This window comes from Crinia signifera, chromosome 3 (assembly GCF_055691185.1).
Source record: "Crinia signifera chromosome 3, ASM5569118v1, whole genome shotgun sequence".
NCBI classification, from domain to species: Eukaryota; Metazoa; Chordata; class Amphibia; order Anura; family Myobatrachidae; genus Crinia; species Crinia signifera.
The window spans coordinates 165,537,487-165,681,665 of record NC_139219.1 but is presented as its reverse complement, the minus strand read 5'-3'; positions in this window follow the sequence as shown (position 1 = coordinate 165,681,665).

The window sequence follows — 144,179 nt, the reverse complement described above, 5'->3', positions numbered from 1 at the left end:
CCCCCGCATTCGGACGGACTCACTCTTTAAGCAGAGGGCGTGTGTACGGACGACATATAAACCCTGCGTGTGCGGAGGACACGTACAGATTCTGCACGGCTTTACCGCGTAAGCACGGTCTAACCGCGTCAGAACGTACGGGAAGCAGCCGTACGCAATACTCAGCGTACGCGGAGTATTTACGCACAAAACAACACTATTCTCATAAGAGCCAAATCTGTGCCATTACCCGCTTATGCAATTAGCCAACCTCATTCAAAAGGGATTGTTTATAATGGTCATCTATTATTTCTCTAATTGATCATTAAACACTTTACTCCCACTTTACATTAACCCTTTCATCATGCTAAGTGCACAAAGTTTTTTCATGCCCCTTTACGGCCATGTGTTATCTATGAATATGTATATACATTTTGCACCTTATATAACTAAACACCATTATTTAACCCCTTCCTGACAGAGCCAGTTTTTGCGTTCCTGACAGAGCCCTTTTTTTCAAATCTGACATGTCTCACTTAAGTGGGGATAACTTTTTTTTGCTTTTACTTATCCCAGTGATTTTGAGATTGTTTTTTCGTGACACATTGTACTTCAAGTTAGTGGTAAATTTGGGTCGATGCAGTCTGTGTTTTTTTGTGAAAAATACCAAAATGTCGTAAAAAAATGGAAAATTTAGCAATTTGCAAAATGTTAAATTTTCTGCTTGTGAGACAAATAATCATACCACTCAAAATAGTTAATAACTAACATAGACCATATGTCTACTTTATGTTGACATCATTATTTCAACTTCCTTTTAATTTTTTGGGACACTAGGAGGCTTACAATATGAATAGCAAATTCTCAAATTTTCAAGAAAATTTCAAACACTGATTTTTTTAGGGACCAGTTCAGTTCTGATGTGACTTTGAGGGACTTGTATGTGAGACACCCCCATAAATGATGCCATTTCAAAAACTGCACCCCTCACAGTATTCAAAACAGCATTTTGGAAGTTTGTTAACCCTTTAGGTGTTTCACAGGAATTAAAAGAAAGTGTAGGTGAAATTTCAAAATTTCTTTTTTTTTGCAGATTTGCAATTTTAATACATTTTTCTAAGGAACACAGTACATTTTACTAGAGAAATGTGACTGAAAATTGATTCCCCCAATTCTTTTGTTTTCATAAATATCCTATATGTGGCCCTAGTGTGCACGGTGACCAAACCACAGGCTTCATAATAGAAGGAGCACCTACTTGATTTTGGAGCCTCCTTTTTATGAGATTATTTTTTAGGCACCATGTAGGTTTCTAGGCACCATAAGATGCTAAAAGTTAGGAACCCCCCCACAAGTGACCCCATTTTGCAAACTACACCCCTCAGGGAATTCATCTAGGGGTATAGTGTACATTTCAAACCCCCAGGGGTTTCACCAATTGTGGTACAACTGGGCAGTGAAAATGAAAAATTATTTTTTTTACACAAAAATGCAGTTCTGGCTCCAAATTTGTCATTTTCAGAAGGTATGAAGGAGACAAAGCACCCCAAAATCTGTGCCCCAATTTCTCCCGAGTACGGCAATGCCTCACATGTGACCAAAAAATACCATTTGGGTGCATGGCAGGACTCAGAAGGGAAGGAGTGATTTTTGGATTTTGCAGCTCAGATTCTGGTGGAATTTTGGTGGGTGCTATGTCGCATTAGCAAGACCCCCAAAGCACCAATACAGTGGAACCCCCCACAAGTGACCCCATTTTGCAAACTACACCCCTCAGGGAATTCATCTAGGGGTATAGTGTACATTTCAAACCCCCAGGGGTTTCACCAATTTTGATACAAGTGGGCAGTGAAAATGAAAAATTACATTTTTTTACACAAAAATGCAGTTCTGGCTCAAAATTTTTCATTTTCAGAAGGTATGAAGGAGAAAAAGCACCCCAAAATCTGTGCCCCAATTTCTCCCGAGTACGGCAATGCCTCACATGTGACCAAAAAATACCAGTTGGGTGCATGGCAGGACTCAGAAGGGAAGGAGTGATTTTTGGATTTTGCAGCACAGATTCTGGTGGAATGAATGGTGGGTGCTATGTTGCACCAATACAGTGGAACCCCCCCACAAGTGACCCCATTTTGCAAACTACACCCCTCAGGGAATTCATCTAGGGGTATAGTGTACATTTCAAACCCCCAGGGGTTTCACCAATTTTGATACAAGTGGGCAGTGAAAATGAAAAATTACATTTTTTTACACAAAAATGCAGTTCTGGCTCAAAATTTTTCATTTTCAGAAGGTATGAAGGAGAAAAAGCACCCCAAAATATGTGCCCCAATTTCTCCCGAGTACGGCAATGCCTCACATGTGACCAAAAAATACCAGTTGGGTGCATGGCAGGACTCAGAAGGGAAGGAGTGATTTTTGGATTTTGCAGCTCAGATTCTGGTGGAATTTTGGTGGGTGCTATGTCGCATTAGCAAGACCCCCCAAGCACCAATACAGTGGAACCCCCCCACAAGTGACCCCATTTTGCAAACTACACCCCTCAGGGAATTCATCTAGGGGTATAGTGTACATTTCAAACCCCCAGGGGTTTCACCAATTTTGATACAAGTGGGCAGTGAAAATGAAAAATTACATTTTTTACACAAAAATGCAGTTCTGGCTCAAAATTTTTCATTTTCAGAAGGTATGAAGGAGAAAAAGCACCCCAAAATCTGTGCCCCAATTTCTCCCGAGTACGGCAATGCCTCACATGTGACCAAAAAATACCAGTTGGGTGCATGGCAGGACTCAGAAGGGAAGGAGTGATTTTTGGATTTTGCAGTTCAGATTCTGGTGGAATTTTGGTGGGTGCTATGTCGCATTAGCAAGACCCCCAAAGCACCAATACAGTGGAACCCCCCCACAAATGACCCCATTTTGCAAACTACACCCCTCAGGGAATTCATCTAGGGCAGGCATGTCCAACGTTGGCCCTCCAGATGTTTTGAAACTACACATCCCAGCATGCTTTGCAATAGTTTTAGCATTCTCTAATAGCAAAACTGTGGCAAAGCATGCTGGGATGTGTAGTTTCACAACATCTGGAGGGCCAACGTTGGACATGCCTGATCTAGGGGTATAGTGTACATTTCAAACCCCCAGGGGTTTCACCAATTTTGATACAAGTGGGCAGTGAAAATGAAAAATTACATTTTTTTACACAAAAATGCAGTTCTGGCTCAAAATTTTTCATTTTCAGAAGGTATGAAGGAGAAAAAGCACCCCAAAATCTGTGCCCCAATTTCTCCCGAGTACGGCAATGCCTCACATGTGACCAAAAAATACCAGTTGGGTGCATGGCAGGACTCAGAAGGGAAGGAGTGATTTTTGGATTTTGCAGCACAGATTCTGGTGGAATGAATGGTGGGTGCTATGTTGCACCAATACAGTGGAACCCCCCCACAAGTCACCCCATTTTGCAAAGTACACCCCTCAGGGAATTCATCTAGGGGTATAGTGTACATTTCAAACCCCCAGGGGTTTCACCAATTTTGATACAAGTGGGCAGTGAAAATGAAAAATTACATTTTTTTACACAAAAATGCAGTTCTGGCTCAAAATTTTTCATTTTCAGAAGGTATGAAGGAGAAAAAGCACCCCAAAATATGTGCCCCAATTTCTCCCGAGTACGGCAATGCCTCACATGTGACCAAAAAATACCAGTTGGGTGCATGGCAGGACTCAGAACGGAAGGAGTGATTTTTGGATTTTGCGGCTCAGATTCTGGTGGAATTTTGGTGGGTGCTATGTCGCATTAGCAAGACCCCCCAAGCACCAATACAGTGGAACCCCCCCACAAGTGACCCCATTTTGCAAACTACACCCCTCAGGGAATTCATCTAGGGGTATAGTGTACATTTCAAACCCCCAGGGGTTTCACCAATTTTGATACAAGTGGGCAGTGAAAATGAAAAATTAAATTTTTTACACAAAAATGCAGTTCTGGCTCAAAATTTTTCATTTTCAGAAGGTATGAAGGAGAAAAAGCACCCCAAAATCTGTGCCCCAATTTCTCCCGAGTACGGCAATGCCTCACATGTGACCAAAAAATACCAGTTGGGTGCATGGCAGGACTCAGAAGGGAAGGAGTGATTTTTGGATTTTGCAGCACAGATTCTGGTGGAATGAATGGTGGGTGCTATGTTGCACCAATACAGTGGAACCCCCCCACAAGTCACCCCATTTTGCAAACTACACCCCTCAGGGAATTCATCTAGGGGTATAGTGTACATTTCAAACCCCCAGGGGTTTCACCAATTTTGATACAAGTGGGCAGTGAAAATGAAAAATTACATTTTTTTACACAAAAATGCAGTTCTGGCTCAAAATTTTTCAATTTCAGAAGGAATGAAGGAGACAAAGCACCCCAAAATCTGTGCCCCAATTTCTCCCGAGTACGGCAATGCCTCATGTGTGACCAAAAAGTTGCAGGACTCAGAAGGGAAGGAGTGATATTTGGATTTTGCAGCACAAATTCTGGTGGAATGATGGTGGGTGCTATGTCGCATTAGCAAGACCCCCAAAGCACCAATACAGTGGAACCCCCCCACAAGTGACCCCATTTTGCAAACTACACCCCTCAGGGAATTCATCTAGGGGTATAGTGTACATTTCAAACCCCCAGGGGTTTCACCAATTTTGATACAAGTGGGCAGTGAAAATGAAAAATTACATTTTTTTACACAAAAATGCAGTTCTGGCTCAAAATTTTTCATTTTCAGAAGGTATGAAGGAGAAAAAGCACCCCAAAATCTGTGCCCCAATTTCTCCCGAGTACGGCAATGCCTCACATGTGACCAAAAAATACCAGTTGGGTGCATGGCAGGACTCAGAACGGAAGGAGTGATTTTTGGATTTTGCGGCTCAGATTATGGTGGAATGAATGGTGGGTGGTATGTGGCATTAGCAAGACCCCCGAAGCACGGTGAAATTATGAACCTAATAATCCATAGATGTGTGGTATATTTTAAAACACTCCTTTATACATAGGCCGGGTTTGTCGGGGCAAGTGTCACACTGGAAAATAGTTTGCTTTCTTATTCCCTTTTTATAGCAAACTTTGCACCTTTTTTGTGTCCTGCCCTTTTTTCCAGTGGAGGGGATTTCATCAGGAAAATGCTGCCCTGGTACAATACGGGGGCCAGTACTAGAAGTACTGGGGCCCTCAGCCTGCTGGTTCCCAAATATTAGGCCCTTTATGACTTCCTCTTGAAAGTGCATAAATGTCCCCCTCTGGCCGGTAGAACGGAATAGCACGTAAGCGTTATACAGTGCCATCTGGATGATATACACGGCCAGCTTCTTGTACCAGATTTTTGTTTTCCGCAGGGCACTGTACGGCTTCAGTACCTGATCTGAAAGATCCACTCCGCCCATGTACCTATTGTAATCCAGGATACAATTAGGTTTGGAGGTGTGGGTACTGGTACCTCGTACAGGGACGGAGGTGGTACTGTCTCCGTGAATTGTTGTCAGTATAAGGACATCCCTCTTGTCCTTATATTTGACCAACAACATATTTTCGGTGCATATTCCCCTGCTTTCACCCCTTCTCATTACTTGGGCAATGTGCGTTTTTGGGAGGCCTCTTTGGTTCTTGCGCACAGTTCCGCAAGCTGCTGTACCTCTTGAACCAAGGGCCTTAAACAGGGGGATGCTGGTGTAAAAGTTATCCACATAGAGGTGATAACCTTTATCCAGGAAGGGGTGCACTAAATCCCAGACAATTTTTCCACTAACACCTACGAGGGAGGGGGGGCATTCTGGCGGTTCAATTCTTGAATCCTTCCCTTCATATACCCTAAACCTGTGGGTGTACCCTGAGGTGCTTTCACACAACTTATACATTTTTATGCCATACCTTGCCCTCTTACTGGGAAGGTACTGGCGGAATTTAACCCTTCCTTTAAAATGTATAAGGGACTCGTCTATGCAAATGAATTTATCTGGGATGTACATGTCTTCAAATTTGGCACTGAAATGATCAATGACCGGCCTGACTTTGAATAGCCGGTCAAAGGTGGGATCATCTCTGGGTGGGCACTGTGCATTATCGTTGTAATGCAAAAATTTAAGGATCGTCTCAAATCGAGCCCGGGGCATGGCCATACGGTAAAATGGGGTGCTGTACAGAACATCTGTACTCCAATATTGCCTAATTTCTGGCTTTTTTACTATGCCCATATGAAACACCAGACCCCAAAACGTCATCATCTCTACTGCATCTACAGGGGTCCACCTAGCAAATGATGACGTGGGGTTTTGAGCAATAAACTGCTGGGCATATAAATTAGTTTGGTCCACCATTAAATTTATAAAATCATCAGAGAAAAATAATTTGAAAAAGTCAATTTCTCTGAGACCTGTGGAATCAAATTGGATTCCTGGCATGGCCAAAAACTCAGGAACCTGGGGCTCAAAATTGTCTGGTGGTGGGGTCCATACGAGATCAATTATTGGGGGGGGGGGTCTCAGCTGCTCTACGGGGGCGTCTTTGAGGGGGTCCCTCATCATCAGAGGAGGAAGAGGAGCTTAAGGCGAATCCTTCAAATTCCCCGCTTGCATCACTGGCTGTGTCAGAGTCAGAAGCAAGCAGGGCATATGCCTCCTCCGCTGAATACATTCTACTGGATGACTGGGATGACATTTGGGATGACATTTGGGATGCCATTTTTATTTTTGTGTTACTGGTAGTGAAATGTTTCAACACGTGTATAGTGTAGGGGGGGGTACAAACTTTATTTCAACCCGGGGGGTATGTAGTGTGTAGTGTGTATGTAGTGTGCAGAAAAAAAAAATACTTTATACAAAAAAAAAAAATGGAGGGGTTAAAAAAAAAAAAATTGAAGGGGTTAAAAAAAAAAATTGAAGGGGTTAAAAAAAAAATAAAAAAAGGTCCTGCGCCAAAAATTGAGCACAGATGTTGGTCAGTAACGTCCGTCACTGAACAGCGCTGAAAGGCAACAGGAATTTGATCAAAAAAAAAAAAAAAAAATAGATCAACCCTGTGCCGAAAAAGATGATCAGTGATGTACGTCACTGATCCGCGCACAGCGGCCACAGGACACCCACAAAATCACAGTGTGTGTAAAAAAAAAAATTAAAAAAAGACCCCACAGCACACTGATGCGACACTGATTACCAGTGAGGGGTAGCAGGTGCAACTGACAGTGCAACTGGCAGGTATATATAAAAAAAAAAAAAAAACCTCTGCACCCCTAAAAAGTTGCTGATCACCTCAGATATAGTGATCAGCACAAAAGGCGGGGGCAGCAGACACAAAATTTAGCACTCTCTATCACTCTCTGTCACTATCTCTCTCTATCTCTCTATCTCTCACTATCTAACACTCTATGACACTGCAGCAGCAGCAGTGACAGGTATATATATATAAAAATACCCTGCGCCCCCAAAAAGTTGCTGATCAGTTAATTTATACTGATCAGCACAAAAGGGGGGGCAGCAGTCAGTTATATAAAAAATATATAGCACAATCTGTCACTATCTCTATCTCTCTCTCTCTATCTCTCTCTATCTCTCTCTCTCTCTATCTATAACTATAACACTGCAGCAGCACAAAATATAGCACTCTCTGTCACTAGGCCTCTCTATCTCTCTCTCTCTATCTCTCTCTATATCTCTCTATCTCTCTCTATCTCTCTCTATCTCTCTCTATCTCTCTCTATCTCTCTCTATCTCTCTCTCTATAACTATATCACACTGCAGCAGCACAAAATACAGCACTCTCTGACACTATCTCTCTCTATCTCTCTCTATCTAACTAACGCTATTACACTGCAGCAGCACAAGTTCACAGGAAGTCACAAGTAACAGGATCCAGGAAGCATCCAGCACACTACAAGCAGATGAAGCAGCCAAGATATTTGCAAGGATCAGGTAAGTATTTTGCCAGGTTCTGGTCAGTATATCGCGGCAGATTGGCACGGTGACCGCACTGCACGCAATTCCAGACCGGAATGGCGTCTGCAGTGCAGTCACCGTTAGTTTAAACCCCCCTCCATGGCTGTGATTGGTCCGTCGGTCCGACGGACCAATCACGGCCTTTGGGGGCGGGCGGGGTGAGGTGGGGTGACACCAGTGTCACCCTTACACCCCGCGGTGATTGGTGCTGTACTTTACAGCACCAATCACCTCCGATCGCGTGTCACCGGCGAACGTTATTCGCCGGTGACACAGAAAACGCTGTAATTGGCTGTTCACACTGAACAGCCAATCACAGCGATCGCCGACGGGGGGGCGGCATCGCAGCCCCCCCTGGGCATGCACGGACATGTCTGCTGTCAGGGACAGCAGACATGTTGAAACTGTCACCGCGTCTATAGACGCGGTGACAGTTAAATGCCATGACGTACATTTACGCCATGTGTCGGGAAGTACTTCCCGACCATGACGTAAATGTACGTCAATTGTCGGGAAGGGGTTAAAGATATATATTTATAGTTATATTTATACTGTAAAATAAAATAATAACACACATACCACTTCGAACTGTCAACACAAATATTTATTATAAATTTACAACATAGTAAAAAAACAAAAACATTTAAACAAGCAGGTCACACACAGCCTCCACCTCTGCGACCATCACAATAAGGAGCTGCCGCAGCCTGAGTAGGGCCCCTCTTAATCTGTCGGCTTGCCTCTGTGGATCTGTGGGCATGTTAACCCCTTCCTGACAGAGCCAGTTTTTGCGTTCCTGACAGAGCCCTTTTTTTCAAATCTGACATGTCTCACTTAAGTGGGGATAACTTTTTTTTGCTTTTACTTATCCCAGTGGTTTTGAGATATTTTTTTCGTGACACATTGTACTTCAAATTAGTGGTAAATTTGGGTCGATACAGTCTGTGTTTTTTTGTGAAAAATACCAAAATATCGTGAAAAAATGGAAAATTTAGCGATTTGCAAAATGTTAAATTTTCTGCTTGTGAGACAAATAATCTTACCACTCAAAATAGTGAATAACTAACATAGACCATATGTCTACTTTATGTTGACATCATTATTTCAACTTCCTTTTAATTTTTTGGGACACTAGGAGGCTTACAATATGAATAGCAAATTCTCAAATTTTCAAGAAAATTTCAAACACTGATTTTTTTAGGGACCAGTTCAGTTCTGATGTGACTTTGAGGGACTTGTATGTGAGACACCCCCATAAATGATGCCATTTCAAAAACTGCACCCCTCACAGTATTCAAAACAGCATTTTGGAAGTTTGTTAACCCTTTAGGTGTTTCACAGGAATTAAAAGAAAGTGTAGGTGAAATTTCAAAATTTCTTTTTTTTTGCAGATTTGCAATTTTAATACATTTTTCTAAGGAACACAGTACATTTTACTAGAGAAATGTGACTGAAAATTGATTCCCCCAATTCTTTTGTTTTCATAAATATCCTATATGTGGCCCTAGTGTGCACGGTGACCAAACCACAGGCTTCATAATAGAAGGAGCACCTACTTGATTTTGGAGCCTCCTTTTTATGAGATTATTTTTTAGGCACCATGTAGGTTTCTAGGCACCATAAGATGCTAAAAGTTAGGAACCCCCCCACAAGTGACCCCATTTTGCAAACTACACCCCTCAGGGAATTCATCTAGGGGTATAGTGTACATTTCAAACCCCCAGGGGTTTCACCAATTGTGGTACAACTGGGCAGTGAAAATGAAAAATTATTTTTTTTACACAAAAATGCAGTTCTGGCTCCAAATTTGTCATTTTCAGAAGGTATGAAGGAGACAAAGCACCCCAAAATCTGTGCCCCAATTTCTCCCGAGTACGGCAATGCCTCACATGTGACCAAAAAATACCATTTGGGTGCATGGCAGGACTCAGAAGGGAAGGAGTGATTTTTGGATTTTGCAGCTCAGATTCTGGTGGAATTTTGGTGGGTGCTATGTCGCATTAGCAAGACCCCCAAAGCACCAATACAGTGGAACCCCCCACAAGTGACCCCATTTTGCAAACTACACCCCTCAGGGAATTCATCTAGGGGTATAGTGTACATTTCAAACCCCCAGGGGTTTCACCAATTTTGATACAAGTGGGCAGTGAAAATGAAAAATTACATTTTTTTACACAAAAATGCAGTTCTGGCTCAAAATTTTTCATTTTCAGAAGGTATGAAGGAGAAAAAGCACCCCAAAATCTGTGCCCCAATTTCTCCCGAGTACGGCAATGCCTCACATGTGACCAAAAAATACCAGTTGGGTGCATGGCAGGACTCAGAAGGGAAGGAGTGATTTTTGGATTTTGCAGCACAGATTCTGGTGGAATGAATGGTGGGTGCTATGTTGCACCAATACAGTGGAACCCCCCCACAAGTGACCCCATTTTGCAAACTACACCCCTCAGGGAATTCATCTAGGGGTATAGTGTACATTTCAAACCCCCAGGGGTTTCACCAATTTTGATACAAGTGGGCAGTGAAAATGAAAAATTACATTTTTTTACACAAAAATGCAGTTCTGGCTCAAAATTTTTCATTTTCAGAAGGTATGAAGGAGAAAAAGCACCCCAAAATATGTGCCCCAATTTCTCCCGAGTACGGCAATGCCTCACATGTGACCAAAAAATACCAGTTGGGTGCATGGCAGGACTCAGAAGGGAAGGAGTGATTTTTGGATTTTGCAGCTCAGATTCTGGTGGAATTTTGGTGGGTGCTATGTCGCATTAGCAAGACCCCCCAAGCACCAATACAGTGGAACCCCCCCACAAGTGACCCCATTTTGCAAACTACACCCCTCAGGGAATTCATCTAGGGGTATAGTGTACATTTCAAACCCCCAGGGGTTTCACCAATTTTGATACAAGTGGGCAGTGAAAATGAAAAATTACATTTTTTACACAAAAATGCAGTTCTGGCTCAAAATTTTTCATTTTCAGAAGGTATGAAGGAGAAAAAGCACCCCAAAATCTGTGCCCCAATTTCTCCCGAGTACGGCAATGCCTCACATGTGACCAAAAAATACCAGTTGGGTGCATGGCAGGACTCAGAAGGGAAGGAGTGATTTTTGGATTTTGCAGTTCAGATTCTGGTGGAATTTTGGTGGGTGCTATGTCGCATTAGCAAGACCCCCAAAGCACCAATACAGTGGAACCCCCCCACAAATGACCCCATTTTGCAAACTACACCCCTCAGGGAATTCATCTAGGGCAGGCATGTCCAACGTTGGCCCTCCAGATGTTTTGAAACTACACATCCCAGCATGCTTTGCAATAGTTTTAGCATTCTCTAATAGCAAAACTGTGGCAAAGCATGCTGGGATGTGTAGTTTCACAACATCTGGAGGGCCAACGTTGGACATGCCTGATCTAGGGGTATAGTGTACATTTCAAACCCCCAGGGGTTTCACCAATTTTGATACAAGTGGGCAGTGAAAATGAAAAATTACATTTTTTTACACAAAAATGCAGTTCTGGCTCAAAATTTTTCATTTTCAGAAGGTATGAAGGAGAAAAAGCACCCCAAAATCTGTGCCCCAATTTCTCCCGAGTACGGCAATGCCTCACATGTGACCAAAAAATACCAGTTGGGTGCATGGCAGGACTCAGAAGGGAAGGAGTGATTTTTGGATTTTGCAGCACAGATTCTGGTGGAATGAATGGTGGGTGCTATGTTGCACCAATACAGTGGAACCCCCCCACAAGTCACCCCATTTTGCAAAGTACACCCCTCAGGGAATTCATCTAGGGGTATAGTGTACATTTCAAACCCCCAGGGGTTTCACCAATTTTGATACAAGTGGGCAGTGAAAATGAAAAATTACATTTTTTTACACAAAAATGCAGTTCTGGCTCAAAATTTTTCATTTTCAGAAGGTATGAAGGAGAAAAAGCACCCCAAAATATGTGCCCCAATTTCTCCCGAGTACGGCAATGCCTCACATGTGACCAAAAAATACCAGTTGGGTGCATGGCAGGACTCAGAACGGAAGGAGTGATTTTTGGATTTTGCGGCTCAGATTCTGGTGGAATTTTGGTGGGTGCTATGTCGCATTAGCAAGACCCCCCAAGCACCAATACAGTGGAACCCCCCCACAAGTGACCCCATTTTGCAAACTACACCCCTCAGGGAATTCATCTAGGGGTATAGTGTACATTTCAAACCCCCAGGGGTTTCACCAATTTTGATACAAGTGGGCAGTGAAAATGAAAAATTAAATTTTTTACACAAAAATGCAGTTCTGGCTCAAAATTTTTCATTTTCAGAAGGTATGAAGGAGAAAAAGCACCCCAAAATCTGTGCCCCAATTTCTCCCGAGTACGGCAATGCCTCACATGTGACCAAAAAATACCAGTTGGGTGCATGGCAGGACTCAGAAGGGAAGGAGTGATTTTTGGATTTTGCAGCACAGATTCTGGTGGAATGAATGGTGGGTGCTATGTTGCACCAATACAGTGGAACCCCCCCACAAGTCACCCCATTTTGCAAACTACACCCCTCAGGGAATTCATCTAGGGGTATAGTGTACATTTCAAACCCCCAGGGGTTTCACCAATTTTGATACAAGTGGGCAGTGAAAATGAAAAATTACATTTTTTTACACAAAAATGCAGTTCTGGCTCAAAATTTTTCAATTTCAGAAGGAATGAAGGAGACAAAGCACCCCAAAATCTGTGCCCCAATTTCTCCCGAGTACGGCAATGCCTCATGTGTGACCAAAAAGTTGCAGGACTCAGAAGGGAAGGAGTGATATTTGGATTTTGCAGCACAAATTCTGGTGGAATGATGGTGGGTGCTATGTCGCATTAGCAAGACCCCCAAAGCACCAATACAGTGGAACCCCCCCACAAGTGACCCCATTTTGCAAACTACACCCCTCAGGGAATTCATCTAGGGGTATAGTGTACATTTCAAACCCCCAGGGGTTTCACCAATTTTGATACAAGTGGGCAGTGAAAATGAAAAATTACATTTTTTTACACAAAAATGCAGTTCTGGCTCAAAATTTTTCATTTTCAGAAGGTATGAAGGAGAAAAAGCACCCCAAAATCTGTGCCCCAATTTCTCCCGAGTACGGCAATGCCTCACATGTGACCAAAAAATACCAGTTGGGTGCATGGCAGGACTCAGAACGGAAGGAGTGATTTTTGGATTTTGCGGCTCAGATTATGGTGGAATGAATGGTGGGTGGTATGTGGCATTAGCAAGACCCCCGAAGCACGGTGAAATTATGAACCTAATAATCCATAGATGTGTGGTATATTTTAAAACACTCCTTTATACATAGGCCGGGTTTGTCGGGGCAAGTGTCACACTGGAAAATAGTTTGCTTTCTTATTCCCTTTTTATAGCAAACTTTGCACCTTTTTTGTGTCCTGCCCTTTTTTCCAGTGGAGGGGATTTCATCAGGAAAATGCTGCCCTGGTACAATACGGGGGCCAGTACTAGAAGTACTGGGGCCCTCAGCCTGCTGGTTCCCAAATATTAGGCCCTTTATGACTTCCTCTTGAAAGTGCATAAATGTCCCCCTCTGGCCGGTAGAACGGAATAGCACGTAAGCGTTATACAGTGCCATCTGGATGATATACACGGCCAGCTTCTTGTACCAGATTTTTGTTTTCCGCAGGGCACTGTACGGCTTCAGTACCTGATCTGAAAGATCCACTCCGCCCATGTACCTATTGTAATCCAGGATACAATTAGGTTTGGAGGTGTGGGTACTGGTACCTCGTACAGGGACGGAGGTGGTACTGTCTCCGTGAATTGTTGTCAGTATAAGGACATCCCTCTTGTCCTTATATTTGACCAACAACATATTTTCGGTGCATATTCCCCTGCTTTCACCCCTTCTCATTACTTGGGCAATGTGCGTTTTTGGGAGGCCTCTTTGGTTCTTGCGCACAGTTCCGCAAGCTGCTGTACCTCTTGAACCAAGGGCCTTAAACAGGGGGATGCTGGTGTAAAAGTTATCCACATAGAGGTGATAACCTTTATCCAGGAAGGGGTGCACTAAATCCCAGACAATTTTTCCACTAACACCTACGAGGGAGGGGGGGCATTCTGGCGGTTCAATTCTTGAATCCTTCCCTTCATATACCCTAAACCTGTGGGTGTACCCTGAGGTGCTTTCACACAACTTATACATTTTTATGCCATACCTTGCCCTCTTACTGGGAAGGTACTGGCGGAATTTAACCCTTCCTTTAAAATGTATAAGGGACTCGTCTATGCAAATGAATTTATCTGGGATGTACATGTCTTCAAATTTGGCACTGAAATGATCAATGACCGGCCTGACTTTGAATAGCCGGTCAAAGGTGGGATCATCTCTGGGTGGGCACTGTGCATTATCGTTGTAATGCAAAAATTTAAGGATCGTCTCAAATCGAGCCCGGGGCATGGCCATACGGTAAAATGGGGTGCTGTACAGAACATCTGTACTCCAATATTGCCTAATTTCTGGCTTTTTTACTATGCCCATATGAAACACCAGACCCCAAAACGTCATCATCTCTACTGCATCTACAGGGGTCCACCTAGCAAATGATGACGTGGGGTTTTGAGCAATAAACTGCTGGGCATATAAATTAGTTTGGTCCACCATTAAATTTATAAAATCATCAGAGAAAAATAATTTGAAAAAGTCAATTTCTCTGAGACCTGTGGAATCAAATTGGATTCCTGGCATGGCCAAAAACTCAGGAACCTGGGGCTCAAAATTGTCTGGTGGTGGGGTCCATACGAGATCAATTATTGGGGGGGGGGTCTCAGCTGCTCTACGGGGGCGTCTTTGAGGGGGTCCCTCATCATCAGAGGAGGAAGAGGAGCTTAAGGCGAATCCTTCAAATTCCCCGCTTGCATCACTGGCTGTGTCAGAGTCAGAAGCAAGCAGGGCATATGCCTCCTCCGCTGAATACATTCTACTGGATGACTGGGATGACATTTGGGATGACATTTGGGATGCCATTTTTATTTTTGTGTTACTGGTAGTGAAATGTTTCAACACGTGTATAGTGTAGGGGGGGGTACAAACTTTATTTCAACCCGGGGGGTATGTAGTGTGTAGTGTGTATGTAGTGTGCAGAAAAAAAAAATACTTTATACAAAAAAAAAAAATGGAGGGGTTAAAAAAAAAAAAATTGAAGGGGTTAAAAAAAAAAATTGAAGGGGTTAAAAAAAAAATAAAAAAAGGTCCTGCGCCAAAAATTGAGCACAGATGTTGGTCAGTAACGTCCGTCACTGAACAGCGCTGAAAGGCAACAGGAATTTGATCAAAAAAAAAAAAAAAAATAGATCAACCCTGTGCCGAAAAAGATGATCAGTGATGTACGTCACTGATCCGCGCACAGCGGCCACAGGACACCCACAAAATCACAGTGTGTGTAAAAAAAAAATTAAAAAAAGACCCCACAGCACACTGATGCGACACTGATTACCAGTGAGGGGTAGCAGGTGCAACTGACAGTGCAACTGGCAGGTATATATAAAAAAAAAAAAAAAACCTCTGCACCCCTAAAAAGTTGCTGATCACCTCAGATATAGTGATCAGCACAAAAGGCGGGGGCAGCAGACACAAAATTTAGCACTCTCTATCACTCTCTGTCACTATCTCTCTCTATCTCTCTATCTCTCACTATCTAACACTCTATGACACTGCAGCAGCAGCAGTGACAGGTATATATATATAAAAATACCCTGCGCCCCCAAAAAGTTGCTGATCAGTTAATTTATACTGATCAGCACAAAAGGGGGGGCAGCAGTCAGTTATATAAAAAATATATAGCACAATCTGTCACTATCTCTATCTCTCTCTCTCTATCTCTCTCTATCTCTCTCTCTCTCTATCTATAACTATAACACTGCAGCAGCACAAAATATAGCACTCTCTGTCACTAGGCCTCTCTATCTCTCTCTCTCTATCTCTCTCTATATCTCTCTATCTCTCTCTATCTCTCTCTATCTCTCTCTATCTCTCTCTATCTCTCTCTATCTCTCTCTCTATAACTATATCACACTGCAGCAGCACAAAATACAGCACTCTCTGACACTATCTCTCTCTATCTCTCTCTATCTAACTAACGCTATTACACTGCAGCAGCACAAGTTCACAGGAAGTCACAAGTAACAGGATCCAGGAAGCATCCAGCACACTACAAGCAGATGAAGCAGCCAAGATATTTGCAAGGATCAGGTAAGTATTTTGCCAGGTTCTGGTCAGTATATCGCGGCAGATTGGCACGGTGACCGCACTGCACGCAATTCCAGACCGGAATGGCGTCTGCAGTGCAGTCACCGTTAGTTTAAACCCCCCTCCATGGCTGTGATTGGTCCGTCGGTCCGACGGACCAATCACGGCCTTTGGGGGCGGGCGGGGTGAGGTGGGGTGACACCAGTGTCACCCTTACACCCCGCGGTGATTGGTGCTGTACTTTACAGCACCAATCACCTCCGATCGCGTGTCACCGGCGAACGTTATTCGCCGGTGACACAGAAAACGCTGTAATTGGCTGTTCACACTGAACAGCCAATCACAGCGATCGCCGACGGGGGGGCGGCATCGCAGCCCCCCCTGGGCATGCACGGACATGTCTGCTGTCAGGGACAGCAGACATGTTGAAACTGTCACCGCGTCTATAGACGCGGTGACAGTTAAATGCCATGACGTACATTTACGCCATGTGTCGGGAAGTACTTCCCGACCATGACGTAAATGTACGTCAATTGTCGGGAAGGGGTTAAAGATATATATTTATAGTTATATTTATACTGTAAAATAAAATAATAACACACATACCACTTCGAACTGTCAACACAAATATTTATTATAAATTTACAACATAGTAAAAAAACAAAAACATTTAAACAAGCAGGTCACACACAGCCTCCACCTCTGCGACCATCACAATAAGGAGCTGCCGCAGCCTGAGTAGGGCCCCTCTTAATCTGTCGGCTTGCCTCTGTGGATCTGTGGGCATGTTAACCCCTTCCTGACAGAGCCAGTTTTTGCGTTCCTGACAGAGCCCTTTTTTTCAAATCTGACATGTCTCACTTAAGTGGGGATAACTTTTTTTTGCTTTTACTTATCCCAGTGGTTTTGAGATATTTTTTTCGTGACACATTGTACTTCAAATTAGTGGTAAATTTGGGTCGATACAGTCTGTGTTTTTTTGTGAAAAATACCAAAATATCGTGAAAAAATGGAAAATTTAGCGATTTGCAAAATGTTAAATTTTCTGCTTGTGAGACAAATAATCTTACCACTCAAAATAGTGAATAACTAACATAGACCATATGTCTACTTTATGTTGACATCATTATTTCAACTTCCTTTTAATTTTTTGGGACACTAGGAGGCTTACAATATGAATAGCAAATTCTCAAATTTTCAAGAAAATTTCAAACACTGATTTTTTTAGGGACCAGTTCAGTTCTGATGTGACTTTGAGGGACTTGTATGTGAGACACCCCCATAAATGATGCCATTTCAAAAACTGCACCCCTCACAGTATTCAAAACAGCATTTTGGAAGTTTGTTAACCCTTTAGGTGTTTCACAGGAATTAAAACAAAGTGTAGGTGAAATTTCAAAATTTCTTTTTTTTTGCAGATTTGCAATTTTAATACATTTTTATAAGGAACACAGTACATTTTACTAGAGAAATGTGACTAAAAATTGATTCCCCCAATTCTTTTGTTTTCATAAATATCCTATATGTGGCCCTAGTGTGCACGGTGACCAAACCACAGGCTTCATAATAGAAGGAGCACCTACTTGATTTTGGAGCCTCCTTTTTATGAGATTATTTTTTAGGCACCATGTAGGTTTCAAGGCACCATAAGATGCTAAAAGTTAGGAACCCCCCCACAAGTGACCCCATTTTGCAAACTACACCCCTCAGGGAATTCATCTAGGGGTATAGTGTACATTTCAAACCCCCAGGGGTTTCACCAATTGTGGTACAACTGGGCAGTGAAAATGAAAAATTATTTTTTTTACACAAAAATGCAGTTCTGGCTCCAAATTTGTCATTTTCAGAAGGTATGAAGGAGACAAAGCACCCCAAAATCTGTGCCCCAATTTCTCCCGAGTACGGCAATGCCTCACATGTGACCAAAAAATACCAGTTGGGTGCATGGCAGGACTCAGAAGGGAAGGAGTGATTTTTGGATTTTGCAGCTCAGATTCTGGTGGAATTTTGGTGGGTGCTATGTCGCATTAGCAAGACCCCCCAAGCACCAATACAGTGGAACCCCCCCACAAGTCACCCCATTTTGCAAACTACACCCCTCAGGGAATTCATCTAGGGGTATAGTGTACATTTCAAACCCCCAGGGGTTTCACCAATTTTGATACAAGTGGGCAGTGAAAATGAAAAATTACATTTTTTTACACAAAAATGCAGTTCTGGCTCAAAATTTTTCATTTTCAGAAGGTATGAAGGAGAAAAAGCACCCCAAAATCTGTGCCCCAATTTCTCCCGAGTACGGCAATGCCTCACATGTGACCAAAAAATACCAGTTGGGTGCATGGCAGGACTCAGAAGGGAAGGAGTGATTTTTGGATTTTGCAGCACAGATTCTGGTGGAATGAATGGTGGGTGCTATGTTGCACCAATACAGTGGAACCCCCCCACAAGTGACCCCATTTTGCAAACTACACCCCTCAGGGAATTCATCTAGGGGTATAGTGTACATTTCAAACCCCCAGGGGTTTCACCAATTTTGATACAAGTGGGCAGTGAAAATGAAAAATTACATTTTTTTACACAAAAATGCAGTTCTGGCTCAAAATTTTTCATTTTCAGAAGGTATGAAGGAGAAAAAGCACCCCAAAATATGTGCCCCAATTTCTCCCGAGTACGGCAATGCCTCACATGTGACCAAAAAATACCAGTTGGGTGCATGGCAGGACTCAGAAGGGAAGGAGTGATTTTTGGATTTTGCAGCTCAGATTCTGGTGGAATTTTGGTGGGTGCTATGTCGCATTAGCAAGACCCCCCAAGCACCAATACAGTGGAACCCCCCCACAAGTGACCCCATTTTGCAAACTACACCCCTCAGGGAATTCATCTAGGGGTATAGTGTACATTTCAAACCCCCAGGGGTTTCACCAATTTTGATACAAGTGGGCAGTGAAAATGAAAAATTACATTTTTTACACAAAAATGCAGTTCTGGCTCAAAATTTTTCATTTTCAGAAGGTATGAAGGAGAAAAAGCACCCCAAAATCTGTGCCCCAATTTCTCCCGAGTACGGCAATGCCTCACATGTGACCAAAAAATACCAGTTGGGTGCATGGCAGGACTCAGAAGGGAAGGAGTGATTTTTGGATTTTGCAGTTCAGATTCTGGTGGAATTTTGGTGGGTGCTATGTCGCATTAGCAAGACCCCCAAAGCACCAATACAGTGGAACCCCCCCACAAATGACCCCATTTTGCAAACTACACCCCTCAGGGAATTCATCTAGGGCAGGCATGTCCAACGTTGGCCCTCCAGATGTTTTGAAACTACACATCCCAGCATGCTTTGCAATAGTTTTAGCATTCTCTAATAGCAAAACTGTGGCAAAGCATGCTGGGATGTGTAGTTTCACAACATCTGGAGGGCCAACGTTGGACATGCCTGATCTAGGGGTATAGTGTACATTTCAAACCCCCAGGGGTTTCACCAATTTTGATACAAGTGGGCAGTGAAAATGAAAAATTACATTTTTTTACACAAAAATGCAGTTCTGGCTCAAAATTTTTCATTTTCAGAAGGTATAAAGGAGAAAAAGCACCCCAAAATCTGTGCCCCAATTTCTCCCGAGTACGGCAATGCCTCACATGTGACCAAAAAATACCAGTTGGGTGCATGGCAGGACTCAGAAGGGAAGGAGTGATTTTTGGATTTTGCAGCACAGATTCTGGTGGAATGAATGGTGGGTGCTATGTTGCACCAATACAGTGGAACCCCCCCACAAGTCACCCCATTTTGCAAAGTACACCCCTCAGGGAATTCATCTAGGGGTATAGTGTACATTTCAAACCCCCAGGGGTTTCACCAATTTTGATACAAGTGGGCAGTGAAAATGAAAAATTACATTTTTTTACACAAAAATGCAGTTCTGGCTCAAAATTTTTCATTTTCAGAAGGTATGAAGGAGAAAAAGCACCCCAAAATATGTGCCCCAATTTCTCCCGAGTACGGCAATGCCTCACATGTGACCAAAAAATACCAGTTGGGTGCATGGCAGGACTCAGAACGGAAGGAGTGATTTTTGGATTTTGCGGCTCAGATTCTGGTGGAATTTTGGTGGGTGCTATGTCGCATAAGCAAGACCCCCCAAGCACCAATACAGTGGAACCCCCCCACAAGTGACCCCATTTTGCAAACTACACCCCTCAGGGAATTCATCTAGGGGTATAGTGTACATTTCAAACCCCCAGGGGTTTCACCAATTTTGATACAAGTGGGCAGTGAAAATGAAAAATTAAATTTTTTACACAAAAATGCAGTTCTGGCTCAAAATTTTTCATTTTCAGAAGGTATGAAGGAGAAAAAGCACCCCAAAATCTGTGCCCCAATTTCTCCCGAGTACGGCAATGCCTCACATGTGACCAAAAAATACCAGTTGGGTGCATGGCAGGACTCAGAAGGGAAGGAGTGATTTTTGGATTTTGCAGCACAGATTCTGGTGGAATGAATGGTGGGTGCTATGTTGCACCAATACAGTGGAACCCCCCCACAAGTCACCCCATTTTGCAAACTACACCCCTCAGGGAATTCATCTAGGGGTATAGTGTACATTTCAAACCCCCAGGGGTTTCACCAATTTTGATACAAGTGGGCAGTGAAAATGAAAAATTACATTTTTTTACACAAAAATGCAGTTCTGGCTCAAAATTTTTCAATTTCAGAAGGAATGAAGGAGACAAAGCACCCCAAAATCTGTGCCCCAATTTCTCCCGAGTACGGCAATGCCTCATGTGTGACCAAAAAGTTGCAGGACTCAGAAGGGAAGGAGTGATATTTGGATTTTGCAGCACAAATTCTGGTGGAATGATGGTGGGTGCTATGTCGCATTAGCAAGACCCCCAAAGCACCAATACAGTGGAACCCCCCCACAAGTGACCCCATTTTGCAAACTACACCCCTCAGGGAATTCATCTAGGGGTATAGTGTACATTTCAAACCCCCAGGGGTTTCACCAATTTTGATACAAGTGGGCAGTGAAAATGAAAAATTACATTTTTTTACACAAAAATGCAGTTCTGGCTCAAAATTTTTCATTTTCAGAAGGTATGAAGGAGAAAAAGCACCCCAAAATCTGTGCCCCAATTTCTCCCGAGTACGGCAATGCCTCACATGTGACCAAAAAATACCAGTTGGGTGCATGGCAGGACTCAGAACGGAAGGAGTGATTTTTGGATTTTGCGGCTCAGATTATGGTGGAATGAATGGTGGGTGGTATGTGGCATTAGCAAGACCCCCGAAGCACGGTGAAATTATGAACCTAATAATCCATAGATGTGTGGTATATTTTAAAACACTCCTTTATACATAGGCCGGGTTTGTCGGGGCAAGTGTCACACTGGAAAATAGTTTGCTTTCTTATTCCCTTTTTATAGCAAACTTTGCACCTTTTTTGTGTCCTGCCCTTTTTTCCAGTGGAGGGGATTTCATCAGGAAAATGCTGCCCTGGTACAATACGGGGGCCAGTACTAGAAGTACTGGGGCCCTCAGCCTGCTGGTTCCCAAATATTAGGCCCTTTATGACTTCCTCTTGAAAGTGCATAAATGTCCCCCTCTGGCCGGTAGAACGGAATAGCACGTAAGCGTTATACAGTGCCATCTGGATGATATACACGGCCAGCTTCTTGTACCAGATTTTTGTTTTCCGCAGGGCACTGTACGGCTTCAGTACCTGATCTGAAAGATCCACTCCGCCCATGTACCTATTGTAATCCAGGATACAATTAGGTTTGGAGGTGTGGGTACTGGTACCTCGTACAGGGACGGAGGTGGTACTGTCTCCGTGAATTGTTGTCAGTATAAGGACATCCCTCTTGTCCTTATATTTGACCAACAACATATTTTCGGTGCATATTCCCCTGCTTTCACCCCTTCTCATTACTTGGGCAATGTGCGTTTTTGGGAGGCCTCTTTGGTTCTTGCGCACAGTTCCGCAAGCTGCTGTACCTCTTGAACCAAGGGCCTTAAACAGGGGGATGCTGGTGTAAAAGTTATCCACATAGAGGTGATAACCTTTATCCAGGAAGGGGTGCACTAAATCCCAGACAATTTTTCCACTAACACCTACGAGGGAGGGGGGGCATTCTGGCGGTTCAATTCTTGAATCCTTCCCTTCATATACCCTAAACCTGTGGGTGTACCCTGAGGTGCTTTCACACAACTTATACATTTTTATGCCATACCTTGCCCTCTTACTGGGAAGGTACTGGCGGAATTTAACCCTTCCTTTAAAATGTATAAGGGACTCGTCTATGCAAATGAATTTATCTGGGATGTACATGTCTTCAAATTTGGCACTGAAATGATCAATGACCGGCCTGACTTTGAATAGCCGGTCAAAGGTGGGATCATCTCTGGGTGGGCACTGTGCATTATCGTTGTAATGCAAAAATTTAAGGATCGTCTCAAATCGAGCCCGGGGCATGGCCATACGGTAAAATGGGGTGCTGTACAGAACATCTGTACTCCAATATTGCCTAATTTCTGGCTTTTTTACTATGCCCATATGAAACACCAGACCCCAAAACGTCATCATCTCTACTGCATCTACAGGGGTCCACCTAGCAAATGATGACGTGGGGTTTTGAGCAATAAACTGCTGGGCATATAAATTAGTTTGGTCCACCATTAAATTTATAAAATCATCAGAGAAAAATAATTTGAAAAAGTCAATTTCTCTGAGACCTGTGGAATCAAATTGGATTCCTGGCATGGCCAAAAACTCAGGAACCTGGGGCTCAAAATTGTCTGGTGGTGGGGTCCATACGAGATCAATTATTGGGGGGGGGGTCTCAGCTGCTCTACGGGGGCGTCTTTGAGGGGGTCCCTCATCATCAGAGGAGGAAGAGGAGCTTAAGGCGAATCCTTCAAATTCCCCGCTTGCATCACTGGCTGTGTCAGAGTCAGAAGCAAGCAGGGCATATGCCTCCTCCGCTGAATACATTCTACTGGATGACTGGGATGACATTTGGGATGACATTTGGGATGCCATTTTTATTTTTGTGTTACTGGTAGTGAAATGTTTCAACACGTGTATAGTGTAGGGGGGGGTACAAACTTTATTTCAACCCGGGGGGTATGTAGTGTGTAGTGTGTATGTAGTGTGCAGAAAAAAAAAATACTTTATACAAAAAAAAAAAATGGAGGGGTTAAAAAAAAAAAAATTGAAGGGGTTAAAAAAAAAAATTGAAGGGGTTAAAAAAAAAATAAAAAAAGGTCCTGCGCCAAAAATTGAGCACAGATGTTGGTCAGTAACGTCCGTCACTGAACAGCGCTGAAAGGCAACAGGAATTTGATCAAAAAAAAAAAAAAAAATAGATCAACCCTGTGCCGAAAAAGATGATCAGTGATGTACGTCACTGATCCGCGCACAGCGGCCACAGGACACCCACAAAATCACAGTGTGTGTAAAAAAAAAAATTAAAAAAAGACCCCACAGCACACTGATGCGACACTGATTACCAGTGAGGGGTAGCAGGTGCAACTGACAGTGCAACTGGCAGGTATATATAAAAAAAAAAAAAAAACCTCTGCACCCCTAAAAAGTTGCTGATCACCTCAGATATAGTGATTAGCACAAAAGGCGGGGGCAGCAGACACAAAATTTAGCACTCTCTATCACTCTCTGTCACTATCTCTCTCTATCTCTCTATCTCTCACTATCTAACACTCTATGACACTGCAGCAGCAGCAGTGACAGGTATATATATATAAAAATACCCTGCGCCCCCAAAAAGTTGCTGATCAGTTAATTTATACTGATCAGCACAAAAGGGGGGGCAGCAGTCAGTTATATAAAAAATATATAGCACAATCTGTCACTATCTCTATCTCTCTCTCTCTATCTCTCTCTATCTCTCTCTCTCTCTATCTATAACTATAACACTGCAGCAGCACAAAATATAGCACTCTCTGTCACTAGGCCTCTCTATCTCTCTCTCTCTATCTCTCTCTATATCTCTCTATCTCTCTCTATCTCTCTCTATCTCTCTCTATCTCTCTCTATCTCTCTCTATCTCTCTCTCTATAACTATATCACACTGCAGCAGCACAAAATACAGCACTCTCTGACACTATCTCTCTCTATCTCTCTCTATCTAACTAACGCTATTACACTGCAGCAGCACAAGTTCACAGGAAGTCACAAGTAACAGGATCCAGGAAGCATCCAGCACACTACAAGCAGATGAAGCAGCCAAGATATTTGCAAGGATCAGGTAAGTATTTTGCCAGGTTCTGGTCAGTATATCGCGGCAGATTGGCACGGTGACCGCACTGCACGCAATTCCAGACCGGAATGGCGTCTGCAGTGCAGTCACCGTTAGTTTAAACCCCCCTCCATGGCTGTGATTGGTCCGTCGGTCCGACGGACCAATCACGGCCTTTGGGGGCGGGCGGGGTGAGGTGGGGTGACACCAGTGTCACCCTTACACCCCGCGGTGATTGGTGCTGTACTTTACAGCACCAATCACCTCCGATCGCGTGTCACCGGCGAACGTTATTCGCCGGTGACACAGAAAACGCTGTAATTGGCTGTTCACACTGAACAGCCAATCACAGCGATCGCCGACGGGGGGGCGGCATCGCAGCCCCCCCTGGGCATGCACGGACATGTCTGCTGTCAGGGACAGCAGACATGTTGAAACTGTCACCGCGTCTATAGACGCGGTGACAGTTAAATGCCATGACGTACATTTACGCCATGTGTCGGGAAGTACTTCCCGACCATGACGTAAATGTACGTCAATTGTCGGGAAGGGGTTAAAGATATATATTTATAGTTATATTTATACTGTAAAATAAAATAATAACACACATACCACTTCGAACTGTCAACACAAATATTTATTATAAATTTACAACATAGTAAAAAAACAAAAACATTTAAACAAGCAGGTCACACACAGCCTCCACCTCTGCGACCATCACAATAAGGAGCTGCCGCAGCCTGAGTAGGGCCCCTCTTAATCTGTCGGCTTGCCTCTGTGGATCTGTGGGCATGTTAACCCCTTCCTGACAGAGCCAGTTTTTGCGTTCCTGACAGAGCCCTTTTTTTCAAATCTGACATGTCTCACTTAAGTGGGGATAACTTTTTTTTGCTTTTACTTATCCCAGTGGTTTTGAGATATTTTTTTCGTGACACATTGTACTTCAAATTAGTGGTAAATTTGGGTCGATACAGTCTGTGTTTTTTTGTGAAAAATACCAAAATATCGTGAAAAAATGGAAAATTTAGCGATTTGCAAAATGTTAAATTTTCTGCTTGTGAGACAAATAATCTTACCACTCAAAATAGTGAATAACTAACATAGACCATATGTCTACTTTATGTTGACATCATTATTTCAACTTCCTTTTAATTTTTTGGGACACTAGGAGGCTTACAATATGAATAGCAAATTCTCAAATTTTCAAGAAAATTTCAAACACTGATTTTTTTAGGGACCAGTTCAGTTCTGATGTGACTTTGAGGGACTTGTATGTGAGACACCCCCATAAATGATGCCATTTCAAAAACTGCACCCCTCACAGTATTCAAAACAGCATTTTGGAAGTTTGTTAACCCTTTAGGTGTTTCACAGGAATTAAAACAAAGTGTAGGTGAAATTTCAAAATTTCTTTTTTTTTGCAGATTTGCAATTTTAATACATTTTTATAAGGAACACAGTACATTTTACTAGAGAAATGTGACTAAAAATTGATTCCCCCAATTCTTTTGTTTTCATAAATATCCTATATGTGGCCCTAGTGTGCACGGTGACCAAACCACAGGCTTCATAATAGAAGGAGCACCTACTTGATTTTGGAGCCTCCTTTTTATGAGATTATTTTTTAGGCACCATGTAGGTTTCAAGGCACCATAAGATGCTAAAAGTTAGGAACCCCCCCACAAGTGACCCCATTTTGCAAACTACACCCCTCAGGGAATTCATCTAGGGGTATAGTGTACATTTCAAACCCCCAGGGGTTTCACCAATTGTGGTACAACTGGGCAGTGAAAATGAAAAATTATTTTTTTTACACAAAAATGCAGTTCTGGCTCCAAATTTGTCATTTTCAGAAGGTATGAAGGAGACAAAGCACCCCAAAATCTGTGCCCCAATTTCTCCCGAGTACGGCAATGCCTCACATGTGACCAAAAAATACCAGTTGGGTGCATGGCAGGACTCAGAAGGGAAGGAGTGATTTTTGGATTTTGCAGCTCAGATTCTGGTGGAATTTTGGTGGGTGCTATGTCGCATTAGCAAGACCCCCCAAGCACCAATACAGTGGAACCCCCCCACAAGTCACCCCATTTTGCAAACTACACCCCTCAGGGAATTCATCTAGGGGTATAGTGTACATTTCAAACCCCCAGGGGTTTCACCAATTTTGATACAAGTGGGCAGTGAAAATGAAAAATTACATTTTTTTACACAAAAATGCAGTTCTGGCTCAAAATTTTTCATTTTCAGAAGGTATGAAGGAGAAAAAGCACCCCAAAATCTGTGCCCCAATTTCTCCCGAGTACGGCAATGCCTCACATGTGACCAAAAAATACCAGTTGGGTGCATGGCAGGACTCAGAACGGAAGGAGTGATTTTTGGATTTTGCAGCTCAGATTCTGGTGGAATTTTGGTGGGTGCTATGTCGCATTAGCAAGACCCCCCAAGCACCAATACAGTGGAACCCCCCCACAAGTCACCCCATTTTGCAAACTACACCCCTCAGGGAATTCATCTAGGGGTATAGTGTACATTTCAAACCCCCAGGGGTTTCACCAATTTTGATACAAGTGGGCAGTGAAAATGAAAAATTATTTTTTTTACACAAAAATGCAGTTCTGGCTCCAAATTTGTCATTTTCAGAAGGTATGAAGGAGACAAAGCACCCCAAAATCTGTGCCCCAATTTCTCCCGAGTACGGCAATGCCTCACATGTGACCAAAAAATACCAGTTGGGTGCATGGCAGGACTCAGAAGGGAAGGAGTGATTTTTGGATTTTGCAGCTCAGATTCTGGTGGAATTTTGGTGGGTGCTATGTCGCATTAGCAAGACCCCCCAAGCACCAATACAGTGGAACCCCCCCACAAGTCACCCCATTTTGCAAACTACACCCCTCAGGGAATTCATCTAGGGGTATAGTGTACATTTCAAACCCCCAGGGGTTTCACCAATTTTGATACAAGTGGGCAGTGAAAATGAAAAATTACATTTTTTACACAAAAATGCAGTTCTGGCTCGAAATTTTTCATTTTCAGAAGGTATGAAGGAGAAAAAGCACCCCAAAATCTGTGCCCCAATTTCTCCCGAGTACGGCAATGCCTCACATGTGACCAAAAAATACCAGTTGGGTGCATGGCAGGACTCAGAACGGAAGGAGTGATTTTTGGATTTTGCAGCTCAGATTCTGGTGGAATTTTGGTGGGTGCTATGTCGCATTAGCAAGACCCCCCAAGCACCAATACAGTGGAACCCCCCCACAAGTCACCCCATTTTGAAAACTACACCCCTCAGGGAATTCATCTAGGGGTATAGTGTACATTTCAAACCCCCAGGGGTTTCACCAATTTTGATACAAGTGGGCAGTGAAAATGAAAAATTACATTTTTTTACACAAAAATGCAGTTCTGGCTCAAAATTTTTCATTTTCAGAAGGTATGAAGGAGAAAAAGCACCCCAAAATCTGTGCCCCAATTTCTCCCGAGTACGGCAATGCCTCACATGTGACCAAAAAATACCAGTTGGGTGCATGGCAGGACTCAGAACGGAAGGAGTGATTTTTGGATTTTGCAGCACAGATTTTGGTGGAATGAATGGTGGGTGCTATGTTGCACCAATACAGTGGAACCCCCCCCCACAAGTCACCCCATTTTGCAAAGTACACCCCTCAGGGAATTCATCTAGGGGTATAGTGTACATTTCAAACCCCCAGGGGTTTCACCAATTTTGATACAAGTGGGCAGTGAAAATGAAAAATTAAATTTTTTTACACAAAAATGCAGTTCTGGCTCAAAATTTTTCATTTTCAGAAGGTATGAAGGAGACAAAGCACCCCAAAATCTGTGCCCCAATTTCTCCCGAGTACGGCAATGCCTCACATGTGACCAAAAAATACCAGTTGGGTGCATGGCAGGACTCAGAAGGGAAGGAGTGATTTTTGGATTTTGCAGCTCAGATTCTGGTGGAATTTTGGTGGGTGCTATGTTGCATTAGCAAGACCCCCCAAGCACCAATACAGTGGAACCCCCCCACAAGTGACCCCATTTTGCAAACTACACCCCTCAGGGAATTCATCTAGGGGTATAGTGTACATTTCAAACCCCCAGGGGTTTCACCAATTTTGATACAAGTGGGCAGTGAACATGAAAAATTACATTTTTTACACAAAAATGCAGTTCTGGCTCAAAATTTTTCATTTTCAGAAGGTATGAAGGAGAAAAAGCACCCCAAAATCTGTGCCCCAATTTCTCCCGAGTACGGCAATGCCTCACATGTGACCAAAAAATACCAGTTGGGTGCATGGCAGGACTCAGAAGGGAAGGAGTGATTTTTGGATTTTGCAGCACAGATTCTGGTGGAATGAATGGTGGGTGCTATGTTGCACCAATACAGTGGAACCCCCCCACAAGTCACCCCATTTTGCAAACTACACCCCTCAGGGAATTCATCTAGGGGTATAGTGTACATTTCAAACCCCCAGGGGTTTCACCAATTTTGATACAAGTGGGCAGTGAAAATGAAAAATTACATTTTTTTACACAAAAATGCAGTTCTGGCTCAAAATTTTTCATTTTCAGAAGGAATGAAGGAGACAAAGCACCCCAAAATCTGTGCCCCAATTTCTCCCGAGTACGGCAATGCCTCATGTGTGACCAAAAAGTGGCAGGACTCAGAAGGGAAGGAGTGATATTTGGATTTTGCAGCACAAATTCTGGTGGAATGATGGTGGGTGCTATGTCGCATTAGCAAGACCCCCAAAGCACCAATACAGTGGAACCCCCCCACAAGTGACCCCATTTTGCAAACTACACCCCTCAGGGAATTCATCTAGGGGTATAGTGTACATTTCAAACCCCCAGGGGTTTCACCAATTTTGATACAAGTGGGCAGTGAACATGAAAAATTACATTTTTTTACACAAAAATGCAGTTCTGGCTCAAAATTTTTCATTTTCACAAGGAATGAAGGAGACAAAGCACCCCAAAATCTGTGCCCCAATTTCTCCCGAGTACGGCAATGCCTCACATGTGACCAAAAAATACCAGTTGGGTGCATGGCAGGACTCAGAAGGGAAGGAGTGATTTTTGGATTTTGCGGCTCAGATTCTGGTGGAATGAATGGTGGGTGCTATGTGGCATTAGCAAGACCCCCGAAGCACGGTGAAATTATGAACCTAATATTCCATAGATGTGTGGTATATTTTAAAACACTCCTTTATACATAGGCCGGGTTTGTCGGGGCAAGTGTCACACTGGAAAATAGTTTGCTTTCTTATTCCCTTTTTATAGCAAACTTTGCACCTTTTTTGTGTCCTGCCCTTTTTTCCAGTGGAGGGGATTTCATCAGGAAAATGCTGCCCTGGTACAATACGGGGGCCAGTACTAGAAGTACTGGGGCCCTCTGCCTGCTGGTTCCCAAATATTAGGCCCTTTATGACTTCCTCTTGAAAGTGCATAAATGTCCCCCTCTGGCCGGTAGAACGGAATAGCACGTAAGCGTTATACAGTGCCATCTGGATGATATACACGGCCACCTTCTTGTACCAGATTTTTGTTTTCCGCAGGGCACTGTACGGCTTCAGTACCTGATCTGAAAGATCCACTCCGCCCATGTACCTATTGTAATCCAGGATACAATTAGGTTTTGAGGTGTGGGTACTGGTACCTCGTACAGGGACGGAGGTGGTACTGTCTCCGTGAATTGTTGTCAGTATAAGGACATCCCTCTTGTCCTTATATTTGACCAACAACATATTTTCGTTGCATATTCCCCTGCTTTCACCCCTTCTCATTACTTGGGCAATGTGCGTTTTTGGGAGGCCTCTTTGGTTCTTGCGCACAGTACCGCAAGCTGCTGTACCTCTTGAACCAAGGGCCTTAAACAGGGGGATGCTGGTGTAAAAGTTATCCACATAGAGGTGATAACCTTTATCCAGGAAGGGGTGCACTAAATCCCAGACAATTTTCCCACTAACACCTACGAGGGAGGGGGGGCATTCTGGCGGTTCAATTCTTGAATCCTTCCCTTCATAAACCCTAAACCTGTGGGTGTACCCTGAGGTGCTTTCACACAGTTTATACATTTTTATGCCATACCTTGCCCTCTTACTGGGAAGGTACTGGCGGAATTTAACCCTTCCTTTAAAATGTATAAGGGACTCGTCGATACAAATAAATTTTTCAGGGATGTACACCTCTTCAAATTTGGCACTGAAATGATCAATGACCGGCCTGACTTTGAATAGCCGGTCAAAGGTGGGATCATCTCTGGGTGGGCACTGTGCATTATCGGTGTAATGTATAAATTTAAGAATTGTCTCAAATCGAGTCCGGGTCATGGCCATACGGTAAAATGGAGTACTGTACAGAACATCTGTACTCCAATATTGCCTAATTTCTGGCTTTTTTACTATGCCCATATGAAACACCAGACCCCAAAACGTCATCATCTCTACTGCATCTACAGGGGTCCACCTAGCAAATGATGACGTGGGGTTTTGAGCAATAAACTGCTGGGCATATAAATTAGTTTGGTCCACCATTAAATTTATAAAATCATCAGAGAAAAATAATTTGAAAAAGTCAATTTCTCTGAGACCTGTGGAATCAAATTGGATTCCTGGCATGGCCAAAAACTCAGGAACCTGGGGCTCAAAATTGTCTGGTGGTGGGGTCCATACGAGATCAATTATTGGGGGGGGGGTCTCAGCTGCTCTACGGGGGCATCTTTGAGGGGGTCCCTCATCACCAGAGGAGGAAGAGGAGCTTAAGGCGAATCCTTCAAATTCCCCGCTTGCATCACTGGCTGTGTCAGAGTCAGAAGCAAGCATGGCATATGCCTCCTCCACTGAATACATTCTCCTGGATGACTGGGAGGACATTTGGGAGGACATTTGGGAGGACATTTGGGATGCCATTTTTATTTTTGTGTTACTGGTAGTGAAATGTTTCAACACGTGTATAGTGTAGGGGGGGGTACAAACTTTATTTCAATCCGGGGGGTATGTAGTGTGTAGTGTGTATGTGGTGCAGAAAAAAAAAATACTTTATACCAATAAAAAAAAAAAAAATGAAGGGGTTAAAAATAAAAAATTTAAGGGGTTAAAAAAAAAAAAAAGGTCCTGCGCCAAAAATTGAGCACAGATGTTGGTCAGTAACGTCTGTCACTGAACAGCGTTTAAAGGCAACAGGAATTTGATCAAAAAAAAAAATATATAGATCAACCCTGTGCCGAAAAAGATGATCAGTGATGTACGTCACTGATCAGCGCACAGCGGCCACAGGACACCCACAAAATCACAGTGTGTGTAAAAAAAAAATTAAAAAAAGACCCCACAGCACACACACAAAAAAAAAAGGTGATCAGTGATGCGACACTGATTACCAGTGAGGTGCAGCAGGTGCACAACCTTTGGTGCAACTGACAGGTATATATAAAAAAAAAAAAACCTCTGTACCCCCAAAAAAGTTGCTGATCACCTCAGATATAGTGATCAGCACAAAAGGCGGGGGCAGCAGACACAAAATTTAGCACTCTCTATCACTCTCTGTCACTATCTCTCTCTATCTCTCTATCTCTCACTATCTATCACTCTATGACACTGCAGCAGCAGCACTGACAGGTATATCTATATATAAAAAAAAACCTGCGCCCCCAAAAAGTTGCTGATCAGTTAATTTATACTGATCAGCACAAAAGGAGGGGGCAGCAGTCAGTTATATCAAAAATATATAGCACAATCTGTCACTATCTCTCTCTATCTCTCTCTCTCTATCTCTCTCTATCTCTCTATAACTATCACACTGCAGCAGCACAAAATATAGCACTCTGTCACTAGGCCTCTCTATCTATCTCTCTCTCTCTATCTCTCTCTCTCTATCTATAACTATATCACACTGCAGCAGCACAAAATAAAGCACTCTCTGACACTATCTCTCTCTCTATCTCTCTCTCTCTATCTCTCTCTATCTCTCTATAACTATCACACTGCAGCAGCACAAAATATAGCACTCTGTCACTAGGCCTCTCTATCTATCTCTCTCTCTCTATCTCTCTCTCTCTATCTATAACTATATCACACTGCAGCAGCACAAAATATAGCACTCTCTGACACTATCTCTCTCTCTATCTCTCTCTATCTCTCTCTATCTCTCTCTATCTCTCTCTATCTCTCTATCTATCTCTCTCTCTATCTAGCTAGTACACTGCAGCAGCACAATTTCACAGGAAGGCACAAGTAGCAACAGGATCCAGGAAGCAGTGATGAAGCAGCGATCAGGTAAGTATGGAGCAAGTATGGAGCAAGGTTCTGGTCAGTATGGCGGCAGGGGGGTACGGTGACCGCACTGCACGCTATTCCAGACCGGAATGGCGTCTGCAGTGCAGTCACCGTTAGTTTAAATCCCCCTCCTTGGCTGTGATTGGTCCGTCGGTCCGACGAACCAATCACGGCCTTTGGGGGCGGGCGGGGTGAGGTGGGGTGACACCAGTGTCACCCTTACACCCCGCGGTGATTGGTGCTGTACTTTACAGCACCAATCACCTCTGATCCCGTGTCACCGGCGAACGTTATTCGCCGGTGACACAGGAAAACGCTGTAATTGGCTGTTCACACTGAACAGCCAATCACAGCGATCGCCGACGGGGGGGCGGCATCGCAGCCCCCCCTGGGCATGCACGGACATGTCTGCTGTCAGGGACAGCAGACATGTTGAAACTGTCACCGCGTCTATAGACGCGGTGACAGTTTAAATCCATGACGTACATTTACGCCATGTGTCGGGAAGTGCTTCCCGACCATGACGTAAATGTACGTCAAATGTCGGGAAGGGGTTAAAGGGGGAACAACATTAATTATGCTATTCAGGTTGACCTTGTACAGTAAATCTTAAGTACCTACAGCATGAGAATTCATACATAAAAACAATTACATAGCCAATACTGTTTGTATTGGTAAAAATAAAAATAGGCCCCCACACACACACTGGCTTACACTAATGAATATGTGACTGAAAAATCTCCTGCCTTATCACTCACCTTAACACTCACCAATCTACTCCAAAGCTACATCCAATACAACATGCCACCATAGGCGTGCGCAGCCCATTTTATTAGTAGGTGCACAATTGGAGGGGCATTTCTATCACCGCCCACTGGGCGTGTCTATCACCGCCCACTGGGCGTGTCTATCACCGCCCACTGGGCATCAATGCAAACTATATTAAATACAGTGTTGGCAGGAACTCACACAGATGATTTATTTGTATATAACAAAGCAGTAATATCACAGGTGTTCCGATTCCGTTACAGCGTCTTATATAGCGCAGCAGATTCCGTTACAGCGTCTTATATAGCGCAGCAGATTCCGTTACAGTGTCTTATATAGCGCAGCAGATTCCGTTACAGTGTCTTATATAGCGCAGCAGATTCCGTTACAGTGTCTTATATAGCGCAGCAGATTCCGTTACAGTGTCTTATATAGCGCAGCAGATTCCGTTACAGGGTCTTATATAGCGCAGCAGATTCCGTTACAGGGTCTTATATAGCGCAGCAGATTCCGTTACAGGGTCTTATATAGCGCAGCAGATTCCGTTTGAAAGAAATGTATTATTTAAGCCCCATACACACTAGGCCAAATTGGTCACAATATCGCTCAGAAAGGGCTTTCTGAGCGATATTGTGACCAATATCGCCTAGTGTGTACACTGTACATCAGTGGTATCAAACTCATGGCCCTCCAGCTATTGTGGAACTACACGCCCCAGCATGCCCTCCCACAGTTTTAGCAATGCATTATATAAAATCTGTGGCAGGGCATGCTGGGACGTGTAGTTCCACAACAGCTTCCTAATATCTGTGATGTGTTTTGCTGGGGCAGGACAAACCTGCCCAGGTTTGTCCTGCCCCAGCAAAACCAAAAACCAAGGGGGTTAATTGTTAATATTTCACTTATGAATAAAAAGCTAACCTAGCTTGCTTCCTCCTAGGAGGAACACTACAGGCAGCCAGGTCACTCACGCTGTGGTGGATCATTCACTGTCTGCAGTGCCTCTGCTGCCAGCCCAGGGCGCGTGCTTCTGCTGGGCTTGCTCTCTCTCTATCAGGCAGCAGGAGCATGGGCAGGACGACGGCAGGAGCGCGGCCAGGAAGACGCAGGGAGCGCGGCCAGGACGACGTCACCACGTCTGTGTGTGACGTTATTAGAGGCGGGGCGGGGTGCTAATGTTGTGAATGGAGCTCACGGAGCTCACTGAGCTTCACAGCCCACGTCCCACGTCCCGGCCAGCGCTTCCAGGCTGGAGAACGGAACGGCAGCGGGCAGCGGCAAGTGAAACTGCAGCATTGGAAACATTTTGTGTGCAATCGCGTGGGGGGTGCCGACGGGCATTAGGAGGTGCCTGTGCACCCCCGGCACCCCCCGTGCGCACGCCTATGCATGCCACATTTTGCCATACATATATACCTGCAATTTTGTTGAATTGCGCACTCGCTGATTGAATCAATGATGTGGACCTCTGATTACTTGTATTAGTAATAATGTGATGCAAGACAGTTTATATTGTGAACAAATATTTATTGAACACTTGAAAGGTGCATATACTCTTAAAAGTGCGGGGGTTAGTTGGGGTTGGGGGGGTGGTTGCTGGGACCTCCAAAACTGCAGATCTCACTCTTGTGTCTTCTGCAGATTGGATTTTGGGTTGTTCCTCCCCTGTTTGGTGGGTGGGTTGGGTTCTCAGCAGACCTCCGTGGTTGGGCAATGCACGGGGTCTGTTGTTTAAGGATGGTGATGGAGTAGTTTATATGAAGCAAATCGGGGTTGTGAAAGGGCACTGTCAGATCTCCGGTCACAAGCGGAAGTCTCTTGCAGATAACAAAGTCTGGGTGGTCAAGGAAAGTGTATGGTGGTACCGGGGGCTGGCGTCCCTAACCCTCCGGTGGTGCACCGTGCACTTACCCGATACCTGTATTCTCTGCTTGCAGGAGGTGGGTTCCGTGTCTTCTCCTGGGATCTTCGCCGGCATCCTCACTTCACGCGATAGCCGGCAGTGTAGTCCACACCGTTGCTGCAGTTGCTCACGGCACTTCCGGGTTCGGCTTTGCGGCGTCACCCGGGGTGTCGCGGGTGCTGCAGCGGTGCGCGCTCAACTCCTCCTGGAGGAGACTGTGGGGTGCTGGGTGGGTGCAGGACTAGTGTCCTGATGTCCAACGCGTTTCGGCACGTCCGTGCCTTTGTCAAGGATGTGATATGGTCTGAGGTGCTCCTGTACTTCTACCCGCCCGGGTGTTCAGCTATTGGTTGCGGGTTCTATAGTGGGCGGGGTTATTGTCTATCAGCTGTTACGCTCGTAATGTTATGTGCTATTAGTCCGTGGGGTTACCTGGTAAACCCATTCGTGCATGTCGACCATGTCGACTCCTCTCTGGGTGAGCCGATATGGTGTGTTTGGCATGTTAACTCTTTAATGGGGAGTTGCTGCCGCCAGTATGAGGTCTCTAGCGTGATTCACAGAACAGTGGATGCGGTGGGAGTGCTACAACTGTAGTGTTGCACTTATTGATCTGTAGATGGAGGGCTCTATGGAAGAGTTTGAGTTAAGATGAAGGAATGAATAGATGGGGATACATTGGGGTGGAGCTTTATAAGTGCTAATTTAAACGTAAGAATGATTTCGATTGTGAGAGCAGGGGAATGATTCGTATGATTACATAAAATGTAAAATAAATGAGACTTCCGGTTCCGGGTTCATGGAGTGAGGAAGCTGGCGCCGGAGCTCCGTGGAACCCGATCAGCCAAACCCTTGTAAAGGCTATCTAAGCCTCCACAGCAGCCCGCATCTACTCCCCTGACATCCAGGGAGTGGAATGGATCGCTCAGCGCCATCCACCTCACCCGGCACAGCGCTCCCACCGCGCCAGGAGAAACGCCGCGCGGACGCCAGCATGGCGGCTGGCAGCGGCTCCCCCCTCCTTACTCCGGCACACAAGAAATCAGCAGCAGAAATGCGGGACCCCACGCTGCAAGACCTCCGTTCGCCTGAGAGCCCGGTAACGTATGGCGATATCGTATCTGCTATTAAAAGCACTATGGAGCCTTTGCTAACCAGGGCAGTGCAGGATATCACCACACAATTACATGCACTCGCGCAGAGGGTGGACAGAGCTGAAAACCAGATAGGCGCAGTATCACACGAGGTCTCTGGTATCACCCAGACTGTAAAATCCCTGACTTCTGATAATTATCACATTTGGAATAAGCTGGATGAGATAGAGAACAGATCAAGAAGAAATAATATAAGACTTGTTGGACTCCCTGAATCGATCAAGGGCCCTGCCTTAGCACACTTTGTGAGAAATACACTCCCAACACTACTGGGAATAGCCCCCGAGTGCACAGATCTAGTGATAGAGCGAGCACATAGAGTGGGCCCAGTCCCAACCCCCAATAAGCCGAGGCCACGGGTAACCCTGTTCAGGTGCATGAACTATTTACATAAACAACTGATCTGGACAGCCTCCAGAAGAATTAAAGATATTCAATGGGAAGGAAATAAGCTGTTAATTTTTCAGGACTTTTCTATGGAGCTGACTAAGGCCCGGAAAGCATTTTCCCCTGTTTGCTCCCAACTCGCTACCGAGGGCCACAAATTTGGATTGCTCTACCCGGCCAGATTACGCATTTATGAGGGTACCTCCCATAAAGACTTGCTGGTCCCCAGAGACGCCGAGGCCTATGTCCGAAACATGCGATCTGATAATAATCAAGATATAAGTGACCAGGCTCCACCACCCGCAGCGGGCACTTGATCTGGAACCTCCAGACTCCAGAAATTACAAGTTTAGCACTCGGGCAGCCACTCTCTTACACCCACCTGGATTTCCTCCTCACTCTAGAAACGTCCGCAACCTGTAGCAGTGCCTCATATGGACATTGTCATAAGACTCATAGGTCCCACAGGTCTGTCATGATTGACATCAATCTTTTTGAAGAATGACACCTCGTCCATATTTTCCTATGCAGCACTACAAGTGCGCCTATCTTATGAACCCGGCCTTCTGCCATCATTCCACCTTGACTAAGTTGAACTGACATCAGTGGCGTTTGGCCCCAACTGACACGCCTCCCATCACGGGATGGGTTTTGTTCCTAATGGTTTATGTTGTTATCTACGTTTATCCTAATGCTAATCTAATATTAGTGTCAAAGATAATTAGCTAAATGTTCCTATTGCTGTTTGATTTAGGGCTGTTGGAGAATGTTATATATATATCTCATTAAGTAGGCTGTTATTCGGGTTCTGGTGGAGCCCCATAGCCGGACCCACTGCAACATGCCCTTTTTCATATTCTTTATGCCTTTGTATTGGCGCTGGCCGCCACCAATTATCTTCCGGAAGTTGGTCACTTTCCATCTTATCATCTGTTTCAGATATATTAGCCTAATGGTAATAAGTGACCTGCAAACAAAGCGACCTCTTCGCAATTGTTCTCAGGTTCCCCCCACGTCTGTTTGCTCTCCCTTCCCCCTCTCTCCCTTCCCTGCCTTCCCCAGGATTAATGATGTATTGTTGCAGATTATGTCCCGCCCGAGATTGCCAAAGCTGTTTGCATATTCGACCTGAAGATAGCTTCGTGGAACATCGGTGGCTTCAACTCGACGGCTAAACGCCGCAAAGTGTTACTCCACCTGAATAAGAAAGGTATTCAACTGGTCTTCTTGCAGGAATCCCATCTAGTCCCCTCTGAAATCTCCAAACTCAATACGCTAGGATGGAAGGTATTAGGATCAAGTCCCTATAATTCTAAAGCTAGGGGTGTAGTCACACTTATTAGAGCCGGTATTCCTCATGAGGTCAAGGAGTCACTGACCGACCCTGAAGGGCGTTATCTAATTCTAACAGTAAACATTCAAACCAAATCTTTTGTCTTATGCAATATATATGCCCCAAATGCTTACTCTAAACCTTTTTTACAAAACATACAGGCTAAGCTTTCCCTCAAACTTTCTGAACCTTTAATAATATGTGGGGACTTTAACATGATCTCTTCACCCACCCTGGACAGGTCCAAGTCCGCATCTACCCCCTCAAAACCCCCTCGATATGGCATCCCGGCCCTTTCAGAAGCATTACAAGTGATTGACATTTGGAGGGCCCTTAACCCAACTGAAAGGGAGTACACGTGTTTATCAGCGGCCCATTCTACATTATCAAGAATAGATTACATCCTACTATCCCCCTCTCTGCTTCCCATGGTTAGCAATGTTGCGATAGATCCGATAGTGATATCGGATCACGCTTTGGTCTCTGCCACTATCGGTATCTCTCCTAAGTCCCCGGAATCCCGCAGTTGGAAGTTCCCGGCCTACTTAGCCAACTCTCGCAAATTCCAGACACACTTACGTTCTAAATGGGAGTCTTTTAAACAGGACAACCAGGCACATCTGGAACAGAATCCGACCTTATTTTGGATGACATCCTAAGCAGTAATCAGGGGAGAAATTATTTCCTATGTTGCCAATCTAAACAAACAATACACCTCCACATATCTGACACATCAGGGGGCACTGACCTCGGCCTTTCAGAGATACAAGGGACAGCCAACAGGCCCGAATAAATTAGCTTATCAAGCAGCTAAACTTAACTATGAGGACTACTTGCAAACGATGGGAGACAGGCATCTGTTCTCCATAAACTACAGATTCCACAAGTTGGGAAACAAAACAGGGAAGTTGCTCACAAACTTATTGCACGGCACTAGGCAGCCCACGGTAGTCCAACCACTGAGGAATCACCTAGGTAAACTTTCTACAAACAATGCAGAAACCGCAGAACTCCTACGTCTCTTCTACACTAAACTTTACACAGGCCACTTACCCCAACATACACCCCCACCGACTCTCCCACCAATTCCACATTCCTTCTGGAGCTCCTTACCCCTGCCCCAGATATCAGAAGCTGACGCTAATACTTTAATGGCCCCAATCACACAATTCGAGGTAGAGAAAGCGATAGGCCAATTGAAAAGAGACAAAGTACCAGGACCGGATGGTCTGAGTGGTGACTATTACAAAATATTGTCTACTGAATTATCCCCTATTCTTACTTCATGCTTCCAATCTATTCAAACATCTGAGGAACCCCCACCCCACTTCAACTCGGCTACACTCAGGGTTCTCCCAAAACCGGGTAGAGACCTCACCCTCCCCTCATCCTATCGTCCGATATCCCTACTGAACCTTGACTATAAGCTGTACACAAAAATCATTGCAGATAGACTTAAGACACTTCTCCCTAGTATTATCCACCCGGACCAGACAGGATTTATCTGGGGTAGGCACTCAGAGCTAAATGTGCGCAAAGCATTAAGCGCAATATCTGTCTCCTCCTCTCTACCCCAGAACACTAACCCACTGCTGGTGGCCCTTGATGCTGAGAAGGCCTTCGATCTGGTAGACTGGCAGCATCTACATAACACCCTTCTAAGCTTCGGCTTCCCGGGGGGCTTTCCCCGCATCATCCGCTGTCTGTACCACCTTCCACAAACTAGAATAGCATGCAATGGCCTAATGTCTAGTCCCTTTGTCATAGAAAAAGGTACGCGCCAGGGATGTCCTCTATCCCCACTCCTCTTTGCGGTGGCACTGGAGCCCTTGGCTGTGGCCCTTCGCTCCTCCTCTCTGTTCACTGGGATTAACATTGGATCAATGGAAATCAAATTGTCTCTGTTTGCAGACGACATGTTGTTGTTTGCAACCAACCCACCCTCATCTATCCCAGAAATACTGAGACTTATAGACTCATTTGGTTCCCAATCAGGTTATCGCATTAACCTAGACAAATCAGAACTACTCCTCCTTACTCCTCCAGATGCATGCACTTTAGAATATCTCTCCACCCTCCCTCTATCCATTGCCAAGTCACATATAAAATACCTAGGTGTCCTGATACCTTCAAACCTCTCTTCTCTCTATACCATTAACTTCAAGCCTGTTATAGCTAAAGTGATAACTATGCTAGAGGGATGGCTACTTCTGCCGATCTCACTATTGGGACGCACTGCAGTCATACAAAGCATTATCTTCCCAAAAATATTTTACTTTATGCAGAAACTACCCCTGAAATTAACCCCTGCTGACTTGGGCGCTATCAAAAAAATTTTGAACAAGTTTCTATGGAAAAACTCTAGGCCCAGGCTGGCATTAGCTAAAATCTCAAAACCCAGACAATTTGGGGGCATTGGTATCCCAGATTTCATGGCTTATAACCTAGCTACCCTGTTCCGCTGTGTCTCTGATTGGCTGACTAATCAGTCCTCCTACACTGATATAAACATAGACAGTGCCCTATTCCACCCGTTCTCTCCTGCAGGACTCCTACATTCCCCACCACAATCTATCCCTGGGCATGTCAAATCAAATGTCCTCTTTAAGGATGTATACTATGCTTGGCGTCATGTCAACCGTGTACTCCACAGAAATCCCCTGTCCACAACTAGAGTTCCCATTTGGGGCAATCCTGCCTTCCCGCCTTCACTCTCCAACAATTGGTTCTATACCTGGAAAGAAAAAGGCCTTCAAGACGCATCACAGATATTCGACCCTGGTGGTCATATTAAATCTTTCTTGCAGCTCAGCCAGGAATACCGGCTCCCCCAAAAACACTTCTTCATGTACCTGCAAACCAGGCACTACCTGCTGGGTTTGCAACCCCACAGAGCGTCAATTGCCAATAGGCTGATAGCTGACCCCATCCAGAGAATCATAACTAATTCTGAAACCTCTCCATATAAAACTAGACCCCTATACTACCTCCTTACAGAACTCCCTAGCCAAGCTCAATGGGACAAACTTAAAATCTCCAGGCGTCACCCGATCCATTAGCATGCTTATGTGCCAATTTCGACAACTGGGATCTCGACCCCAGAAGACTAATTCTGACACCAGTCCTAACTGTTATTGTTACTATTGCAAAAAAGATTATATTGTCCCACTGGATATCCCCCTCCTCCCCCACCCTCTCCGAAGTGCAAGCCAAAACGCTACAAATAATGTACTTCGACAGAAAATCCGCTATAATTACAGCAGAATCAGGCGTGAACAAATTCTACAGAAAGTGGGGGCTATTTATCGATGCTCTGCCCCAACCTACACAATCCCAGATATTCTCTGCGTTTGAGACCACCGAATGGTTCCTACATAGACAGCTTTTAGGCTCTATTGCTAATTAATGTTGGTTTGACGTAGTCTGCTATATGCCTGAATATAAACACCTAAATCCCCCCCCCCCCTTCTTTCTTCCCCCCCACCTCTCTCCTCATGTCTCCTTCCTTGCGACGCCCCCCCCCCCCCCCCCGTATCCCAATTCACAACCTATGTTTAACTAACTTGTTTCATTTTGAAGATATGCAATTCTCTTTTTGTCTGTGTATCAGCCCCCTTCTTATAGAAGACGGCTCACTTGAAGCCCCTGCTGTAAAGTTGTAAGTTTTATTATTTCTGGATCATTGCGGAGATTGTCTCCGTAAAAAATTGAAAAATGTTTTGCGTTACACCAACTGACATATTGCTAATGTATGGTAACTAAGATAACATCACCTTCAGACTATTTGTGAAATTTACATCTGTTGTCATACTGTGATTTAGACTCAATAAACAGATTTAACAAAAAAAAATGTAAAATAAATAAAAGAAATGTAAAAAACATATTTTGGTATGTTAAAACAAACTGTTACCGTAAGTGTACACACTGTGTGGTTGGGAGGTATTCTAGAGTAAGGCAATTGAATTTACACTACGTCACTTATATTAAAATCAATGTTATGTCCTTTGGGTTTCATTGTTTGTAATTTGTAAATCCACCTAAGTTCTTCTTTGTTTATTTTCTTGAAGTAATCCCCCCCTCTCCAATTGTGTGGGACTTGGGTGATAGCGGTGAAGGTCATCCCTGTGGGGTCCCTGTTGTGTGTTTCGTTGAAATGTTGTGATAGGCTATGTTGTTCAAGTCCTTTCTTAATATTGCGAATATGTTCATACATTCTTGTTTTGAGGGGTCTGATCGTTCTCCCTATGTACTGTTTGCTGCATGGGCATGATATAAGGTATACCACCCCTTTTGTGTGGCATGACATTTCTTGTTTGATTGTGTATGTCTGGCCTGTAGTGTGTGACGTTATGTCTGTCACTTTTCTCTGTCCTTTCCTATCTGCTGTTCTGCAGGCTATACATGTCCCGCAGTAGTGGAATCCCGGTGTTTGAGTTTTCCCGTCAATTTTAGTCTGTATGAGGTTTTTGGGTGGTATGTGGTTATGTACTAGTTGTTTTTTGAGATCAGGGGCTTTTCGGTAGACTATTTTGGGTTTCTCAGTTAGTGTCTCTGCTAGTGTGTCGTCTTGTTTCAAAATGTGCCAATGTTTGTTTACTATTTGTTTTATCTGTCTGGCCGAGTCGTTATATTGAGTTATGAAAAATGGGCCTTCTTTAGTCTTGGTGTCTGTTGTCTTTTGGGTTTTGTTTATGAGTGTTGACCTGTCTACCGTCAGTACCTTGTTGTAAGCCTCATCTACTGTCTGTGGGTTGTATTGCTTATCAATGAATTTTTGTTTGAGTTCTTGTCCTTGCTGTTCGTATTCCTCTACTTTGGAGCAGTTTCTCCTGATGCGTGTGAATTGTCCTACGGGTATGTTATTGATCCAATTGGGGTGGTGACTGCTGGTGGATAGGATATAGCTATTAACATCCACGGGTTTGTGGAATGTTCTAGTGGCAAGTGAGTTGTTGTCAATGTATATCTCTAAATCCAGAAATTCTACCTTGGATTGACTGTACTGTGTAGTGAAAGTCAGATTGAGATTGTTGTCATTGATGTGTGTGTTGAATTCAAGTAGTTCTGCTTCAGTCCCCTCCCATATGAACTCCCATACTTGCCACTAGAACATTCCACAAACCCGTGGATGTTAATAGCTATATCCTATCCACCAGCAGTCACCACCCCAATTGGATCAATAACATACCCGTAGGACAATTCACACGCATCAGGAGAAACAGCTCCAAAGTAGAGGAATACGAACAGCAAGGACAAGAACTCAAACAAAAATTCATTGATAAGCAATACAACCCACAGACAGTAGATGAGGCTTACAACAAGGTACTGACGGTAGACAGGTCAACACTCATAAACAAAACCCAAAAGACAACAGACACCAAGACTAAAGAAGGCCCATTTTTCATAACTCAATATAACGACTCGGCCAGACAGATAAAACAAATAGTAAACAAACATTGGCACATTTTGAAACAAGACGACACACTAGCAGAGACACTAACTGAGAAACCCAAAATAGTCTACCGAAAAGCCCCTGATCTCAAAAAACAACTAGTACATAACCACATACCACCCAAAAACCTCATACAGACTAAAATTGACGGGAAAACTCAAACACCGGGATTCCACTACTGCGGGACATGTATAGCCTGCAGAACAGCAGATAGGAAAGGACAGAGAAAAGTGACAGACATAACGTCACACACTACAGGCCAGACATACACAATCAAACAAGAAATGTCATGCCACACAAAAGGGGTGGTATACCTTATATCATGCCCATGCAGCAAACAGTACATAGGGAGAACGATCAGACCCCTCAAAACAAGAATGTATGAACATATTCGCAATATTAAGAAAGGACTTGAACAACATAGCCTATCACAACATTTCAACGAAACACACAACAGGGACCCCACAGGGATGACCTTCACCGCTATCACCCAAGTCCCACACAATTGGAGAGGGGGGGATTACTTCAAGAAAATAAACAAAGAAGAACTTAGGTGGATTTACAAATTACAAACAATGAAACCCAAAGGACATTACATCGATTTTAATATAAGTGACGTAGTGTAAATTCAATTGCCTTACTCTAGAATACCTCCCAACCACACAGTGTGTACACTTACGGTAACAGTTTGTTTTAACATACCAAAATATGTATTTTACATTTCTTTTATTTATTTTACATTTTATGTAATCATACGAATCATTCCCCTGCTCTCACAATCGAAATCATTCTTACGTTTAAATTAGCACTTATAAAGCTCCACCCCAATGTATCCCCATCTATTCATTCCTTCATCTTAACTCAAACTCTTCCATAGAGCCCTCCATCTACAGATCAATAAGTGCAACACTACAGTTGTAGCACTCCCACCGCATCCACTGTTCTGTGAATCACGCTAGAGACCTCATACTGGCGGCAGCAACTCCCCATTAAAGAGTTAACATGCCAAACACACCATATCGGCTCACCCAGAGAGGAGTCGACATGGTCGACATGCACGAATGGGTTTACCAGGTAACCCCACGGACTAATAGCACGTAACATTACGAGCGTAACAGCTGATAGACAATAACCCCGCCCACTATAGAACCCGCAACCAATAGCTGAACACCCGGGCGGGTAGAAGTACAGGAGCACCTCAGACCATATCACATCCTTGACAAAGGCACGGACGTGCCGAAACGCGTTGGACATCAGGACACTAGTCCTGCACCCACCCAGCACCCCACAGTCTCCTCCAGGAGGAGTTGAGCGCGCACCGCTGCAGCACCCGCGACACCCCGGGTGACGCCGCAAAGCCGAACCCGGAAGTGCCGTGAGCAACTGCAGCAACGGTGTGGACTACACTGCCGGCTATCGCGTGAAGTGAGGACGCCGGCGAAGATCCCAGGAGAAGACACGGAACCCACCTCCTGCAAGCAGAGAATACAGGTATCGGGTAAGTGCACGGTGCACCACCGGAGGGTTAGGGACGCCAGCCCCCGGTACCACCATACACTTTCCTTGACCACCCAGACTTTGTTATCTGCAAGAGACTTCCGCTTGTGACCGGAGATCTGACAGTGCCCTTTCACAACCCCGATTTGCTTCATATAAACTACTCCATCACCATCCTTAAACAACAGACCCCGTGCATTGCCCAACCACGGAGGTCTGCTGAGAACCCAACCCACCCACCAAACAGGGGAGGAACAACCCAAAATCCAATCTGCAGAAGACACAAGAGTGAGATCTGCAGTTTTGGAGGTCCCTGCAACCACCCCCCCAACCCCAACTAACCCCCGCACTTTTAAGAGTATATGCACCTTTCAAGTGTTCAATAAATATTTGTTCACAATATAAACTGTCTTGCATCACATTATTACTAATACAAGTAATCAGAGGTCCACATCATTGATTCAATCAGCGAGTGCGCAATTCAACAAAATTGCAGTACTAACCCCAGGGTTCCATAGGCAAAAGAACCCAGAATCTGCTGCACCGCAGACACAATATAAGTAGTGGAGCGCAAAACCAACCCCTCAGAACCATACATATATACCTGCATGTCACTGCTTAATAGCTAAACTGCATGATAGATAGAAACATGGATGGATGGATGGATGGATACATGGATGGATTGATACCACATTTAAAGGCTAGCCTAGTCCCTCTACCCCTTACTTCCGGATTCATAGTCACATTTCCAGATAGGTGAAGCTGCTGCACTAAGCCGCTTCCTTACACCAAACAAATAGAAAGGCCCTCCATAAACCAAAACGCATCACCTACCTGAGGCTCTAGATTCCACCTTTGCAGCTTGGGCCTCTAACCCCTAAGTGTGTCTGTTGTAACCCACTTTAGTTTATTAATTAATAATAGAGTAAAACACACTAGATTCACCAGTGGTACCTAACAAATTGTACTACCACCAATTATTAATGATGCCTTATGTTTACCTACCAATTACTGCTTCCTCCACCACCTCGCATGGCTCCTCCTCTTCCACAAAGTCCTCGGCCACCTCCTCCTCTGGCACTTCTGTGGCCTCCTCCTCGCCCACTTCTGGGGCCTCCGCCTCTACCATTTCTATGGCCTCCTCCTCGGCCACTTCTGCGGCCTCCTCCTCTGGCACTTCTGCGGCCTCCTCCTCGGCCACTTCTGCGGCCTCCTCCTCTCCCACTTCTGTGGCCTCCTCCTCGGCCACTTCTTCGGTGGGGGCCTCCTCCTCCTGGGCCTCTTCACGGGCCCGTCTTGCACGGTCACGTGCTGTAAGGGAAATCAAAATGCAGAGTGTTAAATAAGTCACATGAATTGATCATTCATCCTGCATTCCAAAAAATGACATATTACACACACATTACAGCATGTCTAACATGAGGTACCACACAGATAGAGTATGTCATGGTTAACTCATGATGAACCAGGTTACCTTATTGGGACAAAAAAGGTCATGTAAGCATTAATGTACAATTGGCCATTTAATGTGTAAACACTTACAGCGTGCAATGCTGGCCCTTATTTGCTGGAGCTTTTCGGGCTCCCGGCGCCTCAGATCAGACCATCGCTGCTCCAGCTGGGCGATGGTCCTGCGCACCTGCGTGCGCGCGAATATGCGCCTGCGGGCAGCCGCATATGCCAGGCGCTTCTGCCTATTTGTTATGAAGGGCCCCGCACGCCCCAGCCTGGTCTCCATAACGGAGACCAGTGCCCTCAGCTCCGCGGCAGAGAAGGGTGCTGCTCTCCCATAGGCAGCCATCTTAGCAATGGCACAATCCAAACAATCATGTCCTGTCATTGGTTGATCAGAGTGATATTTGGTATTAACTTTATTGTTCATTTTGTCAGTAACAGCGTGTATTTGCCAGGACAGACGGCTATCCCATTGCATCGCTGTACCTGTGCATAGTTTAGCAGACCATGCCATTACTTACTATCTCCTAAACAGACACTGTACAATAAGATGGTAACCCATTATATATAATCTATTACATTCACCAAACATGGGTATAAGCAACAGGTGAAATAGTCTGCATCACTAGCCACTTACACCTAACTCCACAAGGTACTAAACAGCTTTTTTATAGTGAAAGCTATGCAGCTGAAACATAGCAAATAGTGCCAGACCTTTTCCCAAAATTAGGCCATGCTGCCATGTGTACACTTACCTTCTACTGGGCCATACTAGAGAGGTGGAATGAAAAGTAGCTAGCATCAAGGCTGAATTTGGAGAGCTTTCACATGTGATTTGGATGCTAGCACTGATTACTTGTGCCTAAGTGGTGTACTGGATTTACATATGGAATGGGTATTGTCAGTTGTACTACATACCAAACAAGTGCACAGTACAGATGTACATTCACATATACATTTCATGTGTGACCTCAGTTTTATTTGGTCATTGGTGTTCAAATCTGCATTTACCTACTAAATCAGACTTACTCAGTTTGCCAGGCTTTTTTAAATATTTTTCCGCAGCAAGGGGCGGGGCCTATGCGCCGCACGGTTGCCGCTGCCGTACGGAACGCGGCCATACGGAACGCGTCCGTACGGAACGCAGGGTGTCGCTGATGTACGCCAATTACAGAAATACTATATAAAGGTGTGTTTGCCAAATGCAATGTTGTTGCACACATGTCTGCATCTCTATCTGAGGAAGAGCAGGAGTTGCAGGACCTATTTGCTCAGATGGACTCCAGCACCACCTATGTCCCCATCAACCCAGAACAGCCATTGGTGGAAGAGCACACAGATGGGCCATCGACATCAGGCCAATCGGCAGCTGGCCCATCTTCAGCATCAGCAGAATCATTGGGAACACAGCAGGTGGCTTCCCAACAGAGCAGCCTGGCCAGCACTTCAAGTACAGCGACCGGTGGCCGTGGCCGTGCCAGTGGCAGTGGCGGTGCCAGTGGTCGTGGCCGAAATCGGGCAACAGAGGAACCAACCACCAGAAACATGGCATTCGAAGTGCAGGAGCTTGCCATCCTGGTGCCCCAGGCACGGGATTGGATCGAGTGTCCACAGGACAAGTTGACACACACAAGGAGATGGAAGATCTGGGAGGACATAACGGCGGAGATTAATACGGTGGCTCCACAAGTTCGTGAGGCGGAGCACGTTAAGAAGAGGCAAGTTCATGTGTGTTACATTTGAGCAGTACAAGTCCAGTAATGTTTACATTAGATATTAGATGGAGTTGGTCAATGGGCGGTGACGTTGCTTGGAGGCACAGACATGTTTGCCATGTCATTGAATTGATAGTTATTGTAGGGTGAGTGTGAGTGTATCTTCTAAGGCTTGGTTTTCAAAATTAATATAATATAAGTTTGGTGTCATGAGGCACATGTTGTATTATGTTTCAGATTGCAATGGGTGCTACAGCAAACATGAGGAGTGACATGTATTAATATGTACACTTTGATTGCAGGTGGCACGACTTCAAAACGAACCTCAAAAAGAAATTGACCCAGCGGTGGGAACACAGCCACACCTCTGGGGCTGGCCCCATGCCTGGAAAGCTGAAGCTCACCCCCCTGGAAGAGATGGCAGAGTGCTGCATTGCAGTGGAGGAGGTCCGGGAGGTGAGCACCATGGACAGCGAGTCCCCAGCGGAAGTCATGGCTTCTTTGCTTGAAGGTAATTATTTGCCATGCCATAAGTAGCTGCTTCTAATTTTTCATGGAATGTGTGGTAATTGGAATGTTCTCTTTCACCAGCATCCTCACTGCTTGGTCAAGAATCTCTTGAGGAGGTTGAGGAGTCTGTGCCACCTGGCCCCAGTAGCAGGCCCGTGCAGCAGCAGCAGCCAATGTCCGCGGCTGAATTGGCCACATGGGGGCATGTGCTTGGCAATATTCAGCAGCAGGGAGAGTCTGCATCAGAGCGGGTGCGTAGAACTGAGGAGGTGTTGCAGGGTTTGATCAGCAGCCAGCAGGCTATCGCTGGGAGCCTGCAGGCTATTGCTGAGGCCCAGCAGGCCATGGCTGGCACCCAGCAGTCAATTGCTGCTAGCCTGCAGGTGCTGTGTGATCAAGCCCTGTGGCAAAATGAACTCCTCCTCCACCATAATGATCTTATGGTGGAGCTAGTTGCCAGCAATAGGGTCCTAATGTCACCCGTTTTTGGTGCATTACCACCATCAGCACTCCCTGCTGCCAGAGGGGGAAGACAATCCACCCCCTCCCCAGCATGTGCTCCACCTGGGCCACCATCTGACCGTGGCAGAAGAGCTGCTGCACGTGGCAAGGAGCCTGCCAGGGCCAAACGTGCCCGCAAATGAACTTGTGTCCGCATTAATCTCCACCGTTATGTCTTCCCAAATCTTTCATTGAGCTGTGTGTGTGTCAGCTTCCTGTGCCCAATTCCGTGCCGAGGGTACCCACATTTGCCCTTGCTTCGAATGTCATGTTTGGTTCCCCTGTTGCCCTGTTTCGGCTACCATTACTGTGTGCTGTACTTGAAGTGTTGGTGCTATACTTTTGTTGTGAAGCCACCTGATGTGTTCCTAATGATTCTGCTGTGGCTATGTATGTCTATAATACATGTATTTATTATATATTAGTTACTTTTATTGCTGGTATGCTACCTTTTATTTTGTGAGGGTTTCTAATTTATTTTATCAGTTCATTTAATAAATGTTTTTTTGTTTCCCCCAAATGTGTGGTTTAATTGATACATGTAGAAGTGACATGTGTATTTGTATTATTAATATTAAGTTGTGTTCATTAGTTGAAGTGTAAAAGTGTGTGAAAAATGCAGCATACAGTATATGTGTGTGTTTAGTAATGTTCCATTTAAGCTGCAATGGTTCCAATTGAAGCAGTGACAAGCGTGTAATTAACAAGTAATGAGTAAAGTAGGTGATTGTATTGTGTTCAGCTGACATTGGTTGAGGTGTGTCCGTCCTGATTAGGCGTTCCGTTTGCCTAGCGGATGACCGAGTGGTGTCCGCAAATCAATACTTGCTTATGGACACTGCATATTTCTAGGCTTTTTGTTCGCGTGCATTCGGTGTGCTGTCCGAATGCACGCCGACCAAAATAAGTGCACTCCCCCGTGTCCGCCCATGTTTCCGCCCAGTTTAGCCCACTTTGAAACTACGCCCCTGTGTCATTCCGAATGACGCCCATAATACGCCCATATTTCCCGAGTGTTTGCGGTGCACATTTCTGTACGGTATTAGTGAGTACTAGTACGGAGACCATGCGTGGCACATGCGCATAGCGTTCCCCACGCATGCGCAGACGGCTAAAAAACGCCATCCGAAAGTATACGGGAAAGTACGCACCAACCAGAATAAGGCCCCATGTGCACTGCAGGGGGGCAGATGTAACATGTGCAGAGAGAATTAGATTTGGGTGAGTTATTTTGTTTCTGTGCAGGGAAAATACTGACTGCATGATTTTACACTTCAATATAGATCTCACTTTGAAGACAAACCCCACCCAAATCTAATTCTCTCTGCACAAGTTACATCTGCCCCACCCGCAGTGCACATGGTTTTGTCCATCTAAGAAGGATTTTGTCAGAAAGAGTGAACTAGAATAAGGCCCCATGAGAGGTGCATGGAGGTTTATTTTAATAATATTTGTGTGAGTATCATTTTGTGTACTTCAAATACTATTAAAGTTAAGGAAATTGCAGCCCCCCTTAAGTCAAAAGGCAAGAGCCGCCACTGCTTAGTAATTATACCCCTAATGTTTTATCATTGACAAAGATCTATCACAGTAAAATATGTTCTGTCACTATAAGACAATAATTATAGTCCATTCGTTCTACCTGTGCTATTTTCTGCCACATGGATTGCACTGAGATTTAAATAACATGATGTATTTAATAGAGTTGAGCGGGTCCGGATCTTTGAGATCCGAACCCACTCGAACATCGCGATCCGAGACGGTATCCGAGTCGACTCGGGAGTTCCCGCCTGAATTCCGGACCGAAAACGAGGCAAAACGTCATCATCGCGCTGTCGGATTCTCGCGGGATCTGGATTCTATATAAGACGCACGCGCGCCCCGCCATCTTCACTCCATTATAGGAGAGGGAAGAGGGTGGTGGGGATCTGTGCTCTGTGCTGTGCGCTTTTGTTTGGTGCTGCAGTGCTCACTTGATTAGGGTCTGCACGCAGGGGCTGCTGACTGTACACAAGTCCAGTGTACAGAGGCTGCAGGGGCTGTGTTCAGAGTGACAGGGGCTGTGTCCAGTGTACAGGGGTTGTGTCCAGTGTACAGGGTCTGTGCACAGGGGATGTGTCCAGTGTACAGGGGCTATGCACAGGGGTTGTGTCCAGTGTACAGGGGCTGTGTACAGGGGTTGTGTCCAGTGTACAGGGGCTGTGTACAGTGTACAGGGCTGTGTCCAGTGTACAGGGGCTGTGCACAGCGGCTGTGTCCAGTGTACAGGGTCTGTGTACAGGGTGCATTGCCCAGTGTGACAGGGGCTGTGTCCAGTGTGACAGGGGCTGTGTCCATTGTCCAGGGGCTGTGTTCAGGGTGACGGCCTGTGTCCAGGGGCAGTGTCCAGTGTGACGGCTATGTTCAATGTACAGGAGCTGTGTCCAGAGGCTGTGTCCATTGTCCATGGGCTGTGTCCAGGGTGACGGGCTGTATCCAGTGTCCAGTGTGACGGCCTGTGTCCAGGGGCAGTGTCCAGTGTGACAGCTGTGTCCAGTGCACAGGAGCTGTGCCCAGGGGCTGTGTCCATTGTACAGGGGCTGTGTCCAGGGTAACGGGCTGTATCCAGTGTCCAGTGTGACGGCCTGTGTCCAGGGCCAATGTCCAGTGTAACAAATGTGTCCAGTGTACAGGAGCTGTGCCCAGGGGCTGTGTCCATTGTCCAGGGGCTGTGTCCAGGGTAACGGGCTGTATCCAGGGTAACGGGCTGTATCCAGTGTCCAGTGTGATGGCCTGTGTCCAGGGGCAGTGTCCAGTGTGACGACTGTGTCCAGTGTACAGGAGCTGAGCCCAGGGGCTGTGTCCATTGTCCAGGGGCTGTGTCCAGTGTGACTGGCTGTGTCCAGTGTAAAGTAAGTAAAATAAGGTGTCAGGGTAGGTCCCCTCCCGGAGACAGTGTGACAAGAGAGCAGGGCAGCGGGGAGATGCAGGGCTGGCAGGTGAGTGGAAGAACACAGCATCTATCCCCCAGCACTGCTGCAATGCTTCCCAAACTCCGGCGGATGGGCAGTGGCTAGTTCCCATCCACTTCAGGGACCCTGCTGCTAACTGTCCAGCCGCTGCAGGGACCCCCTGCCCGCCCCACACTGCCCAGATCCCAGGGACGCGCTGCCCAGACCCCGCTGCCTGCCAACCACTCACCTGGAGTGTGTGGGTCCCTGATGTGTGGGGGCCCCGGGGCGACCGCCCCTAATCATCCCGTGGTGGATCCGCCACTTATGGATATGTACTATCAGTAGATTTTCATGCAGTTGGTGTGTGCGACTTCTAGCTATGAAGACTGTAAAAAGGCCAAAGATAGATGTTCAGTTCAAATGAGCCTCTCATTCTGTGACGTTATACCAATTACTTTGCAGCAAAGTACTATTCTATTGTGTCTAAGATCGAATGGGTACGAATGCACTCATTCCCAAAATATGGGGGACCTTTGCTCATTTTGTCCCCCGTGTTCTACGTATCTACATACTCACACACACAACCTTATTATAACTTTATTATATTTTACAGACAGTCACTAGTGTACGGCCATAATTAGGTTATTGGTGTTTCCCACATCCAGGGACATAACTAGGAATCTGGCTGTTTGTCTGTCTATGGCCCCTCCCATCTGTCATCTGTCCATATATGCCCCTGTCCATCCATCTATGTCCTATTATTACATGTAAACCTTCTTTTTTTTCGTCTCCCTTTCTAACACACTCCTATCTCTTGTTCTCTCTTTTCACCTGACACACTCTTTCTCTCTCACTCCCCTCTCTCTCCTGCCCTTAAAGGCCATTGTAGTGACAAAGGCTTGGGGAAGGGAGGGCCCTTTCCAAGAATCTGCTTTGGGGCCCATACATTTATAGTTACTCCCCTGACCTCTACATAGGCGAGTCCCGTCCGAAAATGGCCTACTGTGGGAACTATCAGCCAGGATTGAATCTCCCCATATAAAGGTTCATTCTTCTACCACTGTCCATGTCCTATGCTTTTTGAGTTGCTTAACATAGAAATTACTTTGTCATGCTTAAAACAATCTGTCTGAGAATTACTTTAATATCCAGGCACTTTAGGAACTGTTGTTAAAAGTTAGATTTTAGACTGCATTCCAATGTCTCAAAAACTAGGTTAGTTAAGCAAATATTTCACACAAAAGTTGCCTATAGCCTTGTCTGTTATCATCTTCATTCCACGTGCTGTGTTTTTTATTCCAGTGGAAAAAATTGTATTTTATCACACAAGAAGAGTGATCCCTAGGGGTTCTATTCCTAAAGAGAAATTAAGAGCAGAAGTCATCAGACATTTGTGCTAAGACTTTAAGAAAGATTGGAATGTTTGCTTAAGGTCCCAGGTCATGCACAGAGTGCCTAGCATTACCCAGGGTTCCAGGCAAAACGGAAACATAAAATCAACACACTCTGTAACTTAATTTGACTGATCCTATAGAAACAACTGTAACCACTTAGAAAGAAAACTTCTGAAATTCTTCTCATTGAAAACACTGATGATATGAGACATAGCAGATATAATGGTATAATGGTAATCTCAGATCTCAGGCTCTCTGCTAAGCCTTCAAGAATAGAAACAAAACCCACAATTTTCATGAACATAGCCTAGACAGGCATGATATAAATGTAATATACAGGGGCAAACGCAGGATTTTCAGAACGGGGTTTCCAGAGGGGCGGAGCAAAGCACGAAGATGGACACTTAGGTGACCCAGTATATGCGGGGTCAGTTAAAGTATTATAGATAGACCAAATGTATATATATATAAAAAAAATATATATATATATATATATATATATATATATATATATATATATATATATATATATATATATATATATATATATATATATATATATATATATAGAGAATAAAAAGGTGGCAAGCCCAGTCAGTCAGAGGTGAAGTGACTGCATTATTTCTGATGCTGTTAATTATGAATGGCTGCAAAACCTCTCATCATGTTTAACCTGCCGCAGACAGAGAAGGAGTCAGTGGCTTTTTTTCAGCAGCACCATTTGCTGCCACTGACACAAACCAGTGTTAATAGAGTATGAAGGAGTGCATGTGGCGCTGCCACATTAAAACCTGCCGTAAGAAGGTCAGTCTCCGTGCGGCACAATGGTTACCGGGGTGTCGTATACCATTTCTTACCCTGATCCATTTTATTTATTCATGGGTAGAGGAGCTCCCATGCATATCTTTTTGTGAGCGACAACTAAAGTTGTCGAATAAAACCACCGTACTGTACAATACCCTTATGCGGGAGGCCTGCACTGTGGACATAATGTTGCAGCCCCAACGCCGGATTGGTGGTCTGGGAAAAATAGCGGCGGTGGATGAGAGTCTGTTTGTTCAGAGGAAAAGTCATGTCGGATGAGTGCTGCCTTAACAGTGGCTGTCTGGAGGCATTTCCAAAGACACCGGTGACTGTTTCATAACGCCTGTGGAAAGACGTGACGCCAGCACCCTGTTGGCCGCCATCAACAAATATATAGAACCGGGGACAACTATATATTCGGATTGCTGGTGTGCATATAACACCGAACATCTGGAGCAGGCAGGGTATCACCAATCACGGGTGAACCACGCTATAATTTTGTTGATCCAGACACTGGGGTTCACACCCAAAACATTGAACGCCTTTGGGGATCGTGTAAGTGGCGTAACAAACGTTAAAGGGGCACTGCGCACCAGAATCTGGACTCCTACCTACAGGAATTTATTTGGCGAAAGACTGTTGGCGCAGAAAACTCTTTCCAGCATATACTTTATGCCTTAACTCTGCTCCAACAGGCTGACAAAGCAGAAGACACATATGCAGACACAACTGCATCCACTTCTGCTGCAGTTTCTGTCAATGCAGAACCAGAAGAATAACTGTTTCATTTTTTTCTTTCTTCTTGACAATTTCGATATTATTGTACTTTGTTAAGTTGCTTTCTTCTTATTATTATTATTAACTAAAATCCGGTACTTGTTTCCTAACACGGCGCCCATCGCATACCATTACATAAGGTATGCGATGGTATGTGATGTGATGTGATAATTGGGTAAATGAGCCGGATTGTACAATTAAATATCGCACAGCATCGCATGCCAGCAAATGGCATGCGATGCATGCGATTTTTAATTGAACAACCCTGATGGGTGCTTACAATGTTAAATGCACCCCCATTGTCCACGCCACCCCCACTATCAATGCCAACCCAAAGCATGGCGAGCGTGAACGCATGTCGGTGTGGAGTTTTAGATAGTGTTGCGAGCGCAGCGTAATACATGTTAAGTCATCCGCGTCCACTCGCCACGCTTCAGGCTCAGTGGCTCGCTGCGCTCGCCACACTATCTAAAGTCAACTGCATTCCGATGTGCATAGTGGGGTAATGAAAAGGTCAGAGGAAGCGTACAGCCACCCCTCGCGGCCTCGCTACGCTTGCCACGCTTCGGGTTGGCGTTGATAGTGGGGGTGGCGTTCACAATGGGCGTGCATTTAACATTATAAGAACCCATCTTGGTGCTTGTACAATTAAAAATCGCATTGCATCGCATTGCATGCATCGTATGCCACTATATTGTATGCAATGCGATGAGATGTATAAGATGCAGTAATATCAAAATCGTGGGCGCCGTGCTAGGAAACAAGTACCTAAAATCCAATTACCAGTTAACACATGTCGGCATTACTGTCTCAGATGTATGATATGGCAGGTGTGAATGTGTTCCTGAAACAACCCCACTATCCACGCCAGCCCGAAGCATGGCGAGCACAGCGAGCCCAGCGAGGGGACGCATTTTGCATCCTCCCAACCTTTTTCATACCCCCACTATCCACGTTGGCGTGGAGTCGATATTATAAAGTGTGGCGAGCGCAGCGAGCCACCGGGCCTGAAGCGCGGGGAGCGCAGCGAGCCCCGCGGATTACTTTACAGGTATTCCGCGTGCGCTTGCCACGCTTCGGGCTCGTGGCTCGCTGCACTCGACACACTTTATAAAATCAACTCCACGCCGACGTTGATAGAGGGGGATTGAAAAGGTCGGGAGGACGCGTAATGCGTCCGCTCACCATGCTTCGGGCTGGCGTGGATAGTGTGGGTTTCAAATGGAGGCATTTGCCAGTATGTAACATGGAGCACTGGCAAATGCCTCCTTTATTGTGCATCAGATGCACTCGGTCCGCATAACCCCCTTTGTGCAGGAGACGCACGTGCTACCGAACCCCCTAACCCCGTCTCCCTGAAGCGGACATGGGCAGGGTTGCCGTACCCGCAAGAGATGCTCATGCACCCCGTGGCAACCGAGCTTCCCCCGGATCACCGCCGCCTCCCCCGCCACCGCTGTTTGTTCCCACTCACCGCCCCAACCCCCGCTAACCCTGCCTGTCTCCCTAATGTGGAAACAGGCAGGGAGATGCTGCCCAGCCACCGTGATACTGGGATGCGTGTGCGCATGAGATGCACGCGCATCCCAGTCCCCATCCACCAGCGCTCGCCAGAAGAGAGGATCTGGCGGGTGCCGGGATTGAAAGAGGCCGGCTCCATCTGTACCAATATATCAAATTAGATGATTTTCTCTGATGAGCTTATTTTTCTTTACACAGTTCTTATTTAGTGCGTTTCCTAAACTTACATTATAGAGAAAGATGTCAGGCTTCTGAATGTGCTGCAATTTTCAACCCATTGTATTACAGTTACATTGTAGATAAATGTGTATATTTACAGTTGCCATTTTAAAATTAACATTTAAGTCTTTATTTTATAATTCAATAATTTCCAAGTTGATTATGTAGGGACAGCATAAGTTCACATGAGATGAATGTGAACTATATGGGTCCAGGTTCTAGAGCAGCAGCAGGATAATTAGATCCAGTGGGGGTTTTCTACGCTGATGTTGTCAGGGTTTGGCTGATTAGCAGCACCTGTGGCTTTATGTTAAATCTGTGTCCAGGGCAGACAGTAATTGCGCCTGATGGTGAAATAGCCACCCAGGTGATAGTCTGGGGGGTGCAGGCTATAGTAGGGCCATTGAAATCTGTGAGGAGTTTGGTGGTGGTGCTGACACCTGTATACTGCTTTATTGTATCCCTGTGCCACCTCCTGTTGTCCACTCTGCAGTTCCCAGCTCCTGTGCTTTGGTTAGGAGGGTAGCTGAGCTTGGGCAGGGGATGATCATGATGAGCACGATAAACCACTTGCTGCTGAGGTCACCCATGATCCTGGCTCTGATCTCCACAGGGAGCGATTTGTGTATATCCCCCAGCCGCTGGATGTACACAGCTGGCCCCAGGACACTGAAATCATACTGGCCTGGGGGGCATATGGCACCCTGCACCCTGGGCCAACCCACCACTGCCAGTCATATTAAAACTTCAGTTGGCCGCTCATTCTTATCAATGCTTTCTGTACGAGGTTGCTGTATCACCAGTTACTGCTATGCAAGTTTGAAGGGGTCATGTGAGTTCATTTGGGACTGCATACATATGACTGGCCCACTTGTGATTCGCACAAAAGAAGAGTAGCATGCAGCGGTTTGTTTCTTTGTGGTCTGATGGTATTGTCTGGTGCTGATATTTAAGGAAGACTTTGTGCACAATATAGAGACAGGGTTTTGTTGCGAAGAAGTATGTATGAATGGATAGAGAAATCACTCAAGTGTCAGCTATAAAGAAGGTGCCCATCCATGACTAATGAGAACACTAAGCTTTTAAAAATGAAAAATAAGTGAAATTATGCTTTCTATCATTTTCTAGTATACAATATAGAATTGATAGACAGATCCAATTGGTTGTTAAAGGCAACATCACCATTTTCCATCTTTAAAAGCTTTAGTAATATACCCCTAAGTGTTGGGCCACACATAGGGCCTTATTCTAGTTCACTCTTTCTGACAAAATCCTTCTTAGATGGACAAAACCATGTGCACTGCAGGTGGGGCAGATGTTACTTGTGCAGAGATAATTAGATTTGGGTGGGGTTTTACTTCAAAGTGAGATCTATATTGCAGTGTAAAAATAAAGCAGCCAGTATTTACCCTGCACAGAAACAAAATAACTCACCCAAATCGAATTCTCTCTGCACATGTTACATCTGCCCCCCTGCAGTGCACATGGTTTTGTCCATCTAAGAAGGATTTTGTCAGAAAGAGTGAACTAGAATAAGGCGACCAAGCGGATCCCATTCAACGGGCCCACTTGGCTGCAAGGAGCCTGTTCACTGGACGCTCTGCTCTCATCCTGGCCTTCACTTGCAGCACAACTACTGGATATCCCTTACACTCAACCCCATTTGGTTATCTAAAGTGGACCTTCTTATCAGACACTGTCAGCCCACTGTAAGCCATTCATTCTTCCACTGATATATGTAATCATATATTCATTATGGTGCTATTTTTATATTTTTATTGTGGCCCTCTATGTATTTTAAATTTGTTATTTAATTTCTGTCACATCATTTTTGCTTATAGAGGAATAAATCATTATAATCATTTTTCAGTTAAGACATTGATTACTACATTTATTGTTTTTTTGACATAGGATACATACTTGTTTGCGCAGCTTTTTCTTCTTTGTTTATATGTGTTTCATTTGTCAACTAGCAAGAGTTGCAAGTTAAGCTGCAGCCAACAAGTTTCTGAACATTTGCAACCTTCATACAATAATTTGTATACAGTATATCAAAGTCCCATTAATTCCAGCGCCTAAGTATTCTCTTTGTCGGGCACTTAACTCATGTCACTAGCTATAACCTTCAGGCCACCAGAAGCACTACAGTTGATTGTCCTGGATACCAGATTGGGTATGGATGGGATTTCCTATTTGTGGAGCCTGTAAGTCAAGGGACTGGGATGACCTCCACTGGGCTAAGTGAATGGTTATCATTGCCACTATTTTCTTCAGACTGGTTATACTTTAGTGTGAAGCCTTGACAAAAACACCCAAAGGGGGAAGGGGGGGGGGGGGGATTATGCACAAAACACAAAATATGCAAACCTGAATCTTTGCTAGATGTTCGGTCCTGGAAATAAACACAAAGAAAAATCCCACATGTGCAGTGCTTCTAGGCTAATGTGAACCTTTTAATACTTGACAACACATGAGTTACTTACAATCTACCTTTAATTGGGGCCTGACTGTTTCTACTACATTGTCTTACGACAGCCTACCTTTAATGGGGACCTGACTGCACATGTTCATATGGGCCTAGTGCCTGAGAATAACAATTCCTGCAGACTAGTGCCGGGGTATACCATGCCAGGGTCTAGCGTTGACTTACTATATATTTAACCAGTGGTCCGAACAACATCACAACAGGACGTTGTTCAGTTTTTCTTACCAAGCCTTTTGTCTGGCTACCTGGTATCAACACAAGTGTTATGAGGTTATAGTGCCACACCTTTCTGCTGCCTACATTGGGAAACCCATCCCACTATATAGCCTTATCCCCCCTGGTCCTATCACCTACCACAGCTGATGCCCGATGCCTAAAACCTGCTGATCCAGGTGGGAGAGACAATAGAACAATAAACTTCCATGGTGTTTGCCGGAGATGGGAAAACTCCCACCACCTCCTGGCTTCCTGAATCCTTTACTTGAGCTAGCTCTCTTGTATTGTACACCACTCCCTCAGGGCTTCCAATGTCTTCCAATGTCTTTCACCCACTCTACTTCATGTGGGCATTAACTTTTTGTTCTTCATCCAGCAGATGGTGGCCTTTTTAAATGGCTGCTGCCCAATTGGACTTCTATGCTGTTTCCTTCTATCTTCTGTCTTCATTCTTGTCCCTTCCTGGCCAAGGAATTGAACTCCTGAACCTGGCACTGACTAATATCAGCCAATACCAGGGGATAGGACTATGATATAGCGACCAATGATTGCATTGCCACCACTATTCCTGATTAAGTGCCGGTACATGAGCCATGATTGGCTCAACATGGTTGTCAAATTCAAACTTCAGTGCTATTATTGGAGGGATCTGAATACTTGCAGATTCAGGTCTGCTGCTATTGCTCAAGTAGAGTGATGGTGGCGAACTCCCACACTGCCTCTATGGCCACTGACGAAATCTGATGTTCTGGCAGGCTGGGACTGGCTCTGAAAAGGAGGTAAACAGGACCAGGTTTCCTTTGGATCCCATCCACAACTTTGCCCAGGGCCTCTCCAGATGAGGAGGGTGCACAGTAGCAGGGCCAGTGACTGCAATAGAACATGCCCTTTGTAAACCTGTACCAGAAATATACACACCTTCCTTTTGAAGTTTTATTAATGGTTAATTGAACACTAGACACTATGGGCTATATTTGCAGTGGGATTCAGGTGAAAACATAAAACTGTTATCCAGTGGATGTGCAGAAAACACAACAGTGGCTACTTCAGGATTCATGTGGTGGGAAATGAACTTTGCATTGAATGCTAGCAGTGAGTAAGTGACCAGGGCAAGATGCTCTAACATCCTTGGCCCCACTAAGCACCCCTTATCTTTTAACATTCAGTATTACCGTATTATTTGTAAAGGAAAGAAATATATAGCAGGCCATCCTCTTATTGTAATGATTTTTACTGTATTTGCACAAATGTTTTTCACCACGGACTCTGTAACCATGTTACCTATTGTTGTTTGCACAGGTTGCCAGGGAAACCGTGTACAGCGCCGCGACGTCACTTCCGGGCGACCGAGGCTGACGCCGGGAAGACGGAAGTTGGAAGATCAGCGGCTTCTGCACGGACCTGAGCTCCTATAAATATGGTGAGTGTACACTTATATAATTGTTCTTGATAAAAGCGCTACGTGTGCTGAAACGTTGCACACTTGAGCTGCCTTTGTGCTTTTTATTCAATCCGTGACTGAGTGCCGCCATCGCCGCGTACTTACATATGACCACTGCAGCTTGCAGCAGGTCTCAGAGGAAGGCACCGGTCTAAGTATTTCCATATCGTGAGTGCCGGGGACCAGCCACAAGTATTATATATATATATATATATATATATATATATATATATATAATATAAGGTCAGAGTGGAAAGAAGGCAGTCAAGTCATGAACAAGCCGAGGTAGTAATGGGACTGTCATGGCATCAAAACAGACAGCACCTCATAACAATCTGTTGCTGAGCCACAGACAGTATTAGTTTAGGAGACATTTAGGTCCATTGCAGGCAAACACCAAAAGGGATGTGATACATGTAAAGGGGAAGTAGGAATTTGAGTATGCCTAATAGGAGACAGGGAACAGTAAGTGGCCATGAAGGTACTGTACATAGTTAACTTGCTTTACTCACCTGATCTATAGTATTCAAACTTTTCCAAACACTGCTCCTGCTTATAATACAGACTTTTTTTTACCTTATGTGTTCAATATTATAAAATCTAATTTCTATGATTTGTATATAACATCATATGAGCAAGGTTCTACTGTGATTTCTATTGTGTATATGTACAATATTACGTAACTGTTGAAAAGCTGTTTATCATATCTACCTACCTTTTCGGATCCTGCATGGGATTCACGATTTTTGAAACCTCCTGCATTCTGCCCACTTACTAGTGAAGTGGGCAGAATGGGGAATTTACTAGTAGTCCAGCAGATTTAATGGGGTCTAATAACACAATTAAATCCTAATTGAACCATTTTAGCCCCGCATCTATGCAATTTGGCCCAATCGTGGCATTTTCCTTTCATAGGGGTGGGGCCCAATGGCACGATTAGCCTGGCCCCACCCCTTTCACCCTCCACATATTTCTCCTATATGGCAGTTGAAGTAGGTAAGTATCCTATGTATTCATGTGTGCTATGTGTTCATGTTTACTAGTAGAGGATATACACAAAAACCTATTCCTAAACACTGATTTGTGCAAGTTTCCTTTAATGTCAAAATATCACATTGTTAATAACATTCTGTTTATTGGAAATAACATTTTCCAGATTGTTCCTCTATTTAGCTTTATGCAACCGCAATTGTAGAATTTCCTCCTGAAAGAGGCATAAGTGGAGGACAAATAAACAGTTTACTGGCATCTACAGAATTGTAGTAAAATCCAATGAACTATTTTATTTTGCTCTCAGTAGGCAGAGTGAAAATGCTACAGAAGGAACTTACACAGGATGTAGATATGCAAAGTTATTATTGGTTTTGGGCTTTGGTCTGTTTTTAAAACAATTTGAATTTTATCGAGTATGTTTTCATATTTATTTATTTTTATTTCAAGAATAATTAGCAGCCAGCTCAGAATAATGGGAAACATCAAGGCAGCATTCTCTGGAAATAAGCAATTTTCACCTAATCTACATTTAATCAGTGGATGCTGTTGGCAGCAACCAAACAGTCATTAACAACAGCTATATAATTCAGTTAATAATGAGATGATGAAAATAAACTATTAAATGGCTACTCTGGGAAGATCGCTAAATTAAACAATCAAATAAAAATAATGATTGCCAGAATTTAGAGCAGGATCCGTCTTCCTTCTCCAATGCAAATGTTTTATGAGATTTGAATTTTTACCACTTTACTAACCTAAATCATAAAATGTATTGACAACGATTCCAATAGAGGTAAAATTAAATCTAGTCTAATTTAATTCAACCAATGTTTATGTGACAGTTGTTTCAAAATGTTTTGCATGGTTTTCGAATTGTATCAATACATAACCAAAAGGATGTATATTAAAACAAGTCATACCTCCCAACATGACCCTCTCCAGGAGGGACACAGGGGGTTATTTTAGTTCACTCTTTCTGACAAAATCCTTCTTAGATGGACAAAACCATGTGCACTGCAGGTGGGGCAGATGTTACTTGTGCAGAGAGAATTCGATTTGGGTGGAGTTTTACTTCAAAGTGAGATCTATATTGCAGTGTAAAAATAAAGCAGTCTGTATTTTCCCTGCACAGAAACAAAATAACTCACCCAAATCTAATTCTCTCTGCACATTTTACATCTGCCCCCCTGCAGTGCACATGTTTTTTACCATCTAAGAAGGATTTTGTCAGAAAGAGTGAACCAAAATAACCCCCACAGTTCTCTGTTTCTGGACCTCCCTCTTTATGTATGATTAGAAGAGGTGAATAAGGTAAAAGCCCTAAACACTCACTATCGGTGACCCCATTAAAGAAACTTAGATGTGATTGATCACTCTCCCGGGTAAGCATACAGTATAATTGGGTTATACCATTGGCATAATTTTCAGGCAGCCATCCCAGTGATTTGTCCTTTTTCTTCTTCAGCCATTTATGAGAAATTCTAGAATGATCCCTGCGATTGGATCTTGATTTGGAGAAAGAACATAGGATTCCAGCGCCTGCACACTATTGTTTCTCCCTTCAACTGCAGCTATCGATTTTGACAGCTGCAGTTGTCATTATCCCATCACTGCAGTAAAGACAGCTCTGTCCATGGCTGCAGCAGCTGCTGGGCTCTGGGACCTTACGATAGTAGCGATATAGTAGCCAGTGAGTGCATCAGCACAAGGCTGTTGTGCTATGGGCTGTGATTAGGATTACCGGACGGAGGAGTTTTACTCCCCAATCTAACAGCCAAGATGTTTACACATCTTGTCCTTATTCTGGTTCACTCTCTTGTGCAGAGAGAATTAGATTTGGGTGGAGTTTTACTTCAAAGTGAGATCTATACTGCAGTGTAAAAATAAAGCAGTCAGTATTTTCCCTGCACATAAACATAATAACACCCCAAATGTAACTCTCTCTCTCTGCACATGTTACATCTGCCCCACCTGCAGTGCACATGGTTTTGTCCATTTGAGAAGGAAATTGCCTTTACGAGTGAACCAGAATAAGGCCCCTTGTCCTTAGTGCTTTCTGCTGCACCTTGGTAAAGAGATGAGACAGGAAGTGCTATATCTGCACAATCCATACCAGTATAATACATCTACCCCTTTATCTCTCTCTTTTAAAGTGGAAGACATTAAGGGACATATGCAATCCAGGATCACGGCTGTCGATCCCTCCCGACAGCCGTAATCCTGGCCCGTTTGCGGTCTGATCAACTGCAGAACGACAGGCGGGATTCAATGTCCCACCTGCCGATCGGCGCAAAGGGGCCGTAGCCACGAATATGCCCATGGATTGGCGATCTGCGGCCGGGATCATGACAATCCACATCCATTATTGGCTGAACGGGCCGACAGCTTCTAAAGTCGAGCCCATTCAGCCTGATCCCGCATCAATTCTGACGCTAAAGACGGCATTGAATAGGAAGCAGCCGCTATTTCCCCCGTCGGAAATAGCGGCGGCACATTACATACCCCCTAAGTCAGTTTTTGATACATCTCCTGTTATTTTACAGATGTGCAACAATATTAGAATAATGTACAGTATGCATTTAATTTAAATAACACAGTAAAAAATACATAAAATACTTTCAAAGTACACTTTGTAAAAACAATACAAAGATGTGCATTGGCCCTGGATATATTCACGCTTAATCCGGACTGGATTCTAGTGTCCCTTCCAATGGATCCGATACGATTTGCCGGCGGTCGGGATCCCGGCGGTCGGAATCCCGACACTGGAATCCCGACCGCCGAAATCCCGACAAGGGGGGGACATGGATCGCCCCCCCTTGTGGGCTCGCTGCGCTCGCCATGCAGCGGGCCCGGTGCCTCGCTACGCTCGGCACGCTATTTTATTCTCCCTCTATGGGTGTCGTGGACACCCACGGAGGGAGAAAGTTTCGGTATTTCGGCGGTCGGGATTCCAGTGTCGGGATTCCGACCGCCGGGATCCCGACCGCCGGCAAATTAACTGCATCCCCTTCCAATAATGTCCCTCTTGTGGAAGTTGGATATGGCAGCTCCACTTCTATAGATGGGCTTCTCTTTGTATATTCTGGCTTGGAGAGGTGGCGTTTCTCCCAAGATAAATTGGCCAGATAAAGGGAAAGTCCCTTGAATGGATGGCACCACAGTGGATATCCTGCAACATTCCAGTTGTAAAAGAGGGACTGGTCCGGTCACTGGTTCTGCAAGTTTCTTGTCAGGGTGGTCTCGGCACAATGACTGCACCTCCTATAACACTGACATGTTTTGCTGTTTCACAGCTTTATGTGATCATCACCTTCATAAAGCTGTGGAAATAGCAAAACTTGTTGATATTATAAAGATTTTTTTATTGCATATAATTGTGGTAATAAGGAATCTTTATTTTTGGGTGCTGGCTGCAAATCATAATTAATAGAACCCTGAGGGTAAATCAAAGCTTGGAAAGAGATAAAATTGGGAAAGAAAGTACCAGCCAGCTTCTGACTTTTATGTCACAGGCTAGGTGATGGCAGTTTAGGAGCTGTTTTGTTGGCATGGTATTTCTCACAATTTTATCTTTTTCCAAATATTTTTTTATAGAAAATAGGGTACTTGTGAGTTATCCGGGCTGCCAATTTCTAAATCGGGTCGGATCGGGCACATCGCATCGCATCGCATGCGACCATCGGATGCGATGCGATGCGATGACCCGATTTTTCCATAGGAATCAATGTTAACATGGAATTCAATGGGAAAAAGGGGTCCTTTTCATACCCCTACTATCCAAGTGGGCATGGAGTTGGATATAAACCTGTGGCGAGCGTAGCGAGCCACCGAGCCCGAAGCGTGGCGAGGGGACACAGAATACCGTCCGCTCGCCACGCTTCGGGCTCGGTGGCTCGCTACGCTCGCCACAGGTTTATATCCAACTCCATGCCCACTTAGATAGTAGGGGTATGAAAAGGACCCCTTTTTCCCATTGAATTCCATGTTAAAATGGACTCAGTCCATTTTAACATTGATTCCTATGGAAAAATCGGGTCATCGCATCCGATGGTCGCATGCGATGCGATGCGATGCGATATCGCATCGCATCGCATCTGATTGTATGCCTTAACTTAAGGCATACAATCAAAAAATCGGCAGCCCAGATAACTCACAAGTACCGAAAATAGTAACTTTCCTTTCTTTCATCCTAAGACACAACAGCAAAGCAGTAGTTCACTATGGGCCTGATTCAACATGGATCACTACTTAGAGAATTTACAAATTGAGTGATTATCAAAGGTCTGTGCTGTGCATGTGCCGCATTTGCATTGTGCATGTACGCACACAATTTGTGACTGAATATGCGAATGCATAGCAGTTGCAGTTTGACTGACAGGAAGCCAGCGTTTATGGGCAGAAACATGGAGTTTTCTGGGTGTTTTTGAAAAACACAGGTGTCCCAAGTCATGTTTAGGGTGCTGACCACTTCAAGCCTGCCTTTGTTGCAGATTAGTGGAAGCCTTGAATGTACTCCTATAGAAAGTACTCTGATGTTCTGGGATTTATGAATGGATCTGTGGATGCATTGCGATTTGCGATGCATTCACCATTTTGCACTGAACGTTTTTTCTTTCTGGGTGGCGGCTATATGTTCGCAGGCAACTGCTTCTTCTCTAATTGTGGATCCGTGCTGAATCAGGTTCTATATACAGTACACACTTCCAAGACTCTTCAGTTCAAGGTTGCTGCAAAGCTGTTTTGTTAACTTGGACAGCAGTCAGCAGTGACTGTAGCAAATCACTATGAAATGAGTCTGCCTTTTTTCTTTTGTGTCTCTAACAAATAGAGCTGTCAGCCAATACCTCCAATGTTTTGGAGCATCAGATGAGGACTGGACCCAGCTAACAGGTTTTAATAATGAGTTAACTTTGTGATTATAACCTGATGCTGTGTTTTATTGGACGCAGCACTTGGATCATTTGCATTTTATTTATATCGTATTGCACAGATGCACAGGCCCCCCTGTGTCTTTTTTTGCATTGCAGTTGCAGCAAAGCACCACTTATGGGGCTTTTGTCTGGTTGATGAGCTCCCACATGAATTTGCATGCGAGCGTAATGATTTTATTCTGTACATGTGCATTTCTGCACGTGTGCATGTGCTGTGTGTGAGTAGCCATGATGAATAGAGTACCCATGGGAATGCCCAGCAATTCATGGGTGTTCCCATGAAAACGCTGGGCATTCACATGGTAATTCCCTGACGACGTGGGGTGGGACGGGGGCGGGCAGCTGGCATCACCAGATATCAACTGACCGCCCTGTCCTTGTACAGGACACACGCAAAGTTAAGACACCTGAGAGTGTCTTAGTTTTGCATGTCCGCACCACATCATTCATTGGTCAGCAACCATGGAATGATGTGGGTCTCACCACCTAGGCTGCGAATAGATGTTTATGCAAAACATCCATTCGCAGCCATGAGGGCAAATTCACTGTGCGAATGGCAGGCGAGCGGCAATGCAAACGGCGGGTGGGCTTAAAAAGACACACAACACTGTGCACTTCGCAGCACTGTGTGTCAACCAGAATAAGGTCCTTGATGTCTGACAGATGTTAGGCTGTGAGATTTCACTACACATACAAAGACATAGATGAAGCACCGCAGAACATAAGAAACAGCTGTGGCCACTGCATGCTAGCACTCTGTATGCAGTTGTCAGATGCCTGATTCAGACCTGATTGCACAGCTGCAAATCCACAGGCCAGGCATTTATCGATAGACTACACATGCAAATGGCATGGCCATCCTATGATAAAATCCTGCGTTAGATAAGTGTGTTAGAGTGTACATGGATATAGGCAGACTAGATGGGCCAAGTGGTTCCTATCTGCTGTCTCTTCTATGTTTCTAATTAATAGAAACCTGTGTATATTAAACAGCCTCTGACGCTGACATACAGTAGCTTTAAATGATGTCTAAATCAGTGGGTCCCAAACATTTTTGTAAATTACTGCACCCTAGAGCATCATATTTTTTTTCATACCAACTTTAAGCCATCACTTTCTAGTGTACTTACCTGATCCCTTTTGGGACTCCCTCCTAGGATGCTGGTGTCGATATTCTGAACACAGGCATCCCAAATGCTGGCCTTTTGTGTGTGTGTGTGTGTGTGTATATATATATATATATATATATATATATATTGGGTGATTCATCGCGCCCTACGGGCGCTCTTCACACCGTCGTAAGGTGCTGCGCCACCTTAATTTGTGAGTGTTTGTATATGAGAAATATGGTTAGAATTGTATGAAAGATGGCCTGTATTGCAACTTGAGTTATAGGTGAAATGTGTTAAATAGAGAGCATATGATTTGGAAGGGGGTGTGTATTGTTTTGTTTAATTAAAAAGCGGTTACAGAGTAAGATGTATATTGATAGTGTGGATGCTACAGTGACATTTGTGGGTGTGGGGGGGCTGTGTGTGCGTGTAGTTTAGGTGTGTGTGTGCAATAGTATAGTAGGGTGTTTTTGAGTCAGCGGCTCCCCACTGGCCGAGGTTACGACACAGGAAAACAGGAGGCTGGGTAGTGATAGGGGTGTGTGGGCATAAGGGGGACTAAAGAGGAGGGTGGGAGACACTGTGCAGCTTCTGCCAGTGGGTGGGGGTCCAGCGTGGCAGTACAGGCAGTATATATAATTACTGCTTTATCACTGTGATCAAGAGATGTCCTTAATAACAAAGTGTATATATTCCCTAGGAACCATCTTATGAACATTTGTCCCTGGCAAGGTATTCTTATCAAACTCTGAACAGTTCACATGTAAGAATCTCTTGCAATTCTACGTATACAGTACGTTTAATAGTTTTTTGTTTAAAACTACTTTTAAGTATAAGTAAAACCAATGCTTTAAATTCCCAAAACAAACAAAGTTTTAGGTCAAACAAACTTTTTTGTTTTCTTCCCTTTCCCTTTTCCTATTAACCAGATGATATACCGTATACAACATCAAGTACTTAAACGTCACGCTACTTTCCTGTATCCATACAGTACAAAGGGTCAGCCAACAACTAAGGAATCCACAGTTAGTATCGGTGGGGAACAATAATATTTCAAAACCTATGTAAATGTGAAACTCAGTCTATAAAAATTATGCAAACTTTGGCTGAACCACAACTTGGCTCATGTTATTTGTTGATTGTAGTGGAACAAGGTTGACAAAAAGTAATATATTCCTGTTTTGAATATATTCCTAAGTGCACAAAACCACAGTTAGTATTATTAAGTAATGGAACACAATATGGCAATATTAGCAATAGGAAAAATACATAAAAATGTAACATTTGATGGACAGTGCATGCAGGGTAAAGAAAGGTCAACTGTATCCCTACACAAAAAAATTAACTGTGCACAAAAATCTGAAATGTAAATTGTACTACAGTAAGTAAAAATATTTATATAGAAGAGAAGATAACATTAAATAAAGCTACAACACTTTGCAGGACTTACGCATTAGAATAGGGGAAGGCTGGGCTAGTTGTTTTATAAATACAGATATTCAAATATCTCAAAAATCTTTCATCACAACCAAACAGAAAACTGTACACGCATAACAGTATTCTTTCTTCTATTATATTGGGTTTAAGTTGCATCCAGTAATTTATTATTTATTTAATTATTTTTAGTGAACATTAAAAAAAAATGTTTTTCAGAACAAAAATAATCATAACAATCTGCCCCCTATGGGGGTAAGTTGGTACGGGGGTTGAGGCAAGTATTTACTGTTAAAATAATCAACACAAAATCTTAATATAAAAGTGTTCCTTAAAAAACTTTGTATGTTAATCACAAAATTCCAATTGGCATGGACGGCATAATGGTTACCATTACTGCCTCTCACCTATCAGGATTGATTCCCACCATGGCCCTAACTGCGCAGATTTTGTATATCTTCCCTTGTTTGCGTGGGTTTCCTCCGGGTACTCCAGTTTCCTTGCACAACCCAAAAATATACTGGTAGGTTAATTAGCTCCAACACAATAACCCTAGAATGAATATGTGTGTGTGTACTTGAATTAGGGAATATAGATTGTAAGCTCCACTGGGGCAGGGACTGATGTGAATGCTCAAATATTCTCTGTAAGGTGCTGCAGAATATGTGTGTGCTATATAAAAATAATCGGTAATAGAGGGTTATTCAGATCTGATCACATGGCTGCAAATTTGCAGCTGGAGTACAGCACACAGATTGTAGTACGCATGTGCGAGGCCATCCTGCAATAAAATCCAGTTTTTTTTTTAATTGCTGGCCATTCAGAAGCTGACAGGAAGCCGGCGTTTGCCCAGAGTGTCAGGTAAAAGGCATGCCCAAGTATTTTAGGGGAGGTTGTGCGACGTCAGCTCCCACCTATTTCTCTTTTTGCTTCATACAGTATACTGTTGTATACTAAACAAACTAAAAATTAGTTTAATGAAAATCAGCTGCTTTTTAAAAAAATAAAAATCTATGAAAAACATAATTTGTTGCCCGCTGATAGGTATTGTACCTCTGACCATTTTCTTTTTTATAATTCTAACCATGGCAACCCTATACAAAAATATTGTAAAAAAAAACTAAACTGGAAAAAAATGGATAAAATGGTAGCAACATACCTCCCCCCAAAAAAATTATTTTCGGAAGTGTCCCACTTTCCTACCTGTAGGTAGCAGTTTTTATGCATTGGGGCAGTTTGGAGACCTCCTGTCACTCACTTGCGCTCAGCATCTATTCAAAGCAGACAGAGGGACGGGGGCATGCCAGCAGCTCACAGATTGCTGGACATGCCCACAAAGTGACAAAAGATATGGGTGTGGCTTGCATTTGTGGCATTTCTGTGAAGCCACACCTCCTTTACCATGTCTACACACCTTTTTTGTAGGCACAGACAAGTCAAGTGCAGGAATCCCGATTGCATAATTCTAACAGTTTACAGCTATGTAGCACTGTGTTGCACATTGTTACAAGTAACAAGTTGCCTCTAATATTGTGCCATCCTTCAATTCACTATTATAACAATAATAAAAAAAAACACATTAATGCACTAATGGTCTGTGATTCTAACAATGTGAATGATAAGCCCATAACTTCAACAGTCCAGCCAAGATATGACTTCAGATATAGGTGAAAAAAATATTACCTTGCAACAAGAAAAATTAGTTTGTCTAGGTACATAAATACATCTGCGTTAGCGCCATTTTGCTGAACAGTGACGGTGACATATTCAAACTTGTGGGTGTGGTTTTAGATTCATTGTAACAACTTGCCTCTGGAACAACCAGTCCCACCTTCCCCTACTTGTAAATCAATATATTTAACACTTATGCAACACTTATGCAAAAAGTTATCTAGACATGTATGTGTGTGTGTGTGTGTGTGTGTGTGTGTGTGTGTGTGTGTGTGTGTGTGTAAGGTTTAATTAAAAGAAAGACATTTGCTCCTTCTGAAAAAAATTAACTAAACTCATTACAACATAGATATATATTTAATGCACGTGGTAATGCCACACGTGTAGATGAATATTCAGTGACAAATGGAATCTTATTATCTAATTGTTTCTTGGGATTCATAATGAGAAAACTCTCTCTAGGTATCTGCAATACTTCTAGTTTGTTTTTCAACAGGGTCGTACATTCATATACTTGCAATACAAATTTTATGATTATGTTATCTAATCCAATCTGTGAGGTCACCAGTTATGTGTGCTGCATGACACATTTGTGATCTCAGTAACCCTCTCAGAACACCTACCCCCCCCCCCCATCCTGTTTATCATAGGGAAGGGGGGAAGGAAGGTAGAGCTACAGTGAAAGCATAAAGATATGGAATAGAGGGAAATGGTAGAGAGAAACAAGAAATAGGTGTGAAAAAGAGGAAGAATAGGAGAAAATCGAAGAACAAAAGTTGGCATAGGAGGAAATGGTAGAAAGAAAGAAATAAGGTGAGACATGAGAGAGTGAGACAGTGTGTGAGAGAGAGAAAGTGGGAAAGCATGGTGAAATTGGAGAGAGAGGATGGAGAGAGATGTAGTTAGAGAATGAAGACAAGGGAATGGAGAGTGGTGGAGAGACATAAGAAAGAATGGAGAAACTATGAGAGAGAGAGAGAGAGAGAGAGAGAGAGAGAGAGAGAGAGAGAGAGAGAGAAGAGAGAAAGAAAGAAAGATAAGAGGGGGAGAGAGAGAGGAGGGCTAGAGAAATATAGAGGAGAGAGATGGACAGAGAGAGAGGATGGAAAGAGATATGGATAGACATAAGAAGAAATGGAGGAACTAGGAGAGAGAGAGAACAGGGAGAAGGAGAGATGAGAGGGAGAGAGAGAGAGGAGGGAGAGAGAAATATAGAGGAGGGAGATGGACAGAGAGAGAGGATGGAGAGAGGGGAGAGATGGAGAGAGAGTGAGTGAGAGAGTGAGTGAGAGAGAATGCAGACAGAATGAATAGGAATGAAATGGGAGATAGATGAATTGTGGAAAATGCAACACCCAGGTGAAGATGGCTTAGTGTTATCATATTGAGGGCTTGCTCGCCAGTGTGTAAGGACATATTAGTTATAACATTTAGTGGTTCAGTACATACAGTGTGGGTGACAATGTGGATGTGATCCCAGTTTGTAGGCTGTAGGGGAAATGGAAGTTTGACTTTCAATGTGTGGCAGACAGACTGGTTGGGTGATGGCACCCTTTTGTCTCCTTATCCCATGCCAAATAGTGCTGTTCATGTTGATCCCTGGAATGGTTTCGACCCTAGTTTTCTCAGCTATGGGCTGAGAGAATAGCTACCGACATTCAGCCTCCTGCCCTGGCTCAGCATCCAGAATTTACTGTCCTATCAGCCACCATGCCATCCATCTGTCAGAAGATGGATGATGGAACCAAAAGAAATGGGCAGGTGGTGGGAAGATGGCCCTCTCCTTAGTTACAATTCATTGCTGGCTGTACTGGCAAGCAAGAGGGCTAAGGATAGTAGTTGGTGGGCGTGCAGTAATAGTGGTCCTCCTCTCACTTTATAGCACAACAGTAGTAGAGGACAGCCAGTAGGAGTAGGTCAGGCTCCCCCACACTGTCCGAGTGGCGCAGAACCCATTTCTTAGTGCTGGATAACATTTTGCTCCCTGTTCTCTGCATTTATGGGACAGCAGAAACACTAAACATCACTATGTCACAAAGATGTGGTTAGAGAGAGAAACCTAGGCTGTAGTTGTAACTTTTGGGTCTAATGATAAATTTCATGAAAGCTCTATTAAAAATGCAAAGTTAAGCAAAGCAAAGATAAAAAAAGCATATTTGTTGTCCCCAAATATGGAAATCACTTACTCTAAATTGTTGGTAATAAAGTCTGCTGCTTGGTCCTACTTCAAGGCAGTTGTGCGTGTACTCCTAGGGATAAAAAAATAAGCCAACTACCTGTCCCTCATGAATAAATAAAAATATGGGTTGTAAAATGTCACTTAAAATTAACTTTTCACATTTCCATTCTGGGCTTTCTTCCTGACAACCTGGATAATGCAAGTTATAAACAGGGGGAACATGTCGGCCAAAGACATTCTGACAATGGAGTATTCCTACAAAGGACATTAGGACCCTGCAATGAAGGGGTTCTACTGTTGGTTTTTAATTACAGTTCACATTTTCCGGGTCACCCAGCAGGTTCACTGTGTATCACTAACTGTCACATTTTAAAAATATACAGTTGAAATGGAAAATATGACATGTGTGGGGTCCTGAGGACCCGTGAGATAGACCAATAAGACACTGTACAAACAGAAAGCGTCAACATCCTATTTCCCTGAAGCAAAGTGACTAGACATTTTGTCTTTCATGAATTCTGATTATAGCTGATTTGGCTTGTGAAGTTTTTGAGGTTAGTTTCTGTAGCTTTTATGTGATTCTGTAGTTTTATTAATATTTTATAAATTAATAGGTTGAGAAAATTTAAATTCTATAGAGATCAATGCAGGATCAATAACTAATAAATGGCTTACAGCACTCCTGTAAGCGGTCTTATCAGGAGTCACATCTTATGAGCTTCACAACTGATCATCTCAATACCATTCAAGAGAAGGAAAGAGAGATTACACACTGACCAAAAAAAATGTGTACTGATCCAATAATCACTTATGTGTGTACCCAGATTTGTTCCTAGAAGTTGAATTGGATCCATTTGTGCTCCATGCTGTGGGAAACAACAAATGCATGAGCACAACAGAAAATACTGTCAATAATACATTGTAAAGTTCCATTTAAAATGTAAAATATAATGAAATACACCAAATCTGAAAAATAAAAAAAGTATTTAAAATATATCAAATTTAATTTAATACGAACATCTGTTATTTTGCCCACTAAAAATCATTGAATATCCAAACTAATATAATATAGTATCAGCAGGAGAGATCAAACAGCAATCATCCAATAAGAAGCAAATACTGTAGCTAGCGGTTTCAGTTATGATGATGATGATCATAATCATCATCAGAGCATTCATTCACACAAGCACCACAGCACCTGCAAGGTTAGCTAACATCGCTCCCTCTTGCTAATTCCAAAGTGATAATTGCATGATGTAATTCTGAGCTGTTATTCCATCAGCCAATCGGAAAGCATTTGTTGCATAGTTTTTTGGCTACAACTGTGTGCTCTTTATGTGAGCATTGTATTATGTAATGGAAAATATGAGGTACAGTAATTAATTTTGAAGAGAATGTGCTGAAATTGTTAGGTTAAAGCTGCAATAGCTTTATTAATGAATGAATTAATATATCTAAGTACTGTATCTATGCTCTTGTAATATGTACTTACAATTTATTACATTTATTTTTTTTGCTTCATTGTAATTTTTTTTATATATCGTATTTGATATACTGTGCAGTTCAACACTCATAGGATTTTTTATGGAACGGCTCAACATGCAGTATACATATATCTTCATATCCATATTTCAGTGTATGTCAATGAAGACGGTTTACAAAGTTGCTACCATCTGTATGAGTTGAAATATTTATTATTCTTTTTGTCATATAATGTTTTGCTGTACATGAATATAAATGTCTATGATAAATATAATAAACATATAGACCCTTATATATATAGAAAAATGACAAACTGAATATTTGTATTTATTTTCTGTAGAAATATACTTTTATCCCACTTTACAAGAGCATCATATAACAGCAATTGCAATACAATTTATGTATCCCGGATTCAGGGTTTTCAAACCTTGTAAATATTTTATACTGACAACATCTATAAATTTATATTATACCAAGTGTCTCTAAAGGTGAATGCTTCCAGCAGTATCTACAGGGAAAAAAGAATCAGAGGAGGAAAAAGACTTGTGAACTTCTACTGCCTTACACCATTGTGATGGTACGCACTTAGGTAGTAAAAGATGTCAGAAAAATGTCAGATTAAAACTGATGTCTATTTTTTTTGTTACTGAAAGACTTTTCTAAATTTTAACTGACTTTGTACACTACATAACAATTGGCCTAAATATAATAATAATAATAATAATAATAATAATAATAATAATAATAATAATAATGATAAAATAACTTTATATAGTGTTTTCTCCTGTAGGATTAAAAGTTATTACAAACATCAGAATCATGGCACATTGCAAGGATTTTGGGGTATATGTAGTTGGGTCTGAGTTGCCAGATTTGCAGGACTTGGTATTACTTGTAAATGATTGCCGCTTTAAAATATGGGCATACTCACCCAAGGTACCCCATGTCCAGCAACTCAGAATCTATTACAGTATATTTACCCCTTGGTATTACAGAAAAAAAGAAACTCACATAGAATGAATGAAAAACAACATATTGCAGGGTTGATGTAGATATTTGGTTTGTTTACTTCTTATCAATCCCTAGTACCCATTTCCAAGTACCATTTTACCCAATATTACTCTACGGCTGGGGTAGCCAACCCTAGTCCTCGAGAGCTACCAACAGTGCATGTTTTGCAGGTCTCCTCTCAGAATCACAAGTGAGCTAATTAGCTCCATCTGTGTCTCTTTTAAAATGTGTCAGTGATTAATGAGTGCAGCAGCTAGGTTGTCTGGAAAATGTGAACTGTTGGTAGCTCTCGAGGGCTAGGGTTGGCTACCACTGCTCTACGGTATGCATGTCATGTTCACAGCCAAGGTGTAGCTCTTTTTGTTGGTGTACATAGACTGAAGTGGTTTGTGCACCGAGAGATTCCATTTTTATTGATTGAACATATTTGTTACATGAAATGATAATTTCAGTCATTTCAGTCTTTTGAATGGCATATTATCAATATTCACATTGTTGACATTCAGAAAGTCAACACTGCAATGTTGTCTGGCTTAGCATATTGACAAGTTCATAATGTTGAAGGCAACAATGATTTTTTACAAAATGACAACATTTTGTACAATATGTCTACATTATAAACATATTAATGTTAGACTCCTATTAGGGATGGGTGTGGTTAGAATGAACCTAACCCGAATTAGTCAATCAACCTACCATTATATTTTTGGATTGTGGGAGGAAACCGGAGTTCATGGAGGAAACCCACGCAAGTACGGGGAGAATATACAAACACCACACAGGTAGGGCCATGGTACAGTATGAATCAAATCTATGACCTCAGAGCTGTGAAGCAGTAATGCAGTAATGCTAACCATTACACCACTAATGCTTCCCTAATATAAATAATATTATAAAACAGCATGTCACTGCTTGCACACTATACAATTTTTTTAGTGCATTTACCCCAATTTCCAGCTAAGTACATATGTAGACAAAAAATATGTTTTAGGGTTTAACCCCTTCACTGGTAGTCCCGAGAATTTTCTGGGCTATGCCTTAATGCACAGGCTGGCAAGCCTGGAAAATTATCGGGATTGCCAGCGATTAGTGCCAGGCAGTGCTGCTGAGTTCATTGCTGAACTCAGTAGCTTCAGCGCTGCTCGGCTCCCTCTCCTCCACCGTGCCCCCGGCTCACCGTACCCCCCGGATGTTGCATCACAGCCTGCGGCGCTGGCTTATGACAAGCCGGGTCGCCACATGTAGGGACGGGGCACAGGGCCGGGCAGTAGCTAATTGATGGTTCAGCGGCGCTGCCCTGACCCGGGGAGACAGAGCGCTTAGAGAGCGCTCCCCAGAAAAAACTCGCCCAGTTGTTTTTGGGAACACTCCGCTCCCCCCCAAAAAATCCACCACTGAAGTGGTTAAAGAATGTTTTTTCAGAATGGAAATAAGGTTTTTTTTGTGTGGTAAACCAATTTGGTTACACTAGGAGTGGACTGCGAACTTTAAGTGGCCCTGGAAACTATTTCAAATCTGGCCTCAAGTAGGCAAGATAAAAAAAACTGTAGGCATGGATGTGGTATATTTTGTCAATGTTAACATTATCTAGTGTTAAGTATAACTGTCATGGATGTAATGATTTGTGAACCCGACTAGGCATTGTGTCAGGAATGGAGTCTAGAGAAATTGGACATAAGCTAGAAGTCTCAATATAGTTCTTTCACAGGAATTTAATATTGCATGTTAGATACACAAGGTAGTTCAAATGCTGAAATATTTAATGAAGGAATAATTACAATAAAGATCTGAACTTTGGAATATTAGCTGATCTGTAAAGCTGGATGCTGGGGTGTGTTGCAGAGCCAGCTACACAGTGTTCATACAGTAAGTCCAACTGCTGGAGTATGCAGTAATACCAGCATTAGGGCGGAGTGAAAAAGTTGAAATTGAGATACAGATTGTGTCCACATACATCTTGGTTTTATTGCGCCATGTATGGCACAATTTGGCACACTTTGGACTCTGCAAAATTCACGCTTTGTGATTTTTCTAAACATTTCCACCTCTAATCTATTACTTTATACAAATTCTACTGCTGCAAACAATTTTCAGAATCCATCCACTTGATACATTTGGAAAAACAGCTAAGCCGTGTTTTACATGTTGTGAAAAATTGAGAAAAAAAGATGTATGTGGAAACATCTGGTATTCAAAATCGGCTAGTGTGGAAAAGTTGCGACTTGACCTGAATTCAATATCTTCTGTTCCACAAGACACCTAAAGTTTCGGTTTTTAGAAGAAAATAACAAAACGTATGAAGAAGCTCTGATCTAGTTTAAATTATGTCAGGATGGCTTAGAGTTGATCATTAATATACTTTAGCATAGTAAAAAAAACTATGAGCTTGTCCTAGTGCAAAGTTACTGACTTTGGCAGGAAAAAAAAAATCCCTGAAAACTGACCCTTTTTCATGGTCACAATTGTGAATAACCTTGGCACTCCAGCTGTTGTTGAATAGTATACACATCCCAGCATGCCCTGCATCAGTTTTAGCATGGAAAAATATTAAACCTGTAGCAGGGCATGCTGGGATGTGTAGTTCAACAACAGCTGGAGTGTCAAGGTTAGCCATCACAGGTGTGATGCATTGTTTACTGAACTTACTGTAGCATTCAGTAAAGAGTTGGACATTTAAAGACACAGATGTGCACTATTCTATTAACCCCTTCCCGACATTTGACGTACATTTACGTCATGGTCGGGATGTACTTCCCGACACATGACGTAAATGTACGTCATGACTTTAAACTGTCACCGCGTCTATAGACGCGGTGACAGAGGGACGATGTCTGCTGTCCCTGACAGCAGACATCTTCCCTCATTGCCCAGGGGGGGCACCGATGCCCCCCCCCTCAGCGATCGCTGCGATTGGCTGTTCAAACGTGAACAGCCAAAAGCAGCGTTTACTGTGTTGGGTGTATAATTTTGACTCTGCTGCCCCCTAGTGTCCAAAAAAAATAAAAGGAGTTTGAAATAATGATTAAAACATAAAGTAGACATATGATCTTTGTTAGTTATGAACTATTTTTAGTGGTATGATTATTTGCCTCACAAGCAGAAAATTTAACATTTTGCAAATTGCAAAATGTTCAATTTTTTTACGACATTTTGGTATTTTTCACAAAAAAAAAGACTGTATCGACCAAAATTTACCACTAACTTAAAGTACAATGTGTCACGAGAAAACAATCTCAAAATCACTGGGATAAGTAAAAGCAAAAAAAAGTTATCCCCACTTAAGTGATACATGTCAGATTTGAAAAAAAGGCCTCTGTCAGGAAGGCAAAAACAGGCTGCGTCGGTAAGGGGTTAAGGGTAAACAAAAGGGATTTACCCAGATTTTTTGCCCCAAGTTTTTTTTCTTGGTCACTTCAATTACAGAGCATCCTCTCCCAATTGTGACCATGTAAATGGGTCAGTTATCAGGGATTTCTTTCTCCCACCAAAGTCAGTAACTTTGCACTAGGACAAGCTCGTACTCTTTTTTACTATGCAAGAGTATATTAATGAACCACTCTAAGACGTCCTGACATAATTTTCACTAGATCGGAGCTTCTTCATACATTTTGTTATGTGTCTTGCCGGAACAGAAGATGTTGACTTGGGGAAAAAACACTTTTGCATGTTTCTTATTCAGGTCAAGTCACAACTTTTCCACACTAGCCGATTTTAAATATCTCAATTTCAACTTTTTTACTCCGCCCCCTCCCCAGCATACAGAATATACTCACCAAATGCACATGAATGAAGAAATGGAAGAAATTGCTGCACCCTATATAGACAACAAAGCACTGGCAATTGGCAAGTGTTCAGTAAGCTTCCTTTATACCCTTGTCTGAACAGGGATATGTATCTTCTGAGTGGCTTCCAGTTGGAGACTGACTGGTCAGCTCACTTTTTCTGTCATGGCTGCACCTATGGACAGTTTCGGAGAGAACTCTAGAGTTATACTTGCTGGGAAGCATGGGATGCAGTGATGTCAATGACAGTCAAACAGGAGAGCCTGCATGACCTCTGCAATATGCACACATGTAATTAACAGCTTTCCGTGAGCACTGTTGCAATTTGAAGTCTGCACACCCCATCAGTCACGAGAAGTGCTGCAGCGGTAATATACTGTCTATACAGTCTAAAGTCTGTATGTACCTTAAAGCAAGACTGAGAGAAACTCTGAAAACAGTGCAGGACAAAATGTAAGATACTGAGCAGGAATCAGCATATGCATGAATCAAGTCATGTACAGTATGCAGAATATTGGATATTTCTTTAGTTTATAGTGTACAGCAGGCATACAGTATATCACCAGTTTTCTGATGTAGTGCTTTTAACTGAGTACAGGGCCGGCACCACCACTAGGCAGATCTAGGCATTTGCATAGGACGCCAGCCACTGGAGGGAGGCAGTCTGCTGCCGGTCCCCCCCTGAATGGAGGTGAGTTGCACAGAGAGTGTCTTGGCTTTCCATGCACCTTCCAAATCATTCAATAGTAGGTGGCCATTGACAGGGCCGCCGAGAGGGGGGGGGGGGTACATTTTACCTGGGCCTGGGCCTATTAGGGGGCCCAGGTCTGAGGACACAAAAAATACTTTTTTTTAAACCAATGGGTGCGCTGCGCGGTTCTGTGTAGCGGGAGTGCAGGCAGCGGTAAATCAAAGTAGGAGAGGCGGCAGCGAGCAGGTGCTTAGTGCTTACTGTCACTGTAAGTGTCACTGTGTGCAGTGCAGACAGTGGCAGGCATTCCACCGCTGCGGAGCTTCCGTGCAGAGAATCTCGCAAGATGATGATTTCGCAGGTCTCCTGACTGTGTCTCTGCATCCGGTCCCAGCTGCTGCAGCCTGCTAGTGGGAGACCAGGAAGGGGAAGTTGCGGTGGACCCAGAGGAGCTCAGAGCTCACCGTGAACAACTGAGGTTAGTAGGCGATCCGGCTCTCCCTGTTTTGAAGCTGCTGCGCTGGGTGCCAGCATACAAACAAATTGTACAATAGATGGGGGAGGTGCAGCTCTCCTAGCGGCTTGTCCAAATAAAACAATTAATGCAGCATCTTCTAACAACATTTCATTGCCTTTATTATGGCAATTTCTTCAGGTGATATACACGCACCCTGCCCTTATTTTGTGCCTTAATGTGCACCCTTCCAGAACCCACCCAGAACCTGACAGGACTTTGTTATCACCTCTGTGACCAAGCGTAGCGAAACGTACGTCAGAGGATTCCGCCGGGACACGTGGTGCACACACGTGACCGGCTTTCTCCAGGCAGGGACGCCAGCAGCCAGCAGCGAGCGCATACTTACCCGGCACAGCAGCAGACTTCATTCCGGCCTCCGAAGTACCACACCGGTGGGGTCTCTTCAGGTAACCACTGGTCTTGACCAGTGGATCTCTCTCTTTTTCTTGTATATCACCCTTTTCATTACCTGCTGTACCGCTCATACTTATGCCACACTTATCCATATGCTCCCACAAGTCAGCATGATATTTAACATAACTGCATGACATACTGCTGCAAATCCCTGCCTTGCTGCGAGACAAACAACTGATCCAGGAAATAAATCCAATGATTTAATACCTACCCCACAACAACAGACCACAACTTGGTGTAAATTAGGGGATTAATGAGGATTTTCCGATGCCCTGAGCCTGACCAGTGTCTCTATATTTATCTCATATTTTTGCTGCGCTTTATATACATTTTCCTTCAGTACAGGAACATACATATTTTAAAGCATATTTAATAAAAGCTATATTTTATTGTTGAATAACATTCTTGATCTGTAACATAAGGGTGCCCCCACCCAGAGTTTTCTTTCATCCTCCTCCTCCCTTGGCATTGTTTAACTACAATCATTACTCTGGGGTGCACCACTGACTGTCCCATACAGAGGCACCACTAGACACACACTGTCTGAGTGCTCTGGGACCCACTGTTCCTTGTTTCTGGAATTTTAGTCAGTCTTTTACAGATCGCTCATCACCTCCCCTACCTACTTAATAAATATCAGTGCGGATATACTCCACTTCCCTCTCCCTTCCATTACCCCCCTTCCTCCTCTCTTTAAACAACCTCCAGGACTTTGTTATCTGCAGCTCTTTCTGCTGCCCGCTACGCAGAAAGGCCTGCCCCTCTCAGCCCTCCTGCAGCTGCAAGTGTATGAGTGTGGAACACAGCGCTGCAGGCTTCCCCCACCCTTGTGCCTTGTGACTCCTGAGCAAATCAGAGCTCGCGTACCAGGAGCTGCAGTGATTGCCTGCCGGGCTGCGATCTCTTATTGGCTCACTAGTCAGTGCACCATATTTGAAATGGCTGAGAGCTGCTGGACAGGTGAGGGAAGCCTGCGGTGCTACTCGCTCTTGTACAGTGGTGGAGGGGTGAGTCTGCACTACAGGGGGCATTAAGCAGAGGCACTGCTGGGGGCACTAAGCAGCAGCAATACCGGATGCATTCTAATAGGGATTACGTATGACCCAGCTACTGGGAGGTATGCCATGCTCCTGTGGTTATTCTCATGTGATAAACACACCCCCAACAGGCTGTGGTCACCCCCCCCCCCCCATGGGGGCCCTGGGAATTTGTTGTACCAGGCCCAGGATTTCTCTTGGCAGTCCTGACAATTGAATGTAGACACAAATGGGGGTATTGGGACAAATGAGTGCGCTTTAGAGCAGCCTGACCTGCACGGTAGGTGTGTCACCAAACACACCACACAGACAAACAAAAAAATACAGACAGTTTTTCAAGCGCTCCTTCAGTATCACTCCTTCAAATGTATCGCTGGAGGTTACTCGTATGACATAAAAGGAGAAAAACAACAATATAGTGTAATGCCATCAGAAAATAAAGGGTTATGAATGTAACACCTTAAGATGGGAATCGTACCCTGTCTAATTGTCCACAAAAGAGTAGACAATATTCCCTTGTGATTTGAGATATGGAAAAAGGGTCCTCAGAAGGTCCTCCTAAATTCGCCACATTCATCCAACATGTGGAAATATTAAACAAGATATCTCCAGATAGTGAAATACCATTTTTAATGAATTTTTAAAAAAGCAATATGCTGCACAAAAATGGGTATAAACAATGGACTCTCACAAGAAATCAATGTCCACTTATGCAAAGCAGACACATACAGCATGAATGGAAAAGCCTCAGGCGTCCCTTGATGCTGGTAGATGTTTAAGTCCTGATGATCCATCCAAAGCTTATCAGTCCCCTCCGCCAACGCATTTCAGACTAGCTGTCCTTTATCAAGGCATAGAGACTTATCCCCCTTATCCGGGTATTTATACCCAAACACCGCAATTAAAAGAAAGACCTATTTCCAGACTTAGACTTCTATCATCTAGTAAAACCCTGTACAAGTCCATATAAGCCGCCGGACTTACTCTCCAGGTTTTGCTGTGAACCGCATCTGTAATCAATAGTAATTCATTACATTCTAGCCGGAGTTCAGCATCTCACACCGGAACTTCCTTGCGTTCCAGGGATGCCGGAAACCGGAAGTCGTATGCGTTCCACCGTTCCTTCCTGTTGAGCGCTGTGCGTTATCCATGTTGTCTTGCGCTCTATCCACTGAACGAGTTTTGCATCGTTTTTTATAATTATATGCATTCCACATGTGTCCAATCCCGGAAATATTTGCGTTCCACCGCCTTTTTTACCAGCGGTTCTATGGTAAATTAAATTAACCAGCCTCGTATTATACATAAAAGAAAAATTAAAGGACATAGCATTATTAAATAAATACTTAAAGGAGAACTTTACAAAAGTACAAAATGTCTAAAATGGAGATTAAGAACACAATTAAAATGTATAAAAACCACTTCAATTCGAAGTCCATATTCAACCCGTTTGGCATCAATGTTTTATATTGGTAAATCATGTTTATCTCACATTTGGATAATTTTGTGGCAATATTGCCGCCCCTTTCTCCAGCATTACATTTTTTAAGTCCTGCTAATTTTTTTATACATTTGGGGTCACAATTGTGTTCTTCCTTGAAATGTAAAGAAAGTGCATGCGTCTCAAGGCCCTTCTTAATATTTCGAAGGTGTTCCCCAACTCTAATATTGCACTTTTGCCCGTTCATAAGCAACTCAGTGAGTTTTGTGCCAAATTTATTCGTGACACATTTGCATCCTAGGCACGACCCACATCTAAAAAAAACTTTAGTCAGTATGGTGTCCTTTTTTGGTGAGCTTGGACACAGGCTTTTAGTGAGTTTTGATTTTTGATTTTAAATTAGGGGCCATCCTAAAGATGCATTTGGGAAAATCTGGCAACATGACCATTGAATGATTTGGCCCCCGCACCCAAGACTGCAAATGGAATTCGCAGAGCGAAGGGGGGGGGGGGGGGGCAGCTGTGCGAGCAGCTGTGCGAGCAGCGTTTTATCCACATGCGACTCTATGCCTCTTATACTGTAGGGTTTCTTACTGTACAAGTTTACTTCTGAGAGGGGAACCTCTGCAGTTCCTGTGCCAAATTCCTTCATTGCCATACTCCCAAGTTTCTATATATTTCTCACCGAACTCCCAAAATGTAGTGGCCCTGATGTTCCTTCTTACCTGTGTCAAGTCAAGTAATAAATACACTAATGCTGTATCATAGATTAAGGAAACTATTACTTGAGGGCTGCAGTTGGAAACACTGCTTTAGGCTCACTTTGCTAAATATAAAAAAGAGAAAATTTTGAGCTACAATGATGCTCAAATTCGAATATTTTATCTTAATAAAAGATGATTGTAGGAAATTGGACTTTGCAGTGCACTGCTTCAGATTGTGACTCACCACATACAGAGAAGTAAGAGAAGTACTGTGTAGGTCTTGTTTCCAGAGCTGCCTCCAAAGACAGGATTGTAAGTGTATATACAATACCCTGTATATACTGAGTGGATTATAAATATATGTCAGTACATAATCAAAGTGTCATCCTAGAATCTCTTGGTCTTCTCCAGTCTTTCATTTCTAATCCTTTCCCTTCTTTTTCCTATTAATGACAGCATCCTTTTGATTTAAAACAGGATTGCTGCATACCTCACTTTCTGGCAGTCGCTTCTTAAACTATTAGATTACCGGAAATAGATTAACCATTATGTAAGCAATGGGTAGCCAAAAATTCATGAATGTGCTTCAGACTTATTGTGTTGTTACCACTTAAAGTGTAGTGAGCTGGAATTTAAATTAATGAGCCACTGTGATGAATAACCCTTTGAAATTCTAAAAATGAAACTAATAAAGACATGCACCAAAGCTTATCTATATAACTAAATACACATAAACAGTCACAGAATTGTTTATCTTTTGTTACAATGAACAAAAAATGGCATATTCAATTTTTTATACAAATGACAAGAAATTTTTATACATTTTTTATATTCGATAAAACATTAAGAGTGACACTAAAAATGGGAAAAACATTCTTCAATTGCCGTTGGCATGATTTGTTGGCACTGCTGTGTCCACTATTATTGTTTAATTTTACTGAGCAGTGCCCCTCCAGGAACAAATCTAAATGATGTGTTTTGGCTAGGCTGTCTTCTTGCCTGGATTTCTGCCATATATCCTTACAGCTAGCACAGTAATTATTTTTCTTAGAAAGTCCCTGTTAGCCTGTCTGTCAAGTTTGTGAACTCTTATAGTACTCTGGAACAGTTACTGGGGGAAAAGTCTCACTAACTCTGCCAGTTCCTGGCCATTGCCCACACAAAAGCGGACATATAAATAGTTTTTGTGAGTTTATCCAAGATTAAACATATCAAGGAAATTACATTTTGTAATCAAGCAATCCACATAAAATATTTAAATTTTCAATAAACTAATTTAAAAATTATACTTAAAAACATTTTAAAAAATTTCATTATAGGTTTTGGTTGCCGTAAAGTAATATGCACAGGATGCATTAAGATTATGAGCCAACAGACCACAGTGACTTTTTTCATGCAACTTTCCAGTTCTGCTTTTGCCTGTGTCTTTTTTGTCTGTAAATTGCTAAATAATGTTATGACAAGTTTTTTATGCTAAACTTGGAACTTTTGCCATGATTCAGCAACTAAGTACATTATGAAAGGTCAAGATGTCAAGTATTCTGGAGAGGAAATATAGAACATATCACAGAAGAAACCTTTGTCGACGAATAGTTTTAGTCTTAACGAATAGGTTTAGTCGTTTTTGTCGACTAAATTAACACTGCCACATACAAGATGGTCTTTTTGGTCTTATACCATATGCAGGATTTGCTGCTACTGTGTCTCTCTTAAACAAACAATATAATCAACATCCTCAGTAGCATCAGATAAGTACATAAATATCAATCTCAACCTTGTCCACTTCCACACTAGCACCCCCATTTTCTATTTTGTCATCATCACCATCTTTAGTTGTACTATTCATTCCCACATTTGCAACTAATGCAGAAATGGTGGAACATGAATTCTCAGGCATTGGGAACAAATAATTGTATCTCCTGCCTTAGTGTTCTTTTTTTAGTTTTTTTATGTGACATCTCTAAACTTTCTATTCCCTATACTACCTTTAGTAGATGTTGTATCATAATTAGCATCAGCCACAACACTAGTACTTGGTTGCTGCTCCTGATCTCCTAATAACGGAGCATGATCCATAACTTATATTTAATGCAGTGGCACAGTGCCTACTGAGTTTTATTGAACACAAAGTTGTACAGAAAGAAAATACAGTGCGTATACTCATGTAAACACCATGGGTGTGGGCTTCAGAGTCATAGAAACATAGAAATGACAGATAATAATTAATTGGCCCATCTACCTTTTTATCCTTTAGGTTTAAATCCTTTTTGATCCTTAGTTCTTTCCATTTGCTCTTTTCCAGTCCTATGGAATTGCACATGTAGCTCGTAACTGGTTGAATAATGCCAATGGTACTACCAACTCCTACAGTATATACAGTAAGTTCCTTTAATATAATTGGATGTATCCCATCTAACCCCATTGATTTCTGTTAGGACCTTTTCCACTGTAAATGTACTTAGATCTACCTTATTTTTATGAATGTGCTTCCAATTATGACCCCTTTCCCTATGCCTGAATACTAAGTTATAATTATTTAGGAGATCTGCTATTGCCTTCTTTCCCACCATTGAACTCTCATACACTGCCTTAATTCTTATTATTCGAGCGTTTGATTTTCTACTTTCACTTATATGCTTAAAAAAGTATTTCCACATTTATCTAGTGACTGGGCCATTTTATCCTCAGCTTCTGCCCTTGCACACCAGATCCCCTTCTTAGCTTCCTTCTATCTAACAAGATACACTTCTTTGTCATTATTATTTTAAGTCTGTAAACTGTTGGGGGTTCTTGATGACTGGAGTTGGGAACCACTGCACTAGTTGATTCAACTAAAACCACATTCTCTTCCTTCTCCTGATGCTTTTCCTAACCTTTTTGTAATAAAGGTCCATTGCTTTTAGTATAGCATTTTTGTATTTTTCCCAACTCTCCTGTACTCCTTTTAACTTCCTCCAATCTACCAATGAATTTTACCATCTGTGCAAAGTCAGCCTAAAATACACTACCTTTGTTTTTTGTGAGACAGGAGTTGGACCCTGTCTTTTACTAAAGCATACTGCTTAATGGTGACTGGATTCTAGACTTTTACCCACATATACTGTATTTCTGATATCCTGTCTCCATTTGTGATCATTACATCTAATATTGCATCTTTACAATTGAGCTCCCTAGCCAATTGCTTGAGAGATGCTTCCTGTAAAGAATTTAGAAAGTTGCCACTTGTAGTAGAACTTGCAAGAGACCCCTCTCAATTTACATTAGGTAGATCAAAATCCTAATTATGCCATCTCATTTTATAGCAATTTTAGTGATATCCAGCAACAGGGTCCTGTACCTGTCCTTGTAGTTTATATGGTCCTACAAATTGCCTTAGTTTTTTCATCAATATTTTGTATTAAAGGAGCATTGTGCTTTTTTCCATATACATCACTCATCCAATTCCCCCCCTTACTGAATAAATGGTATCCTGGTATAGCTATGTCCCAATCATGATACTCATTGCAGCCCCTTGTCCGTATCACAATTATCTCTGGTCTCCTAAGCTCCTAGCATGTGCACACATCACTTTAGAAAATGTTGTTTGTGCATCTGCTATTCCTAGTCATGGTCAGACAGTATATAACAAAAAGTCATGTGTAAAGTTGAAATGACCAGTTTGGGGATGTTATTCAATGATTGATCACTTTTGTTTTATATATTCACTATTGAGTAATCACACTTTGTTTATAACATGACTGAACCTCACTAAACCTAAATATAAAGTATGTCTGATTTAAGGCCCATACACACTAGAAGATTTTCGTTTCCAAAGACTTTGCCAAAATCTCTGATGGATTTATCTATCACCAGAGTAGTGCGTACACACTGAGCTATTTTCCCCCAAAGAGCAAGAGATTTTCAGGAGGCGAAAGACTTTGCTGAAAATCTTTCATATAAAAGGATATTTACATAATGGGAGGGGTTAAAATTCCAAGGATGAGAGCAGGGGCCATTTTATTCAGTGTATTTCTTTTCTTGGGGCCTGATTCAGAACTGATTGCTGTACTGCGTATATTCATAGCCCAGCGATCAGGTAAATGCTGTCCTGCCCAGGGAAATCCCGCCCATGTGCATAGCTACGATTTTACTTGCAGCCGTATTGCCCCTTACACGTTATGCCACACATCATAATGCCCATTCCATGTTATACACACCAGTACACCTTATGTCACACACCGCAATGCCCATTACACATTATGCCACACACCATGATGCCCATTAAGCCACATACCATAATGCCAGGGGCTTCATGCTCGATCTCAGGGCCCTTCATGATCGATGCCATGGGTGGGGGTGAAGTGCTCGTTGCCACGGGGGAGTTTAAGAGCTGTGTATATATTACTGCAATATATATATATATATATATATATATATATATATATATATATATATAGGTACTTATGTAGTATCTGGGCTGCCGATTTTTTGATTGTATGCCTTAAGTTAAGGCATACAATCAGATGCGATGCGATGCGATATCGCATCGCATCGCATCGCATCCGATATCGGATGCGATGACCCGATTTTTCCATAGGAATCAATGTTAAAATGATTCCTATGGAAAAATGGGTCCTTTTCATACCCCTACTATCCAAGTGGGCATGGAGTTGGATATAAACCTGTGGCGAGCGTAGCGAGCCACCGAGCCCGAAGCGTGGCGAGCGAAGCGAGCCCCGCGAGGGGACGGTATTCGTCCCCTCGCGGGGCTCGCTTCGCTCGCCACGCTTCGGGCTCGGTGGCTCGCTACGCTCGCCACAGGTTTATATCCAACTCCATGCCCACTTGGATAGTAGGGGTATGAAAAGGACCCATTTTTCCCATTGAATTCCATGTTAAAATGGACTCAGTCCATTTTAACATTGATTCCTATGGAAAAATCGGGTCATCGCATCGCATCGCATCGAATCGCATGGTCGCATGCGATGCGATGCGATCTCCCGATCCGACCCGATTTAGAAATCGGCAGCCCAGATACTACATAAGTACCTATATATATATATATATATATACGAAAAAGCAGCGTATCTGGTCATGTATCTGGTCACACGCTGTCTTGATAAAAATGCTGTTGCATTGAAACGTCGACCTGGACGTGTCGACCACATGTTATAATAAATTCTCTTGATTGAAGCCCTTTGGAGTGACGCTGCTTTTTCGTCTACTACCTCAACTTTGCGGAAGGCACCCAAAGGCATATTACCACCCCCTTGATTGGTTTGAGTGCCGGCTCTTAGCCACATATATATATATATATATATATATATATATATATATATATATATTGCATTATAAGTATCATTGGTGGCCAGTGGTGCTAATATATACATTGCTGGCATGTGCCAGTAATGTATATATTACTGGCTTATGTGTCATTGGTGCCCAGTGGTGCAGTAACATATACATTGCTGGCATGTGCCAGCAATGTATATATCACTGCCTTAAAACAAAATCATTGGTGCCCAGTGGTGCAGTAACATATACATTGCTGGCATGTGCCAGCAATGTATATATCACTGCCTTAAAACAAAATCATTGGTGCCCAGTGGTGCAGTAACATATACATTGCTGGCATGTGCCAGCAATGTATATATCACTGCCTTAAAACAAAATCATTGGTGCCCAGTGGTGCAGTAACATATACATTGCTGGCATGGGCCAGCAATGTTTATATCACTGCCTTAAAAAACCTTCATTGGTGGTCAGTGGGGTTATGCTCCACACAGCAGGAGCAGGGAGCAAGCCTGTGAGCCTAGGGGTGGGGGGCTTTCTGCTGGGGGCGGGGCGTCCTGCCGAGCTGTATGTCCGGCCAGGGGAGTGGAGGAGAACCTGTCACTGTGCAGCAGCAGCAGCGTTGGAGCCAGGAGAAGAGACAGGCAGCGTGGGGAGCGGGGAGGGGTGAGTATGAACAGGGGGAGGGAGCGGGCTGTCAGCTGGACTGAAAGACTTTCAGCTTTCAGTCCGGCTGCTGTACACACTTGGCGATGATGGCTGAAAAACCAGCCATCATCGCTAGGTGTGCTGGTAAAACCAGCAGATTGCCCACCTCGTTAGCGAGGATGCGGGAGCGCGCATCCTCGCTAGTCGGCAATCTGGGGGGCATACACACCAGGCGATTTTCAGCTGAAAATCGTCAAGTGTGTATGGGCCTTTAGACAGGCTACACCTGACCACAAATGGGCAAATGATCAAGAGAGAAATAGTGCATGGTGTTTGAGTAAACACCAGGCAGCATGCAACAATAAACTAGGATTCACTGAGCAACTCCCCCACACTGGCAATATCAGTTACAAGCAATTCAATAAAAACATCAGGGATAAATGCAGTGATCAGAATGGAGTTGACTCTTCATAGCTCAAAAACACAGATGAGATGCATAGTCTTTTTCGTAGCATGAGAAGGAATCATATACGTTTGTGGCATAAAGGCAGACCATCTATAGTAGTGTTGGCATGAAGTATGTTTTCCTTCATCACTGAGTTATATGAAACCTACTCCACCCACAAGTTGTAAAAAAAAAATCAGAACTTTTTTCACAAACAACTTACTCCATGAAGTCATAGTGCTTTTACTTATGTGAATGCAGTGGGGGGCATAACCTGCAGAGTCAAATTGCTTATATGTATGTAAACACAGTGGGTATGGCACCTATAGCCATACCTCTCAACACGACCCATTCCCGGAGAGACAAGATGCTCTGTTCCTAGACTTCCATGTCAGTGGCAGTTGCAGATTAGGAGCTGCAGCACAGTCCAAAATTCAGATAGGGTAGCCCAACCAACTGCCACCCCAAACACCACAGTCCAGGACTCTGGGCAGGTGTGGCTCCCCTCTTTGAAATTTGGACAGTGGTGCTGTCCCAACTCTGCAACTGCCACTTTTGTGGCCACCAACATGCACTGTGCACCAAAAAAGGCTTATTGGTGCTCCTGTTTTTGTCACTGTGACCAGAGACAAAAACACCAGTGTGCTATGCATCAAGGGTTAATGCTGTCCTATATTGAGCTATAGGCTACAGCTGCTTAGTAGATGTGCAGTTGAATTTAGGGGTTATAAATCTGCACCAGTGTGGTACACTTAAATATTAGATGTAACTTTCAATTCTTGCACTAAAATAAATAAATAAAGGAAACTGAGGATACTAGAGTAGACATATAGGTCAGCTCAACACTGGATTAGACATATAGGTCAGCTCAGCACCATCCCAATTAACCATCACAGATCATCAGTGGTCCAGTGTGAATTGGTGCAAATTCACCCTGTACCAAATAAAAAAACCCTCGAGATCCAATGCCAGGCTGCAAGATCCAACACCAGAATGACGATGTTTTGCTTTGTTATGTAATCCAATTCTGGTGGGGAAACCCGAGCAGGCATTTGGATTCCCTCAGATCCCTATAGTTGAGGTGGGTTTAGTTTTGAGAAAACTGAGCACGCTCATCTCTACTAATAAGTAGATGGCAGTGATGTAATTTACCCTATCCACTTGACACCATACATCTACCTTTATAATATGTCTGTTGTTTCTTTTTTTTAGGCCCAAGCTTTTAAAAAACTTGGACATAGTTTATAGACACTTAATGTATAAGCTACTGTCACCAATAGACAATATATTCAGTGTAGATTATTAAACTTTATTCCCAGACTCTGCTGGTAAATTATGAAATTAAAGATAGATTCTGATCTGTAGGCTCAGAATGTGACCCAGACATTTTAAATTAATCAATTACAAAATATTTGGCAAAACCAAATTTACCAAGCAAAGAAGGCATTTATTTAAATCAATCTTAAAACCTCTGATTGTTAGAGGGATGTGTGGACCGAGTTTGGTAAACATTGACTTGAACAATATAAATCCAAAGCATTATTATACATCTTCCTTTAAAAAATGTTCATAAATGAAGTGCCATCACATTTGGAATTGTGCCGTATCTCCTAACTTCAAATAGCATATAGAATAAAGTTTTACTCGAAAACAATATAAAAAAGAAATGGAGATCAGCAAATATAACATTCAAAAGTTCAGTCTTCAACTTGCCCAAACCTCCCATGGATGTGCCATAAGGTATATACACACTGGTTGTTATATTGCGTTGGTTGTGCACTGCCAAATCCGATGACAGCCCGTACAGCCACTGCAGGAGCTGCCATTGATTGATAGCTCACTGGACAAGCACATGCAAATGTCCCCACCAGGTTTTGATGTCACCACAGATCGGGCAGTGTGTATGGAGAATGCCCTGCCCAATCTGACTGTAGAGATAACTGCAGATCAATTGATCTGCAGATATATCTACTAGTGTGTACCCAGCTTTAGGGGGGTATTCAATCCAAGGTCCCAACTGTCGGTACGTCCCAACAGTCAGGGCCCTGGCCCATTTTTGGTCCAATCGCCTGTTTATCCACAGGTGAGATTCAATGTCCTACCTGCCGATCATTGGAAAGGGGGCGTGTCTGCAAAACGCATGTGGATTGTGGACATCCGGCCGTGATCTCAACAATCCATGCCAGTTTTTGGCAAAATGGGACCGACTGCTTTTAAAGTTGGGTCCGTTCCGACCAGCTGCTTCTTCAATGCTATTGGGAAAAACAACATTGTATAGGTGTCAGTCGCTATTTCCCCCATCGGAAATATGTTCAGGGATTGAATACCCCCTTACTGTCCCCTTCAAGAATAATACTTTTTAGGCAAAAGATCATGTGTATTATACTGAGTATGATAGTGTTCATTCTATGTCATGTTCTGATTTTAAAAGTAAAAGAAATAAGGACAAAAATAGTACATTTTGCTGAATATTTGGTCTATATGTTCACTGTGGATATGTGTATTGTGTGCAAAAATACATGGACAAACTGAAAATGAGCCCTAAATGCACAAGAATGTCTGTACCATTTTGTGTTGTACAAGCCTTATAGGCAAGTAAGAATTTAGAAAATATGCTGTTTATCCCCTGCTGAAAGCATTAATTAACAGACGCGAGCGATCAAAGTTAATTGAATAGAAACTTTTGCAATCTATTCCTCTGTGTTATCTGCACAATTCATTTGGCTCTAATTTATATTATTATCTATAAACAGTAAAGTAACAACATTGGCCTACATGCTATATTTACAGTATATGTTCCAGTAATTGATTACACTAGTAAAGTGTCAAGACAAATACAGTATATATATATATACAGTATAAATTCTTCAAACCTCAATTTTTCTATCCCAATGGGCACAATATAATGGACTGGGGTCTAAAAGAAAACATTCTATGAGGTTTCATATTATTTTATTTTTTTAAATAACTTTTTTATTGACACACCATAGACATAGTTACAGACATATTTAAAAATATGCAGTATACAGAATTTTCATTAGCACATATCTGTAATTCAATCATTCAAATCGTGAGATTAACAGCAAATAGAGATTGTCACTGTATAGAGACCTCAGTCCAAATGGATAGGAGGGTCCTGAGCAGCTGTCCTACTGAGATACCATATAGTGGATTTTAAGCTTTCATGTATCATCTGTCTTGTGTTAAGTGGAAGGGTTTGTACAGTATATATGAATCCCATAGTAGAAAGAATTTTCCAAACATTTACCCCTATCAACAATTGCTTCCACCCAATCCATCATAACTAAATTTAGGAAAAAGGGAAATTGTGGGTGGGGTGGGGTCAATCCAGCCTTGAAGAATGGTTTTCCTCAAAGCTAGAAGTAGTTTTTTACTTTCTGAGGTTTCATATTATTATCTATTTCAGTTTATGGCTCAATCTCTACCAAACATTTTATGGTAGAGTTTTGTTAGTGTTTGACTGTGAATAATAATGCAATGTACTGTTGTAATACTACTACTACTACTACTACTACTACTACTACTGATAATAATAATAATAATAATAATAATAATAATAATAATAATCTACTACTACTATGACTAATAATAAAAAACAATTTTATACAATGCTTTTCTCCCAGGAAAACTCAAAGGGGGTATCCAATTAGAAGCATTCATTATTTGGCTAAAAATGGGCTATTATTGTGATTTTAGCCTGATTGTCATTCTCGGCTATCCTATTGTAGCCCGTTTTATTGTCCAGAGGCACACAAAGCATAATCCCCGTTAAATGCCAGATATTGGGGCTAATTTCGTAACCCACCCAAGCCTGAAGTAGATCTGTAAACATTATTTTCATGCTCCTACATTCTATACAGTATACAAAGAAAAAACGGAAAAAAGAAATTCAAAGCATTAAAAAACTTTATTAGGAAATATGAAATGTATTCTTCTTGTAAAAACATTGTTTACAATTGTTTTGTTAGTAGAAATAAGCAATTTTAGACTACCCTTTGGCTTTGTACTGGTACATCTGGATCGTAGTGTAATGGGCCCCATACATCAGCAATTAATTGTGACAATCCTCCGTTCTGGAGATGATTGTCACAATTAACCTTTAATGTGTGGGCTCCCCCTTTAGGCGATCCCAATCAAAAATTAATAGGGATCGCCAATTGATTGCTGAATCAGATTTTTAAACATGTTTAAAAATCTGGTTTTATTTGAGTTTCATTTTTGTATATGTGGGCATTCTAACAGGAAACATTTGCCGATCACTGCAACAAACCTGTAATGTGTGGGCAAGTCAAATAGATTGAAAAAACAATGTATCTGGGGAATAAAATCACTGGATCTGAGAAGCAATTAATTGTGATCGCAGGTGTATGGGGCCCTTAACCTTTCACTTCTAAGGAGACATTTCTGTAAATAAAAATGCCACATGAATGAGCAGAGTAGCAAAATAATCAGAAGACTTGCTTCGTACCAAAGTTCAATGTCACAAATTTAGCATCTTCTTACCGTTATAGTAGCAATCTTTTTATTAAATTAAACTTTCTGTTGTTTCCTTTAAAATTGTCTACTGTACGAATGCCTATTTGAAATTTAAATTAAACAGAAGAAATGGGCATTTGGCACTTTTCTGTATTCGAAAATTTCTCTAAAGTAAAATGTGTTGTGCTTTGAATTGTGATTATCAGCTGAGCTATAAAATGGAGGCTAAAATTGGTCCTAGTGTAAGTATAGGACAAGACCCAAATGCTGCCATTTCACAATTGCAAGTTTGTTTGCAGAGCAATAGTGACGTGTGGCTTTATCTATGTATATTCACAAAAATCTGTAATTTTCACCACTTGATCTTCAAAGAAATGTACAATGCCGTATCTACAAGTACACCTTCCCCCTGCTTATCTTCTTTCAGTCTGTCCAGACATCTGTTCATCCGCCACGTTGCTTCATGAACAGTTCCAATCGGCTGCACTGACAACATGACAGGCATCACTTACATAAAATATTTTAAAGATGTTATTCCCTGTGATTCTCAACTGGAAGGATGGAGGTTCATTGCCAGAAACCAATAATGTAAGTGAATGATCATCTCTCAGAATATATGTTAAAAGAACAGGATGCTAGAGGAGAATAGGAAGATCAAACATTTTCCCACATAATTTAGCTTTTGCTCCTTTTGATGATTTACGTTTGTTTTTGGCCACTCCAAGGCCAGTTGGGATGCTGACCAACATCCTTCGCCTTGTATCTTTTCCCATTCCCAAGACCCAAACTGCACGCTGTGCACAGCACAAAAATATTTAAAATAAAAATTATTCAGGGCCAGATGTACTAAACCTTAAAATGTGATAACATTAAGAGTGATAAACCAACAACCAATCAGCTTCTACAGTAACTGTCATTTTTCAAACATAGACTGTGATATGGCAGATTGGAGCCGATTGGCTGGTACTTTATCACTCTCCATTTTATCACTTTACAAGCTAGTACATTTGGCACTTAATTTTATTTAATGTCATGTGAGGGTTTAAGTTGAATCAGCCATTGAAATCTGAAATAAAATAAAAAAAATGAGTCCAGCTATACATTTACCTACTCTATAGTGCCTTTCCACAAATTCAGACCCATACAGCCTTCTATTTGGAGTTTGGATTTGTACCCAATATAACCCTTGTTTGAAAATAATAAAAACAATGTATTACTAGCGCACCTAACATGCGCTAGTGACAGCCTGCCGAGTTATGCTCGGCGGGGCTGTCCCCTGCAATAAGCAGCCGGGGCGATGTATTAACAGCCACCCAGCAGTGTCGTCTTTCCCATTGGGTACAATGGGCAGTTGCCCAGGAGCCCTGGGACCTAGGGGCCCACCTCAATGTGGAAGACGGCACTGCCCTGGGGAGCTTCGGGTGGGTGGTGGGCAGTGGGGTCTGGGCAGCGGTGGCTGGAAGCAGACACAGCTTGTAGCACTGTGCTATTTGCTGGGCAGCGGGGTGGGAAGCTGATTTTGAAAAGACTGTCCGGATGCTGATTGGCTGAATTCTCTCAGCCAATCAGCGTCCGGCTAGTCTTTTCAAATCAGCAGCATTTCCAGCCGCTCGGCAAATAGTGCTACAGTCTCCCGAGTCCCAGCCACCGGTGCCCAGACCCTACTGCGGAAGGGTGTTATTAAAGACAGCTAGGATTTAGAGTGCTATTACTTCAGAACTAGTAGTGACAGAGGCGGCAGCAGTACAGTATCCTGGGACTGGCGCTGCATCTCCCCTCACTGTCCCAGCAGCAGCAAATGACCGACAGACCCGCGGTTGAGCCCGGCACATACATAAAGGGAAGCGGCAGTGCTGGGTGACGGTCACTTTGCATCGCAGAAAGTTATTGGCAGCACTATGGATCTGAACACGATGCAAAGCAGCAGCAGCAACCTGTCCATCTCCCCCAATGACATCTACAGTTCTGTGCATGATAAGCGAGGTGGGCATGGGCATACTGATGTAATATCCTGGTTATCAGCACTATCTCCAAGGTCCAGTGACTCCAGACAGTCACCAACTACTTCATCACCTCCATGGCCTGTGCAGACCTAGTAATGGGTCTGATAGTGGTGCCCTGTGTGTCATCGCCGTGGACAGATATTACTCCATCACCTCCCCATTCAGGTATCTGAACCTGCTGACCAAGTACCGCCTCGACGGTACATAGCGCTACAAGCTCCCTGCCGCCCCTGCCCAGATCCCTGCTGCACGTAGGTGGCTGGGTGGGGGGAGCCTCCCCCCCACACCCACCAATGTGCAGCAGCAGGGATGAACTGGGCAGCAGTGGCTGAGTGCTGTTGTATCGCTATTTGCCGGCGGGGTGTGAAGCACAGTTGAATTTGAAAAGACTATCCGGACGCTGATTGGCTGAGAGAATTCAGCCAATCAGCGTCCAGTCTTTTCAAATTCAGCAGCGCTTCCTGCTCTGCAGGCAAATAGTGCTCCAAGCTGTTCACTGCCTGGATCATACCCGATAGGGTGGGGGTAGGGGGGTACTGTCGGTCTCAGGGCCGTCTCAACATCAGTGAGGGCCCAGTGAATTATTTTGCCCAGGAGCCCTCACTGATGTTAAGACAGAACTGCCACCCAGGCGTTAAATCACCTTGGCCGCTTTCACCAGCTCAGGGATTGGTTTGTCCTATCTTCCACTGCGGGGACAATGCTGCTGGCTCCGGGCTGCGCTGGAGAACATGTTATAAATATAAACTCCATATAAAACCAAAACTGTCAACAGAAAGCATTTATGAAAACCTGGGCATCAACATTACAGCCCATCACCAGATGTGTTTATGGAAATATGTTTGCAGATTTGGATTGTCATCATCATTAATTTTTGAAAGAACCAAAATGAAACACGGTAATTACTGCATAATTACCTGCTTGCTCAGAAACAAGCTGAATTCTCCATAAGCCAATGGATTGTCAGTAAATTTATAATTTAGTTCAAATAAGTCAATGTTCAGACTAAAGTTTGGCATTGCTATAGCTCAGGAATGTAAGCAACATATGTTCTGCATTGACAGTACTTTGATTATTGAAACAGATGTCTTTAGTCCTTGGTGAAAGGCTAGTTTTCACAGTAATTTATATTTCTTTTTATGTACAATGGTGGCTATCAGTGCCAATATTTTTAAGGCATCCAGCAACTAGATTTCAAATGTAGTATTATCCTTTATTGTTACTCATCACAGTGGTTGTTTACTAAACAGCTGACAACCACGCAATAAGCAGTGAAGAGGAGTAATGTGCATACGTTCCAGCTGTTAAATAAAAAATTCAGACTAGAATTGTGTGCTATAGCCCAGATTTATCTATACCTAGCTAATTGTGCTGGTGCATATTGAAGGCCCTTACAAGAACAATGCTCCATGCTCGATTGGAAAGATCTCTAAATTGCATGTACTGTCATTTGTTTAGTATTACCCTTAGAACTAGAATAGTATAGAATAGAATCAACTTTATTGGCCATGTATGCTTGCACACACTAGGATTTTTTTGTGGATTACAGGGCCTTTTTTTTTGGTTCACTCTTTCTGACAAAATCCTTCTTAAATGGACAAAACCATGTGCACTGCAGGGGGCAGATGTAACATGTGCAGAGAGAATTAGATTTGGGTGGGGTTTTACTTCAAAGTGAGATCTATATTGCAGTGTAAAAATAAAGCAGTCAGTATTTACCCTGCACAGGAACAAAATAACTCACCCAAATCTAACTCTCTCTGCACATTTTACATCTGCCTCCCCCCCCCCCCTGCAGTGCACATGGTTTTGTCCATCTAAAAAGGATTTTGTCAGAAAGAGTGAACTAGAATAAGGCTCATGGTGCAGCATCAAGCAGGGGTGAAAAGGGGGGGGGGACATTACATATATTACATAAAGACATTACATGCATTTCATTTCTAGCTATGACTATGGTGGTCAGGTCGCCAAGTAGGAACACGTTGTTTGGCTGTTGATATTGGGATTGCATTCGCTTTGATTGGATCGATCAGGTGATGGTCGGCTAACGAAAAGAAGCTTCTTGCGGATCTGGATGTTTTGACTGGGATGGACCTGAACCGTCATCCGGATGGTAGGATGTCGAACAGGTTGTGACCGGGATGCAGCTTGTCCTTCACGATCTTCTCAGCGCGTTTAGTTGTCCTGGATGAGAACAAATCCCTTATCGCAGTCTTCACTACCCTCTGCAGTTTTTGTTTGTCGTTCTCGCTTGCGCCACCATACCAGATTGTGATCATCAGATTGTGATTGTGAGGTATGGCTGTCTAGATCTGAATACTGAAGTGTTTGATTTTTTTTCCTCATCATTCGCTGACTGAACAATTTAACATATGAAAACTTAAAAGAATATCTAACAACCTATCTAGTGGGGTAAGGTACTAACTGCACCACCAGTTAAGAGAGGAAGACAGGAATAGGTCTAGCCTGGACTGTTTCTGACACATACTGGTTATAGATTTCTGAGTAAAGTATCAATAGTATAAATATAAATCTTTTTACTCCGGCGCAGATATATTGTCTGGTGAAGAGATAAAGTAGAGAAAAAATGGAGATAAAGTAAAAGGTGATAACGCACCAGCCAATCAGCTATGTTTAAAAAATGACAGTTAGGAGTTGATTGGTTGGTGCATTATCACCTTCTACTTTATATCCACTTTATCTCTTCACCAGGCTTAATACATATGTCCCTCTATTTCATGTGCCTTCGGTATTCTTTATGGAGATCTTAACTCCAAGTAGATTGATTAAGAAAGTATACTGTATGATGAAACTAGACATTTTTTTTTAATAGGTTAGATACAAAAATAAAGATACAAGGGTACAAGTGTAGATTTTGCTAAATCTCCTATAAGGAATTGTTCTATCAGTTACATAGGCAAAACCACAGACCGTATGTTACAGGGATGTTGGAGGGTATTTACTGTGAACATTTGTTAATAGATACAGGTGCCATAAAATGTAACTGTCACAAGACAGGGTTTTCACACATATCAATGAGACCACTTTAATCTGCACAGTAGTCCCTAATACAGGATAATCTGCATGGGTGTAAGGAGAATGCTATATATCCAGTGACGAGTAACCTCAGACACTGACCCAATTAAACTTTTAAACCCCAATGTGAGGTTCTTAATTGGGATTGGCAGGTATTGCTAACAGAATTATTGATCTCTTAGGGCAAGGATGTACTAAACTTTGCATCCGTGATGTGGTGCATCCCACCACACACCATAATCATACCTTTAGGTATGTACTTAGAACTGCAATGTAATTCACAAAGCACAGCCCTCCTGATGAGATGCAGATATATAGATAGCTGTTTTAGGCTTTTGGCCACATTTTCTGTTTGGTACACCCCACCACCACACTCTCACACAACATATTCTGTGAAGTTGCACATCTAGTTCAAATTCTCTTAAAGCCAATCTACCCTATGCTCAATCTACTATTATAATGACTTTCATCCAAGGTTTAACAGCAAGGCTAGGCCAAGCCATGCAATATCTAATCCATCCAGAGATGGCAGGCTTTGCTCTGTGCCACTGGGGTTTAGACAATTCCTATCTTTTTTATTTAATTAATTATGCTGATTCTCAGGGGTACATTTCTTAAGATGGGTGTTCTATTGAATATGGGATATTGCCCATAGCAACCAATCAGATTCTACTTCTTATTTATTTAGCACCTTGATTCATCTCCCATCTTAGTACATTTGCCCATCTATATTGAATCTGGCCATGATATTTCAAAGCTGTTTGAAAGAGTAGGGTGGGCCCACATTGACAAAACCTTCCATGAGTTTCAGTAATTGCTTCCAAAAGGGGTCCTTTCATGCACCTATTTGTACTGAACATTTTCAGGGCATACAATCAGCCCAGACCTCATTTTACACCTCAATCTTTAGCCTGCTATGAAAGAAGCATTTTCCTTTTAAATGTCTTTCTAGTGAATTAAAATATCTTTTGATCTAGTGTATTATTACCAAGCGCTATGCAAATTTATACTGTATGTGGCTCTCTTTCCTTTATGTTTGAGAATTAAAATTGATTTATTATCTTGGAACAACTTAAAAAAATGTAATCCTTGCTGATATTTAGTCCATGTAGGCTGCACATTATTTATCCTTCTGCATCTGAATTATGTTGGAAAAACTGTGGATGACGTTTTGGATGAATTTGGTCCATTGTCCAAAATGATCTGTTCTTTGGAAAGAGGTCAGGTACAGTATTTCATTTAAAATTGAATGCATATCTAATATCTAATTTACCTGTTGTTTCTTAATTAAAGATGTCTTTATTTTTTTTGAAAATACATTTCTATATGACAGCCACCTGCCTGTTTGCATCAAAATGGATGATATCTGACCCTGCCCTTCCCCATAAACTTTTATACTTGATCTGCAAAATATGGTATATTTGCTCAATGGAGTATATGTTATAGAGGTACTTATGTAATATCTGGGCTCCCGTTTTTTCTTAGGAGACCGCTTCCCCTTGTGGGGCTCGTTGCGCTCGCCACGCTTCGGGCACGGTGGCTCGCTGCGCTCGCTGTGCTCGCCACACTATATAAAATCAACTCCATGCGTAGTTGGATAGTAGGGGTATGACAAAATGGGGTGCATTTAACATGGGAGCCCAGATAATACATAAGTACCGTTATAGAGAAATCACTCATGGTCACTCACTGTGATGACCCTCTAAATATTTTGCAGTCATTCATTTATCGTCATCGTCATCATCATCATCATCATCATACAATTCTATAAGCACATCATATGTATAGTGTAAGCAGAGCTACAAATTAGTGCAAATGCTAACATTCTATATGTTTTATTGTATGCATAGAACTGTGTATAACAATGTTCATACTACTGTATAACTACTCTACCAGCAAAATTCAGTTAGAAGCCTACACTGCATGGTAAATCATGATAAAACCTGTATATTGTGTCCGTATATTATGCACGGCTCTCATAAAGATAGTGACTTTTTTGAATCAGTAACAATTTCTGTGGGAACTGATAGGAGCTCTGAATTCAGTATGCATGGGAATTTTAAGGCAACAAGCTCTCCTCAGCTCAGACCATCTCATCTGCAAGGCATTGTATGTGCTGCTGCAATATGCATTAAGTATATGTGATCATCAGCCAATAGCAAATACCAGCGGTGGCTCTTGCCTTTGCGGAGGAGGGGGCTGCCATGATGCGGGCTCCGCTGCCACCGCCGCTGTGCTCATCCCTGCCACTGCAGTCCCAGGGACCCTGTCCCAGACTTCGGTTCCCACCGTGGGGTCAACGCATGTGCAGTAGCTTTTTCGGAACTGCACATGTGCCGGCCCCCAGCCTCTATGGGCAGCCCCCAGAGGCATATTCCTAGTCCTGGGTCCGGCGCATTTTCAGTATCATCTTCGTACTGTACATGCACGGAATCCGGTTTTTATGGCATCCTGGAGGGAGGAAACACCTCCCGATGGGACTGCATTGGGTGACTGGCAGGTCATACTTCAAATAGGAAGTCACTGCCAGTCACAGTGAAGCCAGTGCAGTCTCACAGACTGCATATGGGTTCACGTAGGCAGGGAACAGTGGTGGATTTTACCTGGGGGGTGTGGGGTGTGTGTGTGTGTGGGGGGGGGGGGGGGTCGGTGGGGGGGGGGGTATGGGGGGGGCTGCAGCTTATAGGTAAAAACCGCCATTGGTTAATACACATAGATAATATAGTGTCAATTGTACAGGTGCTATCAGATGTTTCCAATGGATAAATGAATAACCATTAACAGAACAATCATTGTTTTACTTATAGAGCACTATTGTTCTGCTTTACTACCCCTTCCCTCATTTGTCTCAAAACTAACTTCAGCTGCCATGATATGGTGCAGAGTGCAAAGTGCACAGGGTACAGATAACCGTACACTAGCAAAATAAATTGATGGGCACTTAGGGGTAAATTTCTTAAGAAGGGAGGTCTATTTCACATGGGATGTTGCTATGGGAAACCAATCAGAATCTACTTATTTATTTAGCACCTTCTAGAAGATAATAGATATTGTATGATTGGTTGCCCATAGCAACATCCTTTGTGAAATAGAACTCCCATTTTTGAGGCCAGACAACAAAATAGTGTTATGTGTGAGTTTTAAGCAGGTATTATTGTAGCCCTATAGCCTAGGAGACCATGGCATCTATGAAATATGCCATAAGGACCAAATTGTGTACTGTACTTTGCCTCCTGTCTAGTGATTTTTTATCTTCCTATATCAGTATTATTCATAAAACATTGCAGGAATGCATCGAGAAGTTCCCATATACCATAGTAATACTTCCCATGATGCTTAGGATTGTGTACCACTTTGCTGTTACAGTGGCTAAAGCTGAATGCAGGTTCAATTTGTTCAAAGAGCTCACTGGTATTTCCCAGGATCTGGCAGAATTTAAGCTAGGTTCTTTTGATTAAATGATTTATTTTATTTAAACTATTGATGTAATTGGATATTTAGGTTTGTGCCGGAGGGGGGGTGAGGACTGGTGATTTCGAGGGTGGATGTAGTGGTGGAAACAAAAGGGTGCCTAAGATGTGTGGACTTGCCAAGGACTGGCCCTTGCCTTAAAATGGTAGCAGCAGCCGAGATGTGCCAAGCTCTCGACCCACAGATCTGCATTAGTACAGAGTAATGGGATGTACAGTCAATTCTGTACAATGGTCTCATCTGCTGACATGCCCTCCCATGAAGTATAGACTGTGACATACATAAAGCTAGACCAGCACACTGGCAGCTGTGAGAGATGCTTCTAAAATTACATGGGGAACAGGTACTATAAAGATTACCTGAAAAGTGTCTTGATTTGTAGACTAAATGCACCAACTCTAGAAAATGTGATGATGTATGTCTCTGATGCTCTGCTTAAAGGAAGAACAGCATATACAGTGTACCAGTGGTGTAAGCATTATTGTCATTGTGTGTGAAAGGGAAGCGGTTGGAGATCAACCTAATAGTGCCTAAAGTAATGGCTACAGTCCTTTCATCCTGGTAACTCCAACATCTAGCTTCACTGTGGCACCCAGAAAGGTGTCCCATCTTCTTCCCAAAGAAGCACTTTTAACTTAAAGCCAGTTTAAAAATGTTTAATCTTGAAATCCACTTTCAGTCAAAATAAGCCCTGGTTATATGATAATCTACTTTTCATAGAAAATTGTTGAAGGCTATTTTCATAACATTAACTTCTATGGGACACGACCAGCCAATCCTCACCCAGTGCTCCTCTGGAGCTTGCAAGGGATTGGCTGAGGGGATTCCTGTTGACTTAAGTCAGTGGAATCCCTTCATTTATGTGGAGGATACCTCAGATTCTGGTATTTGTGGTATTCCAAAGTACCAGTATGCGGGGGAGGCTTTCTGGAACGTTTAGTTCTACTCGGCACCCACTGCCCAGGGGTGCCTGTGATAGTACCAGGCTTCAGGCCTGGCCCTTTGGTGGCCTGGGGGACCCCTTTATTGGTGGGGTCAATACTCCCACAGGGATCCTGACCAGGGCTGACCAGTTAAGTACCTCCACAGGAGTACCCCTACTTATTTTGTCCCATATATTTTAGGAACCAGGACCGCTCCAAGAGCCCAGTGCTAGTTTTAAAAATACGGGGAACCCCAACAAATTTTTCACCTGTATTTTTGGAACCAGGACTGGCCAGTTTTCCTTGGGAGGGGGGACCCCATTTTTTTAACATACTCCCAAAAACATCACCTTTCTTTAAAAATTGCAGATTCCTGTTACTAAAAAATCACCAGAAATCGCAATAGTTTTCTGGTCTAACCTTGAAAATTGCACCCTATTACATGTGCGATTTTCAGGAAATAAATTAACACAAATCACACAATTGCGATTTGGCGCAATGTTTTTAGACACCTAAAAAAAAAACAAGTGCATTTTATATCCATTTTATACTAACAATGGCATTAGAAATATCATATTTTCTAAACTAGTATAAACTAAACAAGGCACTACTGCACATTTCTGAAGCAGTAAAAACAATTACAGTTCAATGGTTAATTAATGAATTACAGTTCTTCAACTTCAAGATCCATATTCTCAAAATTGACTCTCATGGACTTGGGTCAATTTAACTCTGAACACTCCACATATATTTCATATATGACTTTTCTTACTATAAATTTTTAATTTTCGTATAATTTCATGAGTTGATTCAAAATAATATTATAAAGTTTAAATCCGGTGGTGAAAATAATATACTGTGATATAATTATTGAAAATATGCTATAAATATTAAATGCATAACATTAGAGTTCCAAGATGAATTAGAAATGTCTTAAAATCATAAAAAAAACGTTAAATTACTCATGGATTTGCCCAACTGACAGTATGTTTGGAAATCTTAGTATAACTGCTTGTACTTCCGCATTGGATTTGAGGATCACTAACCTTTAACTTTTCCCAAAGAAGCAAATTTATAATTGATATTAAAAGGTATACCAAGCTTATCATAAAGCTTTTAAGTATGGGATGTATCAATAAAGTATTCACCTTTCAGTTCTAGAGTGGATGGGATCGCTGCTTTCCCTAGCTTTTTTGCAGTCATAATGCATTTACGTTCATGCCTAAGACATTGTACATTTAAAACTTCAAGAGTAATGATACTTAAAAAAGTAGTCATGCATCCTGAAGACTTTGTGACTTAAGTCAATGATAATTTAGGGCCTAATTCAGAGTTGCTCGCTAAGCAGCGTTCTTTCGCTGCTTAGAAAGTAGCTTAATGTTGCCCACCACCCTTCTTAACGCCTCCCTGCACCACCATCACAGTCCGCATCCCTTCAGTATCATGCAATGGGATGTGTCCGAGAACAAATCCCCTCTCATGCGGCCAAAGGGGATAGAAATCATTAGTCGGCGACCATTGAATGATTTATCTTCCCTTTGGAAGTAAAGGTCTGTGAAAACTGTATGTACCGTATCTCCAACATTATAATTATGAGTTTAACATAGGGCCTATTTCAGCATTAATTGCTGTTTTGCTAAGGAACTGCTGTCTTTCACATGCTGGAGGCTACCCAGCACAGGGCTAGGCCGCCCAGCATGCAAGGGCCCTCCCCCCAATGCATTTGCATTGAATTGCATTGTTAGGGAAGCCCCATGTCTGCTCAGCCTTGCTTCCCCCTAAAAAACGATTCAGACAGGCATGTGTTTTACTGGACCACTTGCTCTGCTCCCAACACTGTGTCATCGCGCCACCACCCCCGCCATCATTCCAGAATGTGACCACAGTTTGCACATTACATTTGCCCCACCTGTGTACATAGTTTTGTCCATTTTGAGAACAAATTTGGCAGTCAGGTCTTAATCAGGCCCTATGTCTCACTTACAATATACTGGTTAGTGACATCAATTAACTTTGAAGGTATTATAGGTATTACATTACGGGCAGTAAGGATGGTGTAATGGTTAGCATTACTGCCTCACAGCACTGAGGTCATGGGTTCGATTCCCAGCATGGTCCTAACTGTGCAGAGTTTGTATATTCTCCCCGTACCTGCGTGGGTTTCCTCCGGGTACTCCGGTTTCCTCCCACAATCCAAAAATATACTGGTAGGCTAATTGGCTCCCAACAAAAATTAAGCCTAGACTGTCTGTGTGTGTGTGTACATGTGGTAGGGAATATAGATTGTAAGCTCCACTGGTGTGAATGTTACACTATACTCTGTAAAGTGCTGCGGAATCTGTGTGCGCTATATAAGTAACTGTTAATAAATAAATAAGGATACAATGACTGGAACATAATATGAGCTGAATTTGGTCCTATTTTGTGAAATGTCCCATTTTTCCACAAAAGTTGCTCATTTTGCAAAGTTTGCTAATTTAAGTGTCCAAGTTCATTAAAAGTTGGATATATTTTACTCAGAACAAGAGCACTTAGTAAAAAGTTGGATCCAGATGTTTTCCCCTTGTTAAACATACATCTCAGCTGAATTTCTTACTTAGAGTCCCAGTTAGAAAGTCTCACATAAAACAGCTTTATAAAGTTGGAAAAATAAAGAGATTTTTTTTTTAGGTGAGTTGTATTCAGCAAAGTTAAAAATCAAGTACAATTACAAAATAACAGCACATTTGCCACAAATAAACTTTTTTTAAATTATTTCTAACTTTCAAAATCAATTATATACTTTGCTTTCTCAAAATAGGTCATGTACTGTACAGGTTGATCATTTCACCCTGAAAATGTGAATCAATAGGTGCAGGGGTTAAAGTGAGGGGAAACAGGGTGGAACTGAATTCCATCACTTCTAATGGTAGGGGAACTGAGTTCCACCTCTTCCACAGCCCTGAACAGTAATTCCAACAGAAAAGCCTGTCCCAGCAGCTTATTCTTCTGACATGGTGTATGTGATATGCCATCACCGCCGCTGAATTGAAGAAGAGCCACTAAGAGGAGTAGGCTCCGTGCAGGGGCGTAACTAGAACTATGTGGGCCCCATAGCAAAAAATGTAATAGGGCACCCCATCGTACAGGGAAGCATCCCATGACGTCACCATTAACCAGGCACTCTTCCGGGGAAGGTATGACATCTGCTGTAGTGCCTCATCAGTGTAGATACTGTGTATACCAAGAAATGGCAGATGGCACTCCAGATTCTACTTTAAGTGTATTTCATTCACCCCAAAATGTTTAGGGCATCCCTGACAATGGGCGTCTTACCGAAACATGCTGCAATTTTAAAGTGGATAAAATCCATTTAAAGTACACTTTGAGAGGGGGCTGGAGGGACTCAGAGGCGAGGAAGCTGCTGGAGAGACACAGGGCATGGAGCTGCCAAGGGACATGGACAGTGAGCTGCTGGAGTAACAGCAACAGATGTATATATGTAAGCAGCACTACTGTGGATAGTATGTGTAAAAGGGGCACTTATATGTGGTGCAATATGAATCAGGGGCACTACATGTGGTATAATGTGTACAGTATATGATGGTGCTACTGTGTGTTGTAATTTTAATTTTAATGTGTGACCACACCCCTTCTTTGTGGGACTATTATCCATTTATGGGAGGTTGGGCAAAGATTCCCTTGCACTGGCCACCACCTCTCCAGGAACTTTAAGCCCTGACTATGTGTCACTATTGCATTACTATGTGAAAAAAGTGCCTTTTTGCAGATGACACAAAGGTATGCAACAGGGTAGACACACCAGGAGGGGTAAAACAAATGATTGAGGATCTAGGTAGATTAGAGGAATGGTCAAGAGCATGGCAACTACCGTTTAAAGCCAAAAAATGCTAAATCATGCACTTGGGTCTCAAAAATCCAAAGACTAAATATAGTATAAATGGCACTATAATGGAAACTACTGAGGAAGAGAGGGATCTAGGTGTCACTATTTCAGGGGACTTAAAAGTAGGCAATGTAAGGCAATGGTAGGCAATGTAACAAAGCAATGAAGAAGGCAAGTCAGATGCTTGGTTGCATAGGGAGAGGTATCGGCAGTAGAAAGAAGTAATATTGTCACTGTATAGGTCATTGGTACGACCTCACTTAGAGTATTGTGTTCAGTTCTGGAGGCCATATCTCCAGAAGGATATAAATACATTAGAGACTGTACAAAGAAGGGCAACTAAAATGGTGCATGGCCTACATCACAAAACGTACCAGGAAAGACTAAAAGATCTTAATATGTATACTTTAGAGCAGAGAAGGGAAAGGGGGACATGATAGAAACATTCAAATATATCAAGGGTTTAACAAGGTACAGGTGGGAGACATTCTACACAGGAAGAGGAGCAACAGAACACGAGGACATGCACTGAAACTAGAGGGAGGAAGATTCAGGGGAAAGGTGAGGAAGAACTACTTCACAGAAAGAGTAGTAGATAATTGGAATAGCCTACCATCAGAGGTGGTAGAGGCAAATACAGTAGTACAATTTAAACATGCTTGGGATAGGCATATTGATATCCTTACAAAAAAATAAGGATCAAATATGGTTTGAGGTAACATGTTTAAAAAAGGGGCAGACTAGATGGGCCAAGTGGTTCTTATCTGCCATCAAATTCTATGTTTCTATGTTTAATAGGATGCACAAGCTACTGCTGATGATTTAATTACATCTCTTTTGTGTTCAATAGAATTTTAAAGAAATTCACAAAGAAACTCATGATTTAAATCACCTCTTAAAGATTTTTAACTATATAAAACTCATGTAATTTATTGTGTTTTAATTTCATGGCTCATTTTTAGAGAGACATGGCTTTTCTTTTTGATTAAATGTTGAGATATATTTATTACAGACAAAACATGGTACTGCCAAGCCTCAGAAAATTTTATGTACATTATAACTGTATCTGCACTGAACTAACACATTCTCAGAATGAGGGAATACTGATGTTTGATATTTAATTTTGTTTAAAATTGGTATAATTTCTTAAAATAAAATAAAAATTGTGATTGTCAATAAGTGTTTAGGAAATAAAAAATGTTGATCAAGTTAAAAGGTGTCAAACATTATGTAGCAGCCACCGTCTGTCCAGCATTTACATAACTTGGTAGCACAGTATCATGTCGATTTTCACACTTAAGTGTAACTTTATTAAAGCTCATGCGTTTGTGCCAAGTTGCAACTGATATTGATCACTATTCAGAATGTATGTTTCAGGAACTTTGGGGATTGTTATTTTTAACCCTTTCTTTGGATGCCTACCTGGACCGAAGTGGACCAATCTACACTGGATTAGATGAGTAATTTTTTTTTACAGGTACCACTATGGATTCTATTGGAGAAGAGAACCAAAGGACAACGTGGGATTATACTGTAAGTAAGTATATATGTAAGTGAGTGAGTGTGCATGTATGTTTTATAAACTATTACTTTCATGATGTGTGTGTGTTCTGTTTTTATTGTAATATTGTGGTAGTAAAGGCTTGCTGGGACTTAGTGTTCCACAGGTATAATAAAAATTATTTTGGTACTTGTTTAGTTTCACGGCGGCAGCACGCGCACACTGTAGCTAGGAATCTTGGCAGCTTGCCAAACTTCTCTCAGCTACGTTATCAGCGTAGCATGTTTTTGAATTCTGGCAGCTCGCCAGCTGCCTTACATCTGTATTCTACGTTATCAGCAGGTCATTGTGGGACTTGTAGTTCCACAGTGAAATAGACAGTCCTGCACACCGCTAACAACGGGGCGTCTCAAGTAGACACCCTAGCACACATCTTTTTCCATCATATAGTATTTTTGGAACCTCTATGCAAATTTTCCCCTGGACTGAGGCAAAATTCACATCCTGCCACCCGGACTGAGCTAAAATTCACATCATGCCACCCTGACTGAGCCAAAATTCACATCATGCCACCCGGACTGAGCCAAAATTCATATCATGCCACCCGGATGGAGCCAAAATTCACATCATGCCACCCAGACGGAGCCAAAATTCACATCATGCCACCCGGACGGATCCAAAATTCACATCATGCCACTCGGACGGAGCCAAAATTCACATCATGCCACCCAGATTGAGCCCATATTTCTATCATGCCACCAAGATTGAGCCCAAATTGGCATCATTCAACCCAGATTGAGCCCAAATTCGCATCATGCCACCCAGGTTGAGCACAAAATCGCATCATGCAACCCGGATTGCGCCCAAAATTAAGCACATACTTTTTGTGCTTTGCGATGCGGAGGACCGCCCATTGTCTCACAAAACATGATTGCTTTGTGTATGGGTACCTTTATGCCAAAATGAAAGTGCAAAAATTCACATCATGCCACCCTGACTGAGCCAAAATTCACATCATGCCACCCGGACTGAGCCAAAATTCATATCATGCCACCCGGATGGAGCCAAAATTCACATCATGCCACCCAGACGGAGCCAAAATTCACATCATGCCACCCGGACGGATCCAAAATTCACATCATGCCACTCGGACGGAGCCAAAATTCACATCATGCCACCCAGATTGAGCCCATATTTCTATCATGCCACCAAGATTGAGCCCAAATTGGCATCATGCCACCCAGATTGAGCCCAAATTGGCATCATTCAACCCAGATTGAGCCCAAATTCGCATCATGCCACCCAGGTTGAGCACAAAATCGCATCATGCAACCCGGATTGCGCCCAAAATTAAGCACATACTTTTTGTGCTTTGCGATGCGGAGGACCGCCCATTGTCTCACAAAACATGATTGCTTTGTGTATGGGTACCTTTATGCCAAAATGAAAGTGCAAAAATTCACATCATGCCACCCGGACTGGGACAAAATTTACATCATGCCACCCGGACTAAGACAAAATTTACATCATGCCACCCGGACTGAGCTAAAATTCACATCATGCCACCCTGACTGAGCGAAAATTCACATCATGCCACCTGGACTGAGCCAAAATTCACATCATGCCACCCGGATGGAGCCAAAATTCACATCATGCCACCCAGATGGAGCCAAAATTCCCATCATGCCACCCGGACAAAGCCAAAACTCACATCATGCCACTCGGACGGAGCCAAAATTCACATCATGCTACCCGGACTGGGCTAAAATTCGCATCATGCCACCCAGATTAAATCCAAATTCGTATCCTGCCACCCAGATTGTTTCCAAATTTGCATCATGCCACCCAGATTGTTTCCAAATTTGCATCATGCCACCCAGATTGAGCCCAAATTTGCATCATGCAACCCGGATTGCGCTCAAATTCACATCATGACACCTGGATTGAGCCCAAATTCACAACATGCCACCTAGATTGAGATAAAATTTATATTATGCTACATGGATTAAAAAAAAAAGTTTGAGCCAAACTTTACATATAATTTGGGGACACAGGGACCGTGGGGAGGCACGTACTGCGGGGAGGCAAAGAACAGGACAGGGAGGACGCAGGGACAGAGACTGGGGGGATGCAGGGACCAGGGGGATGCAGGGACTGGGAATGGGACAGGGGGCGCAGGGACGGGGGGGCAGGATGCAGGGACAGGGACCGGGGGACGCAGAGACAGGGACCGGGGTGAGGGGGATGCTGAGACAGAGACAGGGGGAGGGGATGCAGGGACAGGGACCGGTGGAGGGGGACGCATGGACAGGGATCATGGGGAGGGGGACACAGGGACCGGGGGGATGCAGGTGCAGTGACACAGACTAGGGGGGAAGGGGCAAGGGGGTTGTGCAGGGTCAGGACAGAGACCTACCAGGGGTCCAGCAGTGATGCCTGGCAGATCTCCAGCAGTGATGCCTGACAGGTCTCCAGCGGCGGGGAGGATGAGAGCCGGGTGCACCCTTCTTGCACTCCCGGCACAGAGGCTCCAGAGGCGGCATTACTGGGACCCGGGTGCTCTCCATGTTTGCACCCGACGGGGGAGGGGGAGCTACTGCAGTGGCAGTAATGTGTGCCGTGAGGAAGCTCCAGCGGCAGCAGTGATGTAACCCGGGCGCTCTCTGTGTTTGTGCCCAGCGGGGGGGAGCTGCAGCAGCCGGCAATAATGTATGCCGTGCACTATCAATTTGTGCGCCCGGCGAGGGAGCCCCGGTGGAAGCAGTGCAGGTAGCCAGGCGCTCTCCGTGTTTGCGCCCACGGGGGAAGTAGTATGATCTGGGCGCATCTTAATGTGCCGCCCGGCAGGAGGACTTCGGCGGCACCCCAGAGCAGCATCGAGCAGGCTGGCCCTCTCCCTGCTTGCTGCTGCTGCACAGCAATGGTCACTGCTAATATTGTAATAAAAAAAACAAAAAACTTCCGGGTTGAAAGAAATGCCGGTATGCTATACCGCTGTATACCGGCCCACTTCGACCACTGGAGAGATGTCCATGTAGTGTAGTACAAGATAAAGGTAAGTCCTTGGATATTTCTTGTCCATCTAATGCAGGGCTGGGCAATTGCGGCCCTCCAGATGTTGATGAACAACACATCCCAGGATGCTTTGCATTAGTTTTGCAATGTGGCCATGCTGAAACTGATGCAAGGCATGCTGGGATGTGTAGTTCATCAACATCTGGAGGGACACAATTGCCCAGCCCTGATCTAATGTCAGTTGTGTAGAATTGAAGCTGTTTTGTGCAGATGTTTAGGAGCATGTAAAAGGTGAGACAGTCATCTTGGGCGCCTATGTATATTTTTAGTATATTTGTATTAATTTCCATAATACATCTGAGCATTAAACCATTAAGAGGACTTAGAAGTGTTGCTATTATTAGCCTTATTATTATGTATTCTGCAATTTTGTTAATGTACTTTTTTAGTTAATATTTTCAAATATTCCTTCTCATTGAGAAAGTGGAGCTTCACAGTGTACAATTGAGTTTCAAAAATCTATTAAAAATTGGTGCTCTCAGGGGGGCGTGGCCTGGACGAGCAGGGAACAAGACGCACTTCTGGAGAGCTCCTGCCGTTATTAAATAAAAAAAACTGTTTGCTGCAATAGAGGCACAAAAAAACACTTACAGTTGTCCAGCCGCCTCACCTGTACCCTCCGGATCGAGGCTGAGTGTGCTGCGGAGCCAGGGGAAGGAGAAATCCAACCCTGCAGGTTGCGGCCCTCTCCTCACTCAAAGCCGCGGCCTCAATTAGGAACCTGCACCCGACTGCTGGGCTCCAAGGCCGCATCGCGGCGAAATACAGCGCCCGGAGGCGGCGTTTTCAGCAGCCCTTCTTGCAGGAGGTAAGCGGTAGTTGCCCCTACCTCTCCTGGCACCCCTGCCCTGCCTCCCTGACAGAAAACAGGAGAAAAGAGCCAGGCGCCCCCCTCCAGTCCCAGACGCGGCGGCCATCTTGGATTCGGCAGTAGCTGAGTCCATCACGCAGCTCTCCCTGCCTGCACCCACTGTGGAGTGGGGAAGTGTTCCCTACCCCTGTCCTTCAGCCCACTTGCCCCACAAGCACTGAGCCACTACAGCTCTGCCATATAATAAAATAAGGGCAGTAGGGGGACGCAGTTTGGGCACTAAACAAGGTAGACCCAGGTAATTGGGGCTCCTAGTTCTCAACATTCAGCCCCCTCTCCCTCCTCTATACTGGCCTCCCTGACCTGGCTCTCACACCCCTTCTACCCCACAGAGAAGCTGTCCCAACGACTCTCCCCACTCTGATGCTGGCATGGTTTCCTGGGCTCTGTGATAAATGAACGTTGAGCTCCATCCTGTGGCCCAACTGAAAATTACACCCCCACAGCTAACTTCATAAGCAAAAAAAAAAAAAATTAAAATTAAAAAAGGAAAAAAAAAAAAAAATTGTGCAGAGATACACTCACTCCCTCCTGCCACTGCAATAAGTGGGGCTCTACTTTACATCCCCCCCTCCTCATATACGCCCCCTGCTGTTTCACTTCCATTCAATCCATCAAGGACTGAGATCAGGTGGGCAGGGGAGACGGAGAAGCTTACCCCTCCCCCAAAGCGGCTGAATGCCCGCACACTAGCTTAAGCCGTCTACCCCGCATCAGTAATTGCCCAGTGTCCGGACTCTAACCGTCATCTGAAGAGACGCAGGAAAAAACTTGCACAGCCACAAGCACAGGACACCCCCTGCAGCGTAGGAATTACGGACCCTAAAAGAGACACTCCTCTCCCAACTCGACAGCAGGAATCCTGTAACCACCCCTCCTACCCCTGTGTACCTCTCCGCAGTGCAGCCTTCATATCCTGGGCATAACAAGTCACATACCCGCCCTCCAACAGGAGCGCTGCTGGTCAGGCTCCCCCTCCATACATAAAGCCTCGTAGTTTGGAACAACTGAACCTGCCACTGCACAGCAGAACCCTCTCAACTCACCCCCCCTCCGCTTCTACAAGAATTGGAACCCCCCCCATCCGCAAACCAACAACTATTCCGCCAAGAAACTCCACAAACAAGGTGCAGTCTAACTTGACTCGCAGTCCCCTCAGCCCTTACTAACCTTTCTTCTCAGCTATCCAAATAAGCGCGCACAATGTCGACTTAAACATCACCCCCCACTCCCCCTGGGTGCACATATCCATCCCCTCCCAGCCCTCGGACTCAACAGTTGCTGAACTCCCCCACTACAAACCCTTCATATCCCTCCCTCCACAAGGGCGCACCGCTGAAGTACTATTTAAACAATTATACCCTCTTGGATTCTCTTCACATGCGGAGATCGGCCGCTAAAACACCCAAAAAAGGAGGCTCAGACATCTCTCAACACTTCACCAGAGCCAACAAAGCGAACCAACGGGAGGACCCTCCTTCCCCCCTTACCAAAACCATGGAGAAGAAACACCCCTCATCCCCCTCCCCTTCTACCAAAGAAGACATCCTAGCCCTTCGATCCCTCATAACTGATCTCAAAGACTCGCTTGAAACCAAACTAGACAAGGCAGTGGCCTCTATTAAATCAGACATAACCTCCCTGGCCGCAAGAACCACCAAATTAGAGTCCCGTCAGGACGGCCTTCAAAAGTCTATAAACGACACGAGCAGAGACCTCGATCACATCATTTCTGAACTAACCGACCTCCGTACCAAAAATGAAGATCTCGAAAACAGGGAACGCAGAAATAATATCCGCATACGAAACATCCCCGAGTCTATCTCCCAAGAAGCTCTGGAACCTTATCTCCACAAGCTCTTCTCCTCCTTATGCCCGGACATTGGGCCTCGGAAACTACCTCTGGAAAGAGCACACCGCGCGCTTCGGCCAAAACCCCGAGACAGCGACCCACCTCGGGACGTCGTTATCCGCTTCCTTAGCTTCAAAGACAAGGAACTTGTCCTCTCAGCAACCAGAGCGCAAAAATCTACCATCTTCGAGACCTCCAAACTTCAATTTTATCAAGACCTCGCACCTCTCACGCTTGCCAAAAGGAGAGACTTCCGCGACCTCACAGTGGCCCTCCGTGAGAAAGGCATTCGCTACCGATGGGGATTCCCCTTTAAACTCATTGTGGACCTTAACGGTAAGACTGTTCTAATTAGAGACATGCGAGAGTGTAAAGACTTCCTTTCCCACCTGGAAGAGTCCACTCCCTCTTCAGATGGAGTTTCACCACCACGTTAAAAGTGACATCCCCATATAACTCAGCTCTGGACTGCCCCTTTGGGCTTTAGTTGCATTTAAATTTGCCACCACATACTCTTCATACAATTAGTCCAACACAAATTGTTACCCCACTCTGCTCAGACCTTTACTTGGTCTTCCAGTTATGTCACTAACTGTTTAACATGTTTTTGTTATCTTTGATTGTTCGGGGGACGGGCGTGGGGATGGGTGTGGATTGGGGTGGGACCACGATGCCCTTGATTGCTGGATAAAACTAATACTAACTTATCTAATTATATAGCCAATTTTGGCTGTAGCGGGTGTCGTGGCCCGCCTCCGCCCCCCGCCCCTGCTCTGGATCTCTCTCAGAGTCTAAAGTTTATACCGCTAGTTGTTGCAACTCTCTGACGTTTTACAATGTTTATTTTTCTTTGCACCCAGGGGCTGTGGCCCCCTACCCACACACCCTCCCAATTTTTCTACCACACTCCGCTTCCTCCACCTTTTCCTGAGGTGACACCACCCACAAGGCTCTCACCTCTTCGGACACCCCAGTCCCAACCACTGAGTACCTCCTCCCTTTGCTGAGGACTCGTACCCAGTCCCACCCTCCTCCTCCCCTTAACGTAACCAGTCTCACTCCACAGCACTCGTCCTTCCACTCTTGAACAACATACATACTCCTGACCCCTGATACTTCCAGACCCCCCCCCCCTGCCCTTCTTCCACCCTCTCCTCCAAACACCTTGCTCAACTATCTTGGCCCCTTCCTACACTCCCCCTGTCTGTCCTCCCCCTACCCTCTTTAAGCAAAAATGCCGCTAACCATAACCTCCATGAATGTAAGGGGACTAAACACCCCTCAAAAACGCTCTCTCTTATTCCATACTATCAAATCCTTGAGGGCTGATGTAATTCTAGTCCAGGAAACACATTTTAGAGAGCCCGGGCACCCCACCCTCTGCTCCAGACACTTCTCCACTGTGTTATACTCCTCCAGTGCGACCAAACATAACGGTGTTGCCATTCTAATCCACAATAGACTACCCTTCTCACTTCACTCCGTGTATAAGGACACGGACGGCAGATACATTATCGCGACTGGTCGGCTGGGACCCATGGAAGTCACTTTTGCCAACGTATACGCCCCCAACACGGGCCAACAACGCTTCTTTAAAAAATTCTTTAACATCTTACACAAAAAAAAGAAAGGCCACTTATTCTTAGGTGGGGATTTCAACTGTGTTCTAGAACCAAATCTTGACAAATCTCCCATCCAACCCCCCACCCGGTCGGACCCCCTAGCCCGCGCCCTGACAAAGCACGTTAAAGAGACAAACCTCATTGATACCTGGCGCGCTTTAAACCCATCCTCCAGGGACTTTACCTATTTTTCTCCTCCTCATCAATCACACTCACGAATCGACTTTATATTTTGCTGCCCTATAGCCTCTACCCAACTAGTTGACTCCTCCATTATCCCCAACTCCTGGTCAGATCACTCTTTTCTTACCTCTTCCTTTAACCTATTGGATACACCGGCACCCAAGCCCTCCTGGCGCTTAAACGAGACCCTTTTAAAGATCCCACACTTCCAAACCAAGATAAATGAAGCCATGCTTGATTACTTCTCCCTCAATACTACCGACCAAGGCTGTACTCCATTGATCTGGGAAGCGCACAAATCGGTAATCAGGGGCCACATTATTAGCTATGCCTCCCACAGAAATAAGGATCAAAAACAAAAACTCCAATCCCTTCTAGACCAAGTCGCCCTCCTGGACTCCCGACATAAGCGCTTCCCGACCGATGTTAACTACAGACATCTCACCGAGGCAAAATCCGCCCTCAATGCAATTCTGTCAGAGAAAATCGACAAGTCACTCCGCTGGACGAATCAGCGCTTTTATGAGAAAAGTAATAAGGCCGACGCCTTACTAGCCAACCAACTAAAAGGCCGTAAAGCCCGATCGGCTATCCCAGCTCTTAAAAATTCATCAGGCACTACGTGCTACCACCCCACCGAAATCAATACTATATTTAAGGAATTCTATAAACAATTATATAACTCCCCTACACCTCCCCCATCCTCTCCCACGTCGACAACACCCCCTGAATACCTGGCCTCTTGCTCTCTCCCCGAGATCGACCCCAACACCTCCGCCAAACTATGCCGCCCCATCTCCCCAGACGAGATCGCGACTGCCCTTAAAGCCCAAAAACCCTCTAAAGCACCAGGCCCCGATGGATACACCTTTTCATACTACAAAACCTTCCAACAAACCCTTACCCCCCACCTCACCTCCACCTTTAATTGTATTCTAAACGGAGAATACTTCCATCCAGACACTACAAGAGCCGTGATAACCGTCATACCGAAACCTGGTAAAGACCCCCAGTCGGTCTCAAACTACCGCCCTATCTCCCTCCTAAATACAGATCTGAAACTCTTCGCCAAAATACTCGCTAACAGACTCAACCCCATTCTCCCATCCCTTATACACCCTGATCAAGTGGGCTTCGTCCCAACGCGACAAGCACTGGACAACACCAGAAGAACCATAAACCTGATCCATCATGCAAATACTTTAAAACTCCCCTCCTTACTACTAGCCCTGGACGCAGAAAAGGCCTTTGACCGGGTCTCCTGGTCTTTTCTGACCCACACACTCCATAGGTTCGGTTTCCAGGGACAATTCCTCCAGGCCATTCAGGCCCTGTATCACAATCCTTCAACATCAGTCTCTGCGGGAGGCATAACCTCCAACTCATTCAGTATTTCTAATGGGACCAGACAGGGGTGCCCATTATCCCCACTCATTTTCGCACTAATCATAGAACCCCTAGCGAGCCGAATTAGATCCAATCCTGACATCTCGGGCATCTCGGTTGGTGACTCCAACTATAAAATCTCCCTTTTCGCCGATGACGTCCTCCTTACCTTAACCAATCCCTCTATATCCCTCCCTAACCTTTTTCAAGAACTATCCCTGTACGGTCATTTCTCGGGTTATAAAATAAACCACGACAAGTCTGAAGCACTTCCCCTTCACATCCCTAAACCCACTCTCGACCTTCTTCAGTCTAACTTCACTTTTTCCTGGCGCAGAGACTCTATAAAATACTTAGGCATCCATCTGACAAAAACTTATGCCAGCCTATATAAATTTAATTATCCCCCTCTCCTCCGGGCCATTACACAAGACCTCACCCGGTGGAGTAAACTCTTTATATCCTGGACAGGCCGCAAAAATGTCATCAAAATGTCTGTGCTTCCAAAGCTCCTCTACCTTTTCCAGACACTCCCCATCACTGTCCCCAAAAGAACCCTTGCCACCCTCCAAACCTCTTACTGTAAATTTATTTGGAACCACAAAAAACCCCGTATACGCCGAGATATACTCTCTAAGACTTCATCCTCAGGTGGCCTGGGCCTCCCCCTCCTCTCCAAATATTACCACGCATCCAGACTCAGTCAATTAGTTGCTTGGCACTCTCCCCGAGATGTGAAGAGATGGGTCGACCTGGAATCTGATCTCGCAAAGGTGCTCTCTGTATCCTATCTACCCTGGATCCCGCGCCAACAGAGACCCACTACAGCCCTAGCAATACCCACAATTTCCCTCACTCTCTCTGTTTGGGACTCACTTGCCACCAAGCTCTCACTCACCACATACCCCTCCCCCCAGACACCTCTCTGGCAACACCCATCATTCCCCCCCCGGCCAATCCCTACACATGGCCTCCACATGGTCCTCAGCAGGAATAACACGCTTTAGGCATATTCACGACAAGAATGCCCTGCTCTCCTTCGCCGACCTACAGGAAAAACATCACCTCCCTCACTCCCTCTTCTATCAGTTCCTCCAAATCCGGAGCTTCATCTCATCTTCACTGTCTAGGACGGGCTCTCTCAGAAACCTCACACCCATAGAAAGTCTGTGTGCCCACAGACCTATGGATAAAGGTATCATCTCACACCTGTACCACTTTGTCCTCACACCGGATAACCCCTCCCTAGAAGCCCACGAAACAGCCTGGGAAGCAGACCTGGAGACTTCTCTAGGAGAAGACTCCTGGAAAGAAATCAGACTAGCCATCTCTAAGTACTCTATCAGCGTAGCTATTAGGGAAACCTCATATAAAGTTTACACCCGGTGGTACCTGGTCCCAACACGCCTTCATGCCATATATCCGACTGTCACCAACTCATGCTGGCGACAATGCGGCTGCGAAGGAACATTTTTCCACATTTGGTGGACTTGCCCACGTATTAGGCCCTACTGGACCATGGTCCAATCGGTCATAAACTCAACTATACCAGCCTGCCCCCCACTATCTCCCACCACTATGCTCCTGTGTGCCCCGGTCGACCAGTTACCTACTTCCGCTAACAAACTGATTTTGCACATCACCTGCGCTGCCAAGCTATAGATCGCTAAGGCGTGGAAAAACCCTACTCCCCCAACACACCAAGAACTACTAAACCGAATCTGGTTTGTCGCTAAAATGGAGTACATAACCAGCCTCCAAAATAACACAGTGGAGAAGTTCCACAAAACATGGGAACCCTGGTACTCCACAAGAAATATCCCCATTCCGGGACGTGCTTAAGCTCTACTACACCCGTACCAACCCCCCCTGACTATTACACCCCCTTAGGGTTTCTTGCATCTCATAAACCCACTCTTCACCCCCCCCCCCACCCCCCCCCCCACCCACCTCCAATCCTTGCTCTCTTCTTCCACCTCCCCCTCACGTCCCCCATTCACACTCTTTCTCTCCCTTCCCCCATTCCTTCCCCCCCCCCGCTTCCCCCCCAACATTTCCAAACACCTGTCTGCCTCATGCTCCGCTAGACTTCCGCACTCCACTTCCACACCCCTACCATACTCGACCTCCTTCTACCCTCCCCCCCTTGTTCCTCCACCCCCCCCTCTGTTTACCCCCGTTTACTACAGTACATCTACACCAAGGACCATACCCGACATCAGCTCTACTATGTTACCTTCTATTAATCATTTGGTCCCTTGCTAAACCTGTAACCAACGTACGATGTACTTGTTAATGTTCTGTTTACCAACCTTCAATAAAATATTTGAACAATAAAAATTGGTGCTCTCAAAACAAAGGATTAATACACTAAGAGGTTCACATTGCATAAATGCCATAATAGGTGTAGTTAAACTTTTTAAATGTCTGTCAATCTTACAAATCCACTTTCTCTCAAATACAACAGTATTTCTGACTTCAGTTATTTTAAAATACTGCAAACATATTGTGACAGAACATTATATTATAAATGCTAAGTTTTCAATCATTTTGTAACTATTAAAATGTGAGAGAACTACTGTGCATACTCCAACATGTTTCCTCCAGGGATGTTACATTTCCTATTTAAGATACTGTAGCTGCTAGAACCACTTTTGCACAAGTCTTGTTACTGAGTAGAGTAACTTAGCAAAAGATAGCTGTCTCTCCCTTAGCTTCAAGAGATCTGCCTGTTTTACCTACATTATCACTGATCCAGTATATTTAATTGGTACTCGCATTCATGTGAACAGTTATCAGCTGGTGAGTTGCTGCAACCCCACTCTGCTATAATTTCACCTCATGACTTAACCAGAGTAACCACAGTAAGGATGTCTTTACCTACAAAGAACATTCCACTGGTGTATACACTACTCTGCCATAACACAGCATGTTCCCACATTTCCAACAGGTTATGGGTCCAGGCACCAAAAAACACAATGTAAAGTGACACAGATCCCAAAGCAGATCCCAAAGCAAGCAAAGAGCTCTACAGTGTTGGAAATTAAAGGACTCACAGCTGATACTAACTAGAGAGCCATGGGGATGGCACTGGGGGAAGCATATCAGGATGGGGATCTCGTGAGAAGAACAGATTTGATATACAGTATACAGTACATTGTATAATACAAAATTACATTAATGCAGAAGTATGATTATATAGACAGGATAATGACTGTCTCTTAGTAGTTAATGACTGTTGGAGTGCAAGTACATGATAAAGAAAAAGAGGCAACCGTGCTGCAAAATTTACAGGTACTGGAGGCAAAACAGCAAAGTTAACAACAAACACAGTAAGAGCAAAGCTTTTACAGTTTCAGAAATGTGCATCCTATGAATCAAATGCTCAAACAATTGCATTATAAGCAAAGGTGAGAAATTTACAAAGCTCAAGTTCAATTATTAGAATTGTCACAAGATAGGTCAAGAAGGCAATTGACTGCAAGGGGAAGGGGATGCAAATTAATTTATTCCCAAAAAAGTTCCTGTAGGTAAGATTGTAACAACAGCATGCAATTTAATATCTCACCTTTCTCAACAATCTTTGTTTTCCCAGTAGAATTTCTGGCATTTTGTTTGTATTTTTCCCATGTAAACAACTTTGATTATGTCTTATATTAGAATCAGAATCTTTTTGTTGTAATGCAAAGACATCCATGACACATTCTTAAATTTACAGGATCCAGAAGTTGCTGCAGTAATGTGAAAAAACTATCTTTTTTTTAATGAGTTTTTATTTAAATAAATCAAATTTATTTATTTAGAAAATTTGTATTCATAATGGCTGTCTTTTAAAATTGCACTTGTACTTTAATAAAAGGAATATGTTATAAAATAAGATTATTGTGAAATGATGTCAATGCTATTTCATTAAACATATCTGTAAAATTGCTGGTGTCAAATATAAATACCAACAACCTTGTCTTTCTGCCAACAATTTATTATTCATGATAGTTAAATATTGAACTTACATTAAGTAAGTACATTTTTATGACTTAATTTGTATTCCCCTTACAGCATAATAAACCACATAACTGGACTTATTCCTGGAAAAAGTCTAATGGAGAGATTAATTCCTATTTAATAAAAGAAATCTTGGCATGTTTATAATGGCTTTTCAATGTGTATAAAAATGTTGTATGGCATTTTTATATTTTATTTTAATTAAAGTCAAAAAACAGTTTTCATCGAATTTTTTTACAAATAATGAAATTCATTTTTACGGTATAAGGAAAATGAGTGTATGACACATTTACAGTATCTATACAGTATCTAACTTCGTTCCATTCTGTAACCTGCGCTTAAAGATTGTGTCAGCCAGTCCCAGTGTTGCAAGTAAGGGGGTACTGTGTGGTACGGAGTACCTGTAAGAAATATGTTGCAGGTACGCAGTACCACTTACCCCCTGACCCACTGTCAATTCTATTTTTATTTTAAGTCTAAATATAATGCATCCGCAGCACGCCCACCCAGCGTTATGATTGGTGCTGTATGCAGCTACCGGTTACTGCTGATTTAGCCTGTCACACTGACAGGCATCAGCGGTGCTGGCAGCATGAAGAGCAGGCTCCACAATTGTAAGCACAAGCTGCCCGGCTCTCCCCCAAGCAAGAGCCAACCCACCCCCAGCCATTCCCTGTTTCTCATTCCCTGTCTCCTGATGCCACGCCACTATTGTCATTTAGTCACTCCTCTAGCTTTGTGTGACTACGCCCCCCTCATGACACATGGCCACGCCCATTTTTGGTGGAGGCTATAAGTACCACCAAGAAAAAAATTCTACTTGCACCACTGGCCAGTCCTTCAGCTAATATTTTATGGCTTCCTCTATAAATCCCACTAATGCAACTAAAAACAAGAATGGTAAATGGTAAAACTGTGCAGGAAAATAATATTATAGTTGAATAAAATAATAGTTATTTTATTTATTATTTATTTATTACCAGTTATTTTTATAGTGCACACATAGGGGGTTATTCTAGTTCATTTGCTTCCCCATGCGTTCGTGCGGGGAAGCGATGCTTGTAGTCTGCACATGCGCATTTATGCAGTGCAGGCGGGTGGCGTGGGGTTGCAGCGACGGGCTGCGCCAATGGGAATGCCCAGAACTTCATGGGCATTCTCATGAAAACGCAGGGTATTCCCATGCTAATGCGCCTGTGAGGCACATGCGTAGGCAGGTAGCTGACGTCAGCTGCCTGCCCGCATCCTGCACAGGGCGCCCAAATCAATCGATGGTTGGTGTCCGCCAAATTATTTTGTCCCGCAGCTTTGCGAGTCAACCAGAATAAGGTCCTTATTTCACAGCGCTTTACAGAGAATATTTTTAACATTTGCATTAGTCCCAGCCCCAGTAGAGTTTACAATCTATATACCAGTATATTTTGGGATTGTGGGAGGAAACCGGAGTACCCGGAGTAAACCCACACAAGGAATGGGAGAATATCGAAAGGTGTAATGATGGGAACTGAACCCATGACCTCAGTAATATGAGGCAGCTTTGGTAACCATTTACCAATGTCTGTGCTGCTTGTCTTTTCTACATTATAACAATTACTTATGTTTGTATTTATTAAAGCTTGGAGAGAGATACATTTGTGCGAGATAAAATGCCAACCAATCTGTTGACATGTTACAGTATGTGTATGAAAAATGACAATTTATCTCTCACAATTTTATCTCATACCAAGACTTTAAGAAATAACTCTCAAACTGTAGAGTTTATTCTGTTTAAACATTTATAGGATTGACTGTAGATGATTTGTTGGTCCATTTTTTTTAAATTGAAGCTTTGTTTACAACCACTGTCAGGCAAATGTTTAATAGAAATAGTTTTGTTTTTGGACCGGATAAGAGTATACAGTATATTGTTGTGCGGAAAATGAATGAATACATTAGTATCTCATAAAAAATGTTAGTGTGTACCTGTCTTAATTTTAATCTTTCAATGTAACTAAATATATGTCAAACCTTTGATATCGACATACTAGCATGTGTTACTGATATGTATATGCCTCAAATGCATAGAGATTATGTATTTCTTTGGTAAATAAGAAGTCATATTTTATATGAACCTGAAGAAGTATACAACATATTGAGAGGGATCATACCTATATTTTAAGAAGGATATATTGTATACTGTACTTTTCATCCCCACAGCAGGCGTTGGATAAGCCTGGGAAAATATACTAAGAAAACTTGGGCATCTATGAAGTGCTCTCTGAAGAGTATATAGATTTTTTTTACTGTGATAATGGTGTTAAAAGAACATAATTGTTCTTCAGCCAACAGTTAATATATGTCAGAGAGAGTATGCTGTGGCATTGTATGGGTGATGCATAAAGATTAAAAATGAATACATACCTGGAAGAGTGAGGTTTCTCTGTAATTTTCTTGTAATAAATGTTTCCCTTGTAGATAACACCAAAGCTTCCCTGGCAGATTCCTCTTCATCACCAGCTGATCAAGGCCAATCTTTCTAGAGTAAGACAATGTCAGGGTTAACTAAGACAGAAGTAAGTAGACAAAGAAAATATATGAGGAAAAAATTCTATACTTTTTCCAGAAGGACAGCAAAGGAGATATCTTTGGGTGAGTCAGGGAATGGAGAGTCAATACCCAAGGAGCAATGTCAATGGGGATAGTTAAAGAACTCTCTTCAATAGCAACCCACTACTTGTACTCTGTACCTTGTGTCCACTTCACTTTAAAGCTTTGGAGGACAACATGGAGGATTACTAGGCTGAGTGGACCAGAACTGGAGAAGAATAAGCAGATTTGATCTGGAGGATTTAGCAGGCTGAATGGACCGGACTGAAGACAAAGTATCGAAGACTTGATTCGGAGGATTTACCAGGTGGAGTGGACCAGACTGAAGACTAAGAATAGAAATCTTGATCCAGAGAATTTACCAGGAAAGTGGACCTAAACTGAAGGACTGGAGAAATACTTGATCCAGAGAATTACCAGAAAACTTCACCAGTACAGAAGAAATGAAGAAATACTTAATCCAGAGAATTACCAGGAAACTGGACTGAAGCTGAAGGAATGAAGAAAGCAGCAATGCTGATCCAAAGGCTTTAGTTGGAGCTCAGGACACTATAATTTACAGGCAGGTAAAAAGCATTGTACTGTTGTCTGTCTGGGGTCAGTGCACAGGCTTTAAAGTTCCCGGGCTCTGCTAATTGGATGCAGTATGATCAGGCAGGTGCCTATTGGCAGTGCTACCAGAAAGAGGGTGGCTCCCGGCAGATGTCCCTACTGATGCAGTCTGATGATGTGGGTTGATGCTGGAACTGAGTGCCACTGGAGGAAAGGGAGACAAGCATTGAGACAGAAGTCCCAATGCAATTGCCAGACCAAAGAAAGGCACTGGGGGAGCGCCCGCCAGATGATCCGAACAGGTAGGTGCCAGGATTGCTGGCCCGTGACATATCTTTGAGCATTCTGTGGACTCTCAATTATGTTTATAGCCTCCTCTGATATCTAAGTTTTCAAGGCAGGAATGAATAGATAAGATAGAATGTCAGCTGCCTGACTTAGTATTCGTGCAGTATTCAGGTGAGTGCCAATCGCGTCATCCATTACCGCTTTGCGGTATCTGTGCAAAAGGCCTGAATTGTGGGTGATATTATTTAGATTTATACAAAAATGGATTCTCAGTAAGACAGCGCTACAACCGCAGCTGGATTGCTAACCAGGAGCACCAACTCCTTAACATTTGAACATAGATATAAAGAAAAGGGTAGCTCTCCAGCGCTGGTTGAATCCAACAAAAGTAGGATTGGTAGTGTCCTTGGGTCCGTACCCCAAAGGGACCACACTGACCTTGGTGTTGGTCCCTATATACAGGCAAAGGTATCTTTTGCAGATTCAGTCTCAAGATGATCGTATACACTCCTATCTAGACACAGAGGGAAAACAACTGACCTTGTTGCAATTCCCTATATGCACATCACGGTTTCTTTAACAGCTGCAATTTGTCTGTCACATAAACTCTGTTTCAGATAGTACTGACCTGGTAGAAATGCCCTATGTTCATATAGGGGTTTCTTTTGGTACGTCCCAGTCAGCAAAATAATTCTCCAGACCAAGGCAGCATAAATCCAAAAACGTCCAAAATTTATTGTAGATAAAATTCCAATGTAAGTAAACAAGGTAATTTTTTAAAAATAAGGAGAGGGACCGAGAGCTCCAGATAATACCACCTAGAAAATCTACCTCGTCCGGACTAAGATAGAGAATGGTGGGACCGATGGCAGGGGTCTGATCCTGGAGCTGTCTGTACCTCCCTTCTCACACCAACGCGTTTCAAAGTAAAATCCTTCCTCAGGGTGTGCTGCTAATGACTACATGAAGGGTTTTTATACCCTATTCCCAAATATAGGGGTGGAAACCATCCTGCCCCGGTTAGAGGAGGGTGTAAAAACCCGGATTCCATCACAATTAAACAGAATAAATATACATGTAAATACCATACTTTAAAAATCAATGAATTATAGATAAAACATTAAAAACCATGATACACAAAAAATTGATATAGGGATTTAACGGATCACATATATACAATAAAGAATGTAGCTGGAGTCCATTCCGGGTTTACCGGCGTGGGGAGCCTTCCTTTTCGTGCGCGTCTGTGTCCGCTTGATGCCGGAAGTTTTGGATATCGTGTATCATGAAAAGTTCCGTTTCCGGAAGTGCATCCGCATCACTTCCGTCTTTTGGAACGCAAACAAGGAAGTGCTTTTGACCCGCAAGCCGTATATCGGTAAGACGGCTCCAGACAATCATGGTAGAAGTTGTAATTATACAAAACAAGAGAAAGAAATATAATGAGTGCTGATTGTATTACAATATCCATATCCTCAAGGAAATAAATAAGGTTTGGTTAAAAAATGACATACATATTATTAATTGCACAAAACGGAAAAGCAGCAAATGGGAGGGGCGATCAGGGATGTATTGCCAGTACTAGAGAAACCACTTTAATTCAAATTCTGCGTTGAGCCCCTGTGGTGCCAGGGTCCTCAGCTCATAAATGGTTTTCATCTCTAGTCTCGCCAAGGAGGAATCCCTGTCGTCTTGTCTCCATATATTAGGTGCCAACTTGATACCACAGAAGAATATAATGTGACCAGGATCACTACTATGAACATTTTTGAAATGCATAGGAACCGTATGAGTTTCAACTTGGTTCCCTATGTTTCTAACATGCTCAGAAAGTCTGGTCTTTAATAACCTTTTAGTTCGCCCCACATATTGTAGCCCACAACTACATTCCACTAAATAGACACAGTACTTAGAGCTGCAGGTGATGAAATCTTTGATCTCATATCGTCTTCCTGTTTGGTTAGATTTGTAATGTGTAATTTTGCTCACATCGTGTTTACACATTTTACATAATTTACATGAGCCGCACCTATAAAAGCCTTTTGATAAGATAGTGGTCTTTGATTTAGGTGCATTAGTAACACTGCATACTATGTTCTCTTTAATGTTTTTGGCCCTTCTAAAGACAAAACGTGGTCTGTTTTCAACATAACTTTTCAAAAGGGGGTCTTTGGACAGTAAACCCCAGTGTTTTTTAATTATCGATTCGATTTGGTTATGTTGTGAACTATATTGGGTGATGAATGGTAGATACGGATTCTTTTCCTCTTTTGATTGTTTTGTACTAGATAGCATATTTTCTCTATTCATATTTCTGCATCTTTCTCTTGTGTTTGCTATATTTAGTTTCTTATATCCCTTTGCTACCAGTTTGTTCTCCAGAAGGGCAGCCTGCTCATCATACCGTTCCACGTCAGTGCAATTCCGCCTAATGCGCTGGAATTGGCTGTTCGGGATGCTTCTCAACCAATTTAGATGGTGGTTGCTGGAAGACTCTATGTATGAATTACAGTCGGTTTTTTTAATATAATTCTTAGTTTTTAGTACATTTTCTTCTACATACACCGTAAGATCCAAAAAATTTACTTGTGTACTATTAATGTCAAAGGTAAGGACAATATTTAGGTGATTGTTGTTTAGATGATCACAAAAACACTTGAGGGATTCATCATCTCCGTCCCAAATGAAGATGATGTCATCTATATACCTGTACCATGTCACCAGGCTGGCTCCGTACGGGTGTCCGCTCCACACCTTATCGGACTCCCACCACGCCATAAAAAGGTTGGCGTAGCTTGGAGCCAGCCTGGTGCCCATAGCAGTCCCTCGTAATTGGATGAAAAAGGTGTCCTCAAACCAAAAGTAATTATTCGACAAAATTAATTCAATACCGTTGAGGACAAAATTAATGTAATCAGGAGGATGCCCTTCCCTATCTAGATGATAACGAACACCATCTAGACCTGCTTTGTGTTCTATAATAGTATATAGGCTTGTCACGTCAGCAGTGACAAGCTTGTATGTGGATTTCCATTCTATGTCCTTTAATATCTTTATGGTTGCTATGGTATCTTTAAGATATGAGGGTATTTTGATGACCATAGGTTGTAGCAAGTAATCAAGATAATGAGATAAATTGGAGAGAACAGAGTTAGTCCCTGCAACTATTGGGCGTCCTGGGGGTTTATCTTTATTTTTATGAATTTTAGGGAGTACGTAAATCACAGGTATTGATGGGTGTTGAATATTAATGTAGTCCCTAATATCCGCAGTAATAATGTCTTTGGTAAGATACAATGCCAAGAAGGTTTCCAGTTTCTTTGCTATATTACTAGTAGGATTGCCTCTCATTTTCCTATAGGTTGACGTGTCCGATAGTTGTCTTATGATTTCCGCATTATAGTCCTCAATATTCAGAACTATGATGCCGCCCCCCTTATCGGCGGGCTTTATTACAATTTTGGCATTGTCTTTTAAATCTTTAAGAGCTTTTTGTTCATTTTTGGTAAGATTATTATTTCTTATAGGTTTAAGCTGCAATCTATCTAAGTCTTCTTTGACTAACCTCTCGAATGTCTCCACATAACATCCCTTCTTATACGTGGGATAGAATGTGGATTTACGTTTAAATATATTGTATGCACCTATAGGTTCCTGGGGTTCATTTGTGGGTTCACCCTTTTGCTTTTCCTCAAAGAACCTTTTTAGGGTTAATCTCCTAACGAATTTTTGTAGATCAATAAAGACCTCAAATTCATTCGCCCTACTGGAAGGTGCAAATTTCAATCCACGTTCTAATACGTTAGTCTCATCGGCAGTCAGGACGTAATTACTTAAGTTATAGATTTTTGTTTTCTGTGTGTCCTCACTGCCAATTGTCAGTAGAACCTCCTGGCTTTGCATTTTTTCCTTCTTTTTAATTTTACGTTTTTTGTTATGGAGGGTTGTGTTACCAGCCCTCTTACCCCTAGTTTTTCTTTTTGTGGTCAGTCATTGGTTATCTCTCCCCTCCAAGAAGGGACGTCTAAAGACTCGGGGGGAACTGTTGGTTCTATTTGCTCTCCTAATTCTTTGTGCAAGGGGTTTGTCATAATTGGTATTGGTATTCTGTTCTCTCCATTGATCAATATTATCTAAAATCCTTCTTCCAGAGGGGTGATTGTTTCTATATCGGTCACTCTTATCTCTCTGATTGGAATGGTCATAATTCCTATTTACAAGCGGGGATTTTCTAAATTGATCTTTGTGGGTATCCTGGTTTACCATTCTGTCATCTCTTAATTTTTGGGCCTGATAGTCAAACCTATTGAAATTAGTTTGTCTTTGTGAGAACCATTTATGAGCTGAGGACCCTGGCACCACAGGGGCTCAACGCAGAATTTGAATTAAAGTGGTTTCTCTAGTACTGGCAATACATCCCTGATCGCCCCTCCCATTTGCTGCTTTTCCGTTTTGTGCAATTAATAATATGTATGTCATTTTTTAACCAAACCTTATTTATTTCCTTGAGGATATGGATATTGTAATACAATCAGCACTCATTATATTTCTTTCTCTTGTTTTGTATAATTACAACTTCTACCATGATTGTCTGGAGCCGTCTTACCGATATACGGCTTGCGGGTCAAAAGCACTTCCTTGTTTGCGTTCCAAAAGACGGAAGTGATGCGGATGCACTTCCGGAAACGGAACTTTTCATGATACACGATATCCAAAACTTCCGGCATCAAGCGGACACAGACGCGCACGAAAAGGAAGGCTCCCCACGCCGGTAAACCCGGAATGGACTCCAGCTACATTCTTTATTGTATATATGTGATCCGTTAAATCCCTATATCAATTTTTTGTGTATCATGGTTTTTAATGTTTTATCTATCATTCATTGATTTTTAAAGTATGGTATTTACATGTATATTTATTCTGTTTAATTGTGATGGAATCCGGGTTTTTACACCCTCCTCTAACCGGGGCAGGATGGTTTCCACCCCTATATTTGGGAATAGGGTATAAAAACCCTTCATGTAGTCATTAGCAGCACACCCTGAGGAAGGATTTTACTTTGAAACGCGTTGGTGTGAGAAGGGAGGTACAGACAGCTCCAGGATCAGACCCCTGCCATCGGTCCCACCATTCTCTATCTTAGTCCGGACGAGGTAGATTTTCTAGGTGGTATTATCTGGAGCTCTCGGTCCCTCTCCTTATTTTTAAAAAATTACCTTGTTTACTTACATTGGAATTTTATCTACAATAAATTTTGGACGTTTTTGGATTTATGCTGCCTTGGTCTGGAGAATTATTTTGCTGACTGGGACGTACCAAAAGAAACCCCTATATGAACATAGGGCATTTCTACCAGGTCAGTACTATCTGAAACAGAGTTTATGTGACAGACAAATTGCAGCTGTTAAAGAAACCGTGATGTGCATATAGGGAATTGCAACAAGGTCAGTTGTTTTCCCTCTGTGTCTAGATAGGAGTGTATACGATCATCTTGAGACTGAATCTGCAAAAGATACCTTTGCCTGTATATAGGGACCAACACCAAGGTCAGTGTGGTCCCTTTGGGGTACGGACCCAAGGACACTACCAATCCTACTTTTGTTGGATTCAACCAGCGCTGGAGAGCTACCCTTTTCTTTATATCTATGTTCAAATGTTAAGGAGTTGGTGCTCCTGGTTAGCAATCCAGCTGCGGTTGTAGCGCTGTCTTACTGAGAATCCATTTTTGTATAAATTGTACTTGTTTGCACCATCTTTCTCAGTTCACAGCTGCTCCTAGGGATGTTTTCCCATAGAGGGAAAAGAGACACGTATATTAATGATGTGTTTGGTGATGGGACTTGCAACACCGCACTAGACCATAATTTGGATAGTGCTATGATGCAACTTGAAAGGGCCTTATTAAAGGAGGGAAAATTGTGGTGGGAGATCGCCAGTCTGGAAAAATACCAGGCTGAAAAATTAATACCTAGAGGTCTCCGACTGGACAAACTCCCCTCCTTTGATACTGCGTCCAATGATTTCAAAAAGGCCTGGTTCCACATCCTGGATTCATGCTCTCTGGCCCTGATGGACCTAATTATACAGGAGAGAGCTAAGGAACTAAAGGAAGTGGAGACCAGTATAAATACCTATAAATCTTTGGTTAGCCCATATTCCGGTCAAAAAGAATATCAGAATCTAGAAGAGAATATAATTCAAAAAATAGAAAAAAATGAGAGGGAATTAAAAATAAAAAAACGGAAAAAATATTGGCGAGATAAAAAAGATTATAATGAGGGTAAGGAACATCAAATTACCAAAAAAGAAAAAATGTACGCAGAAAGACATAAAATAGAAGAAAAAAATAGTCTTAAATATATGGAAACACCATATAGAACCAAAGTACCACAAGGAAGAGATAATAGGGAGGAAGGTACCGGCTATATTATAAGAAACCCAAGGAGACGTTTCTCACAAAGACAAACTAATTTCAATAGGTTTGACTATCAGGCCCAAAAATTAAGAGATGACAGAATGGTAAACCAGGATACCCACAAAGATCAATTTAGAAAATCCCCGCTTGTAAATAGGAATTATGACCATTCCAATCAGAGAGATAAGAGTGACCGATATAGAAACAATCACCCCTCTGGAAGAAGGATTTTAGATAATATTGATCAATGGAGAGAACAGAATACCAATACCAATTATGACAAACCCCTTGCACAAAGAATTAGGAGAGCAAATAGAACCAACAGTTCCCCCCGAGTCTTTAGACGTCCCTTCTTGGAGGGGAGAGATAACCAATGACTGACCACAAAAAGAAAAACTAGGGGTAAGAGGGCTGGTAACACAACCCTCCATAACAAAAAACGTAAAATTAAAAAGAAGGAAAAAATGCAAAGCCAGGAGGTTCTACCGACAATTGGCAGTGAGGACACACAGAAAACAAAAATCTATAACTTAAGTAATTACGTCCTGACTGCCGATGAGACTAACGTATTAGAACGTGGATTGAAATTTGCACCTTCCAGTAGGGCGAATGAATTTGAGGTCTTTATTGATCTACAAAAATTCGTTAGGAGATTAACCCTAAAAAGGTTCTTTGAGGAAAAGCAAAAGGGTGAACCCACAAATGAACCCCAGGAACCTATAGGTGCATACAATATATTTAAACGTAAATCCACATTCTATCCCACGTATAAGAAGGGATGTTATGTGGAGACATTCGAGAGGTTAGTCAAAGAAGACTTAGATAGATTGCAGCTTAAACCTATAAGAAATAATAATCTTACCAAAAATGAACAAAAAGCTCTTAAAGATTTAAAAGACAATGCCAAAATTGTAATAAAGCCCGCCGATAAGGGGGGCGGCATCATAGTTCTGAATATTGAGGACTATAATGCGGAAATCATAAGACAACTATCGGACACGTCAACCTATAGGAAAATGAGAGGCAATCCTACTAGTAATATAGCAAAGAAACTGGAAACCTTCTTGGCATTGTATCTTACCAAAGACATTATTACTGCGGATATTAGGGACTACATTAATATTCAACACCCATCAATACCTGTGATTTACGTACTCCCTAAAATTCATAAAAATAAAGATAAACCCCCAGGACGCCCAATAGTTGCAGGGACTAACTCTGTTCTCTCCAATTTATCTCATTATCTTGATTACTTGCTACAACCTATGGTCATCAAAATACCCTCATATCTTAAAGATACCATAGCAACCATAAAGATATTAAAGGACATAGAATGGAAATCCACATACAAGCTTGTCACTGCTGACGTGACAAGCCTATATACTATTATAGAACACAAAGCAGGTCTAGATGGTGTTCGTTATCATCTAGATAGGGAAGGGCATCCTCCTGATTACATTAATTTTGTCCTCAACGGTATTGAATTAATTTTGTCGAATAATTACTTTTGGTTTGAGGACACCTTTTTCATCCAATTACGAGGGACTGCTATGGGCACCAGGCTGGCTCCAAGCTACGCCAACCTTTTTATGGCGTGGTGGGAGTCCGATAAGGTGTGGAGCGGACACCCGTACGGAGCCAGCCTGGTGACATGGTACAGGTATATAGATGACATCATCTTCATTTGGGACGGAGATGATGAATCCCTCAAGTGTTTTTGTGATCATCTAAACAACAATCACCTAAATATTGTCCTTACCTTTGACATTAATAGTACACAAGTAAATTTTTTGGATCTTACGGTGTATGTAGAAGAAAATGTACTAAAAACTAAGAATTATATTAAAAAAACCGACTGTAATTCATACATAGAGTCTTCCAGCAACCACCATCTAAATTGGTTGAGAAGCATCCCGAACAGCCAATTCCAGCGCATTAGGCGGAATTGCACTGACGTGGAACGGTATGATGAGCAGGCTGCCCTTCTGGAGAACAAACTGGTAGCAAAGGGATATAAGAAACTAAATATAGCAAACACAAGAGAAAGATGCAGAAATATGAATAGAGAAAATATGCTATCTAGTACAAAACAATCAAAAGAGGAAAAGAATCTGTATCTACCATTCATCACCCAATATAGTTCACAACATAACCAAATCGAATCGATAATTAAAAAACACTGGGGTTTACTGTCCAAAGACCCCCTTTTGAAAAGTTATGTTGAAAACAGACCACGTTTTGTCTTTAGAAGGGCCAAAAACATTAAAGAGAACATAGTATGCAGTGTTACTAATGCACCTAAATCAAAGACCACTATCTTATCAAAAGGCTTTTATAGGTGCGGCTCATGTAAATTATGTAAAATGTGTAAACACGATGTGAGCAAAATTACACATTACAAATCTAACCAAACAGGAAGACGATATGAGATCAAAGATTTCATCACCTGCAGCTCTAAGTACTGTGTCTATTTAGTGGAATGTAGTTGTGGGCTACAATATGTGGGGCGAACTAAAAGGTTATTAAAGACCAGACTTTCTGAGCATGTTAGAAACATAGGGAACCAAGTTGAAACTCATACGGTTCCTATGCATTTCAAAAATGTTCATAGTAGTGATCCTGGTCACATTATATTCTTCTGTGGTATCAAGTTGGCACCTAATATATGGAGACAAGACGACAGGGATTCCTCCTTGGCGAGACTAGAGATGAAAACCATTTATGAGCTGAAGACCCTGGCACCACAGGGGCTCAACGCAGAATTTGAATTAAAGTGGTTTCTCTAGTACTGGCAATACATCCCTGATCGCCCCTCCCATTTGCTGCTTTTCCGTTTTGTGCAATTAATAATATGTATGTCATTTTTTAACCAAACCTTATTTATTTCCTTGAGGATATGGATATTGTAATACAATCAGCACTCATTATATTTCTTTCTCTTGTTTTGTATAATTACAACTTCTACCATGATTGTCTGGAGCCGTCTTACCGATATACGGCTTGCGGGTCAAAAGCACTTCCTTGTTTGCGTTCCAAAAGACGGAAGTGATGCGGATGCACTTCCGGAAACGGAACTTTTCATGATACACGATATCCAAAACTTCCGGCATCAAGCGGACACAGACGCGCACGAAAAGGAAGGCTCCCCACGCCGGTAAACCCGGAATGGACTCCAGCTACATTCTTTATTGTATATATGTGATCCGTTAAATCCCTATATCAATTTTTTGTGTATCATGGTTTTTAATGTTTTATCTATCATTCATTGATTTTTAAAGTATGGTATTTACATGTATATTTATTCTGTTTAATTGTGATGGAATCCGGGTTTTTACACCCTCCTCTAACCGGGGCAGGATGGTTTCCACCCCTATATTTGGGAATAGGGTATAAAAACCCTTCATGTAGTCATTAGCAGCACACCCTGAGGAAGGATTTTACTTTGAAACGCGTTGGTGTGAGAAGGGAGGTACAGACAGCTCCAGGATCAGACCCCTGCCATCGGTCCCACCATTCTCTATCTTAGTCCGGACGAGGTAGATTTTCTAGGTGGTATTATCTGGAGCTCTCGGTCCCTCTCCTTATTTTTAAAAAATTACCTTGTTTACTTACATTGGAATTTTATCTACAATAAATTTTGGACGTTTTTGGATTTATGCTGCCTTGGTCTGGAGAATTATTTTGCTGACTGGGACGTACCAAAAGAAACCCCTATATGAACATAGGGCATTTCTACCAGGTCAGTACTATCTGAAACAGAGTTTATGTGACAGACAAATTGCAGCTGTTAAAGAAACCGTGATGTGCATATAGGGAATTGCAACAAGGTCAGTTGTTTTCCCTCTGTGTCTAGATAGGAGTGTATACGATCATCTTGAGACTGAATCTGCAAAAGATACCTTTGCCTGTATATAGGGACCAACACCAAGGTCAGTGTGGTCCCTTTGGGGTACGGACCCAAGGACACTACCAATCCTACTTTTGTTGGATTCAACCAGCGCTGGAGAGCTACCCTTTTCTTTATATCTATGTTCAGATATTATTTAGATAAATTTCTGCTCAATTTAAAAAAAAATTCTCTTTAGTCAGTAGCAATTTCATATATAAAGTGTGACATGTAATAAGTGTCAATTTTCAGTAAAGTTTTTAGGCACAAAATTACCAAAATTGCACATGTAATATGGTGTGTTTTGCTGTAAAAATCCCATGGTTCATAGTGAAAATCACATGTTTTGACATGTCTAAACAATCGCACATTACATATCGCATCCAGATGTTTTCTCATAAAAAACATCAAAATCACAAATGTAATAGAGTGCAATTTTTGGTAAAAATCACAAACAAAATATACCAGGTCCAGGCTGACGAGTTTGAAAGAACCATGCAGAGATCAGTGAGATCTGTGTATGGTCCTGTCTAAAAAAGTGTTAACAAGTAAAAATGAAAAAAAAAAAAGACCTGGGGTCCCCCCCTTGTTCCAAAATACGGGGGTCCACTGTATTTTGGAACCTTGTTCCAAAATCCAAAAGCCAGTGTTGGAATGTCATATCCGGGGGACACTTTTTTGCAAGGTCTCTTTGCCGAACCATGACTACTGTGGTTGGTCAGCCCTAGACAGGGTATCTGGGGGAGTGGGGATCCCCCAATAAAGGGGTCCCCCCCAGGCTTCTCCCATTCAGGGTTGAAGCCCCAGGCTGTCCCCACCACCCCTTTACTGTGGAAATGGGCATAAACATTTATGCATTCACTGGCTGGTCACACACAGCAGTGCAGGTGGGGGGGGCATGGGGCGGTGGCCTGTGGTCACGCCCTTTGGAATGTCCAGTGTTTCATGCTCATTCCCATGAAAATGCAGGGCATTCCCATGGAGATTCGCTGATGATGTGGGTGCGGGAAGCTGACATCAGCGGATGTCCACTGCAAACCCGCTTCCTGCACAGGGACCCGCAGATCTATGACACCAGAGAGGTGTCATAGATCTGCGAGTGTTTGCAAAACATTTGATGGTCGGCGACCATTGAATGATTTTCCCCCGCACACAAGGCTGCAAATGGATGTTTATGCTACACATCCATTTGCATGTGTGCAAGGAAATCGGTGTGCAAGGGGGCGGGTGCTCATGTGGGTGACGTTTAGCTGACGTGCAAAGCTGCAAATTTCACAGCTTTGTGTGTCAACCAGAATCATCCCCATACTTACCATACCAAGATCCCATGACGGAGCTGCTCCATCAGTCACAGGGATTTCCCGCTACCTCCATCATGGGGACTCTGCTCAGCCCTCATTGGCTCTAAGCATTTCCATAGAGACACCTACAGCCAACCAGGCCTAAGCTTAGGCCTGATTGGTACCTTATCCAGGGCAGACCAGCCACAGAAGTCATGGTTTGGGACCTTTCATAAAAAGTTTCCCCCAGCAGTGGCATGACACCACTGGCTGTTGGAGCCTGGTGCTGATGCCAAAATATGGGAAATCCCTAGTCTTTTTGTCCCCCATATGTTTGAAATGAGGACCGGTCCAATCGCTCAGTGCTATTTATTTTTAATACAAGGGATCCCCACGATTTGGGGAACCAGGACCAGCTCAATAAGCCCTAGGCTGGTTATGCTGGGGGGGGGTCCCCACGTTTTTATTTTTTTTATTTTTACACAAATACTAAATTAATAATAAAAAAATTCACATTCATGTTACTAAAAACCACATGGTGTGATTTTTTTAGCTGTCCTAAAAATCACACCCTATTACATCTTGCCCAAAGTATTTCCCCATATTCACTTTGAGAGCCAGTGGAATGTACAAAGTCTTGACAAGTCTTGTGACTCAAAGAAAACAATGCAGGGTTATTAGTTGACTTAAGGAACTCATGCAATTCAGGTTTGACCTGATCCCTCTTAGGCGCAATAGTAGCACTGAAACTCCATTCCACAAATCTTGGAAAATGTCACTTATGAAGTATAAGTCAGAACACTTTATGTGTATATACTTTAATTTGAGACTATCATGACGTGGTGGAGGTCTGGTCCATTTCCTTAGCATAATAGTCCAATGTCCACTAGGCCTATATGGAGAGCTTAAGGCGAAAAGCCCATCAGACAAAGACACAGTAGATGTTGGCATAAAAACATAATTATAGCTCTGTCAGCAGGTAACAGTGGAGCCACAAATATAGGAGGTCTTGGAGTCAGGGGTTGCATGTTTTCATCAGGCAGGGAACATTGTCTTCAAACTGGTAAAGACAGAACTCCAAGGTGTTTAGGGCAAAGTGGTGCAGCTCAATGGGAAGCACAGATGTTACGCAGGGACCAGGGATAGGTGGGGACCAGAGCAAAGTCTGTGAACTGCAGAAAATCAATATGGCCAGCCAGCATGATGCAAAGCTCCAGAAAGGTGCATCTGCCATTTTGGGTGTACAAGATACTCTGCAGTGGGAATTTTTTTGTAACAAAGTAGGAGAATATTTTATTGAAATATCCAATACTGGAATCCATTTTACCACTGGAACCACTGTCTTAATATATAAAAATGTACCCAATCTTAATAAGTTTAAGACTGAACAAGTGAACAAAAGGAATCCAATTGAAGCAGAGGATTTTTCCAATTTTGTATCTATGCAGACCCTTGAAAACAAAAATAAAGAATTTTACTGTATGTCAATGAAAATAATTTTAAAATTGCTTATGTGGTATACTGTATCATATGTCCGCCACTTAAAATCTGATTATCTGAGCACATACACAACATAAATAACATAAATAAAGGACTATACTAAAGATACATTTTTGGAGTTAGCGATAATAGCCCATTTTCTAAGCAATCTGACTACATCGCATAGAAATGATTGCTCCATGTGTATGCCCCTTAACAATGCACGGTCCCACACATACACTTGGGGCAACTTAGTGAGATGAGCAATCTAGGCTTGCTAGATTGCTCAGCACACCACGTCCCCCCATGTGTATGAGTCATAAATTTTCAGCCATTGAGCTAAGATTAAGTAGTGGCGTTTGTGGTATGATTGATTTTCGGGGGCTTTTCTGTATGTTTTTATTCATTTTATTTGCCTTGGACATTAATCAATTTTAAACAGACCAGATTTTTATGTTCATTCACTTTTCACCTATGCCTAGGTACTGTAGGCTGTCATAATTATAGTGTTTTTGTCAATTTTCTAAATTATAATTAGGTACAGTGAAATATTTTATGAAAAACACTAATTGCTAAATGTAAATTATTCTTACTTATGTGTACACATCTTAGCCTACCTACAGAATTCTATATTTACAATTGATCAAATTGAATATTTCCATTCTTGAAACTCTATTACTTTTCACCAGTTAATGGTCTATGATGCTTATAGTCAACAAATGCAATGTAATATTGACAGTTATTATCAGTGCTCTAGCACATTATTAATGGAGAAAAAATGATTTCTTGGTTTTGTTTTTTTATCATATATATAAGACAATCTGTCTCTAGACAGTGCTATTAGTAAACAATGAAGGTGAATTTACCAAGAAAAATATAATTAAATACAGACACATATACAAAATAATAGTACTAATTTAAGACAAACAAAATGTAATCAAACTACTTTCAAATCATAAACCTACTGTAAATATAATTTAAACAATTACAGTCACATTAATAATAGAAATAATATCGGAATATATATTTGAATCTTATCCAAAATGATTTTATTAAAAAATATTTTTTTGTTACGACAAACATAAGAATATTGGAACATCATCATCAGAACATTGAGTTCATTACAACTACTGTATTATGCTTTAATTTTCTCAGTGACTCTCATCTAAGCAGCCACAAGGTAAACATTGGTGGCTGATAGGGGTTAATTTACATTTCCCTAGTGTCCCCTCCTCTCTTGAGCCACCGGGTGGGGGGTGCTAGCCGATTAACAGTTATTGGCAACACAAAAGACACTGGTAAGGGTACAGGAAATCAGAGTATCTAAGACAGGGCTGGGCAACACCGGCCCTCCAGATGTTGATGAACTACACATCCCAGCATGCCTTGCATCAGTTTCAGCATGGCCACATAGCAAAACTAATGCAAAGCATCCTGGGATGTGTAGTTCATTAACATCTGGAGGGCCGGTGTTGCCCAGCCCTGATCTAAGAGGTCCCTCTGAGATTGACAGTTGCTAGAAGAATATCTTTCTATTGTAAGCGACCAAGTCACATAATACTCAGCCTGGTGTGGTCACTAACTATGCAACCATGCCAGGCAAGTGGTTATCTTAACAAAACTGAACATGTGTGTTTATTTGCTGTCATTAGAAACTATTTGTTCCATTGTTAGAAGCATTTATGTCTTATACCAGTTAACCATTCCATATTAAATGCACGAAGTTTAATATCAGTAGATTTAAAGCGTTTAAAAAAAAATTGTAGGCAAATTAATTTACATGTCATCAGTAATTTATATACCTATTTTTATTGGGGTGTGCATTCTATATATTTTTTGGTCTATCGTACTAAAGTATGAATATTTAAAATTAAGAATATAGATACATATTATCATTTCTAAATAGTATACAGTAGATTGGTTGTACGTTTTACTTCCTGTTTAAAACCTGAACTCTTAATGCAACAATTCTATAGAGTGAGGCAGTTGATGAACAGCTGAATTGACAGGGTGGAAGAGCAAATGCCCAGTAGTTTTTTAGTTGCTGTTTCTTTTTATACAAAGACACTGTTACACAAATTCAGCTGATTATTTCCCTTTAGCTCCTGAGTTTTTGCAAAATTAATGATTTTATGTCTTAAAATATTACAATCTCCCACCAGCACTGTTCATATACAATGTAAGTAAGTAAGTAAGTAAAATTTATATAGCGCACTTTCTCCAGCAGGACTCAAGGCGCTTACAGACATTAAAAAAAAACAATGCACATAATACAGAGGATGTTGGAGGTACAGTAACAGACATGTCACAGACAAAAGCCCCTGAGCACACAGTAAGCATAATGCAGGAGTGGTGCAGCATTTTGGATAATAACTTCCATGGGTTGTGTACTCCACCCTGACAAGGTACCAAGTGCGGCAGCCATTTTAGGCGCTCTGCGTAGGATTACCCAGGGTGAAATAGATTACCCCTAAAAGAAACTACCCAAAATGGATGATTTCAATGTATACTCAGGTCCATGTATTTTTCATCCCATTCACAAGTGCACCAGATGAGGCAGCCATGGAGGGCGCACTCCGAAGGTTACACTGTAAGGGGCGAGCCATACAAGGACCCAATGCATACATTGGAAAGCAAATACTTCTGTAGTAGTATGCTAAACCCTGCACAGAAACATCCACGTGATCCACATCCTGTCCACGGAGATACCATCTGAGGCAACCAGCTTGGTGCACTGCATAGGTCAGCGCTGGCAGGGTGTGCAATCTGCGGAGGTACACATTACAGGAATAGCACATGGCGGGGTTGATGTGTGCTGCAGGAGAGGAGGGGGGGGGAGAGAAAAGACATGAACACACATTTGCAGGGGACTGACACTTTTACAAGGGATTGATGGGTGAAGTGTTGGTGCATAGGCTGACCCTGCTGCTTCCCCTCACAGCTCCATGCTCACCATGAGGGGTAGGGCTGGGGGTAGTCCAATGTCCTTGCCATAAACCACCGCACTAGAAGGGCAAATGTTCACCAGTGAACAAACAGATAAAGGAGCTTATTTTTTTCTTTATATGCAGAATTTGTATGTCGAAGAATAGAGATGTTATACTTATTATGGATTATAACAAAAATTAACATGGAATCGTTTAAATGGTTATACAGTAGGAGTGACATTTGTATGTCGGCATATTAGAGAGCGTAAAATAAAATGAACTCCATCTCCATGTTTTTCTTTTCTGTGGATTTACTAAAATGCTAATATTACTACTATTATGGGTCTTTGTACTAAGCATTGGAGAGAGGTAAAGTGCCAGAGATAAAATACCAGCCAAACAGTTAGTACTGTAATTTTTCAAACACAGCCTGTAATATGTCAGTTCAGAAATGATTGGCTGGTATTTTATCTCTGTCCACTTTATACCTCTCCAAGGCTTAGTACAAAGACCTTGTAGTTTACTAGATAGTCAGCTATAACTATAAGCAAGAAATACTGTAGATGGGCTCTATGAAGATGTACAGATATCTGGTGATTTATTTCAGTTGCTTTTGTCAGGTAGGTGTTATAGATCACAGAGTGCAAAAACATCTAGACATCTTAAAAGCTTTTTCCCGCAGGCAGTTCTTTTGATTAAAACCTGAATATTATATTAGTATTGTATTACTGTTTTCATTTAGAATGTTTTTTTTATACAGAAGTTTTAAGTGTTTTTGTATTATTTATGTATTGTAGTTGTATACTATAACTAAATGTAGTTTGCATTATGTAATATAATATTATAATATAATATATTATGTATTGTACTATAACTAATGTATGTTGTATTATGTAAATACTTGCGCAGTAGTAAACCAAATTTAAATTCCTGGTATACGGTTGTATACTTGGCCAATGAAGTTGATTCTGATCTGTACTGACTGGTGGGATGTGTAAGAGGAGACTACAGAATACACCTCCCACACCAAAGCAGCACTACTGTATGATGCTCAGCTTTCTTCCTGCCATTGCTCTTTCTATGTGAGTATTTAGACACATTTCTTGATAAAGAATATCGATATTAGAGTTGTATGTAGGTCATTTACTTTTTGCGCTTGGTGCATAACTCCATATAATGCATGCATACATAAAAGCACATGCACCTTCTTTGTATACAGAATTTTTGATGTACTGTACAGTAAAAAACGCAAAGACTTATGTCATTTACAAAAGGCTCAAGAAAAATTCAAACAATCTCCTTCACAACAAGAAGAGATGCCCAGTAGGATTAATCTGTATTAATATTACCACAAACATAGACTTACCTTTAAACTGGGACACTCATGAATTACTGTAGAACACACAGTAGGTTCTGTGGCTGATTAAAACCAGGTAAAATTCAGGCTTGACGTCAGCCTGCCACAGAACCTGTGTAATCCATCATTGGGATAATATGGGAAGCCTAGTTATAAACTATTCTCATAATAAA